This window comes from Lichenostomus cassidix, chromosome 12 (genome assembly GCF_008360975.1).
Source record: "Lichenostomus cassidix isolate B80296 chromosome 12, HeHo_3.0, whole genome shotgun sequence".
Classification (NCBI taxonomy): domain Eukaryota; kingdom Metazoa; phylum Chordata; class Aves; order Passeriformes; family Meliphagidae; genus Lichenostomus; species Lichenostomus cassidix.
In genome coordinates, this window is record NC_139493.1 from 5274211 (window position 1) to 5418389 (window position 144179).

The 144179-nt window shown below is 44.0% G+C and overlaps 2 protein-coding genes and 1 long non-coding RNA gene across 5 annotated transcripts; 1 reads left to right on the plus strand and 2 right to left on the minus strand.

Moving 5' to 3' along the window:
* Positions 1 to 45464: 45464 nt before the first annotated feature.
* Positions 45465 to 80516, minus strand: LOC146431567 (monocarboxylate transporter 2-like). Of its 3 annotated transcripts, XM_085072334.1 has the most exons (6): positions 80378 to 80516; positions 78939 to 79191; positions 78451 to 78707; positions 56022 to 56165; positions 49879 to 50748; positions 45465 to 47431 (listed from the first exon to the last, which is right to left on the minus strand). In XM_085072334.1, exons 3-6 carry the CDS (start codon positions 78665 to 78667, stop codon positions 47139 to 47141), a joined length of 1524 nt encoding a protein of 507 aa, XP_084928460.1. In that variant the 5' UTR covers positions 78668 to 78707; positions 78939 to 79191; positions 80378 to 80516; the 3' UTR covers positions 45465 to 47138. The 3 variants fall into 3 exon arrangements, with proteins under 3 accessions (XP_084928460.1, XP_084928461.1, XP_084928458.1); XM_085072335.1 differs by lacking the exons at positions 78451 to 78707; positions 78939 to 79191; positions 80378 to 80516 and adding exons at positions 68618 to 68865; positions 69641 to 69768; XM_085072332.1 differs by lacking the exons at positions 78451 to 78707; positions 78939 to 79191; positions 80378 to 80516 and adding exons at positions 68618 to 68865; positions 69390 to 69593.
* A 7251-nt stretch (positions 80517 to 87767) lies between these two features.
* KBTBD8 (kelch repeat and BTB domain containing 8) lies at positions 87768 to 94860 on the minus strand. The gene is made up of 4 exons (XM_085072336.1): positions 94726 to 94860; positions 93246 to 93456; positions 91489 to 92603; positions 87768 to 89618 (listed from the first exon to the last, which is right to left on the minus strand). The coding sequence occupies exons 1-4, from the start codon at positions 94739 to 94741 to the stop codon at positions 89155 to 89157; spliced, it is 1806 nt and encodes a 601-aa protein (XP_084928462.1). The 5' UTR covers positions 94742 to 94860; the 3' UTR covers positions 87768 to 89154.
* A 7843-nt stretch (positions 94861 to 102703) lies between these two features.
* On the plus strand, positions 102704 to 116746 carry LOC146431569 (uncharacterized). Its single transcript, XR_014854688.1, has 2 exons — positions 102704 to 106194; positions 106494 to 116746. It is a non-coding gene; the product is annotated as an uncharacterized LOC146431569 (long non-coding RNA).
* Positions 116747 to 144179: the final 27433 nt, after the last annotated feature.

The following is a 144179-nucleotide window of genomic DNA, read 5'->3' on the forward strand; positions in this document are numbered from 1 at the left end:
AATTTCAGTTTAATTATTGGGTGACACAACTTCAGTTTTTGTTTTCCCCTCCTTCAAAGCTGCACTAAAGTCAAAAATATTATTCTAGCTCAAGCTGAAGTAGAAGCCTCTCTTTCTGTCCTCGTCACAGTGGATGATGGTTTTTTTGTTTGCCTCTGTACATGTGTGTGAATGGCCAATTTCTGCTGTGGGCAGGAGCAGAATCAATGTGAAGAGGTCCTGTTTGCCATGCAGAAAGCCAGCAAATAACTGGAGAAAATAACTTGGAATTCAGGGGATTCATAGCAAAGAAATTGTGTGACAGCAACACCTAGAGTTCAGATGTTTCATCTGCTTTACTCCAGATGCAGAGAATTTTTTTATTTACTTTGAGAAGAGCAGGAAGTTGTCATGAAGCACACTGGGATTTTAGGCCAAAACATTTTCAGGATAACTGGTCTAAAATCATCTTGTCTGGATAAAGCAGCCTGGGGCTTAGCTTGTCTGGTTTTAAGGTTTTTCCCATCACATCTCACGATAAAGTGTGTAAACTGAGAAACCAGAAATTTTGAAATATTTTCTAAATTTCACAGCTTACAGTTCATCTCTGTAATTCTTAAGAATCATGGTTTAAATTTGTTTGGTTTGCTTTCATTATTGCTTGGTATTTGCCATTGGATCTATTGGTCTGATCAAGACAGTTCCTAAATTAATCTCTGGATATAAAGTCTGAGGATGAGACTTGCAAAGTAGATAGTTCTGAATAGTTGTCCTTTGCATCACTGTCCTTTTGAACATGAGTGTGTATTTTTGGAGGAAATCTGTGAGATTACATTATCTAACCCTCCCAAAATATTTTTCTGTGGCACTTAAGGCATTGTCTGCCCAGTGCAGGAGGTCTGTAGTACTTTAGGTTTCTGCATGGTCCTGTTTAAGCCAAATGCAAAGCTGGTTGGCTGCTTCTACTGCCCTTATGCTGGAATATTTCTCCTCTTTAATAATAAAAGTGATTCCATGAGAAGGAGCCTGAACTACCAGAAAGGGCTGTCCAAGTTCCATGTGTGTGAGGACTAACTGCAGAGTGATGAATGACCCAAAAGAGACTGCCAAAAAATCCCTTCTTCACGTTTCCACAAATTCAGGGTACAGGGAAGCATTTTCCCTTAAACCCAAGCACATCCTAACTTGGCAAGTCAGTTTTGTATTGTTTTTAACCAAGAAGGAAGGGGAGTGAGTGAGGAAGTTTATTTTTGTGTGCCCATAATGCTGTGATCAATGAGGTTGCAGAGATTTGGAGTGTGGATATTCCCACTGGAACAGCCCTGGTGCTGCTTGGTGCCCTTGGGCCACAGATGTTTGGTCCTGGTGCTGATGTCCAATATGTCCAGCTATTGAGGCAGATGGTGAGCAGCAAAATATTCCTGAACTTTTGGAAATATACCACCCTGGAGCCCAGCGAGGGGGACAGCTGAAATTGGAAAATAATGTAATAGAATATTTTATTTTTCACAAAAGACTTTAAGGCTGGGAAGTCTGCCATTTCTGAAAGGGCACTTTGGCTGACTTCCCCATGTTCTGCACAGCTTTGCAATGACCCTCCCTCTGCACCCTTTCCTCTTTTAGACTGAAACAGAGGTCTGCACTTCATTTTATTCACACACACACTCCCAACCAGCAGACAGTGATACTGAGTTTGTGGATTTATTAAATGAAAAAGGCAGACTTCAGCTCAGTCTTTCTGCAGCAAAGGACAGAAATCACTTTCTGCCCTATTGAAATGTCTGCTCTGTTTGAAGGTTTCCATCCAGCCAGGGGTCCATCTGTCCTCTCTCCAAGAGCAGGGGAGAAAAAAAAACCAGGAGTAGAATTAGAAGGACCTTGATTCCTCAGAAGATGAAACAAAATTCATGAAACCACATGGAAATCAACAGAATTGGTTTCCATTGATTGACAGGAAACCTGTGGGTTTCTAGTAGACTTAATACTAAACTTGTGCCTCACAGCTTTCTTCAGGGCAAATAAAATGGCATTTTAATACACTTATTTGTTTTGTAATTAATAGCTTTCTGGAGAGATTGAGCTTTTTCTTTGTGTTGGGGGTGGTGGGGCTGCACTTCCTTCTCCCCCCTGCAATGATGTAATTATAGTACTACTGGAAGAAGCTGAATTGCTTGTAGGCTTTTCCCATTAAAAAAGAAAACAAAAAACAACCCCTTTTTCAGTTTTAGTGTTACAAATTCACTTTGAGGCAAATTCTTTCCTGAAAGATAAGTCCAGGTCTTTGTCTTCTGAAGAGAATAATGGAGAGAGAAACATTGTTCCTGTAATTTCTACTTGGTTTGGGTTCCTGAGGTTCAATAGAGGCAGGATGGAAAGGGACATCCAAGCAAAACATTTATAATAAAGAGCTTCAGTGGGCTTGATAGGCTTGGCAGGTGAATTTGCTGAGCTCCACCCAGGGATGCTGCTCATGGGAGTTGAGGATAAGTAGTACCAATGAACTAACACAAAGTTCATGTGCAAAATATATTTACCAGTTCTGTTTCCAAGAAAAGTCAAGTATAAAGCGTTCTAGTTAACGTCTACAATTTTGATTTTCTGAGTGCAGCTTGGGTATAGCTTTAATACCAAATTTTGGGTGAATTCTCCAGGATAGTTTAACTCATTCCGTTGTAGCAAAATTCTGCAGTACAGTGAATGGTAACTAGATGTTGTTTGGAACAACAACAACAACAAAAAAGTAGAATGATGAAATGAGGAAAATACGTAATTTTATTGGAGAAGTTCTAAGCACACTCCAATAAAAACACCTCCTAGTCTCTAGAAGACTGTGAAACACCCTGCTCAAAACAGATGTTTAAATATTTTACCTCTGGAGTGGTGATGTGTAAATTTTCCCTGCAGAACAGACAGACTTCTCTTGAGAAAGAGGATCACTGCTTGAGGGATCACACAACTGGTTTTGAAAGGCATCTTAGACCTTTTTCACCTGGAGCTGATGTTTTTAAGTTTTACAGACATTTTTTAAATTCTACCACAGAAAATATAAGCATACATGTCCATTAGATGCTAACACAGTTATGCAGTGCATTTAAGCAGACCAATGCCTTCAAAATGTCTCCTGAACATTAAAATTTTATCTGGGGCTCACTGACATACATATAACTGGACTTTCCTGCTCTTTGTATCCAAGAAGGTGTTGCTGACCTGAAAGGTGTTGTTTAAATAAAAGATAGAACATATAAAATTCCTGCTTTATAATCAAAGTAGCAGCAGACTGAATTGTTTCTAGCTGCAATGACTATCAGCTATTCTTGCTGCTTATTGTAATGCACATAAATGCTTTGCATTAAAGGATATGCTCATTCCAGTACAGAGGGATTTACATGTGTATGAAAACTTCCAATAAAAGTTAATATGCATTTGTAGAAATCCCTCTGCATAAGGATGAGACTATATTTTGAGCCTTCACCATCTGGTCTGTCCTCTAATGATGAACCCAGCATCATAATATTCAAAATCCACTTCTTCAAATACAGCTCTACCTGCATTTCTCCTCTGTAGAGAAACTTTCCTCTGCCTTGTTTCCTGAGAGCAAGGCATCCTGAACAACACTGAGAATTGCTATTTTTCCTTGGTGCTCTGACCCCAGAGAGCCCAATGATTGTTGCTGCAGCTGAAATTTCAAAATTTAGGCTTAGTGCCCCTCAAAAATGGAGCATGACTATTCGCTGAGCTGTGTGTTTAAGAGCTGTGCCATGAGCAGGGCTCTGTTAACAACGTGTGTTTTGTTCTGACGCTGCCAGCCTCATTTCCTTACAGAATTACAGAACCTGCTCTGTTTTGCCGTGATTCTGACGACAATAAAAGTTTAATGGCCGATGTGAAATGGTGAGAAAGAGGAGATTTGTTTAGCTCCTGGAACCTTACAGCCTAATATTGCTGCCTGATGCAGTGCAAGAAGCAAGGAGCTAAGCGGCATCATTACAGCGCCCGCGATGTAACACACAGTGACAGAAACCCTTAAATATGTATGCACACGTCAGAGAGAGCTCGTTTCATTTTTCCCTCTCGCTCGGGTTTTTATCAAGGGTGGCAAAATTGTCAGGAAGGAACAATAGTGAAAAATGGAGCTGAAGCAAGGCAGCTGTTTGTGGAGCTGTCCCAGAGGTGCAGCGCTCCCCTCGGTGAGGCGTGTGGGATTTCTCACGGAGGGAAGTGTATTTTTAATGTGTTCAGAGCTGTCTGGAGGCTGTTATCTGTCATGCTGACAGAGACAGAGTGATCTCCCAGAGCTGCACTGAGCACCTTTCCGAGCACATCACTCCCTGTCCTACATGGTGAAGTGGCACTCACAGTAAGGCTGGTGCTGTTCCGCCCCCCTTGCAGTGGGTTTGGGAAATTTGGGGATGAGAAATGGGGAGTAGGTGGCTTGGAGTTGCTTTAAACATCCTGTTAACCACATCTACTGTGAGTCCCACCAACCTTGGCCAAAATCAAATGTTTCACTGCATCCTCTCAGGAGCACAAATTCAGGCTGGAGCAGTGGGGATAGAAGAGATCGATGGCACATTGCATGCAAGGAAGGTGCTATTTCTCTTTTAATCTTCTTTTCTTTACCTCATCTGTTAATCTTCAGAATCAAGGAGAAGCAGAAGTCTCCCAGCCCTGTCCCCTGCAGGGATGGAGTGATGAATTCCCAATGACTTCCCCCAGGACTGCAGAGGAAAAAGGCAGCTCAGGACCAGTAAAGCTCCTCGGGTGAGTAAGAGCTCTCCACCCAAGTCCACCCAAAACTCCTCTTGATTTCTGTCCCCCTGTCTGCTGGATGCAGAGACCACCCCGCCAGTTGCCTGGCTTGGAAATTAAATATTCAAGCTAAGAATTTTCTGAGAGCGCTGAGGGATTTAGACACACACTTTCCATTAATTTTAATGGACAATACACCTAAATTACCTGCTGTGCTTGGGAGAGTCTCAGCCTGAGGTTTTATTTATTATTTATTGAATATTCCCTGAGTAAACAGAACTTAGTAGCACAAAGATGATCTGGCAGGAAGAACGGTCTTAAAATGTGAGCTATTATTCATGCAATTATACTGCATCACTCATTCTTTTTTATTATTGTTTGTATTACTGTAGCACCTTGAGCCCCACAACAGAGACAAAAGTCTCTCCATCTCAGCTTCTGTTTGAACACACATTAGGAGCCAAACCCCATCCTAAGAGCTTCCAATTTAAATGGATAAGGCAAAACAAACTGTGAGAAAAGCTAGCTTGGAGAGAAAAAGTTTGCTTGTCCAAGGTCATGCAACAGATCATCAGTAGAAGCAGACCTAAACCCCAGGTATCTTAAACTCTTTGGCCAGTTGGACCCCACTGCTTCTCTTTTTCCTCCCACAACAGAGCACATGAACTAATTCCTGCTCTCTGATATTTGATACCTGATGGGTTTCAGTAGTTCTAGTGAAACCATCCACCTACTTGACTCCTCAACAGACTCATTTCCAAACCATCAGTTTCATTTTGGCAGGCCTGACATTACAGGGGAAGAAATATGCTCACAACACAAAATTCACATGTTGTAGGATTTCTTTAACTGGACCCATGGAAACAGAGTGCAGCCTGACAGTTTTATGAAACATAAATCTTCAGCAACCTTTGCAAATAACCAAATAAATAGCAAAAGCCCAAAATTCAGCATAACAAATATGAATTTTATATTCCACTTGGATCTAGTTAGTGATTTAATTGCTTCATTCTCACTTGTGATGCTGCTGTAGGGAGACTGGGTGTCATCTCTTCCTCCCCCACGATACTCCAGTCACTCTTGCAGCATCCCTGTACAAACAATGCTGTCCTCAATCAGCAACAGAACTCTCGGGGGAGACACCATTAACTGAGGCAGGAGGAATTGTTCCCTGTGTTCTCTTATGGGGCAGTCAGAGAAGAAAAACAACCCTTCCTGAGGCTCTTTCCTGCTGGTTCCCACCAAGAGAGCTTTAACCTGTTTCTGGCTGTGTGGATATATGCTGCACGTCAGGGTTTAGTGCACCTCAGGCTCTCCGTGCACAGTAAGTGCCCTGCCAGATTATTGCCTCCCTTTGCAGATGGAGCCCTGCTGAGGAGGGGAGGCTTGGCTTGTGTCCCCTCACCTCTCACAGTGCTGCTGGCTGTGGGCTTCATCCCTTTCCCATGTCACTGAGTGACACAGGAACTTGTCACATCTCCCTGCCTCAGGGGAGGCACCTCTGCAGGTACAGCCTGAGCAAGGAGCAGAGTCCAAAAGCAGGCTCAGAACAAGTGTGCATGAACCTTTTTCTCATTTGCTTGTATGTATTCCTTCTTCTGCATTCACCAGTGGGAATGTGACAGTGTTTGCACAGGATGTGCCTCAGCAGGGTGGTGATTTGGCTGCCACAATGCCAGCTGAATTATGTTAGCACTTGGGTCAGGAGCCTTGTGCACCTCCTGGGTAAAGATGAGTTCTCTGTGCTGTACAACACCCCTGTGTAAATAGAGGCTGAACATGGGCTTTTTCCTGCTCTCTGGATAATGTACCCTGGCAAACAGAGGTGGTCTAATCTCTCTCTCAGGTTTCTGCTATGATATCAGTCTTCTTTGGGAATTTTCTATGAGCTCTGTCCAAGCCTTTCTCGTGGTCACAAAGGACATCTGTGCTTGGGGAGAGCTGTGCATTCCTTTCCAAGTGCAGCACAGTGCCCTTTAACCCATCCTTTTGCTGCAGGGCTGAATGATAGCTCAAAAGGACATGCTCAAAACCTTCCTTCCATCAGCCACCTTCGGCTAGAGAGCTCTCAGGGCTTTGTGGTGCTCTCTGATGTTATCCATTAGGAGTCATGAATAACTGCCTGTTGGAGAGGACAGATGTAATTCTTTTCATATCCACACGCCAGAGACAAGTGCACATCAACACAGTTAGTATTTTCTATTTCCTTGCCTGCAGATTTTGTCAGGATACCTGAACACGTAATTCTTTGGCTATAAACAGATTTTTGCATGTATGTGTGCCAGGGTAAGATTTGGTACCTGGAATTGCTGAGTTCTGTCCTGCTGCCGAGATGCAGAGCTGTGGGATGGCACTGCAGCCCCTGTTCCATTTGCTGTGAGTGTGTTGTATGTCTCAAGGATTGAAAGGGGTGAGATGCAGTTCCCCTGCCTCCTGTCTTCACTGTTTATTTCTGGGCAGACAATGTATGCATGGTTTCAGTTTTAAGAAGGGGGTGAGTCACAGAAAGCCTGTTTATACATCAGTGTGGAAATGAAGGAACTAAATTAGGTAGAAAAGCTGGAAGAGAAGGAAAAAAGAAAAACATTGCTGGAGGAAAGGAACTTCTAGAAGCAAACCAGGCTCTTCCATTAACCTGCTAAGCCATTTCTGAAGCCTCCTTTTTTTTAGCTGACTTCTGCTGTCCCTTCCCTGCAGGAGACACAAGAGCAGAGGGTGCTATTACTATTCCTGAAGGCACTGGGAAATCTCAGTGCCGCACTGCAGAAACTTAATAATATATTTCCAAATATCAGTCACTGAGATCTCATTGAAGTCATTCTCTCCCAGGTCTCCACCCCATTCTCTATCAAATAGTTATTTCTTGAATTGAACAATTAATAAGTAATGGTCAGATCCGTGCTGATCTCATAATACTCTGTAAACTTTTGAAGACTATTTCAATTTATATTTCAACAGTGCCTTGGGAGAAGGTTTGGTCCTGCATAGAGAGAGTCTTTTGAGATGAGCAGAGTCTCATCATCAGGCAATTAAATCAGGTGACCAGTGACAGGCAGGAAAAGGACAGAGGCTGAAACAGGTAACAATGGATCAAATCAAACTAATTCAGTATGGGACTTTTGCAGGACTGTTGCTGGATTAAATGGGGATCTGTACCCTGCAGACACCAGAAATTTGGCAGTGCTATGTGTATAAAAAGCTCTTCAACACCTGCCACAGGTCCAGGTGAGAGCAGACATGTAGGAACAGCTCAGAACAGATGCTTTTTGAATGGGAGAAGTCCATAAGTTACTTAAACGTTTCCAGCTGTCATTTTGCCTCATCCTGCAATGGCCCAGCAATGACAGGGATAACCTGAAAGCCAAAGCTGCTGTTCTGGGCTCCCACCTTCCTCTCTAGCTTGCCCTCCAACTTATGGCTCAGAGGCAGCCTGGCTTTCAGCTCTACTGCTTCACCAGCCCAGATTTCTGCCCAGTTTTACACAGGGAGAGATGCAAAATCATCACACTAAAAGGCCCACTGAACTTACTTCTCTCCAAACAACATCTCACTCTTCAGGGAACCACTGTCATGAGGAATGGAACTCTCTTTCCTACTGTCATTTTTTTTGCTGTCCCCAGGAAGCACCCATGTCACAGGGATAATCTCTCTCCCTTGGTAAGTGAATAATGTTTGGTGTCATTTCTCTCATATGCCCTGCAGGAAGCAAGAGCAGGATTTGACTCAGATAAAAGTCTCAAATGACCCTTGTAAAAGCAGGGAACCATGCTGGCTTTCAGAGAAACAGCAGGATGGATAGAGTGCATGCCAATACACCAGGTCTGTGGATTTCAATATTTCTCTCTGTCTTACAAATCACTTTTCAGGTAGGCTCAGCACTCTGGTGTAGGGCAGGAATCACAGTGAGGTCATATAAGCCACCAATTACAAAACCTCTCTGAACTCCTGGATGGAAAAACCCACTCCTTTTAAAATGTGCATGCTCAGAATGCCCTGGGTGGAAGTCCTGTTATGCTTCACTGCTCTGCAGTACACAGGAGACAAAATATTGCTTTGTGTGAAATGTCTCTTTTGGAGGCTTTGTTTGCCATCCCCAAATGCTCTGGGTTTGAAAATTAACCCCTCCTGGTTTGGGTGTGCATGTGTTTGCTGTTTCTTTTACATGGAGCAGAGAGATGTCTGTGCTTAATCCAAATCTCACACCGAGTCTGAACACAGGACGCATAAAACTTTTATCAGGGATAAAGGAGCCAAAAGGAATGGAGTTCTAGAGAGAATAGCCTGGGATTGGGGTGAGAGTGGGACAAGGCTCACTGCTGGGACTGCTGGCCCACAGCATAAATTATTAAAGCCTCTTCCTCCACCATGCACTGGACCCTGCATTCTTTTTATGGTGTCCATTGTTCTCTTTATACCTTATCCTGCCCTATATTTTTCCCTTTTTTTCTAAAGCCTTGCTAAAAAAAAGGTATTCTCAATTTTATGAGGGAAAGCAATATATGACAGTTCTATTCCAACCATTATCTCCCAAAATAAATTATAAAAAAAATGCCTCCCTTCTGTCACACAGCAACTTCCAAACTGTTACTAACAGCAGACAAAGTCCATAAATCATTCCTAAATTGCCTATCAGGCCACAGTTGGGCTTTTATCTCCAAAATAAAGTAGGGCAAATATATAAGGTCTATAAAGTTTAAGGACATACTATTTACCATTGGTAATTAAAACCCAAGTGCTCTACAACCAGCACACTGTCACCGTGGACTCCAGGCTGATGTGAATGGGCACAGCCCCATTAGGCACAATGAGGCAAATCCCATTAATTTCAGCTGAAGATTTGTTCCTTACACATCTTATTTTTCCACCAAAAGGCCAGGTGGTTCTTCCCTTCCTTGCATTCTATAATCCCAAATTGATTTCAGTGGGACTATTTGAGTTACGAGGTGTTCCTCAGCGTGAGTGGGGATGGCTCTACCCAGGGCCTTGGTGTGCAATAGATTTGTTTTTAAAGCCTATAAAAACAGACATTTTTCTTTACATATCCTCTTCAAGGACTGTAATGCAAGTAGTTATAACTCCTCACACCATTTGTCGTTCTTTTATTTCAGCGATAATGGCAGCAAACAGAAATAGTCCTAATCACAGAATCACCTGGTACAGTTGGCTTCCTCAGGCTGTCACCCCACTAAAGGGTTAAGGGAGTGTGGTGATCCCTGTCCCTTGCTGGGACACATAGCGTGCTAATGTTGGATTTCTGCAGTCACACTGCTCTGTCAGCTCTCTCCCTGTCAAGCAGGTGCTGAGTGAAAAGTTATTCAAGGATGGTGTTATGTACCCTTCATGAATTATGCATCTTAAACAAACTTACATGATCTGAAGCACTCGAGTGGAAGCCTTTTAGCTGGAAGCAGGCCACTGGAGAGCTTAGCTACAGATCTGCAATAATGGTTTAAAGCAGCTCTCTGCACTGCACTGCTCTCCTTCCCTCTTGGACTCAGTGGCCCATGTTTCACTCCATTGGCTTCTGCAGCTGCAATGGAGCTTCTGAAATCCCTGTAGGAAAATCCATCTTGAAACATCTTCAGTGGTTAAAAAGGCTGCGTGGCTTTCTGCTGGGGCTTTGTCTTTTGATGGGCTTGGGGGAGAAGTGATGCCTTGGCTGGGTTTTGTTTTGAAAGAGTGAGAAGGAGAGACAAATTCCGCCAAGGTCATTGTTTTCTTTCCCTTTCATGAAAAGATAATGAATGTTGGCTTAATATTTGCTTTTGGAGAAAGGGAATCTTGCTGCGTCTTCATTGCAGTTCTGAGGTGGTTGGGGAAATGCACTGCTCACTGTGTCACCTAATCAGCCTGTGACAATATTACCTGGCACTAATTAATTGTTTCCTCTTCAGAATGGATTACTTGGGTGCAAGATATGGCATTTCGTTTCTGATCCTCTGATGATGTTAATCTGGTGGGAAGATGTGTGGACTGCCTACTTTCACTCCATAAATCACAGATTCTCAGCACCTGATGTTTCCTGAGCAGAGAGAAAATTTAACTTTTATTTATTTAATTCAATTTAACTTCATCCCCCTGTGAAGACAGGCTGGAAGAGGGCTGCTTTCTCCAGGTACCAAGTCATGATTTCATTGTGGATACAACACCAAACTTGCATTGGAAAGGGCTTTATCCCACTCAGAGCTCCTCATCCTGATGTGAGGTGCTGCACACAGAGCAGCAGCACACAAGGCAGGACATTACAATACATTTTACTCCTGGCTCCAGGAGCTCCAGGCACTCAGGCTGTGGTGGTGGTGTTGGTTCTCATGGATTTCTTCATCCCTCTGTGCAGAGACCAGCAACACCTTTTAACGAAGGATTTGTTTATCCAACTGTCCCCATCCTGTGCAATCACAGGCAGTGAGAGCTTTGAGTTAGTTAAATGATGAGGACTGCACTTAAAAACTGATATTGGTTATGAAAATCACAACCTATTTCCTGCCTGTGTGCACATTACCAGACCTGGTTTTGTCTTTACAGTATGTGTAGTCAGAAAAATTATTTTCCCTTCTGGTAAAGCTTTCTTGGAGTCAAGTTTTTGTGGGTGCCACACCCTCGAGTGTGATGGGGACTGCTGCATTTCTGGTGTAATCAGCTTTTGTGTTATTGAAGTTTTGACTGAAGGGCATAAAGAAATTGTCTAAATTTATAATTTATTAAAAATTTATATATATATATAAATATATGTATTTATAATGAGTATTATATATAATACAATATATATGAAAATATATATTTATTTATAGATAAATAAATAAATAATTATTTATATATATATATATTTATAATGAGTGTGCTGAGTGGCTGAGGAAATGCATCCTTTCATTGGCTTAACTGCATATCTAGTCTTTATGGAAATGTGACTTAAAATGAAACTTCAACAGCTTAAACAAAAGGGAGCAACATGGAGAGAATTCAGGTTACAAAACACAAGATGCACCACTTTCCTCCATATTTCTAAAGCAAACCTGAGCTGGTCAAGCAAGGGTTTCATTGTCAACATGTCCTTAAGAGAAGAGAGAGCTTTATTGAGTGCAAATGTATTTTTAAAAAAATCAGAAGAACAAAGGAGCTCTGCTTGACCCTGCGAGATCTCCCTTTAATCAGAGCTTTGATCAGCCTTTTCCCCACAGAGCTGGCTAACATCCTCCTGGCACGCAAGCAAGGCTCCTTTTGGGCTGGAGCAAACCACAAACACCCAGAGAGCTTCTGCTCTGGGGGATCTCACTGCACCAGCTCTGCCCTTTGCCATTTCTGAGCCCTCACATCCTCGGACGAGGATTACAGCTGGAAAATCTGTGTGAACCAAACAATTTGGCTAATGAGCCTGGTAGTGAAATCCAGAGGACTTTTGAAAAGTCTGATTTTCTCAGCAGTAGTTGCAGTAAAAATACAAATAAGAATTTTGGGAAGCAATTACTACAATTATTTAAGAGTGGCAGTAAATTGGCAAGCCTTGACTTTTTTGAGCAGAATCTGCAACCCATATTGTTACAAAGTGTGCTTACCTGGAGAAGGGGGAGACAGAGAAATGGCAGTGTTTGTCACTGTGAGTGTGACCTGGCCTGGATGTCCCTCACTGCCTCCCCCACTGCTCACAGCTGCTCTGCTGTGACATTTTGCCTTGGATGCTGTTCATACCTGCTTAGTGCTGGACACTTATTAAAAGGTTAAAATCATTTCTCCAGCTGTACTTTGACCAAATTCTGTTTGGAGGCTCCATGAGCCAGGCTTTGGCCAGAGCCCCTGGGGGAAATTTGCACCCAGGTGGGAACCTCAGCAGCTGATGGCTTTGCTGAGACCACAGTCTGACCTTTTAGCTGAATACATCGTGTCTGTTCTTATTTCATCCTGCTCCTGTTCCCAGAGCTAGTGAGGACATTATGACAGACATTAGAAAGCCAACCTAGAGCTAAACCATCACAGCAAATAAAGGGAAATTATAATTATATAATGAAATTAAGTCCCAGTCCCCATTTACCTGGCTAATCTCGTGTGTCAGCATGGGGCTGTCCCTCCCATCTCACTTGGACATTACTCAGAGTAAGCCTGAAGTATTCTTCTGAGTGTTTAATTGGGGTTTTTCCTTCCTAAAATTCTGATTTAAAAGCAGCTATTCCAGTTTTATATGGTAAGGGAAAAAAAAAAAAGAAAAATAAATGTATCCATAAGACCAAATTATTCTTAATTGTCACAACAGAGTTTAGCTAAAATTTTATGTATAATGTCCCTTGTCTAACTTGGAGGCCCTCAGTAAAACCATTCCAAAATATCTTTTAAAACCACCTTACTGAATTGCATTAAATCACTGAAAAGACAGTCTTACACAGAATTAGACTGGATTTAATTGAGCTTACCTTCATTTCCTTTGGAAACAAAAATCAAATCATTGCTCTTTTAGTCATGAATAATGATCCCTACAAAAAAAGTAAATATGATTCAACAAATTCATTTTACGCTGGTGTCTACTTTTAATGTGGATACATTTCCCCAGCTTTGCTATGTCGACAAGCTCTACACCAAGGTAAATTTCAAATAAATCAGAAGTTATTTCATGATTTCAAGATACAGCAAGACAAACACGCAGCTGACCTGAGCTGTGCAGGAGTTTGCTCCAAATGACCTTAAAAAATCTCTCCCTCTCCAAAATACTGATGTGCACTGCTGTAACTGAGCATATTGTGCTGTTTTTCCCTCACTGTCAACTTATTTTTAGTGCTGAATTTTTATAATGGGGTTTTTAATATTTAAATACAAGTACAGATATATTTTTTGAGTTTCAAGAGTTATTTTTTTAATAGAGCGATAGAAACCACATAATTATGGGAGTAAACTGGCATTCTATCATCTGCTGATAATATCTCATCTAGGTTTTTAAAGTCCTGAACTTTGTTTTAAATTTAAGCAAAATTAATCTGTCAGAATAAATCTGCTTTATTATGTGTAGTGATAATGTTAAAGCCTTGGCTTTGTTTGGCACATAAAAATAAAAACCTGAAAAAATATCTTGATAAGACCTTTAAAGTGCTCTGGGGATAACACAGTCCATTTAAATCAATAGGAAAAGAGTCACAAAATCTGGTTTTTAGAGGTTTTGGATTTACAAGAACCCTCAGGGAAGAATTTTTGGTAGCACTGTGTCGCTGAATTACAGAAGTGCTTTATAAATCTCAGCTGTTATCTCCAGTAAAGTCTCACAAATTCAGGCTGCTGGGTTTGATTTATCCAGCCTGGCTGGATTTTACATGGATTTCTCACAGGAATTTCCTAGAAGGGGCTGAGCTCTGCCTTGTTTCACAATTCTCCTGGAAGGTGAAGACTTTTAGCTGTTGCTTCTCACCTGGGCTGCCTTCAAATCCTCTGCCTCAACCTCTATTCTTCTCCAGAGTTACCCCTGCTAGACTTTATCAGGCTCTGAAATGATTGATTATTTGAGCTAAAAACTTGTTTGCCATTCACCCCAACACAGAAATGCCCTTCAGGGTCAGCCCAGGGTAACTTTGACCAGAACAAGATCCTACACCACCTCCAAACTGCCCAGTGCCACAGGACCTGCCAGGTAAATGTGGGAGATGAACAAAACCATTAACTTCTCACTGAAACACTTCCTATGATCTAGAGAAAAACAATTAGGTTGAATTTCAGGTCTGCTATTGCTGTCTGCAAAATGCCTTGAGTTCAACTGTCAGGTACTGGTTAGAAAAAAAAAGAAAAATAAAAATCAGGCAGTTTGGGACTGTGTGAGTTCTTCCTGGGGGAAGAGCAAACTTTCTGTTCAAACCTTTGCTCCAATCCTTTAACCAGGACCATTTCTATGTTGTGACCTTTGGGAAAGGAGCCTCTTAAACAATTCATGGAGCAACCAAGAAACTAAAGAGGATGTAATTTCCTTTATTCCACTGAAAATTACCCTTTTGTGCATCCTCAGAGGATCTGGCTTTTACTGAACCAGTCTTTTCCAATCTCCCCCTAGAAAGATCATTAAATGCTGGCTGACCTGAATGAAACGGGACACTTGATTTTTACCAGCTGAGAATTCTTTAGATTAAGGAGAAATCTGTGCTTACAATAGTCTTCCCACCAGACCTCATTTATTCCTCTCAGGGCACACCACACCCATTTTTAGATGCATTGAGCTGATTTCTATTTTTTAATTGCATCAGTAATATTTTATATGTGCTGAAGTGGTATTAAAATTTAAATTATTTCAACAAGCTAGTAATTTATTTTCTACCTGGCAGACAGACAGTCTCTCATGCATAAGAGTAGACAAGAAGAGTGAGAGATGCTGTATTAGATGTACTTTGAGACTAAAGCACCTTCTGCAGTCCTGGAGGGTGAAGAACAGACACTTTGATATAGTCATTGTGGTTTATCGATCCTATTAACATTATCTTGTGGCAAAATCAATGCTGGAGTTTGTCTTGCAGGAGACATGTAAATGAGAAGATGAAAAAGCATGCCAAGGCAAATGGTTTCCTGATGGAAAAAGAGATATGAAAAGAAATAAAGGGAGGAAAGGGTGTGTTAAGCAAAGATAGAGCTTGAGGACAAGGAGTGAGCACAGGACCTTGCCAGTTGTCCTCAGGGATTGATGTACCTTGAAATGGAAATGTGCTGTGCCTGGTGAATCCCCCAAAAGTCTTGGACAGGAGGGAGAAAAATATGAAAGGAAAATCTTGGGAATACCTTGCACTCCTTTTGAAGTGTTTTATAGGATTTTTAGAATCAGATTTTCAAGTGACTGAAAGCAAATCATGGCATTATCTTGGAATTGAATAGCACTCACTCTTCCCCAATGCAATTATTGAATCTTTTATTTTTAAATATGACCAACTCTTTGCAATCACCATGAATTTGTGCAGTCAGATGGGTGAAGGATGTTGCATTTTTAAAGGGAACCTTAAGAACTTTAAAGGAACATGGGATGTACCCAAGAAATGAAACTTGGAGTTAACTCCAACAACATCTTTACTCTTGTGTTTGGCTGCAGCAGGGCAGAATCACTCACAGACAGCAGAGGAGGCTCAGGGATGCACCCAAGCTGACAGAGCCAAAATAAATCTGTGTTCTGTGACAGCTGAGACTCAAAATAATGAAACATCCATGTCCTCTACATTCATTTGGAGAGAATGGTGGTTTCCTTCTTGCAGAAGTTTGGGAGTTTTGTTCTTCACACACCAAGAAGCCCACCTCTATAACAATGTGCTCTTAATGACCAGTTAGGGAGTTTCCAAGCCACAATCCATATTACAGGATGACAAATTAGAAGTTTGGTGTGAGATCATTTTCCCTCTGCAGTACATTTAAATTAGTGTGGCTTCATTTGCTGGGCAGCTTGGTCAGAGGAGCTGTCTTTGCATGAGTGAATGTATAACTATGTTGGTTTTTTTAAAGTTCATTTGATCTGTAAAACATGACCTTATCCAATTCTCTGTTCTACCAGTTCAGCCAGGTTATTAATGAAAGGTAAAATAATATTTCTGGTAGAAATTCCAGTGATGACACAGAAATTGTACATTAAATCCTCATCCCCCAAACCTCTCTCATCAATATTTACCAAACCATCACCTAAAAAAAGAACCAAGGAAGAAAAGAGCAGGTGTACTGAGTGAGAAAATTGTCCTGGGCAGCAACCAGGGGCAAATGGTTAAGGACAGAAGGATTGGCAGGTCCAGGCTTTGTTCTTTGATGTCTTGGGCCACCCCTGTGTTAAGGACTTCACCAAACTGGAATCTGAACCTTTAGGAGAAAACTTCTCTATCAGCAAGTGACTGTTCCCTCTCTCTCTTTTGAATCAATTTATATTCTTGACCTTTAAAATATCTTTTTGTCAGAAACTTTCATGGGGATGTTGCTTGAGGTTATATCACTTTTGGTTTGGTTCATACCTGCTCCCTGGTACATTTGTCAGATTCTCCAGAGCTCCTGCTTGTATGAGAAATAGGCAATAATCTTTCCAGCTTAGCTTTGATTCACCATTCACTGTAGATTTATACTGTGTCCTCACTCAGCAACTTGATTGTTAATTTTAGCACATAAGCAAGGCAACCCTTGTGCTGAGATTCTGCCTTTGGCTCCTGGAGATGCTGATGGCCTCCAGGGTGTATATTTAGGATCTGGAGCTGCAACCTGTTGATCCTGGAGCAAACCTTGCTCAGCCTGTCCCCTGAACCTCTACCCAGGCAGGATGAGGCTATAACAACATCTGTGTTGCAGCATCTTTCCAACAAAAGACCCACAAAAACCCCATAGCTCAAAAACCCCACAGTGACTAAACAAATAGATCAAGCCTCATTAATAAGCACAGACTCCATTGCCAGTTTAACATGATGAGCAATTTAATTGGGACCTAGACTGCTTTGTGTAGCTTCGTTAATGTAATTGAGTAATGCACATTGATTTTTCATGGGGCCCAAATCTTCTTTTCCTCATCTTGTCTAAGAAAGCCTGTTAAGGAATTATTAATCACATTATAATTGCTTTAAGATCTATGCTCTAATTAAAACCATAAATTCTTTATTACATCTTTATTTTAATTAGACATCCAGAAAGACAATAATTTTTACAAGAAAACTCGTGCAATAAAATTACCCCACTTAGCAATGCTTCAAAGGGTCTGTGCTCAGGACACACAGGCTCCAACAGGACTTTCTAAATGAAGACATGCATGATTCTAGTCATAATCAGAGTTAGATGTCCCCTGAATGTAATTAAGTAACTTCACAATAAGATCTTCTCCGTGCAACAAAACTGGGTTCATCCACAGGAATCAGACTTTACTTTCTCTCCTTGTTTTTCTTTTGTCTTTTAAAAATGTAGGCTCGGAGAAGCATGTTCTGAAATTTTAAGAGCCTAATGAAAGGTTTAAAATATAATCCTGCTGTAATGAAAATAAGCTTATTATCATAACCACCTTCTGGTGTTTTCTTTTGCTTGTCTTTGTTCCAGCTGTGATAGGTATTCTTTACTTGCCAGGAGGAATTAAAAATAAGCATATTTCCTCCTCTGTGTGGAAGGACCTATGTGGAAGGTATTTCTCTCATTTAGAAAATTGGGAAACTAAGTCCTGGAGAACATAGTCTAGCCCAGAACTGATGTGGTTGTTTTTTAGGTTTTTGAACTCTGAATCCTGTGTCTTTTTTAACTTGAATTTGAATGTGCTTTAAAAGCACATTCTTTCAATTTTTTTTTTTTTTTAATGATTAAAGTTGTCCCTATAATGTGAAATAGCATTGTGGTTTGAAATAATAGCTAGTCCACAATTTAGTTGGTTTGGAGTCCAAAACTCTATCAAAAAGGTTAATGACTCAGTCTGAAACATTTCTTACTATCTAAGCATGATTGAGAGCTCACCTCATCCAACTAGGGGTAAAATGCCTCAAAGTGTTCAAAATACAGAGAAAACCTTCTGGATTCCCCACTTGAAGGTGGGCTTTGTGCCAGAAATTTTTATCCCAATTCTGCAATCTGTACCAGCCACAGGTGATTTGGCCATGGCCAAAATCTCATTGCAAGAAAGGAACCTGGGCCAAACAAAACCATGCTTTTATCCCTATTTATGGAGAAATTTGCAGGCTGATTCCTCATTGCAAGGCAGATTTTAAACTGGAAAGCACCAGGTGTAAACTGCAGTGATGTGCTTGTAACAGAAATGGATCCCATAACCCATTTTCCTTGAAGGATCTGCAGTGTCTCCTCTCAAACCCCAGAGCAGCCCTTCAGAGTGATGTGTTGCTATTTAGGCAGACAAGGTCTGACTGAAAAGCCAGCTCACAGCCTAGCAGTTGGTAAATGGTGAAAAGAGAGGTTTATTTGCCACTAACTCCCCCACTCATCACCGGGGGAAGTCACAGTGCACAGGCAGTGCATTGCCAGACACATCACTTGTCAGGTGATGTCTTAATGGTCACTTGATGCTCGTTCAGAGTAGATGCAATCAGCTGCTGCTGGAGGTTCTGGGATGGTGGCAGTGGGATGTGCAGCTCTGGCTCTGCTGTGATGCTCACCTGGGCTGGGCACTGCCCATCTCAGTGGTGCCAGGGAGGAATTTGAGGGCTGCAGCCCTGAGACACACAAAGAGGGATTTACAGACAGCCTGACACTGCCTCTCGTCTCTTCTGCCTTCCTTTCTGTACACCTGCCACTGTTTTGCAGCATTTTTAATGGTTCTGCATGGCTATGGCTTTAATTTAACCTCTGATTATTTGTGGACTAAACTGCTGATGACTTCATCAGCTCTAAGTCATGGCAGATGCTGACAGTAAAGGAGCCCAGGGTTTAGGTGCCTCATGCTCAAAGCATTGCCTCCACCTGGAACCTGAAGCCAAAGCCACTGCCATGGGGACTTTTCCCTTTGTTTTAGTGGGTTTTGAATCAGGATACCTTGCCTCAGTGGAGGGAAAAAATGTGAATGGAATTGTTTGAAAAATGTGAATATATTCCCTAGAAACACCTGGCTTGGCAATGCAGAGCTGCTGCTCAGAAGGATGACAGAACCAGCTTCCCTCTGAGTGAAAATGAAATTCTGGGGGTGGGAGGATGTAGGAAAGCCTCCACTTGAGATGCAGAGGCCTGCCTGGCACAGGTAGATTAGCAAATAGATCAAACAGCCTTGCCAGGTGAGCACTCCTCTGCCTCAAACCTTTTTAGTGAAGTTTGCAAGACAGATCTGCCCTGGCTCCTGCTTCAGAGAATGGGAACATGAGGGGGTTTCTTTTTTAAACTTGAATTCTGAGGCTTTGCTTTCCTGATCTGCCTTTTCTTAGGCTGCAAACGGCTCAGCAAGTCTGCTGTGGGAGTTAAGCAGACTGACTGCAGGGCTGGGAGGATGTTTGAAACCCTTGAGTTGAACAGCTGTAGTAAGGATGTGCCCAACCCAGAACCCAATTTCAGCTCTACATCGTCTGGGAGGGAAGGTTTGCTGCATTTCTGCTTTTACTGTGGCTCCATGGGAAGCTGGAAAACAGAATATGGCATTATCTGTAGCTTGACTGTTCCCCTCAAACATCATCTAGCCTCAGTTATACAAGTAATATATTGTCATTTATGGACCTGGGTTTAATGAGATTTCCTCCCCAAAAAAGGACAAAAAAGGACAAGGTTCATCCTAGAGGCTGCTAAGAAGCAGAGCTGAAAGGCTGTGGATGGAAAATATTAAATATCTTTAATTTATGGGAATATTTAAAGTTACTAAATTAATAGTAGTTAATTTGTAGAGACCAAAGTACAGTGAGACACTTGGGAATAATTGTGAGCAGTGTTTCTGAAAAGCATCCAGAAATATTGGAAACTTTAGATGTCTCTATCAAGACAGCTGATCCCTATTTGATCATGTGCTGCCCAAATAGAAATCAAAGCAATAAATAGGCTTCCTGTCATGTAGGAAATGATTTCGTCTGTAAATACATTTCAGCAATGAATCAAAAGAGGTTTTTGACATGTCTGGCTTTTGAGCTCCACTAACTGCTAAAGACTGCAATTCAGTTCCTGGGAATCCCTGGGTGGATATCACACTCAGAGATTCCATATCTGTTTCTTTAAGAATCAAAGAACATACATTAAGCATCTATTTATTCAGATCATTTGTATGTATTTAGTATCCCTGAGTCGCTGATCTTATGAGTGTAATCTGTTTCCCCTCTTTGAGAAGCAAATAGCCTTTTCTGCTTTTAGAAATGTCAGGAAACTTTATTCTCAATTTTTCATGAATGTGACAAAGGGAAGGAGATATCACACAAGGCTGCTCAACAGAAATGTAAAAAAGGAAATGCATTAAGAAATTGTGGAACTCATGGCTGCAGGATGCTGCAGGAACAAGGGAATAAAAAAACAATGAGAAAATTGATTGAAAGAAAAGTCCATTGGAGGCCATTTAATAGATCTTTAGCTTTCAGATTTCTAGCAACTGGGGATATTGGATAATTCAAAACCAAGAAATCATAGTCAGAAACAGGGAGTCTGTTACTGGACACTTTGGAGAGAGGCTATTAGGCTAGAAATTGCTGTAAATGAGCAGCAAAGCAAGAAATGTCCAGAGCAAGAACTTATTTAAGCATGGCCAGAAGAACTGGGAACACCAAACCTGGCCAAGGGTCTGTGTCTTTTTCTGATTGATGAAGAGCATGGCCTTTTTCTCCTTCCTCTCTTGACTCTGCATGTGTGATGGGAGCAGAAAATGGATGATATTCAAGCCATTTTGCAGTTCTATTAATTTAATTTTGTTCAGGTAAATAACCCCCAATTTCTTGTTCTTACATTGTTTCTCTGCTCTGGATCCATGTGTCCCAAATCCACCCTGGTTGCCCCCAGCCTTGTGGGATTTGTAGAAATAGTCTTTGTGCAGCTTCATCCACTTGTCCTGTGATCCTTCAAAGTGGGTGACTCCCCAGCCTGCCCCAAGCCATGCATGCAGATTTTTAGGGTGAAATAAAATGCGTTTTTCCTCTCCCATGGGGTTACTCTGGCTTCCAAACTCCTGACCTCAAGCAGTAGCCAAAACACCTCTTCTCCCTTCCAGTTCACTTCAGCAGGAGCCAACTTCCCTTGCCATCAGAGCTGAGTTAGCCTGCAAGGACAAGAGCCTGTTTCTGCATTTCTTGGGAGCAGTGTGACAGGGCTGCAGAAGAAATGGGCTGAAGACATTTTCCCTCCATTATCACAGCTCCTGTCTGCAGTATGCATCATTATTGCACAATCCCTGCTTGTTCTGCATTCAAAATGTCTCCATGGATGTGGATGCAAATCCCACACATTAGAGCACTGACAGGTATTTAATATGAGCAGAGAAAGCCAAGTGAAGATTGAAGTCTTCAATCCTTCAGGCATCCATTCTGCCAGTGGAGCTGCTAACTTTTACAAATGCCTGTTGACAGTGCAGCTGAATTCCAGGTTTATAGCAGCAAAGAGGCAGGAATTTTATTGCCTCTATGGTCTGAGAACTCCCCAAAGGCTGCTTGTGGTGGCACAGTTTGAATAATATGGATTAGAAAAATCTGGGAAGCCCATGCTCCACCCAGCTGCAGCTGGCAGCTCTGGCTCAGGTCTCCCTGCCCATCCCTGTTTTAGCTGTGAAACCCCAAAACTGAGCACTTTGTGTGTGAACAAGCCCTCAGCTGTCAGTTTGGGGAGTTTTAGATCCATACTTTACCCCTGCTGAGGATGGGCTGCTCTGCTGTAGCTGAATGAATAACACCCAATAAAGACAATGAGAGCAAGAGGCAGCTACAGTGCAGCAAGTGTTTTGCCCATCAATTACCCCCAATTCCTCATCCAGAAAGATTAAAGGCTGTTTGTTTGCAGTTATCTGTAATGTCATGCTCTGTTTGTCATCTTATGAGCTCTCCTGGGATCACAAGACAGGCCTAAATGCTACAGTGCCACCTTTCAGAAAACAGCCCACTAAAACTAATTAATAGTGCACCCTAGTTAACACATGCAAACTTGGCATTATTAGTCTAATTAAAAGGATTTTAACAATCCGAGTTCTCTTCTCTCTCTCCCCCTCGCAAATTCCAACATATGCAAGTCAAGTAAATTAAACCCATTAATCACCATTGGTGCAAATGATATAGGTGCCTGTAATGTGGGCTTGTCTCTGAAGAGAGGCACTAACAGACCTCGTTAGGTTTAATTTCACTCCTTAGCAAAGGATAATAAATACAAATTGTAACATCACAATAAAATATTTAATTATTCACGAGTTTGGTAAGAAACGTAATTAGCTTGCTGGTATGTGTCTTCATTTGGGTGATAATGGATCTAATTTAGGAGTTTAACCATTTCTGGGTGAAGGCTGGGAATGTGAGGTTTGCCAGGACATTATTGCTTAAACATAGGGAGAATGAGCTCATTTCCACAATCTCCATGACCTCCTGGGGAGTTTGCTGGGTGGACATCCCAACTCCAAGGTCTGGAAATGTTCCCCAGGAACCTGGAGCTCTCCTGCCTGTGAACAGCTTTGGGTTGACCCCTTCAGTCTTGTACAGATAAGGAAAACCGAGGGCTGAGGGTGTTTCCACAGATGATACTGCAATAGTCCCAAAGAATAATGTTAGTATTTTAATAGTGGTGCATTTTTAATATGCTGCAGAAAGAGTGCTTTGGGTTTTGCAGGCGATTTGAAATTTGGGTGTTTTCATTCAGCTGTGAGAAAGATGAGGCACAGTTGCCACCAGGGGTTTGGGATAAACCCCATTTGCAAAGGGGAATGGACTGGATGGAGAGCATGCTTGTCCTTCCTGCCTCCATCCCTGGACACAAGCCTGGCCACGATGAAAATAGCCCAGGAGCTGCTGTGGGTTGGTCTGTGGCTGGCAGAGGTGGTGCAGGAGTTAACCTGGTGCAGGAGCACCCGAGCTGGCAATTTAGCTGCTGCTGGTTGCTTTTATGGGATCCTAATTTTATTTATTTTATGTTCTCCTTATTGCAGGTATTTAGGTGACAGATGTGTGCGTTCCTTAATCTCTTTCTCATTACCCTGTGAAATTGTGGCTGCGTTTTGACAGCTTTCAGACAAAGATAAAAGAGGAGAGGAGAACTTCAAACATATGGAAATCTGCAGATACCCTGGGCTGACTCCTGGTGAGGAGATCACTGAGCACACTTAGAGGAATTAGTTAACTGGTGGCCTTTGAGTTGCTGGTGTCTGCCTGCAGATGTGAGGGGAAGCATTGCCTCAGCAGCCATGATCCCAGCTTTTGATTTTGTATCCTACAGGAGCGAAAGGAGCTTAGGAGTGGATTAATGCTCTGAACAGATTAGCCCAAAATTGTGTTTCCAAGGCACTTGCCATGCACCCCCACACTGTAACCTTTGCTTAAGAAAAGAAAAAGCCACCAGGAAACCCAGGATGTCTGAGCACCTGCCTGATGCAGCCAGAGCAATTCAGACTTCCTTTGCAAAGTAATTAACAGTGGCTTGCTTGGTTTGGCAAAATACATCGTTTTACCACAAAGGGCTGGGGAGCTTCACACCAAAATTAGTAAGAACAGGGCACTGCATTTTGCTTCATGTGAATTATTTGGAATTATTTCCCATACCCATTTTCCTTACCCTATCATGATGCCCCCTTCACCATTTCCAATCTGGCCAGGTTTTCAAAGAATCCCCTACCCCATGAATTACATTATCTCTCTGAAAAAGACATTCGAATTAGTGCAAGAGAGTGTGACTATAAACTTGCAAGCAATGTAATAAATGTGGTGTGTTATTTCTTTCTCCACTAATTCTTCTGAGCAAGATTTACTGCCTTGGTGAGGTTTTTTTTTTTAAATAAATTAAATATAACATGAACTAGATAGTTGTTCACATGGAGCTAGAGCTGGAGAGGCTCATTAATCACTAGTTTAAATCCCAGAGTATCCAGTCATCCTAATTAATGATTCAGTGCTGAACTTTACTCTGGCAGTGGCAGCAGCACCAGGCTGTTTCCCACCTCAGCTGATAGGGGCTGAGTGAGCAGAGGGAATGAAGAACCCTGTGGGCTGGAGAGATGAGCTGCTGCTGCCTGAGCTGGGCAGGGCTGGCCATGGGGACACCCTAAGCAGCTGTTCCTGTCCCAAAAAGCCACCTTGGCTGGTGCAGGGTTGGGGTTTGGGGCTGAGCACCCCATCCTGCACCTCTGGGCTGAACTGCACCCACTCTGCCTCCCCAAACAGCAGCAGAACCCCTGATAGGTAGGAGTCTATCCCTGATCCTGCAGTCTGAGCTGGGCATGTCTGTGTCCAGCAGCTGCTCCAGGGGCTGTTGAAGTAGAAAGGGTATATTTATGGGAAATGAGGGTTTCTAGCCCCCTGCATTCCTGGTCAGCTGCTGGCTCAGGTGCTCTTCTTGGCAGAGGTGCAGGATTTCAGGAAAGAAGGCATGCCCATCCCTGGTGCCTGAGGTCTGCCCTGAATGCTGTCTGGGCTCCTGGTGCTCCATGCAGGGGAGCAGAGCAGCTCTTGTGCAGGCAGTGCATAATTAAAGGTTGTGGAATTGAAGCTTGCTCTTGCAGTAGGAAAATCATAAATCATAATCCCATTATTCAAATGAATTTACCTGCTCTTTAGGGTTACATTAGCTCTGTATTTCATTTATCTGTGTTTCTAAGGCAAATAATTCACACTGTTCCAATGCTTTTTTTTTTCCCTGTAATGTTTTAGCATGTGAATTCCTTGCATTCCTCACAAATTCCAGGGAAAGGACATTGTCTTTTGCTTTTGTTGTAAGAATTTATTATATATTTGCAAGAAATTCCACTAGGAAAGTGTTTCCTCATGCCTTGGAGAACAAGGGACACACTCAAGCCCTAGATTAGCAAAGCAACAAATTACCAACTCCTTTGCCTTTCTGCAGCCCTGCTGCCTGGAAGTTAATTAATTAGGTGGTCTTGAAGGGTTGAACTTTGCTGACTTTGGGGATAGCAGAGGGTTTTGTTCCTTTCTTGTTTTGTTACTGGCAAATTCTTAAAGGGAAAAATGAGCCTGAACTCAGTCTCAGCACACGGAAAATCTGCATAAAATGAGTTTTGTTGTTGCATCATTATTTTAGAGTTTTAGTTTTTGTCAACTGTTCTCATAATTAACTTAACCACAAGAGCCCTCTGGACTCTACTTGCCTAATTCTTGACATAGAATCAGGGGGTTGCAGCAGCAAATAATTTTTATTCTTGTTGATTTTTAGCCTGGCTAGTGGGAGCTGGGATATTTTAGCATATGTAATCTGAATTATTTCATGAAACATTTAACAAGAGCCTATTTCATTCTTCACGAAGGCAAGTTGATATAAGAAGGATGATGTTATGGTTAATGTAAATCATAATTATTGCCAGGTGCATCACTGAACTGGGAAATTGTGCTAAAAATGTAAGTTTTGCTCCATTTCATATTGAAAAATTACTTTGCAGCCTGACAGCCATTAATCTCTGTTACCGGAATGTTATTCTTTATTTTGGTAAATTACAGAGCTAAGGCATAACAAGGCATAAATTATCAGGCCACAGGAGTCCACTTTGCTGAGCTGAGCTGGGCTCAAGCAACCCCTGATGGTGAGAAGAACAAACCACCCTGGGGCACCTCAGCTCCACCCTGAGCCAAGCCTTAGCAACTCTGATCCCTGAAAATCTTCTTTTGGACATACCTGAAATGTTTTGTGAGAGCAACATTCCATTTCTGTAGCCAAGGCTGCACCCTGGAGAGATTTGTGGGCTGGGTGCTCTTCTTCTGTTTGCATTGCTAAATCCTCTCTAAAAGTAGCTTTTCTCACAAAACAGGGCTGCAGGAAGAATTCTCTTTTAATCCAACATCTTCACTCCTAAAGCAAGATGGGATATCTGTGTTTGGTACCCAGCTCTGTAGGAGGGATGCAAAACTGTATTTATTAATTCCCCGGGGGTGAATTTGCTATTCCATGGTAGAAGCTTGAAGTACATCCTAAGTTGTAATAAAGATGCTTTTCCAGAGGTGATTATCTCTCTGTTGGGCTTGGTGGCTGGGGAAGCACCGTGGGAAGTGGAGCTCTAATAGTGCTGTGTGTAGTAAGCTCTGTTCTGCTAACAGCACTTGTACAAAGGAATTTTTATTAGAAAATACCTCAACTTCCTCAGAGCAAGGTGCTGCTCATCTCAGTTTATGCCATAACATCAGAAATATAGAGTTCTAGTAGTGTGTGTTTTATAAGCAGAAGAAACAGCTAAACATGAGTTTCCAAGCACTGAATTATTCAATAGCACTGTGTAGGTTTTTGAGATGATTCTCCACAAAGCTTTTCATCTGCCTCCACTGCAGTAGTTTTGGTTGACCCTGCTCCTTTTCCTGTGAATCCAACTTCCAGGCTACTGACTCCATGAATGGGATGAAATTCAGAATACACTTTACTTTTAGACAGGTATGTCTTTCTGCATGCAAATGATACCTCTTCTCTTCCTCTCACTTTTGGCAGCTCTTCCAAATCGGTGTGATCATTGTCACTCTTCCCAGCAGTGTTTTCAAAAGCAGCACAGGGTTGTCCCTCAGCACATCACCAACAGCCACACAACTCTTAACCCTGAGGAGGTGAATCTCAGTGCCCCCTCTGAAATGCCTGAATCTCCCATTTTGTTGAAGCTCACCTCCTTACACTCAAATCACTGTCCAAAAGCCCTGAGAGCCCCTCCAAAGCTTTTTATTGACTGTGCAAGCAATATTTCTCAGAAGAATCTTTATTAAATCCACCCTCACATTTGTTCTGCACACTTCATCTTTGACAGCTTCCTGAGGAAGGATGAGCAGTTTTGATAAGATAACTGAGGGATAGAGCAGAGCAAAGTCTGCCTGCCTTTAGTGACCATTTGTAATTTTGGTTGTCATCCTCAGGCTGCCAGGGAAAGGGGCTGGAGTGGACACATCTCAGCATCTCTGATCTCCTCACTTGAAAACAGCAATATTGAAAGTGTTAGAAGTGCACAGCAGAGCTGAAGTGCAGCCTGTGAAAATGATGATAACAGCAAACGGGAAACCATTTAATACAAGATGTGTTGGTCAGGTTGACAGCACTGTGAGAGACTTGCCAAGCCCAAAATGTGTGCCCTGACAGTGCAGAGTCAGCAGGAAAGTCCTGAGCCAGCTGAGTTGGGATGATTCTGTTGATGGAATGGCTCAACAGATGCAGCTCCTGTTGCATTCAGGGATGTGGAGCTGCACTTTACCTTAGCAAGGCAAGAAGGGAAATTAAATACATTTCCCTAAAGTTGGTGCTCAGCCCAAATGGTGCTCACAGGCTCATTAGGAGCTAACCTGATTAAATCTGGTTTGCATAGGAATGCAATTCTGGGTAGCTGCCTTCAAGTGATTGCTAAAAAATTATTGGTATTTTCTGTGCCTTAGCATCTGGCATATTGTTGTATAGAAGGCTTATTTCTCCTGGAAAATGTTGAAGTGAAAGTGGTTTTAGTAGGAGCATTGCCTGCACCACAAACATTTCTCTATGTGCCATTTTCTGGGCTCTTAAAAGAAGTGTAATGCCTCAGCCAGAAAGAACAGATGTGAGAAAATTGCAAAATGGTTGCCAAGCATCATGAATTAACTCTGCTGGTCAGATGTTCAACACCCCTGGATGATTGTGTGCTAATCTAAGAGTAGAGTAAATCAATCATTATCCAGGCTTGGGATATCTAGGTAGGCCATAGGAAGCCTCTTGATTAACATGCACATCCTCACCTAGATGATGGTTAGCTCTGCAATTCATGGTTAAAATGAAGGCAGAAAGAATTGCTTTTTAATAACCTTGATAATAACCCTTCTGATAGCTCCATTTAGGCATCATTATTGAATAATAGCCTGTGCATGTCATCGAGTCCCTCTGACATTAGAACAGAAAATACACAAATATCCTGGTCATGCCACTGATCAAAACAAGAGACAAACCCTCTTCTGGGGCAAATTAATGCAGTTCCCCTGGTATTAACAGAGTGGAGTAGAATTTATAACAGACTGGAGTCAAATTTCTAGACACCAAGGCAAAATGATGCTGAAAATTTTGATGCAGTATGTAAAAGATTTTACAAGATTCTTTTTAAAAAGCCTTGATTTCCTCTGTGCTGTCATTCTGGCACTGCAGCATCAAAACTGGTGCTCAGTGGGTTTGTGATAAACTCAGAGGTGCAGGTGGATGAGCATCAGGGCTGGGGGAGTTTGAGCCACTGCAGAGCACAGAGTTGTGGGGAGGTGATCAGGGATGGTACAGGGTGGTGAACCAAAGTTCAGAGTTGGAGGCTTGTGTTTGTTTTTTCCTCCATCAAACCAATTACTCACGAATCATTTTGTGTAAAGTAACACAATGTGACATTAAAAGATCTGATCCATGCAAGTCCCTCATGTATGACAGAATTGGTTTAATTTCATTTGTAGGATTAACAAACAAACCAACCTAACAGCAAAACTGGGATTAATGAAAACAAAAATGAAGACAAATAATTGTCACCCATGTTCAAGCTGTGTTAAATTATGTAAGTTTTATTTAAATTTTCAGCTCTGGTGGCATGAGCCTGGGAGGAATCATCATGGTGGATGAACAGCAAAGAGAAATAAAATGATATAATCATATTATTGGCTGTTTCTGTCAGGTTAACACACCATGGTCACTGTTAGACTCCTTTCCCTTTTCTTTTGGTGGTAATAATGCATTTATTATGGTACCAGCCCTCTGTGTGTGCATCCATTCCCCTGATTCCCCCAGCATGAACATTTACTGTCTGGGCTGAGAGTTGGGACCTGGGTGGACATAAAAATCAGTGTCAGGAGAGCAAAGTGAATATAACTCTAGAGGTACATGGATGTGACAGCATTCCCAGTGCCTTCTGGTTTGTGGAGTCTGAGGATTGCTGCCAAGGAGCTCATAAACCACATCTGACTGCTTTGAAATTAATATCAGCCAATCATATCAGATTTCCAAGGAGATCAGGATTGTTCTCCAGTTCCAAATGGGTGAGATGAGAAGAAGAGTTGATGTGTTGAGGCTGCTCAGCAGCTGCAGCCCAAGCCCTGTTTTGGGTGTTTTGAGCACCAAAGGACAGCTCTGTGCTGCTGCCAAGGGTGAGCAGCAGAAGCAAACAAAGCCAGTGAGGAAAATGATATAAAGGAACAATATTCAAATCACTTCGCCTCTTCCAGATGTATTTAACCATGGCAAGAGATACTTCTCCTGATTCAGGAAATGAAGGACATATTTGCTCAAAGTTTTGTCCTGAGATGTTCCTTACAGGCTGTAAGACTAAGATGGCAAAGAAATGCTGCAGAAGACCCAGATATTTTGAAGGAGGATTTGAAGGAGCATTTGCAGGGTAAACATTTCTTATTGCCCTTGCTCAGGGCACTCTGGCTCTGCAGGGATGTACAGCAACAATTGCTCCTGAACTGCCAATCCTTCCCAACTTGCTGTGCTCTGGTGCTTTGCAAATGCCAGTGCAAAACTCCCTAAAGAAGCGAATCCCAGACCAAGTAAATCAAAGATGTAAACTGAAAGGTGCCTGTAAATCACAGCATGCTTGCACAGCTCCTTTCATATGTGAACAATATGTGAGGAACCCATATTAACAAGCTGAGGTGAACAGCTCTGTGGAAAAATCTGTATTAGGTGCCAAGAAAATGTGATTTATCCAAAAACTGACACACAAAACTGTGCTCTCTCCCAGGTGACTTTTTTCCCATCCCTGCATCTTATGGCAGAAAGGAATTTTTAGAGCAGTCTGACAAGCCAATTAGCTGTCAATTAGCTGGTTGATGTGCCCAGCACTGATCACTGTGCAGCTGGACACACTGTCACAGGCCTGGAACCAGCAGCTCATTTTTAGCATGATCCTTCCTGCCCTGCTGCCTTCTAAGTGATGTCAGGATTCCTCCAGGAGTAAATACAAATTTTAGTGAAAAAGACCCCCCTGGATATTGTACCTGCACTGCCCCCTCAGCCCTGTGTTTGGGTGGATTTAGATGGATTTTTCCTTCTCTAAGTTTTACTTTGCCAAACTTCAGAACCCATGGTAGGTAGCAAGAGTGAGGAGGGTTTCAGCATGAACCCACCATTGCTTGCTGGGTTGGGGCATTTTGTTCTATTACCTCTAGTAATGCTTAGTTACAGTTACATTTATTCCCACTGCTGCTGAGGCAAAAAAACACAGTTTGTTGTAAAAAGAAAAAAAAAAAATTGTTTGTTTTTTTCAAATAGAGTACCTCCAGTTCTTTATTTATCTTCTCCTGTGAACACACAGTCAGAGCTTCTTCTTATGCATTGGTTGTACATCACAGATTTCTTATTCCCTGTTCCAGTGGTTGTTTATTCAGCTACCCTGTGGAAAGAAAAGGGATGCAAACCTGCTAATATCAGCATCACAGGACCTAAATATACTACTTTCTTGCTCTCTCTCTCTCAATGGAAGCTGGTTTTTAATTTCCAGTCTTCATGCCTTCAGAAAGCCAGATGACACCCATTTGTCTGCATGCTGGCATTGCTCAATAGCTAAAATAATTTTTCATCTTCTCTAGGACTTGTTGCCCTCACACAATGGGCTTTAAAATTTTCCAGCGGTTTAAATCAGAATTTGCTGCATTAATTTTTTTTTCACGTTTGCTAAAGTTTCCCTTTAAAGGTGAAGACAAAAATGAAACCTCAGCAGTGAGTTGGTCTCTTCTCTCACTTGTTAGTGTGATGGTTTTGAGGTGTTGATAGAAGACAGTTTATCCTCAAGGGGAGATTTCCTCTGACTGTCCCTGGGTCTGTGCCTCAGTTCTCTGTCCCTTTCTGCAGTGTCTGATGGGGCTGTTTTGCAAAGCAGCTGTATAGTGCCTCCAGTAAGTGTAAAATGCAGCCAAGACAACAACTGGGAGCTGTGTCTGTGCATCATTTTCAAGGCAATATTGGATTTTAAACTCTTATCTCCAGATGTTAATCTTTAATGGGAGCAAAGATGGAGCTTGCCTTCCACAACTCAATGTGTAAAATAGCAGCCACTTGTTCCCTTCATCCCCTCATTGCTTTTATTACATAAAATGCAAAATTGCAATTCCCCTGCTGAATTTTTTCTCCCATACAGTCTTCCAATTTGAAATAGTTACCATCAAAAAAACCATAAGGTTTTTGTATCTTATATGAGCTCTCACTGCAAAGGGTTACAGCTTTCAAAGGGTTGGGTTGGCCTCTGACTCTGCACAGGTTCATTAGGAGTTTAAATTAGCTGCAGAAAGACAAAACCCCTTTTTATTTCCATGCTTCCATTTTAGAGGATTTTCAAGTTTCAGTGAGTCTGTGCAATGAGAAATGAGCACCAAGGAGTATGCAGGTGTTTAGTTTAGCCCTACAAGGAGGAAAACCTGAAGTTCAGCCTCTCATTTGTTTGTGTGTACCTGGGGAAAAAAAATTGCTTCTCTGCTACAGTGGCAGCTGTTGGAGGTAAAGAGGATTGATAAATAGTGGTAAGCAAGAAATTTGGAGAGGATGGAGAAAACCATTCAGCACTCAAGGGGAAATGATTCAGAACCCATCCAGTCTGCAGCTTTGGGGCTGCAGGGAAGAGCTGTTGGATGAATAGTTAATCCATTGTCCCTCTGTGGGGCTGACAGTTGCAGGGACAGGGTGACAGCAGTGACAGCAGCAGTGCCATTGCCAGCACTCCTCACCTTGTGCCAGACTGGACATCTGCTCTGGCTGGACAGGAGGCAGAAACCTCTCATTCCCATCCTTCCTGCATTGGTTTCCTTTAGGTAAGGTGTGCATTTCCCCCAGTTCTTCCAGGGCCTGAGGAAATCACAGAGAAGACAGAATGAGGCACATCTGGAGCAGTGCAGCAGCTGGGAAATGCCCAAAGCTGCAGGGATGGTGATATCGTGTGAATGGCTGTGACCTTTTCAGTATTCCAGATTTTGATTGATTGACCATTTCCCCTCTTTTCCATGCTGTAAACAGGGGAGCTGTGAAATAGGTGGCCAGAATAAACACAGAGTTACATAGGCTAAGACAAATTTATATTGGATTTATGGGAGAGAAAATTTTGCTAACTCATTCTACCCATAAAAATTTTAAAGAGGAAAGAAAGTGACATAAAATCAATCCATTTCCATGACAAAGCTCATTATGAGAAGAGAAAATATAGTCCCATACTAACTTGTTCTCATTACTGTTCTAAGATTTATCATGTCAGGTGCAATGTGCAAGGGAGGAAAAGAAAACCTTCCTTGCCCTTACCTTAAAAAAATCCAACAGACAAAATAAGCCAAAATATCCTCATCATGTTCAGTGAGCATATATTTTGTCAAGCCTCACAAAGGGCAGGATTAACTCAAAGGTGTGACTTTGAGGAGCCTTTCCAGGCTGGATGCTCCAGGGCAGGGCAAGGCAGGGAAGGTCATCCTGTCCTGGTTGTCACTACCAAGCTCTTCCCTTGGTGTCAGGGAAGACTGGCACTGTGGCAGGAAGATGCTGCTTGAGGGCTTTACAAGTTGAAGGAAACTCCAGTTAGCACTCCTTAGTGGGAGGGAATAAGATTTGGAGTGGGAAAGAGCTGATGGAAAAATAACAGACCTGAGTTGCTCAGAGCTGGGAAAGGGAATTGCCAAGCTCAGTCCAACCCCAAGGTGAGTTGTTTGTCTGACTGCTGCATTTCACCTGCAATTCTCACTCTCAGCTTAAGCAGAGCAACAAGTCTGAGGGCAGAAGTCCAAAGCTGCCTTTGCAGATGCACTCAGTGCTGCATTGGCAATGCAATCCCACAGCTCTGGCTCCAAGGGGCCATTCCAGAGTCTGGTCTCATCCTCTGCTGCATTGCTCCTCGTGCTCTGCTGAACAGATGCAGTTCATTTTGGAGCTGACATCTGGTGCTGTCAGAGTACATAACTGGTGCTGATTTGCAATGCCAGCTGAGTACTCTGACCTTTTTGGTGCATTCATAAGAGATGATAGTCTGTGTGTGCTCCGGATGCACCAGGCAGCGTGTGGTGTGTGTGTGTTGGTCTGCAGGGATGACAAGGGAGAAGTAAATACACAAAACAAAGCCTGCCAAATCTGGCCAGAGTCAAATCTCACTGGTCAGCTGAAGAAGGGGAGAGATGACAGATAAATGGAGGGTGCAATGCTCTGATAAACACAGGCATCTCCTCAAATCTGGATTACAAATGTTGCTCCTCAATTCAATCAGTCTCCTCTTCATCCATGCAAAGAACATTCCCAGCCCTCTGCTCTTCCCTGTGGGAGATAGCACAGAAATACTGTGATGTTTTAATAGGATGTTGCCTTCACCCTTCCAAAATCTGGGAGAGCACTGTGAGGTACCACTGAGGAACAAAGGGTCAGGTATATCCATACTTCACAGCATAAAATGAATCCTGAGTTGTCCTTGAAACCTAACCCAGCATGGGTTGAATGGGAATTTTATATGGGGCAAAGCAAGACCCTGTAGAAAGAACAGCTCCAGTCTGGAAGGAGGGGCTCTCAGGACAGGCTAGGCTTGCTTTGCCATATATGGTTTTGGGATTTATATTGTTGTTTGGCTATAGTTATTTCAGGTCTTCAGTTTACTTATTTTGTCTCAGGTTTGTGGTGTGGTCAGATTGGGACCTGGGGAATGGAGAGGATCTTTAAGGAGATTCTTTGCTTTACTTGGCTGTTAGCATCCAACTCTCACCCACCCCAAATCCTGCTGGAACAGGGAAATATAGGATCTAGCAGTGGAGACCCTCAGCTCTCAGCTGAGAAGGGCACCTGCTGTTCTTGTGAAGTGTGAAATGAAGAAGGGCTAGAGGGAGAGGGGAGAGACCAGGACCTCTCCTCTGCAAACCAGGGAAGGGAAAAACTCTGTGCTTGGGTCCTTCAGTTGCTCAGGTCCTTGAGCCTAGAAGAGACATGATGTGTTTCTTGCAATGGCCTTGAGATCTGTGTCTAAAAGTCAGAACTCAAAAGCTCTCTCCTTTACAAAACTTGCTCAGAAAAGCTGAATTTTTTATGAGGCATTCCTTCAGCAGTGGGACTAACAAAAGCTGATTTCTTCCAGTTGTACCCTGCAGCTTGATTTTCTGGTGCCAGGAAGGAGCAGGCTCCAGGTGAACATTTTCCTGGGGTTTGGGTGCTGATAACATTTTTCCCTGTGTGGATTCTTCCATGTCGGCGTGAGGAGGAGGTTTGTCTGCAGCCTTTCCACCAGGAGGAACAGCAGTGCCTGTTTTTATAACAGCCAGGGGATTGCAGTTGCCTGTAAAACTGCTGTTCCCTTTCAAACTTGGTGCAGAGAGCCCCATGGATTCAAAAATTACCCATGAGGAACAGACATGGACACACAGAAGTCCACAGAATATGATTGTGTGAACCTCACTTGCTTGGGAAAATAGGCTAAAAAATAATAAAATGCAGAAGCCTTGTTATTATCCCAGCTGAACAGCCCTCCCTGGCAAATTCTATTCAGTCACTTCTGTTTCACATAGGTTTTGCATTACTGGCTCTCCTTTCCACAAATGACCTTTTTCATACCAGCCTCTGTAAAACTATTGCCATTCTTCATTTAGAAATTTCTGAAGTGTGTTTGCAGAAGCCCTACACTCTTTTCCTGATGAATCATCTGTTTTTGGGGAAAGGAACAAAAAATTATGTTGCTGACCTTTCTTTACATTTAACAGGATCTTTTTGCAAGCTGAATATCATACCATCCACTCTAGGTAGGAGCAGCTCTTCCTGTTCTGTGTCAGGGTTTCTTCAGCCATTTTTCAAGTATATCTGTAATGGTATTTATAGCACAACGTGTTCTGTGGGAAAACCTCACTTTCTCATTCCACATAAAACTGAAAAACTGATAAACTGAAAGAATATTATTAAAACATTTAAGAGGACAGGGGTAAGTTAATACAGTGAAGCACTTGCTGTCCTATATTTTGATGAGAGAACAAAATCTACTCTTTATTCAGCCATAATAAATGTAAACCATTGCAGCTGGTTTACATCTTTTGGGGTGTACTCATGTTTACTCTCTCATGCACAGCACCACTGTCTCCCCAGAGCAGGAAGGAAGCAGGGCTCTGATGGCAGTGATGAATTATTTGAGTGTCTTGCTGCTCTACACCACCATGGCCATAGGAGAGAGCAGGAGGAAAACCAGATTTGGCTTGAGCTCCCTGGTTGTATGAAAGGTTGGTTTGATGGCTGCATGCACACAAAACCATTTGCACAAAAAATATTTGCCATGTGCAGTGTTCTTTCTTGCCCAGTAGTGTTATTTATTACTGAGGTCATGAGGACTTTTTGGTGTAGGATTTTAATTGCTGCTTGACAAAACTACTGAAACTTTAATTTTACCACTAAAATAGTTCTCCCAGACACTCTGTCACCTTCCCTTGCACTGCAGTAGCTAAGCCTTGGGAGTATAAATCATCTCCTGCTGCACTGAGCACTGATGCTCACAGTGGTTTGTGATCCCATGGTATGTTCTGAGGGCAGGTGAATGAAATCTTGCAACTCCAAGGAGCTCATCCAGCAGCTCCAGTTCAACCCCAGAACATCCTTTTTTGTGCCTGTCAAGGGTCTGCAAGAGCAAAGCTATGACTGGTGATTTCCATCTCGCTGAGATGGCATTTTATAGGTTTAGTGAGGAGCTCATGTACAATTACAGGGTGCTTCCTTCTTTAAAGCCTGGCTCCTGGAAGTCTCCCCAGCTACATCTTGCGCTGGGATGATGCCAGACATCTCGTGGATTCCCCACTCCCCATGGCTGTGCACACTTTGGAATCGTGGCTGGCTGCCCCCAAAAATCACCACTGTCCATCCTGCCTGGCTGTGTCCATAAAGGGTTTTTGTGCTCTCAGCATCTGGCTCCTGTCTCACAGCACTGAGCAGACATCTCAGATATCTGAGCCAGGGGATGCTGAGGCACCACATTCAGCTATTCCACCTAACACTGTGCTGTTAAATAGGAGAGAAATACCTTGTGCTGCACCCCTTTTCTGTGCCATAATCCCCACCACATTGACCTGCAGAGCTGCACTGTTGGTGCTGCAGCTGATTGAAGACCTCATCTCAGCCCAGGAGCAGGGAAATGGCACCATTTCCCTGGAAATGTGCTGCTCAGTTCAGCACATAGGTGTGCAGAAGGACTGCCTCAGCCTGGGCTGCCAAAACCCACAGCTGACTCAAAACAAATCTCTTTTGTTCTCCCTCCTTGTTTCATGCAGTAAATAAAAATGAATCCCCCAAGGAGCAGAGCATTTAGGCTTAGCGTGTTCCTGTTTGTTCAGAGCATATCAGTCTGTTGTTCTTCCTGGCTAATCAGATAGAGCGGAAACTAAAACAATCTCAATTTGGTGTTCCGTTTTATTCTATACATAATCACCGCTCCTCGTTTGCTTCCAAATAGCTGCATAAATACACATTAAATGCAGTGACATCTCTTTTGGGACCCAGTCCAGTGTTTCCTGGTTATTTTCTCGCTTTGAGAGAGATTGGGTTCTCAGATATTGTCACATTTCTTGTAAAATCCTCTGTACTGTGTAGAACGGATATTATAATGCTGGAGTCATTCTTATGCTCTGCAGGCATAAGGGGGTTGGTGACACTAAATGAATGTGGAGGAATAGCATTGCCCACAGACCATGTGTGAAAGCAGAAAAGAGCTCTCAGTCTGGGCAGTCATGAAGGGTATTTGGGACTGACAATTCTTGGTTGTTCCCTCTTCCCCCAGCCTTGTCTCCTTCCACTCTGACTCTCAGGCTCCCGTCCCAGTTTGCAGGGATCACTTTGGGTTGATGGTTCATGGTTCCTGAAGAACTGCTGGCTCTTCTTTCGGTCTGATTTTTATCTTCCAGCACATGTGCTGTCACTTTTGGCTTTTTAAAGAGCTTTCCTGCCCATCACAAGCATATGGCACTTCAGGTTTTCAAGACTGGGGTAGATACAGGTCTCAGAATCTGAATTTTTGACTGGCCAATAATTGTCCTTCCAGTGCAAAAGGATATATTTGATGCTGTGTACACTGATTGCCAGCTCTAGAAAACTGAGCACTGCAATCTCTGCAGAATTCATAAACTAATTCTGGCCATCTTCCAGTGCTTTCTGAATTTGTTTCCCAGAGATGGGCAGGAGGAGGAATATTCTCAGCCCCTGAGGACAATGGCTTTAAATTCACCCATCCAGGCAGTTGCACAGCATTATTCCCAGAGCAGCAGTGAATATTCCCATTACTCTCAGGCAGGCACATCCCTTGGGGCTGACACATCTGGCCAGCTCAGAGCAGGAGGAGACTGAACCCACATCTGTCCTCAGTGTACCACACAGTCACATTGGTTTTTTAGCTTTCATTTTCAGTTTGCTCATTTTAGATGGAGAATCATGAGGAAAGCCTCATACATTTAAGCCAACCCATGGGTAGGATTTTGCAGTGTGGCATAAGGAGAACTCATGTACATTTTTCCAGAAAGGGCTGTAATCAATTAAAAAAATATTTGTTGCAGTGTAAATATTTCACTCTAATAGTGAGGGACATGTCCAAAACATGTGCACATCATGTGAGATGCACATGTGAACACAAACAGCAATTTGATAAAGAACTGGGAGAAATCCTGAGAGTGAACACAGCTCTGCCTGAGACAAACATGTAACTGAGGTGCTGTAACACAGCTGAAGTTGAAGCCCAGTCCCTGGCATTTTCCATCCTTTGGAATGCCATGTGCTTCTCACATCTACACCACAATTTGTCACGGCTGGTTACATCCACACATCATGTTCAATCCATTTCCCAGGCGCAAAATGAAAGATGATCAGAGGAGTTCTGAAATACCTGACACGGGGAAACTGGGAGATTAATTGCAGCATTAAGGCTGAGTGTGGCACAAAGTGGGAGCTGGAAGAGCTCTGCTCCAGGGGAAGCAGAGCTGCTCCTTGTGGAGAACCACTGTGCACCACTTTGACACGCTGGTTATCAAGCAGGGCAAAAATGAACTCAGCCCAGTGCAAAAATGAACTGGTGTGACATGGGGTGGGGTGGAGGATGGATGTCCACCTGCTCTGAGCACATAGAGAAATGCTGGGTTTGTCCTGCTGCCCACTGTCTCGAGTCTCAGAGACCAGGCAGAGTGTTGGGATGGGGGAAACCTTGAAGAAAAGCAAAATATCCTTCCCCTTTGTTTTTCTGCCTCCTCCCCAGATCCGTGCGTATCTTAGAACAGAAAATATCAGGCACAGCATTAAGACAGTCATCTCTCAGCAGATGGGAGTCGGGGGGGAAACAAAACTCTAAAAGTTTATAGCAGAGGATAGTATAAAAAAGCAGCTAAACAAAGCGAACAGCCTGGGGGACAGAGGGAGCTCGGCAGCTCTGCTGCAGGGAGATGCACTCTCTCCCTGCGCAGCAAAATGCACCTCTGCTGTCTGCTCATTAACCCAGCCCAGCCGAAAGCGGAGATGGGGAGAGCACAAGGAATGTGGAGATGCTCAGGGAAGAGTGTGGGAATTCCGAGGGAAAGCCAGCGGGATGGGGAGAGCGCGTTGCGGCAGGAACTGCGGGGCAAGGCTGATCTCTAGCGGTGCGACTGCTCCTTGGTGCTCTCCCTTGAATCCTTGCTTTCTGGTTATTTCCCTGTGACGTCCAATCTAGTCCCTCCTATGGCTAGCAGAAGGAAAAAAAGGTGAGGAAAGGAGAGGTAAATACCAGACTCATATTTTTCATTTTTTTAAAATAGTTTTATTGTTAGTTCTAAATTTATTTTTTTTTATAAAGGGGTGATGGCCCTTCGTACAAAATATTTGCAAGGCTGCAGCCTGCTGTCATCTGGATGGATCCTTGGGCTGATTCATGCCTCTCTCTCTCTGGCAGCATGTGCCTGAAACATCCTGCTTTTCCTGGCACTAAGGAGAAGCCAGGGAAAAGCTTTGCAGCTGGAGGAAGCTGCATGTACAAAATGACTCTTGTGGCTCTTTCTCCTCTGTCCCCCAGCCAGGTAAGGCTACTCTGCTCCCTCATTTGGAGGCCACAGTGATGGAAGACACACTTAAAAGCCTTCCTACTTATTTATACACATATTTATATAGCTTCTGCAGAGCACTGAAGTATTATTTGCTACAGGCTCCTGCTTCTCTGGATTTTCCAGCTCGTATTGAAGTCACAATGTCATGACCTGCATTTTAAAGCAGGGTCTTTGGGAAGTGCAGATCTCAGCCTGCAGATAAGTGCATGACAGTCCCAAGTGTTGCCCTGCAGCTCTGGGGAGCACAGAGACACTGGCGGGGTAGGAACCACCAGCCCAGCTGTGTGGGGCTCATGGAGGTGCAGAAAAGCCAGAGATTAAATGAAAATGTACCATAAAGAATGATCCAGTGATGTCTCAGCAACAACAGGATGCTGTTAAGCCTCTAGTAAAGCTCTAGAAACAGCCTGCATGGGTAGGACTATCTGTCATGTGAATCTGGTATCAGTGTTCACACACATCTGCACATCTGGATGTTCTGCACAGTGCCCAGAGCTGTCCTTCTGACCAGAGGCTTGGGCTGGAGCAGGAGCTGGTGCAGTCTGTGTCCCTGGTGCTGCCTACAGCTGTCCAGCAGCTTTGTCCCCTCCTGCCCCACCTCTCTGAACCCACAGTCACACTTCTGTTCTCATTATGCAGGGCAGGAGCAAAGGCTGCTGCTCTCAGCAGTGCTCACACCCTGTGTGCAATGAGGGCAAAGCCCTGCTCTGCTCATGTGCCCACTGTCATTTCTCAGTGGTAATGGCTGCAGCTAAATCAGCCCCAAATCGCTTCTCCAAACAGTGCTTAACTGCTTACATGCTTAGAAGTAAACCACGTTTAGCTGCCTTTAACGCTTTTCCATCTTTATTTTTATGCATTAAGATCAATTTCATGAACTTTCCTAGGTAAGATGATTGCCATCGGCAGGGAGAATGTAGTAAATTAATTATAGATGTGTGTTAAATTACTTTCATTACCACTCTGAGTTCTGGGAGGGAGTTGTGTGAGCAGGATGACTGATGAAACAGTGTTTTTACATATTCCCCCGGTAATGGATATTTTTACTTGGTTGCCAGTGTTGTTTCCCAGCTCAGAGAAGCTGGAATTGCACATTTCAGAAAATGGAGGTTCAGTCTAAAATTGACCTCCAAAGATTGCCGGAGAACTGTGGCTGAGACAGACTGGCAGGAGCACAAGCTGTCTGTTCAGAGCCTCAGTGATGCACAAAGGTGAGCTGAGGGAGGATTCATCCTCTTGACCTCAAGCACACCCAAATCCAAGGCAGTCACTTGCATTTGGGGTGTTTTTTCTGCACACTGACAAAGGCATAACAGCCAAGATAAAAGTCAACAGGAGTGGAAAGTTCCTTTCCATATTCACCTTATAACAACCTTGGTGTAGGGTATTTTCTAGGGATTAATGACCAGGCCAGTTTAATGGCTCTCTGCTGAACTTCAGGCTATCAACTTTTCACAGCCTGTCATTAATCCCTGGAAAATATCTAGGTTCATAGCAGATATGAGTGAAAAATAATACACATGTGAAGGTAAGCATAGTGTTATATATATTTGGATTGGTGAAGGTAAGTGTTTAATCATGTACTGGCCCTAATTGCTAACTCCAGATGCACTTCAGAATACAAGTAAATGAGGTACAGCTTAGTTACATTGTAATTACAAAGCAGCTTCACTGCACTTCTATTTATATGGTGTGTAATTACTATCTTCTCTGGCTGAAGGCTGAAATCACAATATCATTGTGCCTCATGTTTCACACTGAAATGTGCTACACAATACTGTATTTTGAAGGATATCTGTAACAGGTAAGTCAGATGAAAAATACCTACTCCGTAAGTTAATTCAATTTATTTCTAGCCACTGCACTCACAATCTTTTTTTAAATTTAAAAATATAAAAAAAACCCTAAAGAAATAAGAAACATGAATCAACATACATCATGTCCCAGGTCATGAACGAATTTATTACATGGTTTGTACTGCCTGAAAGAGTGGAAAGGGGAGCCCAGACATGGAAAGCAACCTGTCTTCCCTCCTCAGCAATCACAGAGCACATCACAGAGATTTCCCTCCCCACGTTGCCTCTGCAGGAGCAGGGCTGTGGAGGTTTCCATTAGACTTGTAGAAGAGCCAAAAAAACCTCCACAGTCTGCTGGGAGAATAATTAGAGTTGGCAAGTTTGCTCAACAAGCACTTCTCATACACAGTATTAATGGGAGATAGGTAGAGTCTGTGGTTTTTTCACTTAATAATGCATGGAACCTCCTAGATATTCTCAGGATCTCTCTCTCTGGAGCTGTGCTTTGTGATCAGAGGCATAACTAATGGTCAGGACTGATTACATACTGATTAAAACTACTTAAGAATCTCATCTGTCCAGGAAGGGAATGCCAGGCTCTGCAGCACAAGGCAAGTACTTCTCCCTATTTCATTTCAATTGTACCCATTCATCTGCTTTGCACATCAAACAGGAGCCAGGATTCATAAGGAGCCTTTTGTGTCAGAATTAGACCTGGAAGCTGACATTTGTGGTGAATGAATATCATCCCCTCCTTGCAAGACAATGGATTTGACCAGGAAAGTGTAGAAGCACATTCTTGTTTGGTGCTTATCCCAAACAGCAGTGTTCCCACAGGAGGTGGGAGTTTCTTCAAGTGACACATTTTGGTGAGATACCTTTGCACCCAGCAGACAGAAGTCAAGAAAACTCTGGAGAACTTGTGGGAAGCCTGTATTTCTCTGTATCTCTCTTTCCATGGATTTAGTCTGGTGTGAAAAATGACAAATTCATGTGCTGGGGAGTTGGACCATGGGCTGGGCCATTCAGAGATGATGATGGTGTGAGGGTAGGCAGCACCAGCTGAGGTGTTTGCACCACTAGACTGTCAGATATTTTGTCTGAAGCAGATCCAGACTTTAACTCCTACAGGGAAAATGCAGAGCTCTATCCTGTGTGCCTTGAGAGACACATCCCTGTCCTTTCCAGTGTCAGATACTTTGGCAACAGACCTATTTCCTTCTTATCCCTCCTAAAATCTTCTGGACAAGTGTGCCTTGATAGGTGGCACATAAAACAGTCCTGTGTTCACCAAATGGCTTTGAACTCCATGCTGGCCTGTTGGGATTGCCTCCAGCCTTTCCCCAGCGTGGGCTGGGAAACTAACTCAGCCACCTGCAAGCTGCTGGTGTGACATTAATAAACGTTTCCTGGACATGCAGACTCTGAAGCATGATTTGCAGCACTGATGACCTCCAGAGGTCCTGTCCAGTTGTCCATCCTGTGATGATGCCTGTGATTCTGTGAGAGCTTGGAGCCTTGGGCACCAAGTGTCTGTCACTGGATTACCTGTGAAACCAGAGAAATCAAAATGTGAATGCATCTTCTGAACCCTGGGAGGGACGGCTCTATCTGGAGGATACAAACCTGGGTGTCTGTGCCAGACTCTCCGTGAATTGTGTGGAATTGGAATTCCAAAAGCATTGGAATAGGGGAAAACATACTGTTAAAAAGTATAAAAACTGGATGTTAGGACAGCCAAGTGTTGTGTGAAGCTAGTGTGGTTGAGTAAGGGAGTTCAAAAAGAGCGAAGAAGGGAAAGTCATTAGAGAAAATATTTGCAGTCCAAAATCATCAGTAATACTAAAGTTGAAGAGATGTAGAGTATGTTCCAGAGAGTAGTAACACTTAAACAAACAAATACTAAAAAGAAAGAGAGATAATTTTTAAATATTGTCCAAATATATGCCTTTTTGGAGGGAGGATACATATACTTTTCCCTTGGTAGATATCCACTCTAACCATTTGACTGATGGACTAAGGGCTTGGATATCTCAAGCCATGTGGAGCTGTGTTTGTTTGAGCCTTCAGACACCTGTGCTCTTGACCATGGGGAGATTCACCCTCTGCAGAAAGTGCAGCACAAATGTCACCACAGGGTCCCACCTTGACCTGTGCTGGCCTCTGCAGGACAAAGGGCTGTACAGTTTATAAAAGAGATTTTGTGCTGCTGTTGGTGGTGATAGCAGGTCTTGACTGCAGTGACACAGAACATCCCATTTAGCCATGGATGTTCATCTTTTTGGTGTCAGGATGTAAATGAGCCTCTTCCCGAATCCAAACTGAAGCACAGCAATAGTTTAGTGAGTGTCAGAGCAGACAGCAAATCAAATCTGTGTTTCTGAGCTGCGCTGCCATTGTGGGAAGCTTCGCTGACAGTTATGAATGTCACTCATCAAAACGCCCTCACACAGTTCTGATAAGTCTAAATAAAATACTATTTTACAGACAATGTCACTGTCACCGCAGAGGGCACGAAAGTCATCTTTTAAATTCATTCCAGATGTAATCTGAATGCACCTGTATTGTCTCTGAGGCGTTTTCTGAACGCAGCCAAATAAATTTGGTGTCAGCTGCCATGGGAACTGTCCTTCTGAATAATCTCCTGTGTCGTCTAAAATGATTGCATATTTCAAACATATAGGTTGGCACTTCATTTGTTTGTTTGCTTGATAGCTAATTTTTAACACAGTTACTACCAAGTTGCCTCTGTTTGTTTGTGGTTCCAGACTTCTCCTTGTGTGTTTTGCACTTTGTGGACATGGTTCATTCTTTCTATTGGAAAGATGCTTATTGTGTGGGGCAAAGCAGCACCTGGCTCAATGTGTGATGGCAAAAAATGTCCCTTTCTAGTAGTGTGGCACTCTATCACATGGCTAGTCACTGCTCTATCATATTTTAAAAAGGGAGGGAGGAAGGTGTACAAATTTTGCCCATCAAAGGAGTGAAATATGTGAATTCTACCTCCATGCCTTTAAATTAAAGCTAAATAGAGGGAGGGTAAAAGTGAGGGGAACTGTAAATAAAAAATGAGTGTGTGGGAAAAATCTAAATCCAATCTGTGGTACTTGTCACACCTCCCCATCAAACACCACTCTGTTGGCTTCTTTTGTGACTGTTAGGATGACAGTTCAGCATCCAAATCAGCCTCTTGATGAAGTTCAAGCAACCCTGGAAACAATGGGCAATTGCTTCTAATAAGGTCACAAGCTAATGAAATATGAAAAAAAAGTCTCATAACTGCACTCCAAAAAAGTGTTTGCCATCATCCCTGCACGTCTGATATCCCAAATATCTCCCCTGTGCTTAGCACACATATTTATGGTACAACACGCACACCTCTTGACTTGCCTACTCAGGTGCTTTCCAGACCTAAATAAATATGAATATTGTGCTCAATTTGCCACACAAATCACTAAATTAGATGCACAGGCAGCTTCCACTCCGTCACAAGAGCTTTTTGCAATGGTTATTTCATATTGCAGCAGTCATTTTTAATAACTGAAAATGTTCTTGGGAAACTTTGAGAGTTTTCCAAGAAAGGATTACAGCTTGAGCCTGCAAGGTGTTGAATTCGTGGGATTTGAGTCAATGAAGCATTTCTACAGCTACTCACAGGCTTATAAGTACAGAGTTATTTGGCATTGCTGTGCTGCAGTGATTAGTGGGATGTCATGATCAGAGGTTGTGAATGTAGGGTGGCAGCAGGAGGAGGTAACAGAGAAGAGTTAGGCCACCCACCACTAAAAATCAGCCATAATCACCAAAATTGTCTTAAAATAGTCTGGCTTCCTACCTGACAGAAATAGTGCCATAATCTTAAAGGCAGTATAAGTTCCTTTGACAGGTGGGTGAGTAGGTTAAATGAAGTAGCTGCTTCATGTTAGAAGAATTCTGAAGCCTTAAAGATCTACTTATCAAATGAAACCGTTTTTGCCCTCAGGGGCAGTTTAACAAAGGCGTCTTTTCCACATAATTTTCACAGATGGCTGAACAGAACGCCTTTTTATTAAAAATGTTATCTGTATTAACAAAGTTTTATGACCTAAAAAGCTTGCTTGGGGTTTCTGAGAGGTGAGGAGCCTGAGTGGCAGCTCCTGCTGTAAGGACAGCTGGGGATCTGGGTCATTGCACCCAGGATTAATTGCTACAACCTGGTGGAAAGGTATGAAAATCATCCTGTCAGGTCCTTGCCAGGTCATTCTGCACTGCTTTCAGACTCCTGGGAGCTCACAACTGGAGGGGTGAGGCTGGCCCAGACCATCAAGGGTGTCAAAGGAACCCAAAATCAACCAGAACATCAGGAGTTGTATGGTCATGTACGTGGAACCAGGACTAGAAACCTTCTGAGGGTAAACTCCTGACTGCACCAACAGGCAGCATTACACACACACAGGCAAATGTAAACTCATTTCATGTTTTAAATAGGTTTATTGAGAATATGACAGCTTCCAGAACGCATATTGGAAAATATTCATGACCTTCTATCAATGCCTTTTTTTAATGAAATATCACAGATATATTTGACAGAAATAAAGGGTATTAAAAACACAGCACTGAAAGCCTAATTATATCATATTGATTTTGTTTTTCTCAGAGCAAATACAAGATATAAATGATAAAAGGGTAAAATTTAAGTCCTATTGAAGTCAATGGCCAAAGACCACTATTCTTCAAAGAAACAAAAGAATTCACAGGAAAGGTTTTGTACAAAAAGATATGCATGCTCTAATTTAATGAGTACAGTGTATTTATGAAAGTATTTTTACAAACCTTACTTCGTAGTGTGTACACAAGTGACAAATACAGCTCTTCAATGACAAAATCATGAAAATGTATGATCTGATCACATGCAGGTACCTTTGAAGCAATGAAAAAGGATAACTAGCCTTTGGATTGGTTTTAGCTATGGATTTGGGTGATCTGTCTGAAAAGTCCTTGTTTTTATCTAATCAAATCCATGAAAATCCACAGAAATCTGATGATTCAACTGCATGATGTCATGCTCAGCATCCATGGCTCTTGGGCAACAGCTGCTTGGTATGAAATACATCAGAGTGCAGATCTTCCCAGCTCAACATTTTCACCACAGGATGAGAGCCTCCTGTGTGGCCTCAGCTCCACCTCTGCACCACTGACCTGGGGAAACTTTATTTAATGCAGCAGGGGGGCATGAGGCCAGCAGGTATTGCAGTGTCAGCACCAGGGAGGTTCCTGTTCCAGCCCAAACCAGGGGGAGGCAGCTGGGTTTGGATTCCCTCCAGGGTGGATGCAACTTAAGCAGGTTTAAAAAAATATGGCACAAGGTCCCAGCTCTGAGATATTGCTCCAAATCACTAATCCTGAGTAGTGTGAGGCACACAGTGAGCAGACTGCACTGCAGAGGGCTGTGGTTTAATGCACCACTATCCATGGTGTTCCCTATTTTCTAGCAAGGGGATACCTGTGCTCAGCAGGGCTTTTAGGCATCTAACTCAGGGCACTGGATTCCATTTCAGCTCTGGCACGCCTGAGCTTTATTCACTGATGCAATGATGCCCAAAGCTCCTCTGTGCTTCAGTTCTTCATTTGTACAATTAATTAATAGTGGCAACACTTACTGCCTCACCAGGGTGTTGTAGAGAAAAAGCACGCCAGAACTGGTAAGGCACTCAGAAATTGGATAATAAGGACTTTGTAACCTCCTAGGGAAAATTTCAATTTGCACTGTTCTAATGTAGATCGGGGTTAAGCCCTTTAAGACTAAATTTCTGCTCCACACAGACCAAGCACCTGCAGAAGGAGTCCTGTAGCACATCAGCCTTGTGCTGGTCCCCTGCACAACATCACCTTTCCCTTTTCTCTGGGAAATGGGAAATGTCTAAAGGAAAATCTTGCAGGACCTTTGGTATGCAAGTGGATACTGCAGTGTCCCAGCAGTTTATAAGAATCAGGGCTTGTTTCTGTTCTTGTCTTCTCCTTAAACAAAGAAGAGGATGCACATGGGAGGGAATAGGGTAAAATTTAAAAACCTAGTGTGATTTCACAGCTGGTGCTCACTTGAGCAACCCAGAAGTCATTTCCCATTCTGCCCATGAGAACAACTTTAAAATTCATTTGTGCCATTAATTTTCTTCTCTACTCCTTCTCCTTCCTCTCTCAGAGGTTCCAGCTCAGGCCCATCCTGTGCAGAGTCTTTGTTCCAGTTATTTCTACCTTCATTTTCTGTCCTTACAGATTTAGGATCCTCTTCTTTCATTTTTCTTTCCTTCTCCTCCTTGGCAAGCATACGATAATTATAATAATTCATGATGAACAGAAAGGTTCCTGCCAGGACCATCACAGCTCCACATTTAATGAACATATATTTATAGTCCCCGAAGGTGTCAATAAGAATTCCTGTAAAATACATATTTAAAAAATTAAAAATAATTGAAAATTTAGAGGTGTAGGCAAGGATATTGTGTTTTCAGGTTCTATATATAAAGGAACACCCTTGGGAGTTTAGGATAAGACATTCTCTGAACTTCTGATCTCTTCCACAAATACCCTGAGCCTGCAAAGACTGAATATGTGCTACACTGCACAGCCTGTGGGGAGTTGACATTGGTACAGGTGATGCTCTGAACATTTGCACAGTTCATTCAGAACCTACACTGCAAAGTCTGGATTTTTCCAGCACACCTATTTTTTTTCATGCTAAACTAAACCTCTGATCACAGAGCCTACAGGCACTGTGACTCCACTGCTCAGCTACAAGGATGTCCATTTGGCTTGGCAGTCAAAAAGTAGCAGCTTTTGGGAAGATTTTCACGAGATGGCACCTGCCAGCTGGTTCTTGTCCCAGGCTCTTGGCAAAGACCCTGTGATTTATTCCACCACGGGTCACCCACCAGCATTAGAGGGGACTCAGCTTTTGGTCACAGCTGCCCTTTCTGCAGTTACACTCATGATCTAAAGAGGAAAGGGCACAGCGTGGAGCTGCAAAACATTAGTTCTGGGGAAAGCAAAGATGATGCTGTCAATGTCAGATAATTTCAATGTCAAGACAAATGTGACAGGTTCCTCTCAAAGGTTAATGCCTCTGCTACGGAGTTACAGAGTAATTGAAGGGAGATGGCTTAATTGAAATGTCACCATTCTCCATTATGTCAAAATGTAATGCAAATCTTATTGGGATTATGATCCTGAGCATTAATTCCATTTACTGGGCAACACAGACCATTCTTAACATCCCAAATCCTAATTAAAGTAAGCTCCACTCCTAACCTGGCCTTCACAGTACAGACAATATTCCCTGAAACTGGCCCACCATCCATTAGCTCGCTGTCTTTTTGGAATATGTTCTCCTTAAAAAGAGGGACCTTTAATTACTTCCCAATTGACCCTCAATGTTGAAAAGCTGATGATTAATTATCCCACTGCATTGCACTAACAAGGGTTTTTATGGTCACCAAATAGATTTCCTGATCCAAAAAATAATAATTTTGAACTGGTTTTGGTCAGTGGTTTTTCTTGAATCCTCCCTAGCTGTCTTGGTACACCATTTTCAATGCACTGTGTTTTTCATGCTACTGGTGAAACATCAACCAAACGCTAATTGAGACAATTTTTCCTTTTCTGCTCATCAGGATCACCTAAAGGTCTCCTAAATAGGTTTCAATGAGAGTTTTAATGAGTAGAGTATTGGAAAATTCAACAGTAGGATAGTCTTGCCTCTTTTCCTTTGAGAATAAGATAAAGTCATAAAACACACTGGGAAAAATTTACTTAGTTCATTAAAGCAGAACCCTGCAGTAGGTTATTAAAATGCCAAAGAACCAATAAATTTGCTGCTTATTAAAATGGTGGGGAAAACCCTACAAAACTAATATTACTGATTATTACACAGAACTCTTTTAGCCTCATTAGCAGTCTCTGGTCATTAACTTAATCTCCCACACAGAAAATTACATAATTCAGAAAATGGTCATTTAAAAATTGTATTTTCTTTTGTTTGTCATTAATTAAATAATGAATCTCTAAGACTGCAAGAGGATACAGCTGCTTCTGTCACACTGTATGAGCTACGTAGTAATATGAAGAATTAAACAGCTCTGCAGGATGTGTCATATGGAGCATTAGGCAGATCTCAGTTTTGAATCCAGGCAAGGAAAAGGGTTCAAACTGCAAAAGGAGCTCACTCTATAGAGGGAATATTAAGGCTGTTAAATCACAGGAGATCACTGCTCTTACATATCTTTAGATGACTGAAAATCCTCCTGGAGACTCAAGAGTGTCCACATGGACCTTTGTGGGCACTGCCTTTTGATATTTCAAACCATTCCATCCAAAATTAACCTTTCGCTTTATTATTTTTAGAACTGACTTAAATCTTCCAGCTGCACTAAGATGGCTGAAATTCATAAGTGAAGTACTCAGAGCTTTAGACACAAACATCAAGGCCTAAGTTTGAGTCAACAAGAGGCTTTCATAGAACTGTTGTGTTTTATTGTGCTTAAATTGTGGTTGACTCCAGACTTTTGCAAAAGGAGGAATCTCCGGGAGGAGTTGTCAGAAGTGCAAGTTGTCTGGGTGTTTTGGGAAGTCCTGCAAATTCAGTTCAAGTGTTTGAAGGGATCTGGGATTACAAGATCACTCTCCAAAACTGCCTTCAACTGGAGGACTACCCAGAAAGGAGCAAAGAGAAAAACATCAGGATATCCTCCCGTATCCAGTTACTAGTGGGAAAACGGTGGTTGTGAAGCAGAGAAAACACATCTAGAATAATTTCCCACCACCCATCCTTGCAACAGCCTAAACCCAAGTACTACCCCAGTGGCAGCAGAGGAGGACACCCCACTCACCTCCGATGGGAGGCCCCAGCAGGATGGTGCAGCACTCGGCGATGGTGACGAGGCCCACGGCGCTGGTGAAGCGGGCAGCTCCCACCAGGTCCATCAGCGTCTCGAAGAGCATGGCGCACACCATGCCAAAGGCCAGGCCGAAGAAGCTGGAGTACACCACGAGCCCCGTGTAGCTGGAGGCCAGCGGGCACAGCAGGTGGCAGGCGCCGTTGAAGGCGATGGCGAAGCTGAAGAAGTACTGAATCCTTGGCCTCACCCACCTGCTGTTGGCAATGATGCCCGTGGCGGGGCGAGCGACCATGTCCACGATGGCCAGGATGGAAAGGAGGAAAGCAGCTGAATACTCGTCGATGCCCGTGTGCTTGGCGTAGGGAGCCAGGAAAACGATGGGGGCAAAGAATCCCAGGAACATGAGCACGTTTCCAATCAGGTAAATCAAGAACCCTCTGTGTTTGAAGAGGGAAAAATCAAGGTACTGGTTGATTTTTTCGAAGCAGTCCTTTTCTCCTTCCTCTTCGGTTTTGTTCTCCATGGGGATGTTTGGGGGACTGCTTTTTTCCATGCCATCTTCAATGATCTTTGCTTTCAGAGCATCCTTCCCTTCCTCAGTGCCCTGGGTTTTCACTGTGCCTGCACCAATGGGTCTAAAGAGAGCTCCTGCCACACAGCAGTTTAATAAAATTGCCCCAAGAATTAAAAAGCTGCCCCTCCAGCCAAAATTGTCAAAAAGGAATTGGTTGAGGGGTGCCAGGGTGCAAAGCATCACAGGGCTCCCTGCCATTGCAAGGCCATTGGCGATGGGTCTTCTCTTCAAGAAGTATTTCCCTATGATTATCACTGATGGCTGAAGGTTGAGGGCAAGGCCAAATCCTGGAAAACAGTTCAAATAAACAAAAAAAGATTTGAGACCCATTTCTCCTCAGCTCATCATTTAAGGAAATTCACAGACAATTGGTTAACTGGTGGCTCTTCAACACAATAATCTAGATGCAAACTTTGCCCAAGGCATCTCTAAACCTCTGGTTGCCTCAGTTGGGGAACCAGACCCCAGAAACACCATTTCAGTCAGAGAACACCCCTTCCTTTTGAACTGCAAATCTCTTGGGTGGCAAAACCAGCACCAAGAGTTTGCTTCAGAGTGAACTGCAACTATTCCCTCATGTAATGCTGGCGAGTTCTGCCCAGATGCAGCAGCCTTGCTGGGAGACAGCATGGATATAATTTTTTAAAAATGGCAACTCCCAGTTTGAAGAAGATTGGACAGTGCCAACCCCCAAAATGCATCCATCTGGGGCTTCCTCCTCTTCCATGGGCACCCAACTCTACTGCCAGGCAGCCAAACCTGCACAGAAAATAACATCACCCTCTTCAGCCACGACTGATTTGGTGCTGTGAGCAATTCTGAGGCAAAAGATTAAGAGGTCTGCAAGTAAACAGCAAAACAGCTACGGAGGATGCTAATTACACAGGACCCTAGAGTGTTTCTTTTAATTAGAATTTATTTGTACTGCATTTAGATATATAAATGCCATTATAAATCTGCACTGCTAATTCGGTTGGCCAGCTTCTCTTGCACAGGTGGAATATGAAGACAGAAATACCAAATGCTGTGATGGTCTCAGTTTTCTGTGGTTTTGTTTGAGAGAATTCCCATATAGAATCATAGAATTACAGCATAATTAAGGCTGGAAAAGACCACCAAGACCATGGAGTCCAACCTTTGACCAACCATCACCTCATCAATTAGACCAGAGCATTCAGTGCCACACCCAATCATTTCTTGAATATTTCCAAGAATGGTGAATCCACCACCTCCCTGGGCAGCTCATTCTAGTGCTTAATCACCCTTTCAGTGAAAAAATTCTTCCTGATGTTCAACAACTCTTCCTAATGCCCATAATCAATAATCAAACATCAATAATATTTTCAAGAATTTCTTTGACATGCAGTATTTTCTTTAAAAGTTAATCTTTCAGAACTCCATCAAAATGGCATTTCAAAACCATGCCACATATTTCCCCACTCTATCATCCAGGAAAGAATGAGCCCCATTAGAACAAAGCAGAAATGTAATGCTTGAAGTGATTATATCAGAGAACATGAATCCTGAAAATAGGGTCATGCAGATTTTTTCTTGTTCATTAGTCGATATAATTAGTTTGTTTAACTGTGCAGTACATAATTAGGCATATTGCTTTACAGAAGAGAATTTATAAAGGTCAAGGTCCTCAAAATTAATTAAGGAACACTATCATTAGTCACTGATAGAGTAGAATCCAACTGATGCAGCAGAATCCAGCTAATGTTAGATAGCTTCAGTTTAAATGGGTTTACAAAATTATGATTTTTGCCAAGTCTAAAATTCTTTTTTTTTTTTTAATTACTTCGAAGTTTACAACATTAAAAATAAATTGAAATGGCAGCATATTAAAATAAATCTGGATACGAAACATTCTCAGCATGAACTTTTTTAGACAGTCCATATATTTGGCAGGGCACACCACTGGGAGTGCAGCCTGCTTGTAATATAGGACCAAATTCAGGGTGACCTGAGAGCCACAGAGGAAAACCACAGCCCTGGTTAGAGAACATCTTTGGACAGTGCTGAGATATAGAATGCATCTCCTTTCACCTGGGAAGATGCAGCACAAGGGGTGAGAGTTTTCTTTAACTTCCCATTTCTCAGGCTGGTCAGTAACCATCATTTCCACAGAGTCATTTTTGGTAGGGAAACACCACATGTCTTCCAGAGGAGGAAAATCAGACTGGATGCCAGCTACCCACTTAAACAATAATCAACTCAAATTTTTTATTATGTGAACATTAATTTGCCAGTCGGACAAATCTAATTTAATATTACCTCATGCTCCTCCCATTAATTAAATTTAGAGACTTTCAAATCGAATAACCGGAATTTCAATTTACTTTAAGCTTTTGGCTGACTTTAGTTGGAAATATTTACATCCATTTTATTGCAGTTTTCAGAAACTACAGCAGCTTTTCCATAGCTGGAATTGTTATTCAATAACCACATTTTCTCCCCAGGGATATGACAGAGAGGTCTGTCAGTGGTGTTGCAAGAACAGAAGCAAACCTGTGCCAGAGGGAGTGTCCTTTCCTGGATTAAATACATCTCACCCATATTAGAAGGAAATAAGTGGTGCTACAGGAGTCAGCTGTGTAGTTATTGATCTCTTTCTTGTTTTATTAGCAAGGAACAATCTGACCAGGTATTTCAATGCTCAGCATTTCCAGCCATGGCAAAGACTCTACTCTCATTAGTCCACATGCCTTACCTAAGATCCCATTTTGTTTCATTGCAGTCTAATTGGTGCAGATTGATCTAAACCCTGAGCAGTTGTTACTGCCCTGCATTTAGCTTTGAAATTTGCTGCTTCTACCTCAGGCTTAAGAAGATGCTGCATGTTGAAACACCAATTTAATGCATCCAGGCTGGCATCTCTCCAGGTGGACAGCTGGCAAACCCCATTTCTTTTTCTAAGCACTGCAGGGAAACAAATGGGACGAGGCTGTGGGGTTTCCAGAGAATGCAAAGTGCTTCATGCAGCCCAGAGTCCATCAAGGACAGAGCTGCCTCCACCAGCAGAGCCTGCTTCCTGCTCTGCATGCAAATGCACACAGGCATAATCGAGTCAGTGCTGAGATTGCTGTGTCTAATCCCTGCACTGCAAACAGAGACTTCCTGCTCTGCTCCTCTGAGGAGATTTCTGTTCACATGCCAAAGGCACAGGACTGGAGCAGAGACATCCTAGTACCAGCACCTTGGTTTTTAGCTCCATGCCTGTGGATTACGTGGACACAGTCCTTCACATCAGTCTGTTTGCTTTCCAGGCTAGTAGGAAGGAGGAGAAAAGAGAGTATGATGTTTGCAGGTTGCTTCACATCTATTGCAAATCACCTTCACCAAAGCCTCTCTCCTGTGCAGCAGCACTGTCACACTGTGTGATGAGCAGGCAGCTTCATAATTGCCTTTGAATGCTTCTGTGTTAGGCCTGACCAGCAAAAATACCTCAAGCTTCATTAGAGGCATCAAGCACGTTAGCAGGCTTACAAACATCTTCCCTTCTCTGTCAGATGAATATTCCTTGCCCAGCACACACCCTGTGCCTGGAGATGATGGGTTATCAGCCAACACCTCATCCATAGAGCTGCCCTTGTGCAGCAAGCAGGGGGGAAAAATGCACACAAAAAGAGATGTGCTCTGCTCAGAGACAACAACACAACATCACAGACAGGGAGATGTGGGGTGTTGAGGGTCACTGTACCTTGGGGTTGACATGAGGGTCACTGAGCACTGCCCACTCTATCAGCTCTTTGCAGTGGGTGATGGACCAGCCTTGCAAGGCCTTCATCTATCTGTTGGGGTCCATTGGGGTTATGCCCAAAATCCCCTCCTGCCATGTTTTTTGCCAAGTGCTTTAGAACACACAAGTTAGTGGCTTCCTGCAGCCCTGTTTCTTACCTGAGCCCTGCTGCTCACCAGCATGCATATAAATATTTTTAGCACAGTATTTATTGTTTCCATGTGCTAATCCAGCATTAGTCAGTTTAGAATCACAGAGGGGTTAGGGGTGGAAGGGACCTTAAAGCTCATCTCATCCCAATCCCTCTGCCCTGGGCAGGGACACCTTTCACCATCCCAGGCTGCTCCAAGCCCTGTCCAACCTGGCCTGGAACAATTCCAGGGATGATGCAGCCACAGCTTCTCTGGGCACCCTGGTGTGCCAGGGCCTCACCACCCTCACAGGAGTGAATTTCTTCCTAATATATAACCTAAATCTGCCCTCTGTCAGTTTAAAGTCATTCTCCCTCGTCCTGTCACTGCCATGCCTTCCTAAAGGATATTTGTTTAGCAAGGAATGATGCAAGTTCATGCATTAATAAATATTGGAAGACATTGGTTATTTTTATTTCCCATCACTTTGTTTCTGGAGTCTCTTTCAAGGAATTGGCAAGATTTATTCATCCAATAATAACAGAGTTTCATTTAATTACAGTGACACTCCTTAGGAAGAGAAAGGTTTTAAGAGAGGGGATTTATTCACTACTGTACAGATTTAATAAAGGAATATTGATATAGAAGCAGAGGGTGACAAACTTTCTGTCCCAATTTACTTTGCTAGTGGCTGGATATATTGATTTTAAATGTTGAGCTCACACTTTTCACATTCAGAAAGCAGCAACACTTAATGCGTCTGCGGAGAGATTGGGAACATTCATTAAACCATACACCTGGCAACCTCAAAAGCCAATTTTGAACTCATTGTGTCATGTTTTCAAGCAGATGTCCTAGCTGTACTGGAGGAAACTTTGGTTGTACCTTATCCAAAATAATAAAACAAAAATACTTACAATTAAGCATCTACGCTCTCACAGGTGGAGAGCTCTAATCCATCCACCTCTAAAAGCAATAACCTGGCACCTGCAGGCTTTAAAGATGCTGGACTGAGCCTATGCATTATCCTGTTTGAGTTTCCAATAGGAATTTCGTATTTCAATACAGTAAATTCAAATTGGAACTTCAAGAAGGAAATACAGTTTTATTTTTTTCACAATAGGAAGATTATTGCCTATTTTCAGTCAACTCCAGCAGTCCTTTTTTTCAGATAAAGAACCTTCTTGCCTCACAAGCTGGCAAAGGGCAAATGAACTGAAGCAAACCCCTGAAATCTCATTTCATGTATCTCACAGAGGGAAGACAACACACAGTAAAATAGGAATATGGGTGCTTTATAGTCACACTTGTATCCAAAAGGACTTGCCTTGCCCAGGGTAGAGCACAGTCCACCTGGGTTTGCTTCAGGGGGAGCAGAGGGCACTGATGGCCACTGTCCCCACCAGCCTGGCACAGAGCACTGAGCTGCAGAGAGCACAGCCCTGCCCAGATCCCACAGGAGATGTCCAGGCAGGAACACAGCACTGGCAGGGAATGTGCTCTTTGCTGAAAAAAGCAAAAAGGTGACCCTCATCTGGACCATTGACAAGTCCCTTGTCCCATCAGCTTTTCATCTCCCCAGCTTCCCATGGCATTTGTGTTTGTCCACTCACTGCCCAGGTGTGGAGACCTCAGGCCACCAGCAGGAGCCCCAGGGGTGCAGGGGAAGGAGATGCTTTGCTCTCACCTGTGATGAAGCCCACGCAGATGTAGAGCTGCAGGATGCTGGTGCAGAAGGCAGCTGAGATCATCCCCACTCCACACAGGAGACCCCCAAACATCACCACGGGGCGGCTGCCATAGCGGTTCACCAAAATGCTGCTGATGGGACCTGGGGAGAGAGGGCAAAAGGGACCTTGAGGTCATATCTTCTGACAGAAGGGCATGTTTGACACAAAGCAGGGAAAGCTCTGCAGCATCAGTGCCCCTGGGTGCTGCTGACAGCTCCTAGGGTGGCTTCAGGAAGGCAATGGAAAAGCAGAGATGATCCACATGGAGATGGCAGCATGGGTGTGTAGCTGGTGACAGTTCTTCCCCCAGGACTTTCAAGTGTCTCCAGAGAAGGCAGACAGCAATAACAAATCATGATTCTTGATTTATGATGATGTTAAACTATCCCCACAAAGCAGTGGTTCATATTGCAAGGCTGATATCACGAATGCTGTTGCATTTTTAATGCCTCTATTTAATGCAATTCCAATACTGCTGACCAGGACTGAAGCTTCTGCAGAGCAGTTGTTAATTCAATCTTAATAGCAGTCTGTGTAGGTGGAAAAAGTTTGGGATGATGGATTAGCCAGAGCTCAAAAGAACCAGTTAGGACTTGTATTTATGCAAAGAGGAGGTTCAGAAAAGTGCAAAATTATGAAGGAGGGAAATGGCTTGACAAAGACTGTGCACACTGAAAGGAAACATTGAAATGTGAGGAAGCGAGGCACGGAGGACCAGTAAAAATCAGAATCATGGTACAATATATATTGGAGAGATTTTCATGGTCTCAGAACCAACCTTCTGCTCAAGGGAAAGCCAACTCTGAAGTCAAATCAGGCTGAGAAGTTAGAACCAGAGAAAGAAAACTGAGCAGGAAAGTCCAATCTATGAGAGATGTAAGGAAAAGATTTTGTGTAATTTAAAAACCCTCGATCAAAATGCTGCAAAAGTGATGCTGGAAATGAGGAAGGGGAATACAGGCAGCTTTAATATCTTAACTTACCTGGCTATTTCTGGTGCTACTCATCATACAGCAATGGTGTTTCAGAGCCCACTGTGCCTGTTTACCTTCATTCCTGCCACTACCCACACCACCCACACATACCATACTGGAAACAGGTATTTTAAACTCTCAGGCATCTCTGCAGAGCTTGGCTGTGGGATCTTCTCCACCACAGAGCCAGGGTAGGATATTTAGCTTTGCTTAAATAATCTCAGCCAGAAATAGCCCCACAGCTCTTTCCAGACCCTGCAAACCACAGCACAGGAACGAAACCCAGAAACCCCAATCCTCTCTCAGCATGGCTGATAGCATCCAAGCAAGTTCTCAGCTGTTATAATGTGCAAGAATAGAAAGCAGTAGGTATGGCTGGTTTAATCTGGGGAATGAAGCTCACAGAAATTCTTTTCACTAGATGTCTGAGGTCAAAACACTCATAAATGAAATGCACAAAAGCACAATTTCAACAACATCCCAGTAAGAGTGTGAGCTGTGATCTGCTCCCATCAAATGCACCATTCAATTGAAATTTCTCTGTGTGTATAATTACCTTGAGAGTCGTTCTGGTAATCCTGTAACTGGATTCACACACATTCATTCTTTTGCTGCACAAAGCACTATAGAATTCAGTGAGGAGTTCTGGGGCAAGAGGTACATATTTCAGACCAGCACAGTGAAAAAGAGACCTCCTTCAGTCTGAGCTTCCCCTGGTCAGGGCCTGAACTTGCATCATGCTCAAGCTGGTCTCAGCACGTCCTGTAATTCAATACATTGAGCCAGTGCTCCTCAGAAAGGCACCAACATATTCATCTGCAGCCTAAGGGCATGCAACTCTTCCATTTTTCAATTTTCCACATGTCCGCATTTCTGCAGAATCAATCTAATCACTCAGCTAAGAAAATGTGGTTTCAATTACCTTCACCCACTGGAAAAGGGCTTTCATATTAGCCCTACAACTATAGGATATTGTACCATGGAGCAGAGCTTTTAAAGCCCACAAGGTTCCTGCTAAGGCTCCTCTCCTGCTCTGAGCTGGGACAGCTACCATGGAGAGAAGCCCCTGCTATGGGAGGAAAAACAGAACTGCTCACATGTGCCTCTCTTGCAGCATCCAGCTTAGGAGAAGGGAAATCAGGATTAATGTCCCTTTCCCTTCAGTCCATAAACAGCTGTATTGGCTTCACCCTCAGATAATTAGTGTATCCAGTTAGAGGAGAAAACAGGAGCAGAACATCTGAACTGAAACTCTTCAACCACAGAGAATCCACAGTGAAGACCATGATGAAGACTCACCATGCAGGAAAAGCTAGACTTACTCAAGACACAAAAAAATCCAACCCAAATACTCAAACAGTTGGGAAACCAAACTTCCCTGAGCAGCTGCTGGAAGGCTGAAGGGTTTGTAACTGTCCTGAGCAGACCTTTCAAATGCATTGAAGCAAATGCAAAATCACATCCCCAAAATTACTTCCACTTAAGTCATTTGGACCTACAGAAACATCCACAGGCTTTAAGGGAGCAGCCTTTCAAAAGCTGTCCCATCTCTGGGCGGGCAGTGGCGCACGCAATCTGTCACATTTGGGGACTGTGCACACTTCAGCTGCCAGCCCTGCCAGCCTGGGCAGGTGACAGAGCACACACAGACCCTGCACCCTGCCCAGGTGTCTGCAGCCATCAGCATCACCCCCAGCAGATCTGAGTGCCCCTCCTGCTCTGCCCCATGCCACCTGCAGAGGATTTCTTGAGGGGGAAGCTGATTAGACATCAAACATTAGGTAAGTTTAACAGCAGCAATGTGGGGAGATTCAGAGAACATCAAATAGCTCAAGTCGGGGCAGAGGACTGAAGAAAAGGGAACTCAAAGCCAGCACTGCAGTTGTGGGAAATGGGAAACACAATTACTGCTATGCTTGCAGCTAGTGCACAAATTAAAAGTGTGACAGGCTCTGGCAACAGGGTGGAATTGAAAAGCAGGACCTCTCATTTACCAGTTACTGAGCTGGCATGGAAAGAATAAAGTTATTGTATATTACCACAGAGAAACCATTTACGGTAACAGTGTGTGCAGCTTGGATCCCAAGGCACCTTTATTTCCTAATACCTGCCTGGTGAAACTGCAGGAACCACAAGCTCCCTGTCCTGGCATCCAAATGAAGTCATTGTTCCCTCCTGCAAGCCTGCAGTGGGAGAAGCTAACAGCAGTCAGGGTGATTTTTGCTTCTTAATTTACAGTGCCAGGTGAGAACAGGGCAAGAGAAGCAGCTGGCAAAGCTCTCAGAAAGCTGCCATTTACCTGGCTTGACCTTGCAGGAGCAGCCACACAAATGCTGTGCAAGTCCCTGAAAAGTCAGAGCGAGGAGCAAAAGCCATCCCAGCTGCTGGGAATGTCCCCAGTGCACTGAGGCTTCTCAGGGCTGTCCCCACAGCCCCACCCTGACAGCACTGCAGCTCCTAATGGTGATATTGGAAGTGTCATTTAATTAATCCCTTGCACCCCAATGCTTTCCAGTGACAAGAGTGCTGCCATTAGGGTGGTGTTTCTCTGTGGGAAGGGATGGCATTCCCACTCACCAACCTCAGGAGACACAGCAGCCTCTTCCACCTCCCAGGGATTTCCTCCCTTCTGATGAATTTCCACCCATGACCATCATGTATCATCCATCACAGAGGGAATGCTGAGCCTCATCCTGCTGCTGGCTTCACTCAGAGCTGTGCCTGTGGCTCTCCACCTCCCCTGGCTCACAGGGACACCTCTCCATGGTAAGAGCAAGGAATACCCACTGAGAAGAGCTTCCCTTCACACCCCCAGCCCTTGCAGAGCAGGGTGCACACCATGAGGCTCCTGCTTGTAGTAAAAAACCTCTGCAGCCTGGAGAGCAACAGTTTGCACCAAGTATCCCCAAAAGATGCAGCTGGGATCATGGAGCCCCTGGAAGACTGATGAAATGTAAACCACTACCTTCAGCCCATATAAATCACTCTGGTTTAGTGCCTGTCCTGTTTAAAGCCTCTCTTTTCTCATACCTGTGGCAGATTTCCATTCTTTGTTAGTTGGGACATGAAAGGCTGTGTCAAAGAGGCTGCTCTTGGTGGCAAGAGAAACACAGAGACTCGCCAGTGGGGAATGCAGCAAGCCTGAACTCATTTGTTAGCTTGTCCAATTACTTTTCACCTTGAGTTTTGTGTTTGCAGAAGTGAAAAGGACCCTGAAGGGGAGATTGTAAAACCACATAGAAAAAGCAAAATACCCTGGACTCTCCTCTCTTCTCCTCCACAAAGCCAGGCCACCTTGTCATTCATTCTTTCTGAGTCACTGAACTGTGATCCAGAGAGGATCATAATGCAGAGTTGGCATATAACAAGAAATATCAATCCAGACTGGCTTAAACTCTTGCAAGTATGACAGTGCTCAAAAAATAGACACCTGAATTGCCTTTCTGTTTTCCTCAAGCCTTATGAATTTTTTATGAGCTGCAAAACTTCCAGTGCTGGTGTGAAACACTGATGTATTTCTAATAGGGACTAAAACATTCTTCTCTCCCATACCTCTGACCCTTTATATATATATATATATATCCCTTATTTGTAAAGTTTGGTTTTCTTTTTTTTTTTAACTTAACCTAGTACTAATAGGAACCATGTTCTTCCTTTTTGGTGGAACTTGTCTTGGATGAATTTCTGCTGAAATATTTCAGTGTAGGGCTCTCACACAAGCAGCTAAGAGCTGAGACCCTGAAAATCTGTAACCCAGAGGCTTCCAGCAATGTGGGGTTTTTTCCAGGCTTCACAACACTGACCTTCTGGCAGTGTAAAGTGGCACAGAGCCACTGCAAATGTTCTAGGCCTGCTGGCAAGACCATTTGATGGTCACACAGGTGATAAAATAGCAACACTTGAAAATGTTCCCCTGCATGGAGCACAGTGCTGGAAGGTTTGGGACCACCAGTGCCCCATTGCTGGAGCTGCAAATGCAGCTCAGCTCTTCCTGATTTTCCACAGAGATAAGGGGCTCTAAAGAGCTGTTCCTGCACAGGGACATTGGTCAGCACCAAAAGAACTGCCCAGATAGTCAATATTTTCCAAACTATTGTGAAAACACAAATAGGAATGATTGCCATTGACTATGGGGACTCACTGGGGACATAAGAAGGAGTGCAACGTACTCAGCTGGGAGGGAAAGGGGGGAAATCGTTTATACTAATGAAACAAAGTCTATTATCACACCAGTAGTAAAACAACGACAGGAGCAGGCCTGCAATTTCCTCAGTAATAATCTCACTCCCTCCGTGGAATAACAACACTGCCTTTGGCTCTTTAATTTATCCACCAGGGTAGCAGCCCATTGTAACAGAGCAACCTCCTCATTACCCCAGAATGAAAGCAAGTGCCCCCTGTTATTAATGTGCTGCCAGAGCCCACCAGCCCCTGGAGACAGGGGGGATCAGCCACCAGCTCCTGGTGATGATGCACAGCCTGAAAGGGAGCTAGCTGGAGAAAACTCAGGGCCCAGTTGTAAATATGTGGGAAAAGGGATGAGAGGGTTAAAACCTGCAGCCTTTCACTCTTTGCCATGCCAGAAGAGACTTGGATAGCTCATGCTCTGAAGTGTTTGTGCTACCAGGGCGAGGAGAACTGCCACTCACTGGCTGCCCCATGGCTGCTGAGCTCTGCAGCTCCCTGCTCCAGATCACCAGAGAACAACTCCTGGTGCCTGCTAATAATGGAATGTATTGTCAGTCTCAGCTGCTTGGGTTGGCACCTGCATCAGCTGAGGGGCTCACAGGCAAGAGGCTCTTCCTCAGGCAGTGCTGCTGGGGACAGGATGGTCACACACCGAGGGCAGAGGCAGAGAGGACACACCCCAGGTGACAACCACAGCATCAAATGCTCCTCTGCCAGACCTGGCAGAGCAGCTTCCAAAGACCTGTCTGCACCTAAACCACCCTGATGCCTTTCTATTAGTGTTACTTTGCATTGCAAAATAATCAATTTTAAATAAGGAGGCTGAAGTCCAGCATGTGCCACAGCAGCTCTGACAGCTAAGCTGGCCCCACTTGCTTCCTCACAGGTGAGGAAAATGGTCAATTTTCCTGAATGAAACAGGAATGAAACAGTCAGTTTTCCTTAAATGAAATAGCTCATTTAAGGGGATAATGGCTGCGGCTTCAGCACAATCCCTGTGAGATGATGCATAAGCCAAGCCTGGGAGAAATTGTCTGGACAATTCAGTCATCAAACTGGTCAGTCCTGTGGTGCTGGCTCTCCTGGGCAGGATTGGCACCATGGTCAGCAGTGAGGGCAATGATCCACTGCAGCAATCAGGCTGCAGCAATCCTCCCTGCTCTGCACCCACCAGGCATGCCCTTGGGGACACTGGCACCCTCACCTCCCATCAGGAATACTTACATTTGCCACAGCAGCAACCTGATGTTAATAAAAAAAAGAGAAAGAAGAAGAAGAAAAACAAAGCAGACAAGGCCCAGACTTCAGAAAGACAAAGTGTTCTCTTCCTTATCCAGCAATCTTATCTGATCAGGGCTGTGGCATTTCAATTTCCAGATTACCCAGCAGACACACACTGCTCCTGCAGCACACAGAGGAGCCACAGGCCAGCAGCTCCCCAGCTGGGGCTGCAGCCAAGGTTCTTTGTGTCAGTTCATATTTAGGCAATGAAGTTACCTCTCCTGCATGGGGACAGCACCCAGTGGTTTCCCCAGCTGCAGGTCTGAATCTCACAGCAGATCATAGCTGCTCACCTTCATGAGGTCACAGCATCGCTGGGTTGGAGTTGCTTTCCTGTGATTTCTTTAGCTGTCCCTTTGCTTGGCAGGACCACTGGTTTTTATCCCTTCCATCACTGGAAGTCCAGCTGTAGAACAGATTCCCTGAGTGGCTGGAATGTCCATTCCTGGAGGTCAGCAACCCCTCATCACCACTCTTAACAATTGCTCCTCAGGCAATTTGGCCACTGCCTGGCCAAAGGGCTTTGCCCACCCATGGGAAACCCAACATGACTTGACCAAGAGACCACTCACCCTGGAGAGCCCATCCAGGCACAGCATCACAGCTCTGGGACAGCTTGGCATCTGGGGGAAGAAGCTTTCACATGTTTCACTCCCCCCAAGTGGAATTCAATTATAACTTACTCCTGGCCTTAACACCATTAACAACCCCCCTACCAAAACTCTTCACTTCCTTCTTCCTACTTCTTATTAATCTTGGTTTTTATTAAGTCTATCACATCTCTATTACTACTGCCTGGTGACCTTGATAGCTCCAGTGAAGGGCAAAATGATAAAGCTTTGTGACCAAGTCCACGAACACAGAAATATTTCACCTGAACCTATAGTGCTATTATCGCTCTTAAGTAGAACAGAGCTATTTAAAAAAATAAAAAATATAAGCCCATATGTGGTGACCTTGCAGAGCTGGAGTGCTCTCTGAGAGTCAGGAGAACTATAAGAATCTGCAGCACCATTCATTACAGAAATCAAATCATTCCTCATGCAGCTTTCTTATCAAAACCCAGGACTGTAATGGGGCTGCTACCCTGGGGATTGGCCCTGCACAAGATGATGTCTTGTTTCCACAGCATGGGGAGGCTGATTGAATGGGACTCCAGGAGGTGGGGAGGGCAAGAAAAGGGTGAAGTCCAGCATCAGGCAGCACCTGCCAGGGCTTGGGCCAGGATAGAAGGATGCTGGATATCCACCTTGAATAAACAGAAAAATATTCCTTTTGTTTCAGCCTCCACAAAATATCCTGGTGGGAAAGCACATGCCTAGGGAAATCCTAGTAAAAACCCCACCTGAGAATGTTTGTTGAACCAGTGCTGTAAGCAGAGCTGTACAGAGAGCTGGCACAGGTGACACTGCTGTGAACACAACCTTGTCCTTGGAAAAACCCACCTCCCTCCCATGCCTCAGTTTCCCCTTGCAGTGCTGTGGTGCTTCACAGCTACTTGAAGGCAGTTGGGATGGGTGGAAAGCCCTAGGTGAGTCCTCTGGAGGCAGAGAAGGTTTTGATGGAGTCTGGACCAGAGCAGAACATTGGCAGTTTTGATTAAGTTAAAAACTGCAGAATCAAACTCATTATTAATATAGCTTTATGCCACTGCATGTTGTAAGGTGCTTTCTAAACCTGTCACTGCAATTTATCATGCTAGCAGTGTAATAAAATACAGCTATAAAATTTTGGATTAAATGTTCAAGGTCAATGGTGGACTTTCAGCTTCCCTATCTCTTCCTTGCTGCTTTAGCAGATGCTCTATTAAGCACTTACAAGCTCTGGAAGAAAGTTTCTTTGGAGAAAAGATTCAGTTATGGAGCATTTCCAGAATTAAATCTTCAGGTAATTTGATCTTCACCAAATTACCAAACAATAAACAACAAAACTAATAAACACTGATTTCAGGTTGAGGCTTTTTCACCAGAAACAATCTCTTTTTTCTTGTGTTTGCAAAATGTGGCTCTCTGATGCTGTCTTTGTAAAATAGACAGAAGGTGATTCCTTGATTTTAAAAGAAATTTGGATGTGTTAGAGCAGCACCATGGAGATTTTGGGGGCAGTTTTACAGCAGGGTATAGCAAGACTGAGACAACTCCACTGCAGTACATTCTGAATAAAAACAATGCATGGTGCTGATGCAACTGAGCTTTTTATGTGTTAAAGGTTAACAGAAGCAGCACATATTTAAACCTACAAGTTCTATACAAGCATGCACAGCAATTGCAAAAGAGTGAAATTCTTCAAAATTACTAAAAAGAAGCTCTGATGTCCCCTGGTGCAGCCCCAGCTATCCAAGCCAAGCAGCTGAAATTACTCTGCTGGAGGATCTTCTCTCTGAGTTTCCCTTGGATGATTCCTGTTATTCCATTATAAAGATGAAGGAAGCATTTGGCCACATAGTCACCATTAAAAATAAAAAAAAAAGAAAATGCAGATCCTGTCCCAGTATTAAATTATTCCCTCTATTCTGGCACACGTGCCAGGGGGCTGGCTCATTGTTCAAGCTCTAACAGTTAGCCATAATAAAAGACATTACTTCTTGCTACAATCCTTACTTCTCTTACAGACTGTAACAGCTACAAGAACATTGCTGCTATTAAATCAGTGGCATCACTATTTCTTATTTTTAGAATGTTTGGCTGTTTCCCCTGATGCTGAATAGGGCAACTAATTTACTAGCAAATTAATACTGCTTATCTTTTCCTTCCTAGAGCTCAGCTGCCTCCTGCTTTCCCTAGGTAATGGCTGTCCCCAGGGACACATCTGTGGCCTAGCTTGAAATGTGTCACCCTTAAAAGTGAGACAAGGGCAGCTCAGTTTGGTGCTGTGAACATGAAACAATCCCAGAGCCCAAATCAGGAGGTGCAAAGGCTAAAGGGTTTTGGCTTTGCAATGAGATTGTTCCCTGAACAAAACTCACCCCTCCTCATGGGGCATCTTGGGAACCTCTGTCTTGGGATGGCATAGCAAAACCCAAGGAGGCAGTTTGCAAAAAGAAGCCTTGCCCAGGGCATCTGGGTATCTCCACATTTTGGGGCATTTGCTGTGCCCTCCTCACCCCCAGAGCCTGTTACCTGCATGCTGAGGTGCAGCTGCACGCACCTTTAGGGAAGGATGATGCCATGGCCCTTGGTCCCTTATAGAATCAGGTAATCATTTAGGTGGGAAAAGACCTCTAAGGATTGATCAGATCCTGGTTCCTTTTCTTTCTACACATCCAAATCTCTGCTCTGTAATACCTTTCTCATTTGGGGTAAGGAATGAGCTTTTCATGCATTACAAGGAAAAAAAAAAGAAAAGTAGAAATATTGTAAAACAAATCCTTCTTTATCATATTGATAGGGCTTCAGCCTGTGGGATTTGGTCAGAGAAAAGCAATGTTCCCTCATGCTCCTCACTCCCAAACCTCCCAGTCTGCCCTCCACAATTGGAAATGTGGAACTGCTGAACAGGAGCTCTGGCAAGAACTACAAGTACCCATCATAAAGTCCAGGCTATCCACTTTACTGCACAGTAATCTGTTTTACTACTTGTATTATAGTGACAAAATTGTTTTCTGCAACCTAGTTCAGATTAAGAAACTGGGGGATAAGGCACATTAACTTCTGTAATATATATTGCCAGAGCCTCGGCTGGTATAAAACAGCTTCCTAGGGGAATTCAGCAGAAAGTGAAGGGCAGAAGCAGTCTTGGCTGCTGATTTTCAGTTTTAGTCTGAAAAACTGGAACTCCTCTGGTACTACAAGCAAAGCCTCAGGTGGTCACTGTAAATCTGCATCCGTGCTGTCAACGTCAACACAGCTTCTCCAGAGGAGATTTGGGTTAGTTCGTGTATTTCCAGAAAATAAGCTTCATTTGCATTATTTATGAAATGCAAACATAAGCTCTGTTACAGTGTAAGAAGCACAGCCCAAAAACAAGTCCTCAGACCAATGAGAACACCAAGGAAACCAGGCACTGTGTCCTGGGGATGTTTGCAAACAAAAGCTGTGTGGGTGAAAACATCAGCCTGTGCATTCTCTGCCAGGGCACAGGGCAGCTGTGATGCTCCTGGAGATGGAGGGAGCTGGGATGGGTCATTCCTCATGGGGATTTCCTCCCATGGCTCTGATTCCCACACCTGACCCCAGCAAATGAATCTCTGCCCCTCCAGCCCCCCAGGAACATATGCCTGATGCTTCATGGACACACTACAGCAATAATCGCCTGGTTGAGTAGCTCTGTTGGTTACTCAGGAGTGTGTTGAAAGCTTGGCGTATTTAGAATTTCTTTTTTCAGAAAGATTAGCAAAAATCCAGTGTTAAACTGTTTTCCAGTTTTTCAGCAGAGTAAATCAAGCTTTGCATCCTCACAGCTCAAACAGGCAGTGGAGCCAGACTTGGGCAGCTCACAGGAACTGTCCTTTAATGAGAATTTCCAAATCACTGCAGTCATTCAGAAGCTAAACCAGTTAGTCAAATCAGAGGTGTTCAGTACACTCCTGGGCACCTGAGTTTCATTGACTCCATGTTCTGCCAGCTCCCACCAGGGACTCAGCACCTCATCTGGGTCACTGCAGAGACAGGGAGGACCAGAAAGCATCAATCTTCCTCCAGAGCAGAGGAGGGGAGGACTGGGAAATGGACATAGCTGTGAGCACCTGCAAGGCAAGTGGGAATCTGCAAAGGTTCAATTGCCTGCAATTCAGTTGTATCATCCCCCACATCACTGTGTAATAGGATTAGGGAGGGTAAAGTTAAAGCTCCTGCAAAAAGGCAGGAGATGCTCAGGTAATTGGGATAAAAGTCCACTACAACATCCCAGGTGCAGAGCACACAGCACTGGCTGGAACACTTGGAGAGACAGAGAAGAAGATGGTGGGAAAGTGAGCAGTTGGAAGGAAGCAGAGGTGATGAGAGCAGCATTTCACCAGCTCACTGGCCATTACCCGAACCCCAGGAGGCTCAAGCTCCTCATCTAAATCCCTTGAGCAACTTGAAGTGCTGCCAGGTGCAGAGTCAATCCTCACTCAGACATGGTGAGGCATGAAGCATCTCTTCCATACCAGGGGAGGGGATGACATTTTTTTATTGGAAGACGAAGCAGAGCTGCCAACAACTCACAGAGGCAGCCAGGGAGCCCCCAGGGAACTACTTTGGCACATTTATTGCAGTGTGATGGGTCAGCCAGTGGGACAGCAGCACTGGCACAAGCAGGGGGTTTCTCTTTCTGAATCACTGTTTGGGTTTTGCCCTCCAAGTGCTCCATTTGTGGGGTTCTCATATAGGAACTCAGCCTTTGAAGAGATCATCTCTGTGGGACCAAGGCTGGCCTACAACAGAGTGGATTACAACAGGTTCTGACTCAAGCCTCACTTCCATCTTACAAATTTACACAAAACATCTTTATTTTCATTAGCAACTCTCCAAAAAGTGCTCTCCAAAAAGCACTACAGCGAGTTATTAAGGGAAAAAAAACAATTTGTAAAAACAAAGAATATTTTCAGAATTTCTTTAATTAATAACCAAGATAAATATTGATGAAACTTCCTGCAATTGCAGATGTGGTTCCTGTCCACCTCCAATTGCAGATTTAATCAAGGGCAGCCCAAGTTTTTCATTGAGTCATGAAAGTGATATCAAAACCATAAAAAAGATCAAAGTTATGTGCACTGCTTTACAACTGATAAGAACGTCTGACTCCGGCGGTTTCATTGCTGTGATTATCAGCTGCCACAATAAAAAAGCAGCCACTTCATTTATTATTCTACTCCACACTCAGCTCTGGCTGAAACCCAGAGACGGTTATTTCACACCAGCCTGTTCTCAGGGCTTTTTCCCTGATGCCCATAGAAGCCTTTCATAGGTAATCCTCTAATTTCTGGGTAGGAACCCCTTAGGCTCCACATATGGCTTGTTTGCCTAAACAAACATTTTGAAAGTTAAAGAAAATAAACCTGTGGATGGTGCCCACGCAGATGGACACCGTGGTTGTTCTCCCTCTACTCTGGCCCAGAATGGAGATTTCTGGTTTATTCCTGCTCTTCCAAGAGCCCAAGCCACGGGGGCAGGTGCAGCATCACTCACCTGCACCGTAGGTCGTGGCCAGCATGATGGAGGAGATCCACGCGATCTCGCCATAGGACGTGCCAAAGAAATCCTGGATTTCTTTGAAGAAGATGGCCAAGCCTTTGGGGAAGGCGTAGGCGAAGCCGATGGAAACAAAGGCGCCGAAAACCACCACCCACCCCCAGCCACCGTCCGGCGGGCCGGGGGCTCGCCCTGCCTCGGCGGGGGCCGGCATGGCCGGGTGGGCTCTCGCTCCTCGGGGAGCCCTGGAACACAAAGGGCAGAGTTGTGGGGTCAGTCCCGGGATGCTGCTCCCTCGGACCATCAGTCCTGGGATGTTGCTCCTCCAAACCCCAGTTCTGGAGTGCTCTTCCCCAAAACCCCAGTCCTGAGAGTCTGCTCCCCTAAACCCACAGTCCAGGGATGCTGCTCCCGTGGACCTCCAGTCCCAGGATGCTATTCCTCTGGACTCCCAGTCCTAAGATTCTGCTCCTCCAGACCCAAGTCCTGGGGTGCTCTTCCCAAAACCCCAGTCCTGAGATTCTGCATGTCTGGACGGCCAGTCCCAGGATGCTCTTTCCCCTGGACTCCCAGCCCCACGATGCTGCTCCTCCACAGCTCAGTCCTGGGGTGCTGTTCCCCCAGTCCCGAAATGTTCCTCCCCTGGGTGCTGCTTCCCCAGGTTCAGTCATGGGACACTGCTCCCCCGGACCCCCAGCCCCGGGATGCTGCTACCCCGGACCCCACTCTGCAGCGGCAGCATCACCCCAACCCGCCTCGGCTCCGGTACCTCCTGTCCCGTGTGTTTCCCACCCGAGTTCCCTGCGCGCCACCAAAGCGGATCGCCGCAGCCGCTAGCAGCTGTGCCGGGGGAGCGGACGGGGCAGGAGCGCCACGTGGAAGTGGGGAAAACCAGCAACAGCGGCTGCACCCCGCTGCTCCGTCCTTCTGCTGCCTGCCGAGCCCTCGGGACACCCCTGCGACACCCCTGGGACACCCTTGGGACACCCTTGGGACACGCAGGACAGCGGCAGGACCCACCTGCGGAGCGCGGCGCTGGCGCGGCTCTGCCGCGGTCGGGACGGGGCGGGAGCAGCACAGCCAGGCGGGACCAGCCCGCCCCGGCCCGGGGGCACCCTGCAAACCTTCACATCCCTCACTCCAGCACCCTGTCCCCACTGTGTCCTCGCCCCCAGCCCTGGTTGGGTTTCCTCACGCCATTAAACCACCCTCAGTTAGCCAAATGCAAATTGTTATTTTTTTATTTCCCCGGTGTTTCTACCAGCATCCTTCCTCTTTTCTCCTCAGCCCTAAATCCCAGCTCTTCTTTCCTCCATGCCAAGTTGGAGGCTGCTCTCCTGCCCCTAGACTACAACAAAAAATTGTCATTATAAAAATAAATTAACATCATTATTAAAAAAAAAAAAAAGAGTGGTTTTTTACAAGGCTAGATGCTGATAGGACAAGAGGAACGGTTTTGAACTACAAGAGGGGAGATTTAGACTAGATGTTGGGAGAAAACTCTTCACTATCAGTGTGATGAGGCACTGGCACAGGTTGTCCAGAGAAGCTGTGGCTGCCCCAGGGTCCCTTGAAGTGTTCAAGAACAGGTTGGATGGGTCTTGGGGCAACCTGGGCAAGTGGAAGGTGGCAGTGGGATTAGAACAAGATGTGCTCTAAGGCCCCTTTCAATCCAATTCAGAATTCTATGATTCTACCATCATTGCAAACTTCTGCCCCCTGCTCACATTCACCAATCTGCTGCATATTCTAGTTTTCACATGGAGCTCTGTTTGGGAAAACATTAAGCAGTGTTTGCTCTGGCTGGGAAGGTGCAGTTTCACCACAAACCTTGTATCTTACTCAACCTTGCATGCCCCTGGCTTAGCTAACAGCCCCGTTTGTGTCCCTTTTTTCTACATGCACAATGAAGCAACTGAGAGGTAGAAAAACCAGGGTCTTGCTCTGCAGTTTACCTGGCACAGTTAATCTGGAGCTTTAAAATCTCCCCACAACACAACTGTAAGGTGTTTTATTACTGCCATTTCTTTCTTCCTATAAAACTGAATCAACTCAAAATGACCAGAAGACCTTTACTCTCAGGTGTGGGGTCACAGTGTGACGACTTGGAGAGTTATTTTGGTACAGCCCTGACCCACTTTATGGGCTGTGAGGATATCAGCATTCAGTTGTTTCAGCAGCTGCTTTCTCTGTTCTGCCAAAAATCAAAAATAAGACCAAAACTAAAGAAACACACCTGAGATTGAGCTTGGCACATCCTTAGCAGCAGCATTCAAGGTGGGAGGGCAGAGGGAAAACTCCCCAGGAGCAGAGGCATGAAGGAGCTTCAGCTCCAGCTGTGGAAGCTGCAAAAACTCTGAGCTGAAAGATGAGAATTTCCTTCTCCAGAAATACTGAACTGGGTGTCATGCTCAAGATTGTCCCTGCAGCCAACCCCAGCAGGGCACCTCCAGGTAAACTCACACAAACTCGTGTCAAACTCAGACCTGGAGCAGGAAACCAGCTGCAGCAGGTGATGGTGGGGGCAAATAAAGTATTCTAAGTGTGGTCAGTCTTTGCAGTGGTGCTGCTGCTCTGAAGAGAAGCTCAGAAGTAGAGCCAAAGCCAGAGGGTGGGACTGACACTGCAAATCCTGGGCTCACTAGGTCAAAAAGGACTTCCTAGTGATTGAGGGAGTCCTGGGCTCATCTCACAGCAGCTGTCTGTGCCATGCTCCCCCTCCCTGTCAGGACCACAGGCTCTCCCCTGGGACCAGCTCTGCTTCCTCATCCACTGACAGCAGACACTTCCTGGAGGGCAGGTTTTTTAATTTGCTGGCAAGCAGCAACCAAATTGATTAAAATTGCAAAATACCTTTCCTAATGACTCATTTCACTATCACAGTTCTCCATGTAAATAAGTGACTGCTATTGTAATTCCCAGTGCTCTGCTCCAGAGCTGTTGAAAGAAGAGGGGCACGCTGGGAAAGGGGCCAGGAGCAAGGCAGAATCTGAAATTCTTCCTCTCTCTCTCTCTCTCCCCATTTTCCAATCTCCACAAAGCTTTCTGGGACAGTTCTCATGTCCTGATTTTGTAATCAAATGAACTAACATCCTTCGCTTATTAAAGCCCAAGGTTTGATGAACAATATTTTAAATTTTAATATTGATAATATTTTCAATCATAGAACCACAGAATGGTTTGGGATGACAGGGACCACCCTCTGCCAGGGACAGGGACACTTTCCATGTCCCCAGGTTGTTCTGAGCCCCATCCAACCTGGCCTTGAATATTTCCAGGGATGGGGCAGCCACAGCTTCCCTGAGCAACCTGTGCCAGTGCCTCACCAACCTTATAGTGAAGATCATAAATTCCCCCCAAAAAGTGACTAGTGGGGACAACTTGAGTGGTTTTTTCTTGTCTTGGAAAAAGAAAAAAGCAGGGTGGGGGGAAAAACCCTGTGCTCCCTCAAGAATGGAAAACATTTCTATTTATTTTCAGTGAACGACTTTGGTATTTGGAAATAATGTTATTCAAAGCCTTTTATGCAAAGCATTTTATGGCAGCCAAAGGTAAGAACTGCAACTCTATAACTCCAACTGAGTTTTTCCTTCATTGAGTCTTTGCAAGTCAATTAAAGGCTTTAGAAATTGCTTCCACATTAAATAAAAAAATCCATACCTAGCTCTGCTGCATGAAAACAGCATCTGGTATGTGCCAAAAGAGGTACCTCTGCACTTCTTTAAAGGGTCTTTAATGGCACACCCCATTTCTTAGAAGTGCTCTATTGTCATGTTCCATTTGCTCATAAAATGCAGCAGCAGTGAAATCCAATCCATAACCAGAGTTAAAACAGAGCTCCTGAATTAATGAAGGAGGATATAGCCAGAAATTGCAAAACCTAAGTAAGGGCTGAACCCCACAGCCCAGGATGTGATTGTGATTCCATAATTTTCCTCAGTACAATCTGTCTTGTAAGAGACACATCCCAATCCTCAAAAAATAGGCCCATATATTTATGCTCCTAACAAAATTAACTTTTTCCAAGGAATCAATCCATACAAATAGAGATTAATACTTAGGAATAGATTTCAAGTCACCAAAATTCTTGGCTCTGGACCCAACCAGATGCCACCACAAAATGCCATTTGGGGGACAAAGCAGCACTTCCCTTCCCAGGGAGTGCAGAATTACCCTTATACCCCATGCTCCTCACCACTGAGCAGGACCAGGCTGATAAAACACATTCCTTGGTGTTTAGCCACAGGACTCCAGCATTCAGGGATTTACCACTAGTATTTCCATTGCTGAGTGTTTAATTAAAGGGAACCCAACTGTGGCTGGTGGCTCCTGGGGCACTGAGCAGCAGGAGGGGTGCAGGCAGCACCCCACCAACATGCTCTGAGTGGGATGTGTTGGTCCAACATGGCCAATCCACATCCCCTGGCATCTCTGTGGCTCTTTGGGGTCAATCTTGAATTTCCATGCAGCCTCTTTGCTGCTGTGTGAGATGTTCTGCTGCAGACAGAGCCACCAGCCCCTCACCCCCCCCACCTGGTGACACTGCACAGAGCCAAGTGACATCAGTGCCAGCACTGAAACCACCTGGGACACTGGCAGAGCCTCCTGGCTTTGTTTTTCACTGAGTAATGTTTTACAAGGGGGTCAAGGAGAGGTCAAAATAGAAAGTTATGATATGTCAAACTTGCTTTCTGCTAAACCCCGATATTAATAGTGCAGAATCCAGACAGGCAGAGGGATTCAGGACATGAAATAAGACTCTCCAGAGCCAGGAAACCTCTCAGACAGCCCCAGCCCTGTGTCTGTGCCATCAAACAGCCAGGTGCATGAAGCATCACTGCAGGATGTGCTGGTTTCCTGGAGACGACGGAATAAACCAAGCAGGAACATCACTTCTGTTTTTCCCCTGTTGTAGGAGTTTAATCAGCAGCCCAAACCAAAACATTCTTGTTGGTAAAAAGATGGTGACAATTAATCTGGATCTAATAACTGGAATGTTTCCGCTGGGGAATTAAAACAAATTATTCCTTTGCTATTGCATCTTTGTCTCATTTACATTTTAATCCCAGAAGGATCTTCCTCTGTTATATTTGGAAAATGACTGCACAGGAAGGGAAAAACAACATGGTTGAAGTAGTCAAAGATGCATCAAGAATTTAGCTATTAACTTTTATGGCAGAAGTCTGGTTATGCCAAGCCCTAAATGGCTGAAAATTAGGAGAAACGCTGTGGCTTTTTCCAAACACTGCTGAACGCAGAGCCTGGGGGCATTTAGGATTGTGCACACAGAGACAGGCAAACAAACAGCTGGGGCAGAGGTTGTGTTGAAGGTGTAATTACACATTAGTCAGAGCAGAGTGGGTCTCTTTCATTTGTACTGAAAGCAAAGGGGACTCCACTGGTGACACTGTGCGCAGAGGGAAACCTCTGCCCTCCCACCCTGTGCTCTCCACTCCCACACTCAAGCCTTGTTGTCCTTGCTGCGAGGTTTTACCACAGGAAAATGAGTCCATTTTGCTCAAGATAAACACACAGTGAATAAAGACACTTTAGCCTTTTCAAAGCAAAATCCATGTGGTGTCCCACCTTATCCCAGTCTGTCTCACCCACTTTGCCTGCCTGTGATTTCTGGTGGAAATATTATTGTGAGACTTTCCTTGCTCCCTTCAGTGAAAAGGAACCAGGTTAGCAAAGATCTGCGCCTTAGACTGCCAAAACTAATCCAACTAATTGTGATAGATCCAGCCCACCACAAACACCATCTGAATCCAGAAAACCACTGCTGTTTCCAGCTCATCTCCAAGTAAACTCTGGACTAGTTGTCAACAGGGTAGAAAAAGGATCAGCTGCCTCAGGGCTGCCTGAATAACACTTCACCAAATTGGAGAGCTTGAGTTCTCTTTAAAACCTCTTGATGTTTGAGAGAGGAGAGATGTTGCAGGATCACCATGAAGAGTGATTCCCACTCCAGAGCAGCAAAAACCTGGAACAGACAATGTTGACTGAGCCTGAAATGAGGGTCAGTGGCCTGGGGATGTCACACCAGTTTGCCAGTAATCTCTGGGACACCACTGTTTGCAGGTCAGAGTACTCCTAGTCATTACATAATGCAGGTATTTTCAGAAAAAATTAACCCCACCTCACCCAAGTTTTAAGATAATGGAGGGATAGTCAATTATAGGTACAGAAAAATATCATAAAGAGGCAGCTGGGGTTTTGGTTCCCCACAAAATAAACCTGTGAGAAGTGACAAGTGGAGTTATAAGCCTTGCAACTCCACAAGGACATCTCCTCTTGACATGAATTTCCCCAGGAAATCTTTCTCTAGGAGTGCAGCAGTCTGGGAGCAGGGACTGCTGTTTGCTGTGTGTGTAGGACACCTTTGATCTGCCTCAAGGACAAGGATGCTGTGAGCAGGAGGATGTCTCAGCTGGCTCTGGGCACTGTAGGAGAGCAGGTGGGAAGCAGGAAAACAGGATCAGGTCTGCAGCTGCTTGGAACACAACCAGCACCTCTTGGTGGGGTGGAGGAAACCCAGGAAGTCCTCATTATCCAAATTCAGTAAAATGCTGGGATATGGAAACAAGAGGCAGAATCAAAGCTGGGAGGAGCTGGGTGCACCCATCAGGTGGTGCAGAGAGCTGTGTGTTACACCTCTGTGCCCCAGCACAGGGTGATGCAATGCACAGGATTGCTGTGGGTAAACTCAGTGCCTGAATTCTCTGTTGCTTTGCCCCTCTGGCTGACCATTGCCCAGCAGACCAAGCACGATGCTTTAGCATTAACTTTCAAGGTCTTACACAGAGTGTTATTAAGGAACTTTTTGAACTTTTGACATTGTACATCCCTGTTACCCCATAAGATCAAAAAGAGGAGACTTTTTGGTCCAAGTGGAGTATTTACTCAAGCCTGCTGTAATCCCAGGTTTACAGACTGACCTTCCCAAGAGCCCTAAGTTCCACAGAAATGACTCCTTGTAAGACAAGCCTCAAAGATGCACCTATTACCTAGGAAAGGTTTACAGGGCACTCCATAACTTCACTTCCCTGAAGACCTTTGGGGAAGCTCCCTTTCCCAAAATGTTTGAGGCTGAAATTTGCTAGGCTTCTAGTGCTACAGTTCAGCAGATCAAACTATGCAGCTGAAAGATGAAATCCCCTAAAGGTGATGGCAAGATGCCTGCTGACTTCAGTGCAGCCCAAGCTTCACCCAAAAATGATATTCAGTATTTGTTGAAGCTTCTTTTTCCCTGTATTTACTCTAGTGCAAAGAAACACATGCTGTCCTAAACAACTACTTTGTGTACAGTTAGCTGCAGCTTTTCTGAATATTGCAAAATGAAAGTTGGGGTTTGAAGGGATCCCCTGCATTCCTTTAACCACTCTGGATGGGTTTTGTTGGTGCTTTATTCCTTCCTCAAACACAGCATGCAGCTTCACTGGATGATACAGAATTGCTGTAGATTTGTGTTGCTGTAGCTGAAAGGAAGATCAAACTGAGTATTCAATTACTTATGCACTCAAAGATATTTATTCCCCGAGATGAAGCTCCTAAATCTGTTATTATTGCCATATCCTCTTCTATTACTATTAGCATGCTGCTGCTTTCAGATCTATGGAGATGTCAACACCATTTACTGGCAGCAAAACTGAAAGATGAGAACATGACAGGGAAATGTTTAGAATTATGAATCATGCACAGGAACAGAGGAGACACCTGATCTTCCTTAATTCTGGAGGAGTACACAGGGATTTTTCTTCAGATTTATGTTTTTCCAAGAGCTATTTCAGATGCTGCAGTGATCTAAAAACTGAGTGAGGTGAAGAGCAACAGATTCTATCCGGGGGACAAACCCCCAGAGAGGAAAGGTGCTCTTGCAGCAATGAGGTGTTTGTGAAACAGACAGGACCTCCCTACCAGCACTGAGTTCTTGGCCCGTCTGTGTGAAGGTAAATGTAATGCTGAAAAGGAGAACTCAATTTCCTTCCCAGCATCCCATATTTTCCTGTTTGTGCTGCACCCCCCTGTTGTTACAGGTGGCATCTGGGAGAGTCAGGCACTTGCACACATGGCTGTAGTTTACAATAACAGCTCTGCAGCAATCTGATTCCATAAAAGTCTGTATTTAAATATGGAAAGATCAGTGAGGAAAACCACAAGTCTGATACTGTAATGGCTTTTCCCCCATCAATATCACAGACAGCAGTTCCTTTGCTGTCCTCTCCTGTGTATTTCCATCCAGATGCCAAGGGCCCTTGCTCAGGGAATGTGGAGAATAAAAAGCCAGAAATCCCAACCACCCTGAGACATGTCCAATGTCTGGTGCTCAGTTTCAGACATCCAGAGGACCCTAAACAGCCACCCTGAGGAAAAGAACCCTCTAAATGAATCTCTTTGGTCTTTGACCCTGTCAGCCCGTCTGCACTCCTGACAGGAAACCACCAGAGCCCAACAGCAGCCAGAGGATACACAGCCATTGTGCCAAGGGGAAATCAGTGCTCAGCAGAGCTGCTGATTTACTCCCCCTGGAAGTGAACCCTTCTGTCCATTTGCAGCAGAGGCCACAGCCCAAGGAGCCCAGAGAATTTGCCTCACTGACAGTCTGATCCACTCCAGCCACACCTGAAAAGGCTCTTTCTGCAAGCAGCTCATCCCTCCCACCTCTCTGGTCACCTACATCTGCTTTCACCTTAATCCATCTCACAGCAGCTCCTTTTTTTATTGCCATGTAAAACCAGTTCCTGAAGTACATGGGTGTGTGAGACTTCTGCACACAGGGTGTACCTCTGATCTCTGCAGTGACTTACCCAGGAATCCTCCAAACCATGCTGCCCTGAAGGTGAGAGGCTGCCAAGAAGATCCCTCCATCTACAAAATTCTGTGTAATATTCTTTCCCAAAGTGTGTGTCAGTGACTTGTTTGAGGAAGAACACAGGTTTGGGTAGATGTGAGTTGGATGGCTGTTGTTGCATTCTTAACCCTTTTATCTTTCACCCTTGCAAAACAAGCTAAGAACCACCAGGATCTGCTAAGAGCCCAGGAATGACTGCCAGCAGCTGCACCTCACAGGCACCAGCAGGCAAAAAACCATATGGTCTCTACTAACCATTAACAGCAAGATTAACCAGCTACTCAGAGCAGTGGCAGGCTGATAACCAGGCACCAGTGTCTGAGGGAAACATCCCTCAGGAAAACATCCACTTGATTTCATTATGAGGGCAATAGATGCCTTCTCACACCAGCGACTTCTGTAGCCAAAGTACAAGTACTTAGTGAACATTTTAATTTGAAACAACCAGTGAATGTATTTGCTCTTTCAGAAAGATTCTGCAGAGAAAAGTCTAAAACATCATCCCTTATGTGAAGCAAAACTTGAGCAACAGATTTAGGGGAAAATATATTTCAATGCTATCTCAAGATATACATGCATATATTCCACATCTGTACATCAGCAAAATTTAGGGTTTGAGCAACTTCTCTGCAATCATAAGAAACACATTTTTGTTTCAAAAATAAAGACAAGACTAGGAAGAGAACAAAAGACTAAGTAAACTGAAATGAGTGCCCAGACTCAAATGATTCCAAGCCTCCACTCACCCATGCATAGCAAGATTTCTGATGAAATAATAATGGATAATTTCACCTATGTTGACAATGAAAGACTCAACACTACTGGTTTGCTCAGTTTTGCCAATGTAACATCATCAGAAAACAGCCACACTTACAGTTAACACTTTCCAAGAACTTTTCCAAAGAAATATATCCTTCCCTTTTGTTGTAGAGATCAGATCTCATCTTTCCAAAGGAAAACACAGCCTTGCTTCACTTACCTCCTCCATAGGTGGTAGCACACATGATGGATGTTGTCCAGGCAAGCTGGCTGTAGGAGATGCTGAAAGCAGCCTGGATCTCTTTAAAGTAGATTGTGAAAGCTTTAGGAAAGGTAAATGCAAACCCAATGGAGATGGAAGCTCCAAACACCACTGCCCAGCCCCATCCACCGTCAGGGGGGACATAGCCCAGGTCTGAAAGGACTGGAGGAGCCATGGGTGGAGCAGATCCCACAGCAAAGCTGCTTCCTGGTGTCCTGCAGAGCAGAAGAGATAACATGTAATAACATGTAATAACATAAATAACATGTAGTCAGTTTTAGAGCAAAATAAAATCATTTAGAGGTACAGAAGATCACCCACTCTCAAAGCCTTAATCTTTTTGATGCCCATTAACAGTTTTATTGTTCAATTCTAACACAGCCAAGATCACCCTTCCCTCTCCAATAACCCTGTGCAACTCTTCCAGCTGTGTTTTAAATACATACCCTCAAAATACTCCTGTGGGCTCCACGTCCAGGGACAGACCTCAGTCCCAGATGAAGTCAATGCCTCCACTTTCTGCTCTCTGCCACAGCCAGCCCATGGCTCTGTGTCCCACCTGAGATGCCTTCTGGAGGTTTTTCCTGTCACAGTCCCTCTGGAGAGAACCCAGTGCTGCAGCTGCACCTTTTTTAGGGTAAATCCTTCATTGTGTCCTTTTCAGATGTGGGTGGAAGTCCTTATGATTTCAGGTTATTCCTGCTTAAAAGAATAATCCCCATGATGTGAGCAGCAGGTGAACAGCCCCACATGGGCTCAGCTCCCCTGTTCTGCAGGGGAACAAGACCCTTTTGGTTGTTTTCTTCCCTCAAACCAACAACCAAACTGAGCAGCTGCTTGCAAAGGGGCTGAAGTTTCTTCCTACTTAGGGGCAGCAATTCCACTTGTGCCTGATGCCTGCCAGGTTACCAGATTATGCTCAGGAACAACACAGATCAAAGAGGGCATTCACTCTTTTGCATTCTTTCCATTTTCCCTGGTCATTAGAATAAAATGAGGATAAAAAGAGAAAAAAAAAAAAAAAAAAAAGGGAACATACATTTCTTTTCTATGAGTCTTTCAGATACATCAGGGATGAGTTTTGGAATCCCTTAGCAAAACAGTCAGACCTCCACTGAAAACTTTCAATCCTGTCCTGAAAGATAATTGCTGACTTTTTCCTCTCGTCATTGTCTTTCTTCACTGTCTTTTTTGCTAAAACCAAGACCATTTATCTCCATTTATTTTAATTTAAGGAAATTTCTGTAAGCCTATTATACCCCATCATCTAAGATTTTCCAAAAAAAGAAATAATTGTCTTCTAGAATTACATTAACTCTACTTCAGTACTGTAGGGTGGGATTTTTAAAGGAAAACCCAAGTTAAAAAGTAATAGTGGTGATGTTGGAATGCCTGTCTGTTGATGTTTAAGAGACCTTGTTACTCATCAAATTGCATTTCATTGCACTGCTTCCTTCATTTATGCTTATTCTATCCAATTTAGGCCATTCAAATATTTTGGAGAATACCAAGCTCCCAAAAATATTGACATACACTAGTGGTTCTGAAATTAGGCAAAACAAAACTGATTAAGGGGTGGTTATAGTGAGGACGTTTCCTTATTTATGTTTGGTATTCACAATCTACCAAAATTTAGGGTACACAAAATTCTCAGGCCCCTCAAATTCACAGTCTGTAACCCAGATCAGCTGGGGACTATTCTTGGACTGTGCAGGTTTTTTCCTACAACACTTGTTTTAGTTCATCAGGGATGGTTTTTTGGTTAAAAAAAAGCATCATGACGAATCAAACCTGAGTCTAATGCAGCTTCACCTGCTGATCCAGGGACTCCAAGGGGCCAAGATTCCCTCATCCCAAGCACCCCACCACACACACACTCACTGACCACTGTCCAGTGGGGCTGCTCCCTCCGGCCGAGGCGGACACCACTCGGACTCCTGTCCCCTGGGAATGCTGGCTGCTGGCTCCCTGGGAGTGACCTGCTCACTTTTAAACCATCTGCTGACCTCATCCCCCACCCCAGATACAGCTGAGATCAAAGGTTGAGATGAGAGTCTCTACCCTCAGATGTAAAACCTTCTGTAACTCGGAACATCCTCTACCACCCAACCTCTGTGACCTCCGGGCTGCTGTATCTCACATTAACTTCTCTTGACCAGGGATGGCTCTTCACCCACCAGGAACAAATCCAGGGCAAACCCTCCATCTGCAGTGCTTGGAATGTTGACATCTCTCAGCTCTCTGCGGATGTTGAAAAATTATTTTTCAGATATCACTTTTCCTTGCACATATTAACTTATTCTTTCCTTACAATGTATTTTTGCTCTACTCCCACTCTCCTCCAGGGCAATTTGCATATGGAGGTCTTTGCCCACCCTGCTGTAGGCATTTTCCCCTTCTGCTGAAGTTCTCCTGCATGACTTCTGGGTCACCCAAAATCCTGCATCAGATTGGTTTTGGTCACACAAAACATGAAGGGGTTTACAAGCCACAGCAACAACAAGGGGTAAATATCACTCTGGAGAGAGGGGAGAAAGTACAGAAAACTCCTGAATTTTTTTTCCAGTAACCAAGCAGTTGACTTGGACTAGTGAGGGAGCAATGTCCACAATGCCAGTCCATGCCTTGTGAAGGTTAATGTAACCCAATTTCAGTAGGAATGTTTCCACCAGACTTCTTATGTTGCAAATCCCCATTTGGGGGATTTAAAACATTCCCCTGCTGCGTTTATAATTCTGAGACTGCAATGTGCTATTTAAGCACAAGGAAAAACAGGGGAAAAAGCTTGCTGTAGGTAGGCCAGGGAAATGTTTTCATCCAATCTGAGTAGAAAATTCAGCAGAAAGGTAAACAAAGAGAAGAATGGTACATCCAAGTTAACTTTGCAAGTCAGCCTCTCTAGTAGCCCATTTTTCCTGCCTTGTAGCCACATACAGTCATCCACATTCTTTCATGCTGCCCCAGAAGAAATATCTTCCTTGGAAGGGCATAATGAATGCTCACACCCACTCACAAGTTCCCAGTTTGCACTAGCACAAAAGGCTGCTGATGGTGCTCTCCCAGCCAGCTCTCATGTTCCCCTCACAAACACACCACACAAAATAAACATCTCCCATTTAAAAGGATTTTCTACCAGGCAGTTGTAACAGCTTGATAAAAAAAATGTCCAGTGGTCAAACGACAGCAAGATAAATTCTGGGGAGAAATCCATTGAGGGCTATTAAACACAGAGATGTCACCTCTGGCACTGCAGATGGCAAATTGCTGGAGCCTGGGGAGTATTGACAGGCAGCTCCATGCTTGTCTCCCCAGGCACCCCCCATTAGTTCAGAGGCAGGGAGAGAATCCCAATTCCAATTGCACCTACCTTGGGCTGATCGATCTTGTGCTCCACATCTTTCTGCCTCACCAGCCATGGCTCCTACCAGTTATGCTGTCTAAAAATGTTTTACAGCCAGAAATATAACAAGCATATCTGGTGCTTCTTCTGTCTTTGGGGAGGAGTAAATCCTTGAAGGCAGTTATGGGTGCTGTGGGGATTCACTGCAGGTTGTTGGAGGTGCATGTGGTTCTCTGTGCTCCACCCCACAGAAAGGCACCAGGAGCTGCCTGTCGAGGAGGCTGCAGCCACACCAGACCTACAGGTCATGGGAGACATTTATTCCAACACTACACCTTTAGGAATAATGTTAATTATTATATATACATATGCATTATTTAGGGATGATGGATATGTAAAAACATAGCGGCATTACAAAAAAACTGAATTACTTAGATGTTTAGAGCAAAGCAACTTCTGCATTTCCAAAATGTTTCTTTTGCTTGTGGATACTTGACAGTTCCCTTGGCACTGAGCCATTTTATACTGGTGCTTTACCAAATCAAAACATGGATTAGCCTTTGTTAGATATTGCCCCTCCATCTCTGTGTTAAGAGCAACTGCCTAATTTATAAAGGTTTTTGCTGATAGTTACAGACTGTGACCATTCCTAATCCATTTCACACACAATAGCAATTCCCACTATTGAGATTACTCTTCAAAATCACTTCAGGAAAGCTTGAACACCTCCCTCGTGGCTGAGATGGACAAAAGCAGCAGAAACTCTCCTTTATTATTTCATGGGCCTATAAAAAATTGAAACTTGAATGACTAATTCAATGGCTCTTTCTTTTTAACACTTCTCCATGTATTAGTTTTGATATAAAATGTGATACTACTTAAGAAAAACAAAATGCAAATTTACAGAGTAAATACAATTTCAGCACTTAATTTGTTGGCTTTTGGAGAAGGTTAATTTGATATTCACCAAATATTCCTACCCCTGAACTTTTCAGAATCTATAAAGAAATCTGTTACAGAAGGAACATGAACTGAATCAAACCGAAAGGGTTTAAGGTAATTTAAAATTTATCTGCAAATATTTTTCTGCAACTGATGTGTCACATATCATCTTGACTTCAAAATAATTAATCTAATGAAATTTAGAACTGAGTTTATACATAATCAAAACTAACTAAAATCATGTGCAGATCTTAGGAGACATGGGAACACAGAGGGCATTCCTTAAAACAGATTTATTTGGTGCTATTTTGGTTGATGTTTCACCAGTATGTTACCATTGCTAGCACTCAGTGACACTTAAAGGTCTAAACAAGCACGAACCATCAGTAAATTGTGGAGCTGATCTGTTAAAAGACAGCAGCTGGAGGTTATTGTGGCACAGCCTCCTGCCCTGTTACCCTGGCAGGGCTTTGGGGCCAAGCTATGCCCTGGAACACAGCCACAGAGAGGGAGGGAAGAGGAGAAAACTTGGACACCCTTGTGTGAATTACACAGAGGTCCTTCCATGCTCCCCATCATGCTTTACCTATTTCCCTTTTGCTCCTCTTCAGGCAGACCTAGGCCTTCTTCACTCAAAGCTTGTGGCAGGCAGGAATTCACCTAATCCTTCAAAAACAGTCAAACTCAGACAAATGTTCTCCAAATGAGGATTTTATCACTTTTTCCGTGAGGAAACACAATATCCAGGGTTTTGTGCAGATGCTTGATCACTCTTACTATCTGCTCTCACACCACCCCCCTCAGCTTCTGAGATGTTGCCTGCTTTAAATTGCATTTTGTAGAGGGCCAAAGCTTTCAAAGGTCTAGTGTCTGTACAGGATTTGTGTCCTATAGGTTAGCTAAAAATGAAAGAGATCCCACCAGCACTTCCCAAAAAGGGAAGCTGACAAACACTTTTGTTGTACTTCAGAAATTCCACTTGGGCAACTGTTAGAAATCAGTTGGTCTTGCTGCTCCTACTTGTTAAGAAGTAACTTGATCCCCTAATCTTTGTTAAAGTTAATAAATACCTGCCATTCAGAGTGGATATTTGCATCCACTCTATTATTTATTGGTGTAAAACACAGAAACACGAAAATCAGCAGTGAGGCACAGGAGACCTTAATGAGATATTAAGAAATGGGGCAGGTTCCAGCTTTGCTGGTCTCACTCTTCCCTGTTTGAGAGGCCCAGAGGGGAGAACATGCTGCAAAGAGATAAGGAGAAAGCAAGAGCTGGATGGTTATTTCCCCACCTATTGGCTGCACACAAGTGACAAGATGTGAGATACTCCCCTGGACAGCCTGCACTTCACAGTTTTGGGGCACAAATGTAGTGGGTAAGTTCATTTAAGTAATGCTACTTTGTTTTAGGGGGTGTGCAGGGGTTTATGCGCTCCTGTCCTTAACCAGATGGTTCCAAAATAACACATCTCACTCCCAAATGGATGTTGGAAAGGGAAAACATACCCAGGAAATAATTCCACCCCTAACCTGCAGACAGAAAGAATTTCCCAAGTGCCCAGCTACTTCTCTCTTCAAAGAAACCAAAACCAAACAAAAAAAACCCCACACAAAACAAAAACCAAAAAAACCCCACAAACAAACAAAAAGGCCCAACAAAAACAAACAGAAAACAAGACAAAATAAAAAAACATTGAATAAAAAATTGGGTTTACTTCAGTGTCAAAGAAAGAAAATCCTTATTGATACTTAGAGTATAACCATTTGCAAACCTGTGGCTCCCTCAGTTAGCTGCTCACCCTCCTTGCACCTGAGTAGGTTAACATGACCTGGCAAAGTGATCTCATCCATTGCTGTTGTATCACTGCCATTGTAACACATGCCAAGCATGGACAGGACTTCACAAAAGCTCCATGGGAACTTGGGGCACTGGGGGACAGTCCATGTATCTGCTCTTAGCCACAAGAGCAAAGGAGAAATCAGAGAATGAAACATGGATGAAACACTCCTGTCCTCCTTTTGTTCTAACCCTGCTTCCATTTCCTGTATTTCCTGCTTGTGCTTGAATTCCTTTTTCATCCACACAAGACTCTTGCCCCTTTTACATGACTCCTTGTTCATCAGCTTGCATCATCTTTGACTCTGCAGGACACGATCCTTGAATATCAAGGACCCCTCTTCCCTGCAAGGGCTGTTCCCATGGGATTGCTCCAAGATTCCTGAACAGGCTGCCTGCAGAAAGCCTCATCCAATTCCTCCTCCTGCTCAGGTGGCCTGTGGCAAACACCCCCAGCAGGTCACCCTCATCAGTCTGCCCTGTGAGCAGAGCCCTTGTGCTCAACTCACTCATCATCCACCCCAAGACAGAGCTCAGCACACGACAAGTGCTGCCCATGGAACCACCATGCCTTCCTGGTGTGTTTTTCCCAAAAAGTGCAGCCCTTCACAGCAACACCCCAGTCACACAAGCCATCCCACCACAGCCCTGCAATGACAGCGAGATCAAAGCCCTGTGACTGCAGGGCTTGCCTTCCCAAACAACAGAATTCCACACTGTTTCCCTGCCATGACTTGGCTTCTCCACTGGTCATGAGTCTCTGGCAGGGAACAAAGGTTCCCAAACAAACAGTATCTTGTACAAGCAGTTCTGCTGAGCACCATCAATGGGGCAGAAACCACATTTAATGTTGGAGCTTTGCTTTAAAAGCCAGGGGCCTCTAGTTCTCAGCTCTGCAGCAAAGACGCTGGGAAATTCAGTGTAAAGGGGTTTGGGATTTTCCGATATACAGTACTATCAGGCTGGAAAGCCCTCCTTGACATTCCTGTTGGGATGTCAGCTGCAGACAAAGACAAGGAGAAAGGAAGGGAAAGACCATGTCACCTGCACATAAACAAATGAGAAGTTCGACCTGAATAGCCACAAGGAATTAGACAAAAGAACAAAGTACATTCCACCTTAAAAAAAAAAAAAAGTGACATTACACACAGGTGAGGCACAAGTGCAGAAATAGAAGAACTAAACAAACATCAAAAATACATCAGGTTAATTTTCAGAAATTTACTAAAATGCACACAGATTTGTCACAAAAACAGTTGAACTCCACTGTATTTCAACAATAGGTTTATTTTAAGAAACATAACATGACATTAAGTAAAAATGCAAAATTGTGCAATTATGGCAAAATGTTTAAAAATCCACACATTTGCCCTCATAGGACTACAGTACTTCTTACTAACATACCTGAGCACTGAATGTTGGATGCCACTTCTCAACAGCCTCGCAAACAGGGAGCTCTTGGATCTCTTGTAGAACATACACACTGCATGTCTGGTGCACCAAAACTGCTTTGAGTTATTCTAAATTTCATTGATGGAAGCAAGTGGAAATTACAAAATATTTCCTTCTACAGTAACTAATAATTTTGGAAGAGATTTACACTCACCTAAGTTTTTACAACACTAGAAACTCATTTCATAAAGGGAAATCAACAGAAAAAATTCCAAATGAGCAAAATGTACAGATCACTGTTCAAATATTATCAGTACCTTTGGTGCAATTATTTTTTTTTGTGCTGTGCAAGTTTACTTAAGCCTGGCTCTAAAGCAAAACTTTACCAGGAATCCGACTTTCAGCATAACGTAGAAGCATTCAAGAATTGGCAAAATGTCACAGCTACATTACTGTCTCAACAAACTCCTCATGCAAAAGGTTTAGTATATTCTACTCCCACGGCAAGTTCCAGGATTTAGCTTTCAAACACATGACAGACTTGGATCACACCCTCAGTTCGAATGGTTAAACAGAATGGAGATCTTCGTACTTTAGTGCAGATAAACAAAATTAACAAACCTACTGCAGAATTAACCACAGCATATTGTACTTCTATACATCACATGACCAGTCAACTGCTAACTCAATTCTATTTCATAGTTTCAAGTAATATATTGAAATTTGTTCTACTAAATAAATATAGATTGTCAAAAAGCAGCAAGAAATCTTGTAAATATTCAACCCAGCTCAAAAAAAAAAAAAGAAAACAAAAACAAAACTAAGAAAGAAACAAGGGAAAAGTCACATAACACTTTGCAAAAAAAAAAAAAAAAAAAAAAGTCTTACACACAAATGCAACACTGTTAGGGAGGGTGCTTCAGAAAGCTTGCAGCTAGAGGCCTACAACAGCACAAAGAGAGCTAGCCAAGGGCTAAGGATCATTAGTTAAAAATTAAATTAGTTGTACTTTTCAAAAAACCCCTTATTCTTGGCTATGCACATAGATAAAACTATCCAGAAGAAAACTAAACAAAGAAATAATACACCTCAACACTGGTGGAAAATGCAGTCTTAGCAAGTATTGCCAAATTCAGAAAAAATAACAAACCAAAATGCAGGTGCTCGCATTGGAAGAAGAGTTTGGTGAATCTCTGGAAGATGAGGTATGTAATGCAAGGAGGCATTTTTATTTCATTTTTCAATTTCACAGTTTTTTGCTTGTTTTTGCCTCTCAAGCATTTTGTGCAAGAATTAATAAATAGAACCAGGCGAGTATTTCATTTATTAGGAAGATTCCATTTGGGAACAGGAAGACCACATAGTAAACAAACATTATCCAAATCCTCAGCCATGCCAGGGGGATAAACAATGAGCTAAATATTTGGCTGACTGAAATACCAGCTGTTAAGCCAGATAATGGTAAGCACTTTCAGCCAGTCACAGCCAGTGCCATGTCAAGTTAACTGGTTTACTTAGGTCAACAGGAAAAAATAGGAAGAGTTCGATAACTTAAAGCTCTGCAAAAAGTAGAGCTGTAAGAAACCTGGTAAATTACAGCTGATGCAAGTTTTAGGATTCCTCTTTTCCCTTTTAAATTCAATTTTCACTACTGAAGTAGAGGCTGAACTTTGAACTTATTTACTTTTTAAAAATAAGTTAAATGTTAAATACATAAAGAAAAGTGTTGCAATATATTCCTTATTCTTTCCTTATAAGTGTTGCAATAAATTCCTTATTCTTAGTATTTCACCTAAGATTATTTAAGCCATGGACGCTTATTGTCTCTTTTGCTTTAATACACTGAAAAATGCTGACAGCTCAGTAGTGCAATTTTTCACATTATAGATCAGAATGAAATAGAAGATAGCTGGGGGCTTGACTGCAGAGAGAAAAGAAAAACAACTTGCAAAGTTAAGCCACACTTTTCTAAATCACCAGAGCACATGCCAACTCTGCACATAGCACTGTACTGTAGTGGAGACAGAATGAACACCCCACACAAAGAGAAGAAAATAAAAGAGAATCAGTATTATTAAGGCCATATCCTGTCACCATTCTGTGCAAGAACACCACTGCAGTAAAAATGTTATGTTAGAAAAGACAATCTGATGACAGGACAGGGCCTGAAGACAGACACACACTCCATGGAAAATAACAGGCTGTCCTATACAGTAGCAGAAGGCTGGCCCAGTTCAGACAAACAAGTATTAAAAATGTACTAGCACCATCAACTTTTGGGTTAAAGCCCTTTACAGGATGAAAAAAAAAAAGGTTTTAATCAGTGTTAAAAAAAAAAAAAGTTTTTACAGCACTACACCTATGTGGCAAAAACCAGGTGTTGGGAATTTTTTCCCCACTATCATTAAGCTCAATCTCAACAAAAATCCACAGACAGGAACTGGTACAACAATATGAACAGGCCTCCATCCGGGGCAAAGGTACTCCACAATCCAATTCTGACTTGAGTTTTTCTCCCAAATTGCAGTGCACAAACAACATCACAAATATCTTAAGCAGACTTCAAAAACAGTACAAAAAGATCATTATGAATCAGGATCTACCATTCCTATGTACTTTCAATCTAAATTAAAAAAAAAAAAAAGCAACTAAACTTAGTGATATTGCCTCAAATTTTACCCGTATTAAAAAAAAAAAAAAGAGAAAAAGAAGAAAAGTCACTTCAACACATCTTGGACATCCTTAACTATTAATGCTAGATTTTCTTTCACTGTAGTGCATAGTTATCCTGGCTCTTCCACTTAATTTGCTTTTACCACAAAAAAAAAAAAAAAAAAACAACTTAGTATGACATGATTAAGTGTTTACCAGAAAATAAATGCTGATAATTGCACTTTGTAACCTCCTTCTCATTTCCCAGGAAAACATCAGTAAATATGAAACTGAACCAACAATTCCCTCCCCGGACTGCAACCTTTAAAGAGCACCCATCCCCATATACAAAAAACTGTCTGTTTCAGCTTACAATAAATACTGACTGAATTTCTTTGTTTTCTTTTAAGACATGTTTTCTCTAGCATCAAATTACCACTGAAATCACTAAGGCCTGTTACTGAAAAAAAAAAAAAAAAAAAGAAAAAAAAAGAACTTTAAATAACTTTCTGAAGACACTGCGGATACAATTTAGCAACAACACATTCAAAATGCCGGCCTAAATCCCAGAGCCTGTCTGGAGTCTCGTAGACTTTCTGCCACTGGTCAGTGACTTCATCGTACTGGTAGAGTGAATTCTTCCTGCTGGTTCTGAAAACGTGTTCTTCAACAGTGACTTGAGTAGCTCTGACAAAGAGATGGAGTTTGTTTTTGAGGAGAACGAGTTTTATGTATGGATTAATGGACTGGTCACAGGGGAAGTCTTTCTTTCGAGTCCACTTGTTCTGTTCGATGTCGTAGGCCTCCACGGTGAACATGCGCTGATGGTTCCCACAGGTGCCAGCGATGTAGTAGATGGAGCTGTTGTACACTGTTGCCAAGCCTTGGATTCTAGGCACAGTCATTGGGGTCAAAAATCCCCAGTAATCCTTCTGAGGATCATAGCAAAGGAAAAATTCCCCTGGAAAGAGGAAAAATAAAATGTAACTTATGCTTTGTTTCCAGACCAACCATTCTGTAGCAATTAAGCTTTCAGGTACTTTCCTCCACATACAGAAACATTCTAACAATTTTCAAAACCCTGCATCCCATAAACACCCCAGCACCACCACCATCACCTGCTTTCTTTCTAGTGTATTAGAAAAATATTAACAGAGTGACTAAAAACTTTGACTTTCTGTTTCAGCTGAAGCAGAGGGAATTTGAAGCAGATCAGAAACGTATTTTACATAGCTTCTAGGTATCCTTTACAACTCCTAAACCATGCTTGTTAATTTGGAACAAAACCTTTCAAGATTCCAGTGTTGAAATGTCTGAAGTACATTTGTTTCAGTCTTGATCATCTTCACAATGTGTCATCTGAAGATGGGGAGTCTCACAATTATATGCTCAGGTTTAGCAGCTTCCAAACAAGACTGAATTCAGTCTTGTACTACACGCAGAGTTTGAAGTTACTAGTATCAAGTGGCTGGGTTACAAATTTAGCATGATTTGCTTAAAAGGAGGCCAGGTGGAAACCTGCATGACGCTACTGATTCACGGTTAAGTTCGTGGTTAGGTTACAAAATAGCTCTGCTACTCAGTGCACACAGCAGCATCTACAGACTGTAGCTAATGGAAGTTCAGATGACCAAAAACTCATGCTTTGTACAATTCATGAAAAGAACATGGATAAAGACTACCTTGCCTTTTCTAAAGTCCAGAGGAAGAAAGGCCAACATTTGCTAAACATTAGCATAATTCAAATATAACTTATTGATCTCAGGTGGCTATTTTAAGAATTTTAACCAAGCTACTGTGTGACCACCTCAAGTATAACAGAGAATACAGAAATGAAACAGTAAAATGGGTGGAACAGAGTTTAGGAGATCGAGTCTTACAGATAATACTAATTTTGATTGTATGTTGTTGTTGCACCATGCAATCCCCCATGACTGACACTTGCATTCCATTGGCATTTTCACACTCTCATCAATTCTTATGGACTACTTCAAACTTCTGAGTTTTCCCTAAAAAAAGTTACTAAAAGCTAACCTATTTGAATGCAGCACAACTCAGTCAAGGTTTTATCTAGGCACCCGTAACACTACTCTTTAGAATTTGCTGCTTAGCACAGAAAGAAGCTTATTTATATGAGCATTCAGTTGTCACTTATATCACTGAAGCACAGAATTATTGCAGCTAGAATCTGTAAACAAGATGCACTCTTATTCTATAGGTTATAATAATACCATCCACCTTTTATCAGTTCTAAGAAACATTTAAGGGATGCACAAATACTACTTCAATATTCTTCAGCACTCCTTTCTAAGCAGACATCTGACCAAAGCAAAAAAAATTTAGAAAACTTTTTAGCATAACAGAATTATTTAAAGCCACAACCAGCAAGAGTCAAACATGATACAGAAACAATGGAAGAAGAAGAAAACTCTGCAAGCCACATGGAAGATCACAAATGCAAAGTCAAGAAATCATATTAACAACTTCTGGTAAATAAAATGCAAAGGACTTTTTCACAGGACAGTAGCTTTTCTTCAATGCTGGTGCATTTCAACCAGGTAAAGATTTAATAAAGAATTTTCAGAGTTAAGTTTAACACTGTACTGTTGACTCAGAAAACCACCAAAAATGCCATCTGTGCAATAACCCAGTACTACAACTCAGTGACACATTCACAGGGCATGACAATTCAAGCAGCAACCTCCCTCTTCCTAGTTCTCCCACCCCCCCCATTGCCTCAGGGGTTTTTCCAAGTTACTTAAGAAAACAGAATCAGAATGAACAATCCCCACTTCCAATAAAACACCACAGAGTCAGTCAAACCACCTTACCCTGTAAAACATAGATGTTATCCTTATACTCCACAGCACTATGGAACTCCATCGCTACCGGCATGGGACACACAGCTGTCCAGCAGTTCTCCCGGCTGTCGTAGCACTCCACAGACTTGAGGGAGTTCCGCCCATCTCCTTCATAAACTCTCCCCCCGATGGCATACAGCTTCCCACAGCAATGAACCAACTTGCAGCCTATTCTGGCCCGCAGCAAAGGAGCCTTCGGAATCCACCTATTGCCAGAGTGATCGTACATCCAAAAGTCACTCTCTGCACGGTGGTCAATGGAGACCTCGCTGCTGCTTGGCCTGTAACCACCCGCAATGTAAATATCGTTATCAGGAGACACGAGTATTCCGACCTCCCTCAAGTCATTTGGTGGCTTGCATAGTTTGAACACTCTCCCTGTGACCGAATCTAAACAAGGCACTGTTTGCTTCTTTCCTGAGTGTTTGTGGGCAGCATCAAAGCATATGATCATTTCGGAAGCGGTCATTCCAAGCCGTTGTGTGTAGCCATTGGCACTGGGTTGTCCCTTTTGTACACAGCTTTTGGCCATCGCCTGTGCAAACACGGGAGGGATTTTCTCTAAAAACGTCTCGTCCAACAGAGGCATACGGATGCATTTGGCAAATATTTCTGGAAGGTGCACTTCTCTCTTATTTTGTTCATGCTCAAACCACCTTACAATGCTCTCGAAAACATGTTCTTCTTTATCTACATTTAAATCATCACTGTTGAGGATACTTATCAGTTGGTCTTTTCTCAACTGAAGAAACTCTTGCTCTTTGGTGACACTCAGAAACTTTTTGCGAATGTAGTCTTGTGACCTGTCTTTGAGTTCCTGATGACCATAGTGATCAGCAAAGATGAACACCCCAATGGAATTCTGGGGGTCCAAGTGACTGATCATGTATTTAGCACACTGGTCTTGTATGGAAGGGATCTGGAAGATACTGGCTGCAGTGAACAAAGCTTGAACGTTGGCCTCTGTCAGCACTACTCTGGAGGTATATGCATAGTTCAACACTAAATGCATCGACTCTGCTTCGACACCAACGATCCGAACTTCCTTCTGGGTACTCTCGGTAAGGCCGCTCGTGAACATCGATCTGCAAAACAAAATAGTCAGCAGTTTGTCTGTCATTACTTTTAACTGCAGGTGTAAAATTAAGTATATTGTGCAGCTAATCCCAGTGTGTTTGCCCCTACATCAGCACAAACACATTTATACAGGTGTTAAACTGTCTCCTGTTGGGGTACCCAAATTTATGGTCAGTTCTACACTTACTGAAACTAAAGTGACCAGCTGAAACTTCTTGCTCAATTATCTCACTAACCACAAGTTAAAACTCACTGAGTTTACAAGCAAAGCTGTCGACATATTCAAGACTTTGCACTCAATTTTCAACAAGTTATTTCATATGCATACTCTAGCATGATAAAATATATAGCTTTAAAAGAAAACAAGTAGTTTCAGTATGCTGTTACCACACCCCTGATACCCTCAGTACTGGAGGCAGTTTTGCTCGGTTTAAAATTCTGTGACATTTCCTCCAATGAAACTTACCTTTGACAAACAGACACTGATAATTCACTGACCTTAAGAGAACAATAACCTTTACTTGCTAGCTGCACTGTATTATCTATAAATACATAGAATAATAGTATAGATACGATTTTTTTAAATTTTCATTTAAGGAAAATAAGTTCTATCTGCTTTTGATCACTACCGGAACAATGGACTGTTGTACCTGAAATAAGGACTGATTGCAGCAAGAACATTCCTATGACAGGAGAATGTTTTCCCATGATCCACTTCCACTACAATATCTGTCAGCTGTCCTTCATCATACATGGTTTTCAGCTGTTGGAGAATACTACAAGCATGGAAGGGGTCCATTCCACTGATGACTGGATTTGAGGGAGGAATTCCGTTCAGTGTTTGAGAAAACTGACTTGGTTCTACAAAGCAAAATTGAAACTTTAACAAAAAACAACCAATGACAAAAAACACCTTCCAAAAAAATTCATACACTTGCCAAAAAAACGTTCATGACCAAGAATTAGCACAAATTAATATTCCTTATTTCATTAGCATCACCGTCAGTGATCACTCCCAGAGTAAGTATATAAAAATACCTCAAGTACTTTTTTCCTTTTCACAATGTACATGTCAGTTACCATTAAACCATAAAGTTTATATCCATATAAAGTTAATATCCATTAACATTAAAGAATACAAATACTTCATATCATTGGGGAGGGGGGAAATTGAGTCAAAAACCACAACACTTACTGACTTGTAAAACGAAAAAAAAAAACAACCAAGGAACAAAAGGAATAAAACAAGTCCCCAGCCTACCCCACCATTACACAAGTCTGTGTGTAAATATTTAACTTCACATTGAAACAGGAACTGGCTCCTGCCTCACACAAGTGATGGCTGGAGCAGAGGCTCATGGAGAAACAGACCTACAATGAGTCTGGTGGGCAGCAAACTTAAACTCACAGGAATTTGTAGATACAGTTACACGTTCTCGCTACAATTAAAACAGAATTACAATTCGAAATTTCTCAGGTGTGAAGGAGTTCGTGTATCACCGTGGAAACATACTTAGTAGCGCATATGCTGCTAAATAACATGTGATAAGCCTAATGAAGTAAATCCCAAAGTGAAAATTGAGCAATAGCTCAAGCACAAAAATCCGTTTCGTAAGAGCAACAAAATTTTTACGCAACAACAACAACAAAGGAGAACTCAAAAGAAAAACATTAGGTGGCAAGAGCTGCAAATCAGGTAAAGCTGCTGACTGCAACAGAGCGCTTCCAACAAAATTTGGGCAACACAAAGGGGCGAAGAGGAGAGAGAGCACACCCATTTTCACAGAAGCCTTTCATCAAGCCCACTGCCCTCTCCCAGCTGCGCTCCCCTCACACAGCTCGGGGTCCCTCATGGGACACCCTCGATCCACCCGAACACGGCACACCGCCTCTCCACACAGCCCCTCGCCAGGTGCCCTCTCTCCTCACGCCATCACCTCCCACACCCGAGCACTCTCGGGGAGCCCTCACAGCACCCCCAGCCGGGGCACCCCCTGACACACTGCTGCCCCCGGCACAGGCCCAAACCCCCTCATCGCCCCCCACACACCCCTCAGCACACACGGCCCGACACCCCTCACCGGGAGCCGCCCTCTCGCACCGGGCGCTCCCCCGCCGCCCCGCACCGACCTCCCAGCGCTGCCATCCTGGGCCCCGCTCGGGCAGCGGCTCCGGGGGCGGCCCGGCAGGAAATGTCACCGCGCCGCTTCCCTCGCTCGCCGCCGGCCGCGCACCCCGCAGTATCGGCTACACGGATTGGTCAGTGCCCCCGCTACCTGCTGGGATATGTAGTGCGGGCGTGCAGCCTCCGGAACGCGAGGCATGCCGGGAGGTGTAGTCCCTTCTGGAGGGGGCAGCTGGGAGTTGTAGTTCTCCAGGGGGGCGGGCTCTGCCAGTCGCGCAGCAACGAGGCGGCGGCGCCTCAGGGCGAGCCGCCATTTTGGGCCTTTGGGCGGGGCTGTGGGGCAGCTCAGCGCCTTGGCCCGCAGTGGTGGAACCTGTTCCCTCGTAATCGGGGACACCAGGCTGGAATGGCCAATCCAGAGAAATAAACTATCCCCTCCAGCCCCACTTCCTGCCATTCTCCTGTCCACGCGGAGCTGTGGCTCCTGGGACAAACCCTCTTTATGGGGAGCAGCAGTGTCACCCACAGATGGCTGCCCGGCGGGCTGGGCAGAGCTGCCTCCGCCGTCACTGCTGAGAACATTTAGAAACGGGGAAAAACTGCCTGCCAGCGTCCTAATGCTGCAAGGATGTGCCGAGGGGCAGGGAAGCGTCAGGATTTGAGACCCAGTGCTGTGCGCGGCTGAATTGATCTTTGATGGAAACCAATAATCAACTACTTGGTCTGAAAGCTCGTTATACCAGGAATATTCTTAATTTTTCCAGGGTTAGCAGCCCCAGAACTCTGTGGGCAGCCGGATCAGCCCTACCTGTCCCACAGAGCAGCCGAACAACTGCAGCACACAAGTTACCATTTTGTTGCCCCTTACCTTAAATGTCACATTTCTCCATCCCAGAGGTCAAGTGGATGATATTCACCAGCTTTTCCAGCTTTCTGCAGCAATTAGCCACTGGTCTCATTCTCGGGAACTGAGTCATTATCAGAAGTTTGACATGGAAGAGGTTTTGGGGTTTTTTGCTTTGTGAAACACAATTTACGAAAGAAGAATTAAGTAATGGAAGCATTGCAAAATCCTGTATATTTTTTCTGGTTTTTCTCAACATAGATTTAATACAGCTTCACAGCTTTTAGCTGGGAAGTTTCATTGAGAAGAAAAAGCAAACAAAACCAATTTGAATAATATTTTTAATTAATTCCCCTTTAATTAAAGAAAGAAATAGTAGCCTGAGTACACAACCACTTCTCTGAAGCTGGTGAATTTAAAAGCAGTGCCACCCCACTGGATTTACTTTTGCTTGCAAGGCACAGCCTTCCCCTCACTCAGCAATTATCAGTGGTGTCCAGGCTGCTCCGATGATAATGCTGCACAACGCAGGAGTGATGGAGACCCTGATGAAGGAGGTGTAAAAGAAAATAGAACTTCACGTCTGCAAATCGATTCTGCAGTTTTCCAATTTCCCCATTCAGCAATGGCACGGCCTGTGAAATTGTCCCTAGAAATATAAAATGAAGGGATGGAGAATTCCTCCACTCTTACCCTTTAGCAAATGACATTGCCTGATACAGTTCATTTCCTTCAGTGTGGGCGCGTAGGCCAGGCTGGATTAGTGTTAAAATGCAGAAGCCAAATGTAGAATGTTTTTTAATACAGATCCCGCATTGAACCGGCACTTTGGAGCATGGGCTTTTCTTGAAATAGCTTATCTTTGTATGGTTTTTGGTGAAGCAAGTAAATTGCCATACAAACAGGTTTAGATGTGCTTGAAAAGGCATCGATAGCAACATTTTTGCTAAGGCTGGAGCCTTTCTCAAGTGGAATAACCACCCTCACCCCCTCCCTGCCCTGGAAACCTCCATTAGCACTCCCAGGATGTAGCACTCCCCTGGAAGTCCAGGGATCTGGATTTTTCACCCAGTTCTGCACACTGTTTCCTGAAACTCTGAAGGGCAGAATGAGATATGTTGCTTGTGCAAGCTGCTCAGCAATCCACAGCAGACAAACACCATGTTAAAGCGTCATATAAATGGCATTTGAATTGCACACAAATACTTAAGCCTGTTCTTTCAGAAATTACAAGAAGCTTAAAGAGTTCCATCTCCCTTCTGCTGCATCATTTTCTTACTCTCTCCTGTCTGTGAAGTGATGCAGGCCCATATATAAGTGTAGATGTGAAAAAATCGAGTTCTTAGCTTGATGCTGCCACAAATTCCTCATGCTGTTGATCAAATAATTTGATTTCATGAATTCTGGCTTCCCAGGGGACAATGGGGAGCTGTAAATAGATATATTCGTGTAAATCCGTTTATCTTGTCATATTTTTGGTGTGTATTTTGATAAATTTTGGCACTTTTTAAAAAAAAAATCTTCTGGCCAGCAATGCACTGAAACTGTTGATACCATTTTAGAATTTTGCAAGAATTCAAAGTTCTTGTTATTGAGGGACTGGATGCTTTCACTTGTGCTTTCATTTCACACCTAATTTATCATTTCTGGACATAGAGCTTGAAAACATACACTTGATGGAGAAGTCTTCCCATTTGAAATTCCAAAGGTTCAAAATAAAAATGAACTTATATCAACTGATAAGGAACACAGAGTCCATGTCTGTCTTTTATAAGTGATTAGAAACATTGTCCTCCTTACGAACTCACAATTGGCACTGTGTGTTCTGGGATTCTTGCCTTCAGAATAAAAATGTCTTTGTCATGAGCCCAAGAAAGAAAAGAGGGAAAGGAAAAAGTTTCAGGAGAAAGTGGACAAAATACAAACTCTTTCAGATATTTGAGAACTTAGACGATACCCATTAAAAGAGTTTGAACAAACAATGAAGTTATTGAAAAGGTTTCACTTTGTCATTGCACCTGCAGAACAAGTTATTTAGCAAACTGGTTTATCTGGTTGCATTCAACATAGGGACAGAGAGAACATCGTATCTATGAAATGGTTGGTTTGGTTCACCTGAAGGAACCTGCCTGAGTGTTCTTCCTGCATGAGAGAGGATGCACAGAGCACTTTTGGAGCAGTCAGCTCTTGCTGCTTAGTATGAGGTGTGTAGAAAACTTGCCACATTCTCTCCTGTCAGCAAAATGAAGATAAGAAAAGCAACTGGACCAAAATTCAAAGAAAAATATGAACCAGGGTTTGTTCAAGCAGCTTTAAAAAGGAACAACTTTTAAACATGAATATTTCCATTTTCATTTTGGATATTGTGTTTAGTTTAAGGTTGTAGGAGGAGGTCACTGCAGCCTGCTTTCCTTTTTTTCTTTGCCCTTCTTTCTGTTTTTTTTTTTCACTGAAAAGAGGAGGGCATGGTGAAAAGAAGGCACAGCTTATCCCCACACCTGCCATATAGCCCAAAAATAGGAAGCCAAGGGCTGCAGAAGCTTGACAAGACTCTTTAGGTTTTCATGGCAACATTATGAATGGTGGTATTTCTTATGATTCCTGAGTTTAAACAAGCAAACAAACAAACCACCAAAATAACCCCACAGTGATTTCCAGCAAAAATTTTTACCTATAAAATTTGCATACAAACTAGTAAAAAAAAATTGTATTATTTGCTATCTCCCAAATATGTCTCAATTACTATTCACAATTCTTCAGTTATTTGTACCTGTTAATTTGCACTGTGACACTGTGAGAAGTAATAGAGCTGATGCAGCTTCACTCCGAAAACCCCTCATATTTTAATTGGAAAAATCTTGATATTCACTGTGGAACAATCTAACCTTGAAAAACAATCTTTTACCAGGTTGTCTTTAATGCATAAAACACTGCTCATTTTCTGCAATTCTGTCACCGAGGGGCACATTAATTTAGTTGCACAATAATTTAATACATCGATCCATTGATTGAAGCAGAGAGGTTTTTGTTTAGCGCTTCCAAGAAATCACACATTTCTTGCAGAATCCGTAAAAAGACAGTCCTGGCTGCAGTTTAAGTAGGGGGAATTGCGGATCATTAGGGAAAGTTGCCCTTCAAAGCCGATCGATCGTGCCACACTGAGCACAGTGGGCGTTACATCAGGAGAGAGGGCAGGCCGGCAGGGGGCAATTAATGGGGCAGATATCGGAGTGCCTTCCCTGATTACCCCATGCCGGACAGTGGGTTCGGCCGTGCTGAGCCAGGCTGGTAGAAACAAGAACCCTGATGAGATATGGCTCTACTAATGTCAAGAAGTGCCACTTCCTAGCAGCAGGAGCAACTTTATTGAAACCATCTGTTGTTTTGGAAGACACATGTGCGCACACACACGCGTACTTCCTCCTCCCAAAGTCTTTAACCTTTCTCTTAAGGCAGACTGAAATCGCAGAGCTAATCCCTCCTTAATCTCAGAATGACAGGCTCTGCTGTGGTCAGCAAATCCCAGCAGCTCCTGAAAACCAGGGTGACCGGCACCATTTGGGTGACATGAGAGTGATGTATCCTGAAGCAGTCACTGGAGAACAAAATAGCCATTCTTCCACTGTCAGAATAAAGTTTGGCAGGGGTAGTGTGTGATTACCAGGAGCCTGAAAGAGAAGGCTGCTGTACCTGCACAGAGACAAGAACTTGCTACTTAACTGGATCTCACTGCTCTGCGCAATACAGGGAACAGCAAGAAGACACCGAGTGAGTTTGGTCCTCCTGAAAACCTCATTTTTCAGCAGGTATAACCCAAAGCCATCTGAAAGGAAACAGCCCTGTCCCAATTTGTCAAGTCTCTTATCATAGTTTTACAGTGATCCTTCCTTAAGACAGCAGGACCCTTAAGCTTCTCATGGCTGTGTTAGAGGTAAGCATCAGAGCCCAGGCTGCCAACAGAAAATGTGGCACTACCAGAGAATCCTCTGAGACTGAATTACCTCCAGCCTCTTTGCAAGTAAAATATTTTTGTTGGTATTTCATGCACATCTGTGCACTTCTTATTTCATATTCCTAAAAGTGGTGTTTAAAAGCACCACTTAGAAAAATAGCCAGCTCCCCAGCTCTTTGGAACAAACACTGCGTATCAGACCTGGAATCTCCAAAATCCCTCTTCCCAGCAAGCATGACCCATATCCCCCAGGCTTCTTGCTTACTCTGCAAAACAAACCACACAAAAATGTGAATTTATGCCCCATCCAGAGCAGAAAAAGATGTGTTTTTGTCCGTGTCTCCAGGATTTGAACAAGTGGCTCAATCTCAGCTCCAAGCCCTTCTGTCTACTCCTTCCTCTCTACTTGCAGACAGCCAAGATCAAACAGACCCTTGCAATGATGGAAGAGGTAAGAACAGAGAAGAACAATGACTTCTCGCTGCCCCTTCCTTCCTCCATCCCTTTTCACTTCTACCTTCATGTGTGTTACTGAAATTCTGCAGTTTGCATGCACTAACCCATACCAGCTTCCACAGAAATACGTCCCTGCTGGCCTGACCAGTGACAACAAAGAGCTGGGGCTTTAATGCACTACTGTAGATGGAAACTGATCTCACTGTGGTCAGAATGTGATTCAGCTGTGGGAAAGGTGCAGGCACTTCCCAAAGAGCACAGATGGATAGAGAAAGGTGAGAGCAAAAATAAAGTGCCATTTATGTCTGGAACGAGCCAAGAAAGTTAAATGCAAACTACTTTTCCTTCTTAATTGTGGGAGCCAGTGAAGCCAGAGGGAGCTTTTAGAGAGTGTAAAGTAAACTTGAATCATTCAACACCATCCTGTATCCTTGGGCCATTTTGAAGTCATCACTTAGAGCTGATGTGTTTTTCAGTTCTTCAGTACCTTTTTTTTTTGTGCATTTTGAAGAACTGGAGTATAAAACATACAGTCCCCAGAGCTGCAATAGGAAGGAATGTATCCTTCCCCTTTGTATTTTCAGCCTAAAGAAAACTGGAAGCTCAATGTGCTGGAGTTATTTTTATATCTCAGAAGTCCTGGAGCTTGAAAACTAACAAACAAAATCTCAGACATCTAACTTTTAACAGCTATTTTTGAATCAGTACTCTCTGACAAGATGGGGCAGTGTGGTGTTACTCAGAATGCAGAAGGGTAACAACCAGAAATGATCCTAACATCCTGGAGGCAGGGGTTATAGTGAGGGTATTTTGATAATAGATAATAGATAATTTATGTCAGCTTTCATGAGGGAATAAATTTAATACAGGGTTTTAGGTTTTTTTTAAAAAATAATGAAATAATGGGCATGAGCTTAGCCTGACACAAGGAGATTCCAGCAACAGTAGAGCTGTGATGATGCCAGCTGGAATACAGAGCTGTCACCCAGTTTAGGCTCCTAAAGCCTCAGTGACTAAGCTGCTCTTGGGTCCCTGGGCTTGTCACAGTGTATCTGGCACACATCCTGCCACTGTACCACTGAAGCAGAGGAGCCCTTTCAAACTGAATTCTTTTCAGTGTCTTCATTGCTCCTCTAAGTCTATCTTAATGATCTAGGGAGATAATTGCCAGTTTAAAAGGCCATTTTGAAAGCTGCCTATTTGAAAGTCATGACATGGCACAGCTTTAAAGCCTGGAACTGTGTTCCACATACAGGAGGCCTTGAACTCTCCCTGGGCAGAACACTTTCATATCCTCTTGGATGGAACACTTTCATATCCTCTGAGCTTATGTATTTCATGGTAATAAGCTGTGGGATTTAACTGTGCTGAGACAACATGCCTGCTCCTTAACCTAGTAGAATAAAGAAGAGCTTTCCAAATGAAAATAGTTAAGATGAAATGGTTCATATTATGCTTAGACCTGGCAAGGCATTCACATTTTGCTACTGAGTGGCAAGGGGAAGGCTGTCCAAGGTTTCAATTCTGACCTTTTAAAATTTACACCAAAAACCACTGCCTTGACTACTGATCATCCCTGGGGTGTTTTGATAAACTGACATATAAATAAAAGTAGAGATTCATATATAGATATGTGTATTATCCTTCTGTAATATCCATTCATATTTAAATGTAATTATTTTGGTCTGCTACACAAATTTAAGAGCAAATACTGAAGGCCACATTGGAATTGGAAATCTGGATTCTTATTTATTCATTTGCCTCAAGTCACATGCCAGGCAAGCACAGGATATACAATTCCCATAGGAAATCCAAGATAGTCACCCTAGGGATCAGGAAAGCATTCACCCTGGAGGATCCATCACTGCTACATCTGCACTTTTTAAAAAGCCTGATTGTGCCTCCAAAACCAAGCCTGCTGATCAGCCAGAGAGCAAGTGGACAAACTGGTCTGGCTGGGCCAGCAGGGTCTCTGTGTTCCCCTGGGCTCCTTGTGAAATCTTCAGGCCACAGCAGCAAGTCCTCAGCAGGCTCAGCCTTCCCTGACCACACCTGGCTGGGGAAGAGCTCCTCCTCCTCTTCCTCCTCCTCTTCCTCCTCCTCCTCCTCCTGGGAAATGACCTTCCACTCCTGCTGCCCCAAACAAACAGGAAGGGAGAACTTGTCAGCCACACAAGGAGCACAGGAAGTGATGGGCAGGGAAAAAGGAAAAATGTCTTAACTCATTTTCAGATTTTTCAGGCTTGCTTGTCATAAGCATAAAAAACTGTAAGTTTGGTTCTTTTTACTGATAGTGGCAATAGTACAAATTCTAAAAGGGAAAGTCATTTTATTGTGACTTCCATCTTGCAGAGACTGTTCTCATTTCAAGCATGTGCTCTGCAGGCAAGCTGTCAGGGCAGTCCCTCTTATTTGCCACTCTTTTCACATTTCACATTAGCAGAAATTAAAATTTTCTTCTATTTGCCAAAGATGGCAATTGCACTTTGGGGACTTGGTAAAACAATTAAGTACCATTTTTAGCAACCAGCATAGTTACTCAGCTAAAATATTCAAATCTTTATAAATAAGGATTCTATAAATTCAGATCTGAATAAAAATTCATCTTTTTATCATTAAAAAAAAATTAAACTCAGTTCTGTCATAGTCAATATAAATGTCCCTTGGAGGCAAAGGGGATGCTGGGAGAAAATTCACTATGAGCCACACACTTCTCCACAGAGTAGTGGAGATGAAACTTGGGACAGAACTTAATTCTTTCAATGACTGAAATATCAACAGTTGGGAAAGCAAAAGCATGTATGATTTGATGGAGGCTCCTGTCTGCTAATGGTAATAGTTTTCTATGTCTTCCTGAATTTGCATGCAGACTATTGATCCTGGCATTGCAGCTTTTATGTCAGGAGTAATGGACCAAAGCATACGCACATTAAATATACATAATTTTGACATATATGTAATACACTGTGTAATGTGCATACTTTCCATAAAATATATAGGCCTGTCATTCAGCTAAGCAGAGATAGACCTGGAATTAGATACAACACACATGCCTAAGTGGAAAGCATCTGTTTCAACTAATATATTAAACCCTTTCCCTTTGAGCCAGGGGCCAGGCTCAGCTCCCTGCCTCATTGTTCTCCTCTCGAGCTGAAATGTGGGATTAGTTCCACTCCCTGAATTCAATGCATAGCTAAGCTTACCTGATGTGACTTGAGGACAGCTCCTCAGCAGGGAGGTTTGAAACCTAATAGTGGAACAGGAACCAAGAAACTCCCCGGCGACTGCAGCGCAGCAGCGTGTGAAAGCTGGAGCTGTCACTCCAGCCGCGTGTCGGGTGGGAGCTCTGGGCTGCTCCTGGCAAACACACACGGCAGAGCAGGATGCAGCTCCAGGAGAAGAGGTGGAGCAGTGTCAGTGAGGGAAGGAGGAGAATCTCAGTGCCAGCATTTTGGAAAATAAGCTTGATTGGAAAGTTCGCATTGCAAAGTTTGGGATTTAGAGCTGGAGTCTCTTCCGAAAGTGTTATTTGGTTTTTCAAGAACGTGCTGGTTTTCCATCTTAAATCTTAGAGCATAGAGAGGATAACAAAAGAATTAGGAATGACAAAAAGGAGATGAGCCAAGTCTGAGTGCCAGAGGAAGGTGTGAATGTCACACCACAGCACTCCACACTCACAGCTGTGACCACATTCTGATTTCTGCCACCTCATCCCCTGCCAGACCTTACCTGGTGTGTCAGATGAAAATTCAGAGTGAAGGAAAGAGCATGGAAAATAAACAGAACACACAGAGCAGTGGAGAGCAGAGATGCCTTGCAGAGACAGGGAATTTGTTTCGTGTAACAGTGATCTTGCTCCAACCTTTCCTTCACCAAATCTGTCCACAGAGCCCTGCACACATCAACGTTTCTCTATGAAATCTGTCAGCACCACAGCCCAAACACTCTCCCCTTCAGTGATATGCTCCTGCCAGCAGGACTTGGCTGCTGCTGCATGCCAGTGATTTTAGTTTGCTCAGACACAAAGGGCTGGTGCAGATCCACAGACAAAGGGGATGTGTCACTGGTTTAGTGACTTCTGGGTCAGGAACAGCTCCCAGACAAGGGGCCAGGGCAGTGGGCTGCCTGCTATCATCATCCCACCGGTCAGTGTATAGTAAACCTCTGGGTTATCTCTGCTGGGCTCTTTCCACAAGGATCAATGTTTAATGGCATCGCTAATTCCAATTCTCGTTTTTAATTTACACAAAAAAGCCAAAACCAAAAAAACCCAAAGACTACTTTGCATGACCCTAAGGTGGAAGCAAAGAAAACACATTGTAACCCTGTATTTGCCCAGGCTGACATTTCCCCCTCACTTTGCTCTGAGACAGACCCTTGGCTTTTACCTCCATCCTGTTGATTTTGAGGCTGAGTGTTCCTGAATTGCAGCTGTGCAGCTCAGCATCACTTCAGAACCTAACAGAGCTTTGCTGTTTTGCAGCAGTGGAGCATCCTTAATCGAAGACAAAGCTCAGGAGAACTCCAGCATATAATGAATACAGTCCAATTTCCAACCAGCAATATTCATTTCAAGGCCAGGATCTTTCAGCCTCCCTGCACTGCCACACATTACCTGCCAAGCCTTCCCACACTTGTGGACTGGAACAATACCAGAAATGTTGATTAGAGTTAGTCAGTAAATAACATGGGATGAAAACAAATTAGGTAGTAAAAGGACCCTTGAGAAATTAGGGGAAAAGCTCTCTAGCCTTTCAGCTTATTCATGATTTACCAGAAAGTTGTATAATGTAGCAGGCCTAAGAGCCAGTGAAAATACTTCTAAGACCAAAATATCCCAATTTGAATAGTTATGGTACCTACTGAAAGCCCAGGGAAGTGTTTAAAGTAAGTTAAAAAGAAAACTGACACTCTCCCTTCCTCCCACCCCAAACCTTTGATTAAAAAAAAAGCAACAAAAATGCTAATCTTCTGTGGTTAAGCAGAAAGGCTTAAGAAGTGGCTGACAAACAACATGAATTATTCAGGAACAAGGTTACAGCTATTCCATACACATTGCTCCAGAATGCCAGTGCAAAGCCACACAGGCACAATAATTTCTACGAGTGTTACAGTGATAAAATAGTTTCGAGTAACCTCCTTTAATTGCATCGACATAATATAGCCTTTCTGGATCTTTAATGCTCCATAAAAGACTCCCTAAAAATGAAGGGCCTGATCCCAGCTGAAATTGAACAAGTTTTATGTATTATGTGGCTTCAGGAGGGCAAATATTGCACTGTGTTGAGTGGGTATGATCAGAAGCAGTCCCATTCTTCCATCTGTGATTGTGAAGCATCCAGGAGGCTTAAACATCAGCAATCATATTTAGAGTTTCCATGTTCATAATCATTACCATCTTCCCTAAGTCCACAAGAAACCTTGTCCTGTTGCAGACTAAATTCACAGCTGTATATATGTACATTTCTTCAGCAAGAAAAGGGAGGAGGAGCAGTCAGTCCTGCTTTAGAGATGGATGAGCAGAGCTGCCCAGACCTCAAACCACAGCAGGGAACCTGTGCAACACACTCCCTACACGTTTGGGAGGAGGAGGCATTAGCAGCCTCCACAAGCCTAATCTTGACCCATCTCCCAGCTCTGCAGCTTGGGGTTCTGCTGAGCTCTGGGACACCTTTGGCTCCTTCCTCTGTCTCTTACTTAGTGACTCACCTGCAGATCTGCAAACCCTTTGGCCTGCTGCCCCACAGAGCTCATTGAGGAAACAAGTTGAGGTCTGGTTGGGGGAATCAGAATAAGGCACTTCTTCATGATCATTTCTAAGGGGGCTGCACACGACCCAGCATCTCCAAAACACAAAACAAGGTCAAGTCTGTGAAAGTATCTCTGACCAAACACCTACAGAACCAGAGGCAAGACAGAGTCACAGTCTCAGACTCACAGTCCTGTTAAGAATCCCCTCAGCCCAGAAAGCCCCTTTATTGCCACTCATATCTACACAGCTGTGATTAGACTCTCAAGGGAGACAGCTTGGTGCTTGTGTCACAAGGAAAATCACCTGATGCTGCAACACATCCATTGATGAAGAAGCCAATGTGGTTGCAAACAGCAATGCTATTAACTGCACAGCTGTATGCAATGATTTGTCTTCTGTCCGTGGGTTTTGGAAGAGGATGGAAAGTAGAAAAACACTCACAGAAAAGCTGGGTTACAAAAAAACCAAAGGTAAAGCTTCCAATTAAACACATAGCAGTCAAGTTAAAATTATAGGTGACAATTACTGTAACTTGATTAGGCACAATAGCAAATTCACTTCCCTAAATCACTTTCACAACTCTCCTAGGAGGTCTGAAAGATGTAGTATATGAGGTTCATTTAATTTCTAATGTAGTAATTATCACTACTGAAAAAAAAATAGCGGTGACAGACCCAGGAAATAAATTTAGCACTTGAGGTTTTAATAAAATTTTTATGTGCAACCCCGTTGCTTAGAAATTGTTTAATCAATCTTATCTGGTTCACAGACTTTCTGCTGAGCTTTTGCTTCATGTTATTACAAGGCAATATGCTGCAGCACCTTCGCAGCATCCCAAGTTGCAAAACCACAATGCTGTTGTATCCAAAGCCAGTGCAAGCTCCTCTTTCAGCTGTGAACACCCACGGATTTGTTCATGTGGCTCCAGTTGTTTTCAGGTTATACAGCTGGTTGTAAGCATTGGCAACTCCAGAGTAGGGTCCACTCTGCCTGGTGCCAGGATGGGGTTTGTGCTCTGCATGGTAACAAAGGTATTTAGTGAGCAAAATCAGGTTTCCAAGATATTGTTGTGTGAGAGACACTGCCAGTCCTTTCTGAGAGGGTTTTATGATATAGTACCTTGAGAAGTTTCCATCCCAGCCTCTCCTGGTCCCTCCAGTTTTGTCCCATGGGCACACCTGGAGACCAGGCCAGTGGTTTGCTCAAGGGTAGTGGAGACATATAAAGAAACTAAGCCTACAGTCCAGGATTCACAGAATTTCTGAGGTTTCCCTGACTCCAGAGGTTTTTCCTTAAAATTTGAATTTTTCCAAGCTCCTGTGCACAGGTGAAGAGAATACTGAGCCCAGATCTCCTGTCCTACTACTTGCAGGGGCACTGCCCTGCATAAATTAAGCTATAATGGTTTATTTCTGTTTGCAAACCAGGTCAGTGTGAGTAGCAGAGAAGTTAAAATGCAGCTATTAGTATCTAGGAGGTAAACCACAGCAGGATTCCTGGACTATTTCAGTATTTCTCTTATTTAACCTAAAAAAGTCCATCTCCTCTGCTGAACCAAATGACTCTCACTGCCGAGCTGCTTAAAACTGTTTTAAAGTGTGCCAATGTGAATTACTTTATGCCACTTTAATTGCATTTTGGTACCATTCCAAAATCCAAGGAATGACCATGACATTCACTGGGCTTTCTCCATTTTTGTCTATCAGTAAAAGCTGTTCTCCCGTGACCTTCAGAAATCCCAGTCTTTGCTTTCACTTGTCAGTGCAGCATCAAAGTCATGACAAAATTAAAGCACAGCTGAAGATAGGATTTCTCATTCTTGACTTTCTAAGTTGGATCCTGTGTGTCGTTTTGACACACTAACTAACTACAGCATGTAGATACTGAGTGCAGGTTTATTTTGATGGCACATATGGGAGCTGAGAGAGCTCCGGTGAAGGAGAGCACAGAGAGGAGCTGTTCCCGAAAACGCCGGGATGCAGGGAAACATTCACCGGCATCTTCAAGCTGGATCCGAAGGCCACTGCTGCCATCTGGTGTCATTGTCACCGATGGGGAGAGCTGGGACGTCGCGGGCAGAAGTTGGGGATAAATGAGAGGTGACTGGATCCCAGACACTGGGAGAGGACAAAGACTTCCCTGGTAAAGGAGGGCTCTGCTCATCCGAGCTGCCTCCCATCCATCTCCATCTCAAAGGAACCACTTCGTGTGCTTGAAGGTAACAAAAGGAGATGCATGAAAGAAGGGAATTTTTAAAAGACTTTGTGCTGAGAGGAGATACAAACCCAGCAGTGTGATTTATGGATCAGCAGCTCTAGACATCGTGCTCCAGAAGAGGCACCAGAAAATGTTTGTGAAAGGGGGAGGCTTGCAAAGCTACAGAGCAGAGAGGGAAATTCAGGTCTTTGGGAGCTCAGCCTGGAGCCGTGTGGGGGAGGAGGAGGCAGTGTCTCTGTTATGAATCCAAGGGCTTCCAAGCCTTGGCCTGGAGTAGGTTTACATATGAAGGCAACATTCCCTTAAGGCTAAAATGCATCCTCACATTTCCCAAAGAGACAGCCAGTTATGCCCCGAAGTTGCTCTAGGTTTGGACAGCTGAACATTAATCAGAACCTGGGTTTTGGTCCTCAGATCTCATCAGAGTTTGTCAGCCCCTTAGCCACAGACACATCTCTGCACTTGCATAAGGAAAAATGAAGTGATACTGCAGCGGTGGTTTAATCATGGATGGATTTAGACATGGGCTTGACTTTACACACTGTGAAGAGTTCAAAAAAAATTGCAGGAGGATGATAAATGGGGATTAGGGTGTTGGCCACAGGAAGAGCTGTGCTCAATTCCCTGCTTTGGCAGAAATCTCCTGTGCTGCTTTGAGCAAATCAAGTAGTTCAGCACCTCAGAGCCTCATGGGAGTCATCCTTTTACATCCCTGTGGACTTAACCTGAGAGCCACAGCTCTGAAATGAAATTCCCCTGCCCTCCAAAGGTGCCCTGACGTTAAATCTCATCATGGGACTTGGGTGCAAAGCTAATGGGGAAAGAGGGACTGTTAGTCAAGAGGTCTTGGGGGAGACTGGAAAAGCAAACAGCCTGGACAGCCTGGTGTAGCCTGGTTAAACCATGAAACCTCTTTGAGAAAAGAACAAAAGATCTCTTGGAAGAGTCTGTGTGGCTAGAAATGGCATTTTGGGGTCGTTCCCTAGCTAGTTTCTGATCCTCCCCAGTGTGGCAAATTGCCTGCAGCATCTCCCCCTCAGGAGCCCAAGATCCAAGTGCTGGGGCAGGATAGGACCAGCAGCTCTCACCCCTGCACTGTGCTCCCCAAGGTCTGAGCGAGCTCCAGGCTCCCCAGGCTCCCTTGGATACAGCACAGCCAAGGAACCCCAAGAAATACACACAAAATTTCCCCAAACCTTCCTTTTGCTGCAATTCCTGTTCTTCAGGCACTGTCCCATTAAAAAAAAAAAGATCCACAAGTTAAGCATGAAATAAAACCAGCAGTAAGGGAATAGTAATTATTTGATCAGCTCCCAGGGTATCAAACGGCAGTAAATTGAGCTTCAGTTTAAAAAGCAGACAATTTTCAGTGTCATACCACGACATTTTTCAAAGCTAATTTAACTATTCCATTAAAAAATGAAAACATATTCAAATTAAAACACCCATAAGATATGAAAGAGGGGGAAAAAGCCTTGTTGGAGAGAGGACATGAAATGCATCCGTAATTTCCCATCAGGCTACAGTTCCCTTAACTGACCATGACAGTCAAAGATGAAATAGAAATTTCTATATCAAACAGGAACACAAAGGAGAGCTGACCTTTGATCAAATGTCTGTTTGTAGTTTTGACAAGAAAATTTGCATTAAAATAATTTATGCTGGACACTTACAGGAGAAGTTAACTCCCAGCATGTAAAGGAAGAGAGAGGTCAAACCATCCTTAAACAGCCTGTCAGATGAAAGCCACACTCTCCCAGCTGCAGAGCTATGTGAAGTTTCCAGCCATTCAGGCTCTTTTCCTAAAATCCCAGTGCTGCAGGTTTTGTGATGCAATTTTTCAAAGTGCTGTTTATGCAGGGGTGGGAAAAGCCTGTTTCAGGCAAACAAAGGCTTTCTCACACAAAGAAAACCCACTTTTAGCATAGCAGCAGAAAGCATATAAAAAAATAAAGCACCAATTAATTATAATATTTAAGATACAGGCTTAGCTAATCCTCCTTGTCTTCCAGCAGGAGAAAGAAACTTAAAAAAAAAAAAAAAAAAAAGGAGGTTGAGAAGGGAGTTGTGGGTCTGTTTCGACCCAGAGTGCTGCCCCTTCCTGAAAGCAAATGTGAGCTCCCAGCTTACAGCTTAGCTCTGCTGTGAGGTGCAGGTGTTGAAATATGCAGCTGAGAAATATCAGTTGAATGAGGTGTTTTGAGATGGTTATATAAATAAGAGGAATTTGTAGAAATCCATAAGAATAGGGAGATGTTTGGCTTATCTTGTCAGGAAAATTACTGCTGCTGCTTATTTGGATTCTTACTACAACTGCACAATAACAGCCATTTTCATGCAGGTTTTTACAGAAGGTCCTACACTGTGAAGCTTAAGAGATTTACCAGATTCATTCAGGGAAGGATACCCTCCCAAATACTCCCAAACCTCCTGGATTTTCTCCTTTCTTCCTAATACTTATTTCTTTCATATTTCCAAGGTTGCTCATTTCCTCACAGGTATCATTTTGCAGCCCTCACTTTTACCCCTCATTTTTCCCCAGTAAGGAGTGCAGGATTGAGATGGATTTTTGGATGTTTCCAGGTCTCCCTTTTCCCAATACTGTGATTTATTACTGCAACAATAACTCACGATCACAGATTCTTTTAGCTTATTAAAGATACCATGGCAGATCTCCTGCACGGCCCCATAGGGTTGGTTCTGCTTCTTTTGTTGCCTGTTAACTGTAAGGTGTGCCCTGTCACCGCTTCCCAGCAGGAATATTTTCCCAGGGAAGGTGTTCAGGGGGAGCTGCTTCCCGGCCGGCTAGGAGTTGCCTGGGTCTGGCCAGGAGAGGTCAGTGAACACACACAGAGCCCACGGGCTGCAAACCTGCTGGTGAAACTACTGCATTTCATGAAAATCAGCATTTGGCTGGGGCTGCCAGCAGTGGAGGTGAAAATCTCATCCCTCCAGATGCCAAGTGCCCCCGGAGAGAAAAGCACTCGACATTTCCAGAGTGTTTTGTTTGCAGGACAGACACCTCAAACTGATGTTTTCCATGTGACAGTCTCTCTGCTTCCCTCTCTACCTCCCAGTTAACTGACCTGCAGGAGCCCCAGCATCCAGCCAGACAGGTGCTGGTAACAGTGGCCTTTGTGCCAAGAGTGACATGGTGACACCAGGGGATTGCCCTTCAGAGAGGGGTGGGAGTGGGAAGTGAATCTGAGCAGGAATTTTACAGCTACAGCTAAAAATTATATAAATAACCAAGGCTTCTCTGCTGCACCTGTTCCTTGGGAGTCACTACTTTCATTCCTGTTCAGTTAATTTTATAGAGTTTGAGAACTCTCCATGAGCCCAAAACATCTATTTCCTGAACCTATTATTGTGTGCTGCTTATGTCAAATGTTCACACTCTTGGTGTTTTCTCACACTGCAGTTGGAGCTTTAATTAAAGATTTCTTCTATTGCTTAGTAAAAAAAAACCATTCAAAATTACAGTAATTTTTTAATAAACTTGAGTTTGAATCAAGCATCAGCAACACAGTCAACACAGGTCCTTCCTTCCATCCTGAAGCCCTTTAAAGGACAGGGTTACAAATATCATGTTGACCCTTTAACATATTTAGGTAATAGATAGTAGATACATGCTGATAATAGGAACACACACACTTGTCCTGGGGACTGCCAGGATATTAAATTAGTGTTTCGGAAGTGGAGTGAAATGCTTCTGCTGACAGCAGGTGCACAGCTCAAATGCTATCAAGGCTTTAGGCCAGGAGAGGAAATCTTCTGGTAAAGCTTAAAGGCAATTTACAGCATCCACAAAGAGGGAGGCTGGGAGTCATGACTGAATTAAAATGAATTAAATCTGAGAGGGCAGGATCAGGGCTGTGATCCCCAAGAGCAGCACGAGCAGCTTTGCCTTCACCACCCTCTTTCTGCTGCTTGCTTAGGGCTCAAAAGGAAAGACTTCAGCTGAGCAACTTGAGCTGCTTTTCCTGCTGCTTGGAAATTAGAGCATCTCATTTCAAGCAGATATTATCTGAGTTGATTTGAGCTATACCATTTCATGCCAGTGGTGAATCTTGTTCTCTAACTCCACCTATCAGAGCTGCCATTCAAGAAAGAGATCCTTGTCCTAGTCCACCTGCTTCTTTACCCCAGGGCAGGGGTTTTCATTCTGTGGCCTCTCCACAGGGACCCCAAAGATAGTGGGAACAGTGCCTGGAAAAAAAATGGCCCACATTCAACCAAGGGAGAGCCTTCCAGAAACCCCAAGACCAAATTTGTGGCCACTTGAAATCACCTTTTATGAGTGTGGAAGAGTCTGCATCTTCTCCCTGAGCACAGCCAGCCTGTGTCTGTTAGCAGCAGCTCTGCAGCCGTTCCGAGCAATTTCTTTGGGGGTGAGCTGATCTGGCTTTCAACATCCAAATATTTCACCCTAGGGAGGTGCTGTCTGCTCTTCCCCTGTGCCCTCTGTGCTCTTGGTGGTTTGATTTGCAGCCCAAAGCCACAGAAGCCCTGAGTGAGGACAGAGGGGTCTGTCCATCTTGTTTCAAGTGCAGCCTTCCGCCCCCATAAAGACACACCATAAATCCCTCCAGCACCGGGAAGACACAAATCAAGGTCACAGGAGGTGGAAGGAAGCAGGTGGCCTTCTGGCCTGGCCACCCATTCCTCCTTCAGCACCATGACAGGGATAGCACAGCCAAGGCAGTGTCAGAGCTGCTTTCATGTGCTGCCAGCACAGTCCCCCTGGCCCCAGCTCCCTCCTGGGAAGGGCTGGTGGATTGAGGAGCCTTCCCCCCTCTGGCAGCATTCCTTGAGGCAAGACTGGGGCTTAGCACTCATTGGCAGGGCTGTGAACCTACTGGTGTGACTTGTCCCCACTTTGTCCCCTCTTGTGATCATTGAAAGCATTTTGTTTTCCTCCCCTGGATGATCCCTGGCTATCTCAGCTCTTTTCCTTGCATGTTTAGGAAGGTGGCCAGAGACTACTGTAACATAGAAAAGGTTCCAAATAACCTCAAAAATAAAAGGCTTCCAGCACACATCCTCATAAGCACTGGTTGGGAAGAACCTCATTATTCCAGAAAACATTCAAGGACACATTGAAGCCTCACTGACACCTGTGTTCTCCTGCAGGGAGGCCACGATTCCAGAGTGAAAGGTGCAGAGCTATCACCTGGTCCCTGCTGGTGCCTCCAGCAGGGTGTTCTGTTCCACTTCACTGTTACCTCATTGCTACCAAATCAAACTGAGCTCACACGACCCTCAGTCTGTCATCTTGCTGGTGTCCCCTGCAAATGTCCTGTTCAGAGCGTGGTGAACAGTGACAGGCATTGTACAGATCAGCTCCAGCCAAGGGAAAGCACTGAGAACCAAACCAGGTGGGATTGGTAAGGAAAACTGGCACATTCCTTGTGCTGTGTGTGAAGTGGGCTCACCTGGAGGAGCACAGAAAGCTGAACCCCTGCCAGAGGAATAATCTGGTAAACCTCCTAATGAATATTTCTGCAACACAAAGTCTCTTTGTGGATTTAAATTAATCTAAAGCACATTCATTAATTCATAGTGAGGAATTGAATTATATTTTGTTGCTGACCTCCATGTTGTTTGTCTGTAACTAGATTTCCCTTTAAAGGCTGCAGCACTATTTAATCATAATGCCAACCTTTGGATCTACTTCAGCAGCAATTACCCTGAGCTTTGACTTTGATATAATTTATATTTCAGAACACATCATAAATAACTCTTTCTTCTCCTTTCAGTACGGCTGTGTGAATGTGCACAAACCCATGGAAATATGAATCACAGCCTATTTATCTCCTTCAGGCTGTGTGAGCAAATGCTGCTGCCCTGGCCACATGTCCCTGGCCACCCCTGTCTGCCCCATGGTGACACTTTTATATTCTTGTGGTGTGAGATGAGAGCTGTGTGTGCTTGTAATGGACCTCCAACAGCAATACCACCAGGCAGAGGGTCCTGAAAATGCCCTAAGATGTACCAAAACCCCTTGCTTAGATACAGAAGCAAGATGAATTCAGTGCAGGTGTCAGTTAGGAAGGGCCTAAGGACAAAGTCTGAAAGCCAGCAGTATGAGATTCCCAACCACCCTAATAGAATTAACCCCAAATCATTAAAAATGTCATGAGATTTCTGCTGCTTTGGGTCTGGTAGCTCCAGAGCTGCAATTAGCAGGAGAGGTAACTCATGCTAGAGCAAACCTGGTGCCATGGGGCACATTTGGATGCTGTGTGTTTGCACCCACAAGGGAGTGTTAACCCTGATCCTGCTGACAAACTCTCCAAGTGTGGTGGGAACACCCTCTGAATGCACAGGAGGATTTGCAGGCCTGTGTTCATGAGAGAAAATAACAGTGAAGGTGCAGCACGAGCTCTGCCACACTGTGCTTTTCCAGCTGCTGTCAGTAAAGAGCAGGATTTTAAATGTGTCTGTCAAGACTGGCAGGAAGAGGGGGAGAAAGCTGCAGAAATCTTCAGTGTGCACTGAGCAGAGCTGGGTTTTCACAGAAGTGGGTTTTTACTGTTCTTTAGTTTGTTCTGGATGACTTTCACCCAAGAGGATGGCAGATTGCAAAAATCATTATGCATTGATTTTTTTTTCTTTAATTTTTATCCTAATGTGAAAATGAGACTACAAAGTGCTTCTGCAGGAGTCCAACGTAGCCTTGCAATTAAACTCAAGTTGCTTTCATGAAGAATGACAGCCCAGTGGTGGGAAGAAACCTGCAAAAACAATGCCTGAGACTGTCAAAGCAATCAAATAACATCTGTTAACTTCTGCTCAGGAACAGAACTTCAGGCATCTCCCAAAACCTCCTTAATCTCAACAGACACAAAATAAACCTGCATAATGAAGGCAGAGTTTTCATGAATCCAGTATAAAGCCATGGCTTCCCAAAGTGCTGTTTCACAGAAATGCTTGTCACATACCAGTGGTTGGGTGCAAAGCCTGCCTTTTGGCTACCCTGGGGCTGCTGTGTCCCAGATGAGGCAGCCCAGTCCATAGGGGGACCTGAAACCCCAGACATCTGAGCCCTAAATTTCAGTCTTTTTAAAGGATGGAAAATTCCCATAAGTCTTTCATGTTGCTCAGCCTGCCCAGGGGAGGACCTGAGATGTGGGGCCTTGGGAACATCAAGATGCCCCTTGTCTTTACAGCAATTTTTCACGGCAGCTGCTCTCCATCACCTGCTTTCCATATGGACCAGATGGGCCCAAACCCAAGCTCCCTGGCAGCAGCTGTGGTTGTGACCAGCAAAAGAGCTCCTGCTATCACTCTCTGGCCTCTCCCAGGACTGGGAGAACTCAACCAGTGGCTTCTGCTTCGAGTTTAGCATTGTGCAGCAGGCTGGTGGGTCAGGAACTCACCCTGAAGGCTCCAAGTGGGACAGACTTTGCTAATGCTCATCCCTCCAAAGTAAAATTCCTGCTCAAGTCAAGTTTCTGCTTCTCAGCCTGAAAAGGGCTCCATCACCCTGTCAGGACATCAGTGCTGCCAGAAAGTGCCTTTCCTGGCCACGAGTCACCCAATGACTGATACAGCTGCACAGTCCTCTGCCACTTTCACAGTCTCTCGATAAAAAGCCTTTGAGGTAACAACCTGCATTTTTTCCATCTGATTATTCTTCACTGGGATGCTTATAAGTGAAGTGCCATCCAGAGACAGTGGCCATGGCCCATAAATTTAATTACTAACCTTTAATTCATGGGTGGCAGAAACAGTTCTTCAAGCATCTGAGTTAATCAGGCTTTGCTGACAGTGGCAATCAATTGTTCAGCAGCCTGCTTTTTGCTTAATTACTGTTGGACTACATTGCATTTTCAAAATGTCAAGAATCCTCTTTTAGAAATGCAATAAATCATTTCCATGTGGAGTGCCAGGCTGGGGTAGGAGACTATTATTCTCTCACACCTGACCTTGGTTACACGGAACAGAAATTGATCATTTACTGTACTGGTGAAATATCATTTAAAGAAAAATGAGTATTAACTAAGAACTTCAGCTCACTAAAAGGAAAGAGAGTTACTTTCTGGCCAAGGAAGGTGCTGGCAGGGGGATGTGGCTCCATTAAAACTCTTCTGCTAATGAAGCACCATCTACACTGGGGATCAATATCAGAGCATCAATTTCAGCAGGAATCCACAATGCACTTGTGCCCAGATTTTCAGTGTCCCAGGAAGAGACACCCTGATTCCTTTTCATCTGGTATCAGGCCAGGCTATTTATGTGTCAACCAAAGAATTATCCAGTCCTCTAAAGCCTCAGAAAGGATATTCCAGTGGAGGCAATTGAGTCCCTTTGAACTTGCTGAAGACAAAAAACCTGACTGTTGAGTTTGCATTAATTAGAAGAATTAAGGCACTTTTTAGAACACATCTCTGGGGCCTGCCAGCCCCACCTGGGACATCTCACTGCTGCTGCACCCAGGTTGGCTCATGAACTGTGTCTCAGTGGAAGTAATAAATGACACCTTCCTGGCTGAGAAATGGGAGGCATCTTCAGCAGCAAGGCTGTGCTCAAGTCTGTTGAGAGCAGTACATGGGTTGTGGCTGGTGTCAGCCAAGATGATATGAAGATAAAAGACATCCCCTGAGAATGCTGCCAGAAATAAGAAGGAAGAGGCTGTGTGGAATTATATGGATCAAATTTCCTTTCTCATTGTGCTTAATAGAAAAGCTTCTCACCTGCTCCCAAGGGTATCAATGAAAATTTTCTTCAAACCAGAGGTAGGATGAGGTTTTTTTGGCTTTATTCTTCATTAAACATACAGGCATCCAGAAAAAAAAAAAACCACAAACCAAAAAACAAAACCAGCTTTTTCTCTTTCTGGAAAGCAGAGCTGATTAGAGCCAGGAGCCAACAGCAAACACAGAGCAATCAAGAAATGAAAATGAAGCAATAAAATATTCAGCACTTGCGAGACAATAAAAAACATTTCTTAGAGGGGAAAAAAGAAAAGGAAGAAAGATACAAAAGAAGCCTCTAATCTAAATTAACATTGCTGTTTTCCTGATTCAAAACAGATTTAACTTCTCTCCACATTTATGCCAATGGCATTTGTTTCACCAGGATTTTGACTGTCAGGCATCACCTGTTGGTTGAAACGTGGTGCTCTGGTGGCAGCAGCGTGTGAGAAGTTATAAAGGAGATTCCCAGCATGAATGTGCTACAGGTTTGGAGGGATCCTTGCCACCAGACTGAGGACATGAGCCTCCAGAGGGAGAGGACACCCCTGCAGAGCCACCACCCATTATCTGTGTTCTTCCTGTGATTCCATTCCACATCTACCTGTGGCTCCAGGGGGAAATCCCAGTGTCTGATGGGCTTTCCTCTGTATCTCACCTCTCCACAGTGGCCCAGTTTCTCCTCACCACTGGCCACCGTGGCCACCACAGTGCAGCTCCTCCAGGGAAAAGGGCAACCATGGCCAACCCATGCCCAGGGTGCTGGCAGAATTTAGGAATTTATGTCCCTCTGTCTGTGCCATCAGCTCACACCAGAGCTTTACTCTCACGGCTTTTCTCGTTGTTTAACAGTCCCAGTTTTGTCCAAAAGGCAGCAGCACTAGAGGGCACTGCCTGCACGTGTGAAAAAGGGGACATAGCTCAGCCATCTCCCAGGACACCAATTCTGGCTGTTTGCTGGCACCTTCCCCTCTCACCTGTGCCCTTTCTCTAGGGAAAAACATGGAGCCAGCTGGGGCCATTCATTTTCTTGGCTGCAGATGAGGCTGGCAGCACAAGGTGATGTACAAAATCACCCCCAACAAACAGATTTGGGAAAGCCAAACTGAGACATTATCAGGCAAGTTTGTTCCAGGCCCAAAGCAGGCAGTGAAACAGCTGCACACACGTTTGGGCCAAAAGATAAAGTCATGCTGGGGGTGTCCAGGAGCACAGGGGAGGCAGAGCCTCACAGAGCCCCTTCCTGGGGGAATCTCACTGCTGCATCTCTGCTCCAAACCCCTCCTGTGGACAGAAATTCCCTTCAGGATCCAACCACACTGGTAAAAACAGCTCATCCTCGTGCTGCAGCAGAAAAAGATTCGTTTCTAGAGGAAGCAGCTAATGCAGGTTAACCCAAAGTGTGAGCTGAAGCCTTCAAGCAGACTGAAGCTCTGCAGGGCTGGCCTGGGAGCTTCCATCAGCCCAGGTGAGGGGAACTGACCCCCTTCTGTTGCCAAAAGCATCTCACTTAGCCCAGGAGGAGCCAGACTTTGCTGCCTGGCTCACCCAGCACATGTCACAAGTTAAAATTCCTCAGCAGTATGGCTGGTGCTTGAGTCCCTCTTTCTCCATGCCAAGTCCAGTGGCACCAGCCCCACCTTGCCCCACAGATCCTCACAGGCTCCCTGGATGTCACCCTGCACACCACAAAGCCATCAGGCCTGGACAGTCTGCCGTGTTAGATGAAGTCCAGGCAGAGCCAAACTCCTCCAAGCTTTCCTCTGGGGCCCTGAGCAGCTGGATTGACACTCCCGTGACTGATTTCTTCCAGCCTGAACTATTTCCCTTGATGATCTGCCCTAATGGAAAAACAGCTTTTCCACCTTTCAAATGAAAGCAAGATAAAGAATGCCTTCCTGGTTCAAAAAAGCACATGGAACTGCTGCCAAAAAATATGCATGTTAATAACATATCCTTTGTATGAGAAGACAGTGCTGAAATTTCAAGTGATCTCCCCAGAACGCAAACAATACCCAGAGAATGGCAAGGAGATTAAAATAATCCTTGGGAGGCCTTTCAGTTTTCATGGCTTTTGTCAAATAAATAAATAAGTACAAATTAGCAGTGTATTACAGTCTTCTGAAAGCTGGTGTTTTCACCCCGAAGGATTCGTCTCTGCAGTTAATAAAAACCAGTTGCATAGATAACAGGTCCCTGAGGCTGAGGTGTTATTTCTAAAATAAATTGCTTATTTGAAAAAGTCGTAGGGAAATCATTGTGTTTGGGAAGTTTGAAGACTTTCCTAATTAATCTGGGAGCGGGAGGGAAAGGCACAGATTCCCTTGTCAGAGCAGGGTTTCTCCAAGTGCTCACAGCCTGAAACTGAGCCTGCAGCCCCGAGGCTGAGCTGTTCCAGAGCAGAACGACTTGGTGATGCTGTTCAGACACTTTTCTCACCAACCAGCAATCACCCCATTTAGTTGTTTTGCTGGAATCAAGATCAGGGAATGCAGCACTGCAGCCACCTCCACAGCAAAAGGTATTTCTGTAGAGAGGGACAAATCTGCCTTCTCTGGGGACATGCCTGAGCTCTGCTGCAGGGGGGCATGAGTCCTTTTCCCACAGAGGGAAACCCTTCCTGCCACCTGTGAAAAGAAGATAAAAGTAAATGGGAACGCTTGAAAACTTCTCTAGCGTGGAGCAACTTCAGGATACTGAGATGTGGAAATGACTGCACACTCTACTGTATTTACTTTAGCAAAAAATAAAAACAAACAAAACCCACAACCAAAATAAAAAAACCAGGGTTCCCATTTTTAAACTGATCTAATTTAAATATAAATAAATAAATATGGCGCCTTGCTTTGTAAATGTGTTTGTGGAGACCACCCTCCCACCCCTCATCTCTGCCAGACTAAACAAGCTGGTTTAGCTGCTTCCCTGACAGACTCCCCATTGCCTCCCCATCATGCAGCCTTCCCATGCATCCTCTTTGGGTCTGGGAGCATTCTGGATGGTGCCTCACCCACAGCTTCTACCAGCTTGCTCCATCCATCCCTGCTTCTCCTGGAAACACTTGGTCTGCATCAATCTCAGAGTGCATTTTGCATCACAGACTCTCTGCAGAACTTTTCCTCTAAGGACCTTCCAACACTTTTGCAATTGAGAAGGACATTGAGGGCTTTGGTTTCCATCTTTTCCATCCACTTGGTGTCCTTCTGGAGCCCTTTCACTCTAGTGAGAGCTGAGGAGCACAGTTCATCACAGACATGGGTGCCACAGTAGGGTGAACTTGGGTCTGTTCCTCTTGCAGCTCCTGAAATTCCTGCCCAGCTCCTGGAAGCAGGCAGAGGGAGACCATGTTAGTCTGCCATGAATGCATGTCATGAGAGAGGTGCAGGTGGGCAGAGGATATCCTCAGACTCCTTTTCATTCGATGGAATCACACTGCTTTGCCCACTCCTGTCTTCTCCCAGACTCCAGGTCTTGCCCCTTTCCTGGCTGGCTGGACCCAGCCATGGACAGGACCAAGAACTTAAACCACCAACCTTCACCCATCCCATGGCACTGGCTGTGCTGGGATCTCTCAAAATGTGTTCACATGGTGCACATGGAGGCAGAGAGAAGGGATAATGTGTGTGCAGCACTGGGGAAGCCCATGGCCTCCTTTGGTTAATGGCCCTTGCAGTGGGCAGCACAGTGTATTTTTACTCATTAAATCAAAGTGGCTGCTCCTTGCCCTTCAAGTCCCCAGAGAGCAACTATTCCTGATAACAGTCAGTCCCCACAGACTCATTAAGCTTTCTGGAAGCTGTTTGCAGAGGCAGGGTGCTAATCTATGAAGATAAGAAGCCAAACCTTTCACTACGAGGACGTTTTTTACCACTTGTCTCGTGCTCTCCCTTGTAATTTCATCAAAGGCCAAACCTAAAAACCTATCTAATCTGTCAGAAAGGCCAATCTAATCTATCATTATTAAACACTTTTATGGAGAAAAATGGATTGCAACATTAGAGAACTTGTGATTTAGCACATGAAAGAGATGGAAAAAAAGTCTCTGAAATGACAAACAATACAAAATCTGCTTTCCCAACAGAACAGATTAGCTGGTGGCACAAATAAATACGTAAATACATTTAAAACTGCTTGGATTTATGGCAAGAGGTGTAGAAAATGCCTGAGACTTTCCAATGATAGCCTTTGTGGCAGAAGTAAATTTTAGTGAAGTTACGCTGAAATGAACCTTCACCTACTCTGGGAGCTCTGGGAGCTCTGGGAGCCAAGTGCCATGAAGGCAAACCATGCAAGGTCTCTCCCAGGGCTTGGAAAAGCCATGTCAAGGTGGTGGGTGAGGAGAGGAGTAGCATTCGATGTAGGAAACATGATGAGGAGAAGATTAGTACTCATATAGGCTGCGGAGAAAACCAGGCTGTTCCAGAAGATGATCAAAGGCAGGGACAAAATCCAGCTTAAGTGTCCTTGTGGAGCAACTCTCAACTCTTCCTTCTCCAGGCAAGGACCTGGGAGAGCTGGGACTTCTCACTGTAGACACAGAAGAATAATTCTTTGTTCCATCATTTCCACCTGAACAGGGAAAGCAGAGGTCTGGCCACAGCAGTTTTGGATGCTCTGGGGGATTTAAAGTCTGAGCCCTCTCTGCACCCCTAGCTGAGGTGCTCAGTGAGGTTCAGAGCTGCCCACAGCCAGCAGCAGGGCTCTGGGTGCCATGCTGAGCCCAGGCCTTTCTGCTAGAAAAAAGGAGCCTGATTTCAACGAGGGGAAACTCGTCGTCATCCCAGACAGATTAATTAGACTTGGCAGATTCCTCACTAGTTGGAAACGAGATCTGTTGCCATGAAAATGAGGGGGGAAAAGAGGCACTGGGTGATTTGAGCAGGGGATGTATTTCCCTTGTGTTCATTTGCAGCCTGGGCACTGGCTGGGAGCACTGCATGGAATTCAGGGTCCAAAGCTCTGTCTGTGCATGGCCAAGGCTGCAGGTGGCCCTGGGATGCAGCAGCAGCCCCAACCCTTTCCACCCTTGCCTCCTCCAGTGCCAGGGCACGGCTGGGCTGGGGTGAGTTGGGTGTTCAGCCATTCCTTGCATTTCTCCACCCTGTGCTCATCCAGGGATTAACTCAAACTCTGCCACCATGTGCTACCAGACCACCAAAGCACAGCACCAGCCATGGATGGCATCACCTCCCTGCAGAGCAAATGTCCTCCCAGCAGGGGAGAGATGCTGAGCCTGGCTGTCCCCAGAAAGGGCCAGGAACACCACAATCCCACCTGCAAAACAGGATCTGTGCCCCAACCCCTCCACTGACATTTAGGTTAGAAAGCTGCTCTTTAACTGAGCTGAACACTTCCAGATTCCCAGCATTTCAAGGGAGATTTGGCAGGGCTCGCTTGTGCTTGATTTTATTTCAGATGCCATAACATTTGGGTCTTTTTATGCAGCTTTTGGCTGGTGTTGAAGCAATTTCTGTCTGTTTCTTCTTTCTCTTCCTCCTCCCCCTTGCCATCCATGGTGGGAGGCTGACAAAAGTCAGTGACTCAGCTCTAGAAGAGAATGGAAAACTCCAACAGGGCTTTGAATTGAAATGCAGGCAAGGAAGGAGAGACCCAAGGGGAGGTTGGAGAAAGGGAAGGAAAGGGATTGTAATGAGAAAAAACATGAAGGGATCAAATAAACGCTCTATTTGAATAAGCAAGCAAGAATAACTTCTTACAGGAAAGTCACTTCTACTTCACAGGCTGGGGAAAGATAAATTTACACACAAACAAATCCCAAATTATTTGAACAAACAAGGAATTTCAGAAGGTGCAGAACTACAGCCTGATTAAGCACAAATTTGTGTCCTCTGTGCCCTTGCCAGTACCTCCTTCCTCTGTGGCTCTTACCAAGCAAGAAAGGTAAAATTTTAGTGCTAAATATGTGAGCAGGGGTCAAGCAGGAGAGAAAAGAAGTGCCCCTAAACTTGATGGGGTGAGAGAGACTTCCTATTAAAATTCAGCAGTGGTGTTGAATGCCAGCCCAAGCCTCAAGCACAGTCCTCCAGCAAAGCTGTGCAGCCCTGTGGATCCACAGCCTCCCCTCCAAAGCCAGGTCTGACCCTACAGCAGTAACTGAGAGCTGCTCCAAAGCCAAAGCCCTCCTTCTGTCAGATCTCCACACATCAAACAGGGCCTTTCTAAGCTTTTCAGTCATCCATGCCACCCCACAGACTCGTGTGATGGGTGCAAGGATATCCATGTCCTCCCAGGCTACCTCAACACCAAATTACTCAGCAGTTTGCTGTTCTGGGCCCTGGACATATGCGTGCAACACACCATGGAAGCATTTCAAAGTCCAAATCTGCCATTTTGGGCTCCCTCAATGCCTCATTGTGCCGAGGAAGGGTGACAACCAACGCATTGTCCTGGCAAGCATTTCCCACTGCACTGGGGCGCTGGCTGAGCCGGGCTCTCTAAAGAGCTGTTGTCTTTTGCTTGCCACCACACCACCATAACACATCTCACACGTCCATGGCAGCCTACTCGCTTCCCATTCACAAATTCCTGCGCTGAACAACACCAAAGAGTTAAGGCTTTGTCAAAAGGTTGTGCTCTGGGAAGGGAAACTGGAGGGAAAATGGCTTTCAATGCAACGCGAGCATAGACAATACTGTTTTGTAACTGCGCCGTTTGATGTGCAATGACAGGAATTAATCATTTTACTTAACAGAATTACTCTTTGTTATGTAAACTTTGTAAAGTCAGTCTCATGTGACCTCTTTCAATTAGGAACAAATTGTTTAAAACTGTCGTCTTTCTGAAGGCGCAGTATTCGTAAGAGCGACCTCGGGGATGGGTTGTCATTTCACCCTAGAGTACTCACAGCTGTGCAGTTCCACACCAAATGGAGACCAAAATGTGCAGAATTACTCTTCTTTTTTTTTTTTCCCCCTTTTTTTTCCATCAGAGCAAGCAATCCCTCTGCGCTTATTCTAATATGGGGTGAACATTTGTTTCCCATTTCTTTTTTTTTCAGTTCTGACAGAGCTGGATATGTTTTTGTAGGTTTCTCATCACCTCGGTCTGCAAGCACCTCAGTGGTGAGAACAGACATGCATCCTGAGAGCCCCTTGGAGAAAAGGAAGCATTTTCCATGTACCAAGAGAGAACCCAGACCAGAAAAGATGAAGGACCCCAACGCCAGCAAATGAAAATAATTTCTTCAGGAAAAAAAAGTAGAGCTAATGTCATGCAGAAAATCTGTAGCAGGGCCAAGAAGAGCCTCCAGAGGTCCACAACTTCACCCCAACATCTCAGCCTCGTCTCCTGGTTCCCATAACCTCAAGAGCTGCTGCAGCTCCCTTTGCTCCAAACAGTTTCACACAAACTCTTGACCTGAGAAGGCTGGAAACATCCTATGTTACACACAGGGGTGCTCAGACTTTGTTGGATTTGCCATATTGAGGCACAAAGCAAGACTCTGCCAGCCTGGTGTGAACCCCACAGATTTGCTCTCAAAGCTGCCTGCTTGCAGCAGCAGCCTCAGGATGTGCATTCCCTGACAGTGCTGGGGACAACTGAGCCACACCTGATGGGCTCTGGGTTCAGCCCTCTTTGGAGATCCCATTTCACCTCTGCTGCCCAGGGAGGTGGCTGCACATGTTCCTGCCCCTGTTTCTCAGCGAGGAAAACTCATTGCACCTCATAACCTCTCTCAGCAGCATCAACAAGCCCAATTTTTGTCCTCTTAGTGCTGTGTTCAGCTAAGAGCCAGCCCTGATTGCTCTGGGTGATAAAAGCATTTGCTCTGGGTGTTTCCCATGCATAATGCAGGGTTTATGCTGGGCCAGGGCACTTTCAAAGGGTGGCTGTGCAGCTTTAGTTAAGAGCCCAGTCAGAAGTTAATGCTGCTGCTTCGCTTTGAAAGGCTTCGGCCGAACTTTGATCTCATTTCCCTGCCTGCCCTGCCCAGCAGCATTGGCTGCATTATGAAAAACCAACCTGCCCTGTCCAGACGAGGAGAACGATCACATGCAAGGGCTTTCAAGTGGAGCTGAGCCATTATGTACATCCCTCTGAAATCAAACATGGCCAGAGACTGTGGAAGGAGCAGTGACAGCGGCGCCTGCCAGCCGAGCTTGTCCCTCATATGGCCCTGCCCTACAGCTCCTTGTAGACAGGGAAGGGTCAGTCTTTTGTCCCAGGTAGCAAGCAATAGCACAAGAGGAAACAGCCTCAAGTTGCACCAGGAGAGGTTTAGATTGGATATTAGGAAATATTTCTTCACTGAAGGGGTGGTCAGGCATTGGAACAGGCTGCCCAGGGAAGTGGTGGAGTCACCATGCCTGGAAGTGCTCAAACAGCAGGTGGATGTCATGCTTAGGGACATGGTTTAGTGGTGGGCTTGGCAGTCATAGGTTAATGATTGAACTCAATAGTCTGAGAGTTCTTCTCCAACTTTAATTATTCCATGATTCTGTGCTGGCCCAACCTTCATGACTCTGGTACAGCCTAGGACTCACTTACTACTCTCCCCAGTGTAAAATGAGGAATCTGTGGGGTCTGCAAGGCTGCATCAGCAGCTGGAGCCACAGCCATGTTAAACAGCAGCCCAGGGCTGCCCCAGGAATTCAACAATTGCAGTCGGTTTTCCTCAACATCTCCCCATGGGAGCAGCTGAACACAACCCCCTTCACTCCAGGTGGAAGGTGCAGAAGGATGGAGCCCAAGGAGATGAAGCAGGTGCCTGGAGGTGTGTGGGGAGCCTGCAGCACAGCTCCCATCACAGCTGACATCCCCAGGGACACAGCCTGGACACTGCAGGATGCTGTCACAGGATGCAAACCACATGGGCCATGCTCTGCAATAAACCACGCTGCAAACCAAGCCCCATGAGCAGCAGGTTATTGAACAGGCAGGCTGCAAGGATCTGCAGGAGCTAATAATAGTGTCTGCCTCTAACAAGCTCATTAGCTTCTGGAACAGTGAAATCATCTCTGGCATATCCCTCTTGATCACTGTGGTTGTATCTTGTGTTTCTATTGAGGCATTACTAATAGCTAATATTCATTGTGGTATTTCAATATGGGATTTACTCCCACTCTCTGCAAAATAACCCTGGTTCAGCCCCAGAAAATAAAACCTGCAGCAGCTATCGGAAGTGTTAAGTAGCTGAGAATTTTTCTCCTCTGTTTTTGCCAGTCTTTTACATCATTTCAGCAGTTCTTTGTGAGAAGGAGCCCTTCCTCATTCCCTGGGACAGAGGCTGTGTGTGCTGGGCAGAGGCTGTCCCAGGGGAGCAGCTGGGCTCAGCTCAGTGCCCCAGAATTGAGGAGGGGAAACTGCCTTGCCTGCACCATGGGTGGAAACAGGCTTTTATCCTGGCACCACCATGAATAAATCCCTGCAAACAACAGACAGTGCTTTGACCCCCTTGAGCCAATGAAATCAGCCTCATGGTGGGGAACCAAGCACTGATCCCATGAAAGAATGAGGCTTCAGCCCATGAGACCAAAGTACCTCACAAGTGAATCACCAGACAAGAGGATGCCCACTCTGCAAAACCACTCGTCAGTGTATTTCTCAGTCCTCTTCTGGTCTCTTAATGTGATGTTGAACTTGCATACCCCACTGCAGCCTTCATGTCAGGTAACATTCAGGTGCTGCTGCAGACCCCAGACCACTTACACTGCTCACTGGAAGCCACCAGCACTACTCACAAATTACTCACAAATTACACTATCATCTGACACTACTGCAGTCTCCTTCACCTGCACAGAGCTGTTGGTGGCATTAACAGAAAGTGTGAACACTCCCCAGCCCCAGTTTGGTTCCTGTGGATGGAGCCAATGGTTATCAGTGGAGCCTGCCATCATCCCTGCTCTGTTTTCAGTAACAAGCTCCATTCCTCCAGGGTGTTATTTGCACTGAGAATTCTTCATAACTTGTATTTATTTGCTCAGTGTCAGTTAGATGTCTGCCTTTCTGCCTGAACTATCTTTAGCTTCCAAAATATTTTGCATTTCAGGGAAGTATTTGAGCAACTCTTCTGAGAAGAAATAAGGCAGAGCATCAGCACACAGAAACTGTCCTGTTTGCTTTTTCTCTCTCTATATGGGGGCATCCATGACCTGTCCTGAAATGACTGAGTGAGGCTTGTACCCAAGGTGAGATTAGCTTAGTCTTTCACTAAAGAAAAATTTCCATCTAATGCCCAGGGAGGGAATTTGAGTAAAATTGAACTCCCAGAAAACTTGCAGGATAAGTTTTCTCTTTTTGTTGTCACTGAGACAGCCGTTTGCCTGTAATACCTGCTACATGGTTTGGGTCCTGATTTTCCTTCTCAAGCATTTTCCTTTAAGAATCAGTGCCTACACTAATTGCAGGCAATCATTGGCATGTTAACTTCAATTTTGCATATGCAAATAAGCCATTTGCCTTTTTGATTTTAATTTTAGCACATAAAAATAGCAGGCAAAGAAAATAACAGGAATATATTATGTTTTAAATATGTTATGTTATAATGTGTTATCATCTAACAGGAATATATTACATTATAAATATGTTATGTTATAATGTATTCTCATATAGTATGGGGTATTTTGGAAAGTACTTTGCACACAGACTCAGGCATTAATGGTAGGAACTCCCCCTTGAGATAAGTGAGCAGGAGAGGTTTGAGAATGTCTGTCTAGGACTGGGACAGTCCCCAGTCTCTGTCCTTCCCCAGGCTGTCACATCACAGAGCAGCTCTGCTGAATGCACTCTGGGCTCTGTTCAGACCCTAAGCATCCCTCGGGGTGGGGTTAACCCATCCCAGTGACCAATCCTTCAGACAACTCTGCCATTTATGAGGACAACTCATGGGTAACTGGGCCAGATCTAGCTCTGCTCACCCATCCCAGCACACGCAGGGAGATCTCACTGCCATGGAATTATGCTGAAGCCCAGCTCCATCCAGTGCCTCTGGCAGGGCCATTCCCTCTGCCTGAGCTGTTCATCAAACCCTGACTGTGTGTGAGGGGGGAAATGCAGTAGAGCTTGTCATGGCTAATGAGATTACACTGCCCTAATCTCACAGCAAATCGGATTGTCATGCTGCGCGCAGCGATCGCGGGGGCAGCGCTGGCAGGGCTCTGCAGCTCAGGGGATCTGCTCCTTTGGTGACTAATGGAACCAGACAGGAGGGGCTGGTGGCTTCACCTTGGAGGGTCACGCTGCAGGAGGGGGGAAAGAAGCCCGACTGAGGCATGCACCTCTGGCAGGGAGCAGGACGCAGCTCTTGGCTCACTGTCCGGCACGAACAGCTGTGCTGTTTTCTACAGGGTTATGCAACTGTTTTGTTCCCAAATAATATAACCAGTGTAATGCTCAAATTCATACCAAACCTTGTTTATCTTGCTGCAGTTTCGCAGAGAAATCATGTGTGAAATTTTAGCAGGGCCTGAGAATCGCTGGCCACAACCACGGCACTCGCTGCCTCCTGCACATCCTCCCAGGCAGGCCAGCGGCTCTCCCAGTCCCATGCTGGGGAGTGAATTTGCTCCTGTTTGGGGACACAGCCTCTTGGCTGATCACAGCTTGTGCTGTCTCAATAAAGGCTGCAATCCCAGAGCAGCTTCCCCATGGTGAAGCTCTATCGCCTGACCCACACAGGCGTGGAGCAGGAGATTGAGATTGAGATGAGATGAGATGAGATGAGATGAGATGAGATGAGATGAGATGATGAGATAGATGAGATGATGAGGCAAGACTCAAAAGACCCAATGCCCCAACCACAGAGTATCCCTCAACCTAAAGGAGACCTTTCACCTCCTGGGAAGCCCAAAGCAACCATCACATGCACCACTGTCTGATCTGACAAAACAGCCACATTTCTCTCCATGCACTCATCAGAAAGGTGGTGGAACGCCAAGGTCATGCTTTGGGTGAGGAAAAGAGGTTCCTGTAACTGCTCTGGGCTCTTGCTGCAGCCAAACCCACACTGCTGAGGAATGCAAGGACAATCCCAGTGTGAGTGGCATCGCTGGAGGGTGGGAGCAGCATCCCTGCATGTGCTGAGTGGGAACTGCACAGGAAGTCATGTGCGTGCAACTGAATTTTAGGAGTCTGAGCCCAACTGTTCAGCTACACATTTAGGACAAAGTTGCAATAACCAGAGAGGCTTTTGAACTTGGGAACAATAGGAACTATTTTCAATGGGTGAATAATGTTGAAAATCTGTCCCTTAATGTCAGCTAGCAGAATCATCATTTTTTCCCAGCAAATAATATAAAAGTTTAATTTTTTTTTCTCAATGGATTTCAATGCAACATTTACTCTGAGACTGTTTATTCCTCATCCAAGAATAGCAGGGAGACATGCTTGAAAAGGGACAAGATGATCTTTATCATTTTAAATAGAGCAATTACAAATTTTTTTGGAACCATCTCACTGTAGTTCTGCATGTTTAAATGCATGCCATAAAAACAATTTTATGAAATTATTTCTTTTCATGTTTTCCATCAAATGCCTCTGACATAGAGAAATAAAAATGAAACTCACAGATACTGCTACTGACATTGTAAAAAAAATTTTAAAATTAGTTTTCTATTGAAAAATGAAGCATGTCCAAAGTAATGTACTTCAGGAGGCTGTTTTGATGTTTAAAGGAAAAGAAACATTATTTACCTGTATTATTTTTCATGGTAATAGTTTACAAATGTTCACTGAAGGCTTAAATACTGTAGGAGAAACATATTTTGACTGGCATAATATTTTGACACAACTAAAAAAAAACTCTGAATAGACACGTTTCAGAAATACAACTTGGAATGAAAACTAATTTTGAAATATTGGAATCTCTCTGATTTCAAAGCAAGTCTCCTCATTACACAGTGGCAGTATCTCTTCTTAATTAAAAGAATACTTAGAAGCATTTTTCATAGCCTGGCTGCAGTGTGCTGGGTGAATAATTAATCTTGCATTGTCCTTCTGGCAGCATAGCCCTTTCCTGCAACACCACTTGGACAGAAGTTTATCCCTGTATGAACTAGGAACAGGCTCTGCTAAAATAAAGTTCTGATGTGGATATATTACAAGGATCGAAATTCTATAGTCACCAAAGCAGCTTTGCACAACAATTAGAAAACAGCAGCTTATTTAATCCTGTGTTTCATGAACATGGGGCTCATTTTGCCAATTCATAGATACCATCCTGCTCGTGTCAGACTCTGTGCTTGCAGTATTTGCTTTTTTACTTCATGTTGTACATTTAAACATCTGCTTTTCATTACTGACCCCCCGAAATATAACTTGCCACTGTAGAACAGGCAAAAACATTGAGGATGGCCATGAAACCCCAGGTTTTTAGAACAGAGTTGCCAGATAAGATTTTTTAAACTGATAAAACCCAACACAATCTCAGGGTCACCAGTGTTGCTGTTCTGGCCAACTCCTCCTTGTGAGATAGCTTTGGCCAAGGGGCTCCAGCTGATCTTGCAGCTGTTGCTTGTAACCTCCTGCCCAGTGATGATTTCTTAACACCATTCTGCTGTGATTAGAAATGATCCTCTGACGACACGTCTGAAACAGAGGGGTGGGCAGGGCTTTTGTCTCCAACAGAGGTGGGCAGGGCTTTCTGATGCAATTCCCTGAGGGATCCATTTCTGTGCTGCATCCTCTGACACCAGCTTGGCACAGCAGGAGTGTCCCCATGTCCCCATGCCAGTGTGCCACCCTGATCACCTTCCTCTCGCTGCTGACCACAGCTGGTCAGCAGTGCTGCTGGTGTGAGAGGCAGAGAGGAGGAACCAGCAGTGCCCTTTGGTGATATTCAGCATGTGGAGGAGGCTGGAAATCCTTTAAGTTAAAGCAAAAGGAGAGGATGGGGATGTGGACTCCATGTTATCTTCACCCCTTTAGCAAAGCAGAGCTGGAGCAAAAAGCATTTTCCCCATAGTGACAAGAGCAGCTGCTTCCCAGAGCTCCTGGATGGCTGCAGTCCTTGGGAAGCACCTGCTGCACAGAGCCCAGGCTGGGCTCACAGCACCCCTGACAGCCACAGACCCAGAGATTTCCTGCCAGATCCCCACTGCCACGAGAGAAGGGTGTAAATGACACCCAGAGAGCTGTTCCTCTGCACCAATTAATTCTGTAACTCTACACAGCCCTATTTTGGGCCAGTGATTCCTCATGCTTTACAGCCCAAACGCTTCCCCTGCCTGTTTCAGCACTTGCTGCTCCTCTGACAGGACTGGGCAGAGTCCAGCCAGCAGTTTCCACCTTCCCTCAAGGCATTGACACACTGGCAAGCAGAGATAAAGTCCCTTGAGTTTAAACTTGAACAGAACTGACTGAATGTGGCTGACTTTTACCACGAGTTCAAGAACATGGAAATTTTTAATGCATGTTTTGATATGTCCTGGGATAATCTATGGCCTTTTGAGTCCTTTTATATCCAAAGCAAACTTCAGAACACAATCCTGGCAGATTTCTTGGAATCATGACGCTGAGTGATTCTACAGATATCCCAAGTGATGCTCTGAGAGGAATGAAAATATTTTCAAATTATATCCCATTTAGCAAGGGATGAAAGTGAACAGCAAATACTGAGTACTCGTTGCATGGGAAGCTGTCAGAGCAATCCGTTTGTCTGTCTGTATTGTGTGTCCTGGTCCCAAAGGGATTCCTTGCATGTTTCTGTAAAATTTAAATAATTTTCTGTTCTTCAGAAAACAAATTGTTTCACAGCCTTCACGAGCTTTTCACAGCATTTGGGGTGGGCAGTTCTGCTCTTTCTCAGGGTTGCAGTTTAGCTGAATTTGCCTGTTTTACCAGCACCCAGAGTGTCCCAAGCCACAGCTGCCTGGGCACAGCACAGCCACGTGTCCCTGCATGACTGTCCCCATCTGCTTTGTGTCCTTCACCCAGAGCAAGGCAAACTGCCCCAAAAATGGGATGAGACTTGCTGGAGACAGCCACAGCTGAGCAGGCTTTGCTCAAGGACACCAGAACAGCGAGTTATGTTTTCAAAGCTGAAAGTTGCTCACTGTGCATGCAGAGAATGAGGAACTTGTTACTCTCTTGTTGCAAAAGTCAAGAATTATTTTCCCTCCCCAGCTATGACCTGTCTAAACTCCTTAAGGAATTCCTCCTACAGCATTACCATGGAGCAGGGCACCCTTGGTAAAGACCTCCAAATAAGATATTTTAAACCTGGGATATCACTGCTCACCTGCACCAGGAACAGAATTTCTTGTTCCCCCAAACACTTGTGGCTACATCTAACCCTGCTGATGGCCAAGAGAAGATCCTTCAGGGTTCCTCTAATGCCAAGTACCCATTTAACATGCTCCATTTTCAATATAACCTCTTCAGAAGCCCTGCAAACACCAGCCAGATGGATCACAGCTGTAAACTCCCTAACTCATAGAGTTTAAACATAAATGCTCAGCTATTTGTGGGCACAGCTCAGCATCTTTCTCATTGATCCTGGTTTCTGGAGTGTTTAGAGGATTATCCTAGATACCTGCCAGCTAATTCAGGTTGGATGTACCTTTGTTTAACTGTTCCCTTCATCATTGCTGAGGGAAGTCCAAGGGTATTTGCCACAAAGAGGAAGAAGAGAGGACAGTGATCTAAAACAAGACATAATTAAGACATATAAACGCAGTGGCATCTGTCAGGAGATGTTGTTGTAGGAAACACAATGTTTGTGTGTTTGTTTACTTCAAAATCACTTTGTTTAGCTGCCAGGAGGACATTGCATGAGGAACTTTCCTGCCAAACATCATGTAGATGCCATCAGCCCCCACTCTTTCCTACTCCAGATGAGTTTGTTGCATGTGATTTCCAAGCAGAACGTGTTTGAACCTCTCTATCGAACATGTTCTCTTTCCCATAGTGAAAAACACATGGTCTTGATTCTGGAGGGGACAGCAGCATGTGTGAAAGTCCATCTTTGTTCATCAAAGCACTTAAGCTCGTGCTTAAAGCTAAGAAAACACTTAAGTGCTTTGATAAAAAGGGAAGATCTGATGAAATGGGACCAAAGAGATGCTACAGTTAATTGATTTCCTTTGAGAGCAGCCTGTATTTTCCCCAAAGGGCTAATACTGTAGCTCTTCTATTCAACTCTATAGCTGTTCCAAAGCTGCAGCAAGTTTGATAGGGTTGGCATTTCTTAGAAGCTATTTATTCACCCATGACCAAAGTATTAAGACTCTCTCTCTGCAGTAAATATGCACAAGTGGACACACACTGGGAAATTCTTTGTCTTGTCCTGTTCTGCTGCTGAAGGAAGACACATGGTTTCAATGATGTCTTTGTTATCTGATCAAGCATTCAGTCCAATTTGCAATTTTAATGAAAATCAGACACCTGCACTGCAACTGATCTCCACTCCCAGGATTAACAACAACAAGGCAAAGAAGCATTCCCCCTTATCGGCAGAACTGAAGCCACCAGTATCCTGTTACCAGAGCTCAGGCTGTGATTTCAGATGTTACCCAGAAGAAAGGAACCCTTTATCCCTCTTTGGACAGTGATCTCCTCAGATGGAGAACCAAACCGAAATGGCCAGCTATGAGTAACCTTAGCCTGAGTGCAGAGCCACAGGCTGAGGAGCTCTGGCTGCACCAAACCTCTGCAAGCTCCAGAGACAGGCTGTGCTGGCTGGGCCTGGCAGGACAAGGATTGCACTGACCACAGAGACAGCTCTCCTTTAAACGTCCTTTTCCCAGAATTATTACCAGCACATGCAGCTTTTGGGGCTGATTCAAGTTTTTTGCCTCTTTTTAAGTCTGTACAGCTCATTTTTAATCTGTTTTGGATATGAAGATGTCAAACCCTGTAGCACTGAGCAAACCCCAAAATGAAATTGGAGGGGGATTTGGAAATAGGACTGGTGAGGTGTCCTGGACCCAGGAGAGGTCCCCAGCATGTGACCTTGTCACAGCTGAGCCTGAGCACTGCCCTGGAGGGAGAATAAGCAGAGGGCTGAACAAGAGACACACAAACATCAGGGGCAAAAGAGCAGCTCAGCACATACCTGGTACCTGTTTGCAAAGCCACAGCTCCAAAATGCGTGCTCCAAAAGGCTCCACAGCTCTCTAAAATGGGAGAAGGATATGGTGTGTGCAAGGAATGGGAAATCATGTAAGAGGCTGCATCAGAGTGTATCCTCCACTCCAAGATGTGAGGAAACCCACTTCCTCAGAGTTTTAGCCAACGTTTACTGAAGTGCTTTCCAAAATGTTTCCTGATTTCTCCTCTTGCCTGAAGCCTACTTCTTCCTGTCATCTGGGTTGTTTGTGTTTGTTAGTGTTTTTGTGTAAGGGGAGAAGGATAAGAGAAGGAAAGGAGGAAATAACAACACCAGTGAGCATCTTCAATGAGTTCATAAACTTCAAAGACTACCCCAAATCAAGCACTTACAATAAAATTGGCATTTTTTCACACAGGCTTTGGTGTTAAAAGTAATTTGTTTCAATGGAAGCATCGCTGTGGGGATGCTCAGGTAGGTCTGATGAGACACTGGGGGTTTCACATGCCAGAACTCTTGGGATATTCCTTGTCCTGGAAATAAAGTTTTATCTGATATATAGGAAAAGAAGAAACAGCCTCAAATTGCAGCAGGGAGGTTTAGATGGGATGTTGGGAAAATCTTCACTTGAAGAAGATTGTAAGCATTGGAACAGGCTGCCCAGGGAAGTGGTGGAGTCACCATTCCTGGAGGGATGTGGATGTGGCACTGGGGGACATGGTTTAGTGCTGATGGTGGCAGTGCTGGGGGAATGGTTGGATCTTTGGAGATCTTTTCCAGGCTGAAGGATTCTGTATTCTGTGATCTGTTGCACAGCTCGTGTCTCCTTTAGCATGAGCTCCCTCTTTTGCCCTGCTGAAGGTAAGTCAGGCAGCTCCGAAGAAAGGCTTTGTCAAATTGTTTCAAGCCGTGGCTCTCTTCCTATCCTACAGCAAGGCAAACAATTTGGAGACCCCAGGTCACACATATTGCTGAATTGAGCTCTTTATGTGCCTGGGCTTGTGTTTCAGAGAGGCAATGATGCTTTTTATAGCAAGGCTATTTTCTATTCAACTCAGTTGGGCTCTGCTTGCCTAGCAAGGATTCTTCACCCCATTTTGCAAAGGAAATTGCATTATTTTGAAACTACATTTAGCCACCCCAGCCTCACAAAATGTTCTTGAAAACACTGTGCCCTTGAACCTAGCACCCATGGAATAACAGAGGGAGCTTTCTCCCCAGGCTGTGTCTCTTCCTGTGTGGTTTAGGGACAGCCTCTCCACCATACAGTGGTTCATGTCCTGTGGTCATACACCCAAGCCCAGCAGGCTGGTGCTGCTGCTGAGGATATGCAGCATTTCTAACATGATCCAGGGCTTGTGTAAGTTGATGGAAAAATTCTCCTGTTGATTCCAGGAGAGCTGGACACCCTTATAACATCCCTGCATGGCATTTAGACATACCAGTGCAAGTGCTGCAGCAGTTCTGATGCAAAGGAATTCCTTAAGGACCTGATTGATGTCTTCCTGTTCATCCAAATTACACCCACAGCACCTCTCTCTGCCATCAGCTATCTTGCTGCCTCCTGTAAACACCAAGTCTGAAAAAGTTACTAAAAACAACCACAAAAAATGTTTGAACACCGCATTCAGGTCCATGTAAAGTGTCAGATCTCTTCTCCAAGTCCCACTGTCCCTGTGCATGTTGGTTAAGGAGCATTTGGGGAAGGACAGTCAGGAACACAGAGGGACATTAACAAGCAACTAAGAGGCAGTGTAGGCAAACAGCATCCACAGGTGGGGTTACATGACTTAGTGCTGAAAACTGGATGTTTGTGTCCTAAAGCTCAGGGCTGTGATTGCCCCATGGCCAGGAATACACTGCACTGCAGTCCTGGGAGGGAAACTGTGAAACTGTGTTGGCTCTTTATCCAGCGAGGAGCTCTTCTGGTATAGTTACAAATCAAAGCCTGATTTTTGAGGGCTTCAAGGAGGATTTGTGCCCAAGATGAGCAGAAATGCTTATTTCAGTTGTGCCTGATTTCAGTGCCCAAAGTTGACCCTGTAACAAAGGAGTTTCAGGAAAATTCTGTGCAAAGACATCCATAAGCTAGCATGGAGGGGATGTCACAGGGCTGAACACATCTCCTGGGAATGTCCCTCTGCTCCAGGAAGGGACAAAGCAGAAGAGCCTGTCTCAGAGCTGGGCACCACCACTGCTCACTTGTCCCTGGATGTGCTCAGCACGTCCCTCTGGGCACATCTGGGCATCTTCCACCAGAGCCTCGAGGGACTAGCACTGTCCAAAACCAAATCAGCAACTTCAGCTCTGCCTCCATCCAAGGTTTTTAGCACTTGTGGTGTAACCGTTGGGAGGGAAAATTTAAAGCTTTGTTTTTATCTTCCTCTCCCTCTGCTCCTTTTCTCTCTCCTTTTGTTTTTTAAGCAGGCAAACATCTGCGGAGCACTTTGGAGATAACCATAGCAATGACATGAGGACAGTTGGCAGGCACTCTCTGTGCTCCTCAGCTGTGATTCACTGGCCTGAGCAGCCCAAGGAGGAACCTCTCTGCATCAGGACCTTGCCCCGGGGTCAGAGATAGAGCAACGAGAGCTTTCATTGGAGCAGAACGGGGGGAATGCAGATATCAGGGGATTTTCAATGGAAATCACAGGTGTTTCTTCCCTGCCTCCTCCCTGCGAGAGGCCCCTCCATGTTCTGTTTTTCTGGCAGCCAGCGTGCTCTATTTTTCTTGCCTGTGTTTTTATGACTTATGTTTGGTTTCTGCTAAAACAACAGAAAACAGCACAGGGCTGGGGGTGGTTTTTTTGAGTGGGTTATTGTCTTTTTTTTTCCTTTTCCTTTTAGGAACTATGCAAAGGGTCATTTGGAAGCCCTGATTCCAGTGAAACTTTGCAGAAGGATTGATGGAGGTTTCGGATCAGCTGAAGGTCACAGGTCAAATGGTTTACCCCCCAGGCGGGCGAGAAGATGAGATTTGCAGCCACGGCTGAGCCCTGAAAGGGGACACAACTCCACAGGACACGCTCAGCAGCAGGAGGAAAACCAGCTTTTAACAGTGGCCTTGCAAACTGTTTAAAAATGTCTCACTGAAGAGCTTCCCTTCCACCCCAGCTCAGCAGAGAAAGTGAGTTGCAGCTGGCCAGAAGTGAGGAATTGGAAGGAAGCAGACATGAATTCACACAAGAATAGGAGAATAAGTATTTCGTTTTTTAAGAGGAAGAGGTTTTTTTCATTGTGGTGGAGGACTAAGGGTTTTTTTTAAAATATCTGATACTGTGTTTAAAAGCAGAATCCATTGCGATTCAGTGCAGGCCTGAGCCAAAAATCAAGCAGGGAGTAAGAGCAAGTTAAAATAAATCTTTACAGGAGTTGCTTTCAAAGGCATCTCTGCTTTGCTCTAGACATGAAGTATTGGTGTTGGTAAAATGCATTATCCACACACTTCCCTCTAACCAGTGAAGGATTTTGGCTGTTTCAGAGAAAAAGTCAGTGGCATATGGTCTGCATAAAGCATAAACATGACTTGCTCTGTTGGCTGATTTTGGCACAGCAGAGGTCACGAAATCCTCTTTCAGAAACCCCAGCTGGACCAAGACAGAGCCTTCTCCCATTTTCATACTTCTCCCTACCAAGAACCTTATTCAGAACTGTGGCTGTCATCATCATGAAACACATCTTCCCAGGACCAAAAATTTGCTGTTTTGAATACAGACACGTCATGCTTTTACCCACAGAAGGCAGAGATAGAGATTAAAAAAAAAAATAAACCAAACAAAAACCACAAAACCAAAAAAAACCCCAAACCAACCAAGAAGTATTATTCCCTGAGAAATGCAGGTAATTTCTCTGCATCTTTCATTACCACCATCAGTAGGGCTGGAAAAGATCCTTGAGATCACTGAGTCCAACTGCTAACCCAGCACTGCCAAGCCCACCACTAAAGATATTGCTAAGACATGTCTACACTTCTTTTAAATACCTGCAGGGACTTCTAACATTTCAGATTTTTCCCCCAAGGCATCTCTGTTGGGAGGAGAGGACTCTGGGCTCTCCACCAGGCTCAGGACCCTTCTCCTGTTGCACATTCAATATTCACAGCAGCAAGTGCTGCCAACTGTGCAGCACCAGCCTGAGGTAATGAGCACCCCTAACTTCCATGGGTAACCCTACCTGCAAGGCAGCTTTCGGGGGGAGGAGGACAGTGGAAAGTCTGGAAACAGAATATGGAAAGGAAAAATCCAAGGCCTCCGTGTTATATGAGCTCATGAGGGCGAACAGCACAACTCTGTAAGCAAACCCAGCAGTGCTTGTTGGCATGAAAGAGCATCCTTGCTCTGCCTTCACCAAGAGCTTGCAAAGCGTTGAGGGTTTGGTTACTTCATGCAGAATGAACAAACCTTATTCCCTCGGTCCTTGAGATGGAAAAAAACATGTTGTCCTCCAGCCCAGCTGAGAAATGTGTTTGCAGAATTGCCACAGCATTCACATAGCTGGGAGGTATTGCAGAGGGTTGGTTCCTCAAAGAAAAAGAGGCTAGGCTGCCTTTTTTCTCTACACAAAAGGTGATTTATTTAAAGCCAAAAGGTGTGAAGGATTATCTTTTGAACCTGCCCAACTGGCTGCAAACATCCTGGAGAGCAGATTGTATTGTTATTATTTTGCATTATTCTCCTTTTAAAAGAATGAAGGAAGCATTAGAAGCAGAGAGATGGAAACTGGCTGTCCCTTGACATATTTATTCCCCAGATTAAGTGTGTGTAACTGAATGCTGTACACACAGCCCTGCAGATAATAGAGGTGTGAGCTGTGGGACACTGCAGCATCCGGGATGGAATTTATATCTCTCCCCATGTCTTCACTCTCAAACACATGTGGTTCATCATATTCTCAGGCACTGCTGGACTCTGGCAGCCCCAGCACTTCAGCAGTCCCTGTTCTTCCTGTTCTTGAGGGGTTGGTTTGTCAATAGCCACTTATGTTCTATTTATCCAGGTATTATTCAGTTTTTTACCTCTGAGACAAGCTGGTTCATGCCAGTTTTGTTCCTCTCATTGTTTATTCTCTGGTGTTTTTAACCTTTGAATTTATCTATGAAATGTGTCTGATCAGCACTCTTAGAAGCTGCTGGGAGGCTGTAGAGAGGAGGACAGGGATAGGATAGGATAGGATAGGATAGGATAGGATAGGATAGGATATGATGTTGGAGAACACGAGTTAGAAAAAGATGAATCTGACATTTCTATTAAACTTGATGTCTGCAAATTTAATACACAGCAGAGGCATCACTCCTCTGTCTCAAAAATCTCATAGGATGAAGCTCAACTACAGCTTTGGCAGACTTTTGCAAATTCACTGGAGATAAGGCTGGGATATCTCAGGAAGGTACTTTTTCCCTTGTTTTACATTTAACGACCACAAACGTTATCCCAAGGGGAAATTCTGCCCTTTTCCCATGCCAGCCAAGTACAATGCCAAGGAAAACTAAGCATCAGGGTACACCAGGTAATATTTGGAGCCCAATCTCTCTGCCCTCATTGAGCACAACTCGAAAAGAGCATCTGAGGATGCCAAACCCAACCTGCAGCTGTGAAAGTGTCTGCTCCACAAAGACCTCCAAGGACTGGTTCCAGTCATTTGCCAACAGAGATTTTAGCCCAATTTCAGAGGAAGGATATTCAAAGCTTTCTGAAAACCAAGACCTTTGGAAGTTTCTTCAGCTGGACACCCAATAGCTGAGGCATCCCAAATGCCTGGCTATTTCTGATCATCTTGGCACACAGTGCTGAGCATAGGAAATGCGTGAGATTAACGAGTTCAGCTCACACATCGAGCAGGATATGAAGGGCTACGTGTGCTATGTGCATAATATGTCCCTTTTGCCAGTGTCAATCAAATCTTAAAGCACAAAACAGACATTGTACACACTTGGAGACCAAATATTTCACTTTTCTGAGTCAAAACTTAAGGGAAATATCCTCTCTTTTCCCACCCTCCTGCCATCATCTGAGCTGGACAATACACTTATCCAACGTTAAAAATAAAAGTAAATAGACCAGCAAGTTTACAGGCTAAAAATTCAGAGGGAACTTCTCCCTCTCTATGAACTGCTGATGTTTTTGTTGCCCCAGAGAAGGCTGAGGTTTTCCAAAGGTGTATCCAAGGATCTCGCACAAACACGCTCTGCTGCAGCAGACATTCCTTATCAGCCTTGGGCTGCCAAAGCCCTGATAGGAAATTTGCCATTCATTCACAGGGCTGCTGCTGCTGGGGAGCTGAGGCAAACCTCCAGCGTGTTATCACACGCTTTGCATTGTCTGCTCCATCCTGAGAAAGAAACTCTGTAATCAGCCCGACATTTTCTCCTTCTGGAAATCACCAGCTCGTTTCTGTGCCTTTTGAGTTGATTAAACACCTTCCTGTTGAAACAGTAATGAGACAACCGCAGGAGCAGCAAAAAAAAGGGAAAAAAAACCTTTGAAACTCGGTATCAGCTTCCCAAATTCCTGTTCCCTTTCACGTGAGAACAGAGTTATTCTGAGTGCACAAATGAGGAATATCTGGGGAAGGGCTGGGAGAAGAAATTTTGCTGTTTGGTTTAGTAATCTTCACCTCCTAGTTCTACCTGTGAGCAAGTGGCTTGGATTTGATTCCTTTGGTTTTGGATTAATGCTCCCAATGCATGACCCCCAGGAAAGGATCCCCTCTGCAGAAGATCTGCTGCTGCTGAGCTCAAGGAGATTTCCCCATGAAATTTTTTTTCTTCCATGAGCAAAGTCATACCTACTTGAAATATTGAGGCCAAAATATTGAAATCTGATAGCGCCCAGAAATTCTGGGAAATTTACATGTTCACTAATTGCAAGCAAGATATGTGTCTGAATTTTTTCCAACAGAATGTTTTTCCATTTTACTAAGGAAAAAGGTTTTCCCGTTTTTCTGTGGGAAAAGGTTTTACCTTGGACCAGCCATACTCTCCATTTAAATCTGCTCATTCTGATAAATTCCAACTTTCCAAATACTTTTAACTCCATTTCCCAGCATGGGATGCTTTTGCTGTGTCCTTTTACATCAGCTAAGGTGTAAAAGGATATTTTCTAATAGGAAGGAGAAGTCAGTCATTAAAAATGTACACACACAAGCCTCTGAGGCGGTGCACATGTAAGAGTAACATTTATCTAATCACACCAATCCCAACCTAGTGTGACATTGCCTCCCAGAAAGGGAAAAAATTACACTAATGTTAACACTGCAGTAAGATAAAAGGGGTTTTAAAAGTAATTGTTCAAAATTCAATTAGCTTCTAGCACTTAATGCTTCTAGGCTGCCCTCTTTACAATTGCTCTTTCTTTAAAGGCTGTTTTTAGCTTTTCCCCTCACTAAAATTCAGTGGAGGAAAACTAAAACTGCCCGTCTTTTTTCCTCCACCAGTAAGAATTTAGATCTCAGGCTGCTTCTGGGAATATCCAAGAAAAAATGCAAAAATGTAACATCCTGTCTATACGGGAAATTAAACATTCTGTGGATAACAAAATATTCCCTGTATTACAATTCTTATCAGCAGAAAGAAGAGAAATAATGCATTCCAGAAGTTATTCTAATTTCAGAAAGCCCATAGCAAAATTCTAACTGCTCAGGGAGAATCCTTAACCCTCTCTTGTTTATGTCTGTCTAATAACCAAGCTGAGCACTTTCTCTCCTTCCCAGGCAAACCCTGCCCTGAGTTTTGGGATTCTGCACTGGTTTTGTGTTGCTGCAGCTCTCTGAAAAAGGATCTGATTTTAGTACAGTGCAGGGGCTTGGTGAGCTGGCAAGGCAGGGATGTGCAGAGAACAGGCTGGCTGCAGAAATCACCCCATCAAAGTGGAAAGGCAATCCCAGCAGTCTTCCCCTGATGTTGTTGAACTCCATGAGGACATTCAATTGTCCCTGTAAGGAGAGATCCCAAAACCATGTCCTCCCAGGCTTCATCTCAGCTGTGGTTTGGATATCATCTTGGTGCAGTGCTCATGTTTTTTGAAACCCTTATTCCTACCAGCTGAAGGTTTTCTTCATGGCTACAGCAGCACTCACTCTGGTGTTCTTTAAATGACAATTCAGGATGAGCATATTTAGCTTGGGCATTGCCAAACATGAAATAAATTAAAATAAAAAGCAAAATGGCCAATTGCTCCTGCAATGATTCACACACTGTTGAAGAATAGCAAATAAACAAGTTCTTGGTTAAAAACTTATTAGCAGGCACTTTAAATCCTTACAAAATTCACCTTACAGCGGAGTGTGGCTGAAATGACTCATTAAATTCCACTGAAATTTGAGGAAGATCATTCCCTAAGCTTTGCCTGGAAGGACACCCACTGGATACTGAGCAGGAGGATGGAGCTGACTGCTCCATCACACGTACACACAGACATGCAGGGAAGATTTAAGAGCCACCTTCTGCTGCAGCTGTTTCCATAATTTAGACCCAATGTTCTCATTCATCGTACATAGCTGTATCAGTCAGGCTTACAGGCATGAGGAGGGCCTAAAGATGAGTTCAAATCTAAGCCCTGCTCATCCATCTTAGTCATTTTACAGGCTTACAGCAGGAGTTTGTCCTCAGAAGAGCACAGACAAGCCTTTCCTCGGTCAGAGCAGAGCTGTAATTTATTGCAATGCAGCCACTCTGGGAGGATGACAGTGTGATGACAGCAAGCCTGTACCATCAGTCTTTCTGGGAGCACCATGGTGATAACATCTTTGATGCCTCATGAAATTCAAAGCTTCTACTGAGCACATTGGAGTAGCAGTTTGAAAAGGGGATGAAAGTTTAGGACAATGAGAATGATCCAACCCCCTGAATTAATGGGACCTTGTTATCTGTGGGATTCCTACCATAATTTTCCTGTCCTGTGACTGTTCCTAAGCAAATTTTGCATCAGTTCTTGCATTCTTAACCAAAATAGACACCCAGGTTATAGTGAATAATCACCAAATTATCTATTGTTGCTGATTTTTAACCCCCAGAGGTGCTGAGTTCCCTCTCAGAGCAGAGGCTGTGGACTGAGGGTAAATGCTGTGCAGAAGTCAAAGCTCACTGGCAAGAAATCTCACAGTAAAATGATCCCTTTGATCCAATGAATAAAATCAATCCCTAATATTACTGATAAGCTATCATTTTGAGAGAGACAAAACAAATAATACCACAAGAAGAGTGGGAGAACCACACAGAAGAGAGCCTTAGGCATGAGTGAAGCTGTCTTTGGTCTGATCCATTTCCATTTAAAATTTCTGGGTTTTTCTGGGAAATCGTGACCCTTGAGACATCAACATAAGAATGAATTCCTTGTTTTATTTCCACACACAACTGTCTCCTCTTGATCTTTCGTCCTAAACTATGACATTGTCTTCTTTTACAGAAGCTTCCAAATGCAATCTTAGGTGGTTGGTGTTTTGGGTTTTTTTTTCCTTTTGGGTTTCTTTCCATTTGTCCACAGACCTTGCATATATATTGAGTATAATTCAGGTTTAACCATCAGTGATAAGGGATGAGTCACTGCCAGAGAGTTTGCTTTGGTGTAGCAGCCCAGTTTTCTGTTGAAGAATAACTGAGGTGTCTGTAGCTGAGCACATCCTCTGTAAATCCAGCCCTGGCTCAGGCAGAAATCAGGGTAAAAGGCTGGGGCTCGTTTCTTGTTCAGATCATGTACAGCAAAAGGTTGCATTATTGCTGCAAATTCCATTTAGTTCTGCAGTTTTCCTGGGTGCTGCTGGCCCAAGAGCCAATGTCTTGGACATGTGTAAGATGCCTCAGTTCACTGCAGCATCTCCTCTTCCTTCTGTAAAAGGAGACTTTGTCCAAACCCCAAAGTTCTGTGGCTGGATTTCCAAAAGCACCATTTCTATAACTTTGTCCTACTGATGGCCCAGGGAACTGTAGGAACAGCAGGTCTATCAAACTGAATGTGGGGTGATTTCTCTGGAAAGATCTGATTTTTAATGTGGGACAACTCACAAGTTCAGCGTTTGGACTCTCAAGGCAGCTCCTCCATCCCCATCAGACACCCAGCTCTGCTCCCTTTCTCAGGGACTGCAGAAGGAGTGTAAGGAACTGAATCCCTAATTTAACACACCAGCATTAGCTGGCCACATCTTCAGTGGGAATGGGGCATGTCATGGTGTGTGCCCCAAAAAAGCAAAATCCTCCCCAAGGACACTGTCACATCCTGCTGTTTGTACAGCTGTCAATTTTTTTCTTCCTAAAATGGAAGCAAACCTTTGCAGACAAACTCATCCCTGGTGTAAGCACACTCAAGCCAAGTCCAGTGTCAATAAATCAGTGCCCTCATCAGCAAAGCAATCACATGGTTGTTTTTATCTGCTATTATCTGTAAGTTTAATTGGAGTACAAAAAGTAAGTAAATTTTTAATGACAGCTGCATTCCCCATCCCAGCCTGTTGTATGACCTTCAGATATTGAAAACAAATGAATAATTGAAAACAATTCGATCATGCAACTTTTAGGTGTTTTTGAAGCTTGCCTAAGAGACCTCAG

Coding starts and splice junctions, on each gene's coding strand:
- LOC146431567 (XM_085072334.1), bottom strand. CDS start 78,667: ATGGCTCCTCCAGTCCTTTCAGACCTGGGCTATGTCCCCCCTGACGGT. Junction 56,166..78,450: donor TGCTACCACCTATGGAGGAG/GTAAGTGAAGCA, acceptor CTCTCTCCCCAG/GTCCCATCAGCAGCATTTTG. Junction 50,749..56,021: donor CTGCGTGGGCTTCATCACAG/GTGAGAGCAAAG, acceptor ACTGTTTTCCAG/GATTTGGCCTTGCCCTCAAC.
- KBTBD8 (XM_085072336.1), bottom strand. Junction 92,604..93,245: donor GCAATCAGTCCTTATTTCAG/GTACAACAGTCC, acceptor TTTGTTTTGCAG/ATCGATGTTCACGAGCGGCC. Junction 89,619..91,488: donor TAACATCTATGTTTTACAGG/GTAAGGTGGTTT, acceptor TCCTCTTTCCAG/GGGAATTTTTCCTTTGCTAT.